Genomic DNA, 143,880 nt, shown 5'->3' with positions numbered 1-143,880 from the left:
GTGATGTTGCAATTGGGGGTGGCCCCAATCACGTCATAACTCAGCCCCTATCATTATCGGCCTGCACACTGGTAGACATGCATTAGAAGCTACAAAATGTGGCAACCCTAGACATATTCAAATATCTGTGGGAATAGAGTTAAATGGGTAGTTTCCCTTAAATTAACTCTTAATTTTAGGTTTTAGCTGAAGCTACCCCACCACCAAGTCAATGAACTGGGGCATAACAACAAGGCCTCTCTTCCTAAATAAGTGGAGTAATGTAAAGAAGCAAGGGTTGCTACTGGTCTAGAAACACATAGCAGTCTCTTAGACTGCAGAAGGAACCAACCCACCCCACCATCTTGAGGCTCACATCTTTTCCCACTCACACCACAGCTAGACCTACTATATACTGCTAAGAAGGGAGACATCTGCTTTTTTGGAGGGCTAAGGGGATCAGGACAGGATGAGGGTGAATCATGGTCTGGGTGGAGTGGTGCTTTGAGTGCTTAAAAGTGAGTTCCATGGGGAAAAATTAATAAAATAGGGAAATTACAAATTTACCATCAATTACATTTCCAGTTCATTTGTAATACCAGCCCCGGTCCCAGCTGGTCAATGCAATATCAGCCAGTGGCAACCCCACCTATGTGCCTTATGGGTACAGGTCCCTTACTTGTAGTATAGATTCCATTACTCTTGCTCTCACTTTCCTGCAACATTTAGTTATTTATCAATATCAGGGTCTCGTCCCCCACACATCCTTTGGGGGCAAAGGATCCCCCACCTCTCCCCCTCCAACCCTCTGCAGGGGCCCCCGCCATCCACTTGATGTCCTCCCCTGAGCACGTGTAAGTGAAACTTACTTTCAACATGTCAGGGGAGGGACACCAGTGACTGGGGGAGCACCACAGGGATCAGGTCTGGGCTACCGGGGCCCACCTGGTTCCTGATCAATATTAACCACACTTTTCTACTCACCATCTTCGTACAGCTCCACTTCAATGGGGTAGTGGTCAGACACTGCTTTGGCCTGCAATAAAAGAGATTTGTTTCACATGTTGTAATGCAATACACATTTGGTGAAGCAGCAAATCATTATACTTATCTTGTACCTATTACATATACAGTAGTCAAGGTGGTACAGGATTGTACTAGGGTGTGCAGGGCCCACTGGGGCTACCTACCCAGGGGTGGAGTGCCAATGTTTTCAGCTGGGGATAATTTCTCTGCGTCAGAGGGGTCCACCAGAATTTTTCCCGGTGTCGGGTCAGCCCAGTCCGACCCTGATGTGTTATCCTACTGTAAATGGCCAACATTTCTATAGCAATCTAACACAGAAGGAGCTTGGTGAAATATACACAGTGAGCCCTGCCCCTTACTCATGAACCTCTGTGTTAAAGGACAAGGAAAGATTAAAACTAAGTAAGCTTTATCAGAAATGTCTAGGTAAATAAACTCATAAACACTCACTGAAAAGCTGCAATACACAAGATTTATTTTCGTCTTTTGTGAATGCATGTTCTGTGTCAGACTTCCTTTTCTCGTGAAAATCGTTGAGGGCACGACACAAGTCTGCACAGCTTGCTTCTCCTCCCCCTCCCATCCCTTCTCTCTCCCCCTCCCAACTGTGTTGTAATCTGAGCTACCAGCACCCATGTCTGCAGTGTATGGCTGGCTTTAATCTTCCATCCCCTTTACCAGTTTAGTTGCACGTCTCTGCACTCTCTCCAGCTCATTAATATCCTTCTTAAGGACTGGGGCCCACAACTGCACTGCATACTCAAGGTGAGGCCTTACCAGAGACCTTTAAAAAGGCCCTCTTTTTATACAAGACAGCACTTTATTTGCTTTAGTAGCCACAGAATGACACTGCCTGGAATTAGACAACTTGTTATCTACAAAAATCCCCAAATCCTTCTAAATTAAGGATACCCCCAACACATTACCATTTAGTGTATAACTTGCATTTATATTATTTCTACCAACATGCATAACTTTCCACTAGTCAACATTGAACCTCGTTTTCCATTTTGCTGTCTAGTTTTCAAATTTTGCCAAATTGCCCTGCAAAGAGGCATCATCCTGCATGGAACTTATAGCTTTGTACAATTTAGTATCATCAGCAAAAATAGAAACAGTACTTTGTATACCCACCCTCAGGTCATTAATAAACAAGTTAAAAAGCAAAGGACCAAGGACTGACCCCTGCGGTACTCCACTAACCACACTGGCCCAATTAGAAAATGTTCCATTTACCACCACTCTGTGTACTCTATCCTTCAGCCAGTTCTCTATCCAATTACAAATATTATGTTCCAGGTCAATACTGTATCCCTCCATATTATCATTAACCTTCTGTGAGATGCTGTGTCAAATATCAAAGTCCAAGTAGGTGACATCCCTGCAATTTCAGCATTTAGGTTCCTACTCACCTCCACATAAAAGGCAAAAAAATTAGTCTGGCAAGATCTGTTACGCATAAAATCATGCTGGCACAAACAGTATTTTGATTTCTAATATATTCAAATATTCAATCTCTTATTACCTCTTCCAAAAGCTTTCCTACCATTGATATCAGATTAACAGGCCTATAGTTTTCAAGCTGAACTTGAATGCTTTAAATTTTTTTATTACCAGCCTCGACACTAACATTTTTATTCAACGATAAAGGTTTTGCTTTTCAATGTGAATATGCTGGCCTGTATACTTGTTAAGCAATATTAAAGATATTCTATTTTCCTTAGCAGTAGAGTGAAAAGCTGAACTTTAACAAAAAAAGTCGGCTTTTTCACTCTACTGCGCATGCACCAGCCCAGGGATTCCGAAGACAGAAGAAATAAGGAAGAGGAAATACTCGCTGCAGCTTCCCCGGGCTGGTGCGGTTTTCTCCTAACAGGAGCACCAGGCCGGGGTAAAAGGTAAGCGAGTAAAGTCATTTGGGGGTGCCTAACATTTTAGCACCCAAAAATGACTTAGCCTTTCCTTCTCCTTTAAATGTTGCAGGCTAAACTGATTTATATGCAGCCATGCAGCATGTATCTAAATTAATTGTTAACTAGCCATGCAGGATGTGGATTCAGTATGTTCCCAGTATTAAAGGGGAGGCAACCCTTACTCTTAGTAGAGCAGATCAGTCTATGTTAATAGAAGTACAGTTTTTATAACATGATAGGTAGTCTTTCAATAGGTAGACTTTAAATCTGGCCTAAAAAAAGCATTTCCTACTGGTGCCAATTAAATTAATGGACAAGAATACATTGGGCCTCATAAATGTGGTTTGTTAGGGACATGAAACAGCCCAGGGTTTAATGATGTTCTGACTGCTGTGTAATTAACCACTTAGCACATATGTTAAGCAAGAACTTACCATTTATATGTGTTATTTATGTTGCAGTTATTTATGTACAGTAATACTGTGTCCCAGGATTTGTCAGTAACCAGTGTTATAAGGCATACGGTGGCCATACTGGTGAATTAGACACCCAGGCAGGCTTACCATTTCATAAGTCAGGTCATATGCCACATGGTAGTTGAAGGCTTTGGCTGTGCCCGGGATAATGCCACTCTGCAATTGCTGGCCGCCGGCAACCATCCTGAGCAACAGAACAGAAGTTATAAAGGATGGCAGAAAAGGCACACTAACAGATTCTACAGCCAACATGGCAATACAGGGGTTAAAGGAGATAAAGGTTATTTATCAGGTAAAGACTTTTTTTTTTGTGTTCATCTCATCAAGGGTCTAGGTAAGCCTGATGGGGAAATAACTGGATTGTCCCAGTTTGTCTCAGCAAGTGGCAAAAGCAGATCTTTACCCGTATGGCTAGCAATTGCCTTGCAGAATCAAGCCATAGTCTCTTCAGCAGGCTCCAGTTCATTATCATATCACCCTGGGTCTCTTAGTGGCTTATAATCCAGTTGCCAATTATGGCATTCTCCATAGCAGGAACAACTCCCTAGGACTACCTCTACAGAGAGATACCATACATCTATGCCAATATAGGTATTGCCCAATACTAGGCACAGTTCAGCAGGGAAATATGAACTTTTACTAGCCCTTTAATGTAGGCACCCCTGATATGAACCTATCTACAATTACTGCATTGCTTCCCTCAGTGCACATATCTCACCGGTCATATGCACAGTTGGTGTTTGTGCTCACTGTGGTGTCCTCTTTATCACCAATAAGCCAGGCAAGTTCTTCAGCATGACGAAGACGGATTATTGGCCAGTGCCTGGCAGCTACATAACTGCAGGCAGCATTGTAGTCTCCCAAAATCAGAATATTCTGCGAAAAGATTGGCCTGTTTTAGTAATGCACACATTTAAAGAATAGAGTTAGAATGGGGAGGCATGGCAGGCAGGGCAAATTTGAAATCACGGGAGCACTTACCAGGCAGTCAGTGTGTGCTTAGTGCACAGGCCGGAACCCAGACGGCAAATTTAACAGTAGATAAAAAGATTCATACAGAGCATTCCAACACTGCTGTTAAAAAAAACATTATTTTTTATTTATTCAGTCCCTTTAAAAGCATATTGTGTATGTCAAGCATGTGGTCTTTTTTTGTACATGCACAATATGCTTTTAAAGGGACTGAATAAATAAAAATAATGATTTTTAACAGCAGTGTTGGAATGCTCCTTACGAATCTTTTTATCTATGACAGGTAGGGCACCAGGCCTTGTGCACCATCAATACTTGGCACTGTTTAATATTGGTATGGTACCTATCATCTGGAATGCCTGGGACCTGGAAAGGGGCATAAGTAGGGTTGTCAAAACTGCCTGTCCAAAACTTGGTCAGGAATCTGCCATAGGCCTGGTGTTGGTCGCTTGCCTCTATTCTGCCTCGGCAGCACTGTGTGCCAACCACAAACCCCATTACTCAAACAGGCGCCCCACCACTCTCTCCTTCCTCCCCTCCAGTTGCTCTCCCTTTACTGAGTAGCATTCAAGCCATATTCCTAATCCTAGCTCCAGCCCTAACTCCAACTACAAAGCAAATAGAGCACATTTTAAAACCAATGTAGTACCACCCCTCTTTATGTGGTGTCAGATATGTATCTTTAAATTAAAGTAGTAACCGTTTATGATGAACTTTTCATAAGGAAAAATCTACATTTTTACAAGTGAAAGATATAGCGAATTTCCTGAAACAGCAGTTTTATGGGTGCTTTATAGTCCATAAAGCAGAGAGAAGAATGCAGGATCTGGAAGCTAATAAAAGATAATGAGCTATAAAGCAGACTGGGCAGAGCCAAAAACACATGCTTGCACATGCCTTGAGCATTAGGGACTCAAGGCCTCCCAGTGTTATGTTGATACCTCCAAGAGATACCGTAGGCTGTTTTATTTACCATTCCTAACTTTCCTATTTACATTTTTGTAAAAATCTATTTTGGTGCCATATTCTGAATTTTATCTAGCCAGCATTAAAACCAGACCTCCGAAAATATTTTGAAATTAAATGTCTTACATATGTTACTTAAGTGCTCTTAAACCCACCTTTAATGTTTTCTATCTGCCAGAGTGTCCCTTGACATAACCACTAGAATATCAGTTTATATTGGCTGATTCTGTCATGTTATTTCAGTGATGTTTATGAAGGTAAGGTGTAAAGGGGTTTCACAATGTTATGTTGGGGTAATTATTTAGTTTAGTTGAGATAGCTGTTAGTTGTAATTATAGTGTTTGGATACTAGAGAGGAAAGATGGAATTCCCAAAATGTTCTGTCCAGAAAGCTATAAAAATGTAGGACACAAGCTCAGGTGTGTGTCAAGGGTGGAACATTTAAGGTGGGCCATGTTTGAAGACAACTACAACAAGAACCAAAATGAGTAAGGGATGATTTAGCATAGAGTAAGTTTGTAATAGCCCAGTAGTGTGAGACAGTTTAGGCCAGCGAGTATGGGCAGCTAAGAGCCCCACCAAGGTGGGTAAGGGAGTAGCTTCTCAGTGAATACCTCGCAAGGTAGGGTTGAAATGTAAAGGACCAGGGTTGTGTTGGCGCTGGGTATTTAGAGACTAGAAAGTGTTGGGACCCATTGGAAGTGCCTAGCAAATTTGGTGTCATGTGTTGACAGGTTCCCTGGAATGAAACTGGAGGTTGGTGGCAAGTATGGGAGAGAGAACACTTTAAAAGGATTGGGATTAATAAGCTAAAATAGTGTAATTAAGTGTTGAACTGTTCTTTAAGTAACTGAAGGAAATGTTTTACAACCCCAGGCATCTTGTACTGCTTCCTGTGGTTTTGTGTTGGCAATGGTGATCATAGGGAATTACCCCCTACAAGAGGGGTGGCCAGTAGTGTTAGGGATATCCAGTCAGTGTTAATTGATTCGGTTCATTTGCAGACTCTTTAAATTTGCTTCTTTATCTCCAGCCTGGATAAGAGGAGAAATAATTCACTTCTTACCTTAAACCATCCATAAGTAAGCAACTACATGGGTAACATGGACTAATATTTTTTCCTTGGTCTTTTACAGCCTGTATCATATTTAATAAACCTTTAGGAATTTCCAGTCCCTGGAGAGCTTCAACACTTACAGTGTTATAATAAACAAGGCTCATAGAATGAAACAGGAGAAGTAGGACACCTTGTTCTTAAGAGCTTGCTATCTAAGGGTTACAGGAGAAGGGTTCACTGGAGATGTTGGTTTAAAAGATTCCAAGGTGCAGAGACAAGACCTAGCGGTTATGAAAAAGAAGAGACAAAGGCATGTAGAACAGAAGGCATAAAGGTGTATGTTAGCAGATGAGGGCAGGGATATAGAAATATATGTTTTTTTTTTATATAACCAGAGATCAGATAACTGAACTGAAGCATTGGCTGCTTTAATTTCATTGTGCCAGATCAGGAGTTGGCACAATATCCCTACAAAATTATTCCCTCCATAATTGTAAGTATAAGATTACAGATGTAATGCTTCTCACTGCAGCTAATTGGTTGGAAAGACTATCTTAGAGAAGACAGTTATGTTACTTTCAAAAAGGCTACTATTAAGAAGATAGTTATGTTAATTAGTTGGGAGGACTACCTTCAAGAAGACAGTTTTGTCATTTGTTTATGAAGACATTTATGTCACTTGTTGGGAACAGCACTTTTGGGAAGATATGTCAATTGGTTGTCAAGACTACCTTTGAAAAGACAGCTGTTACTTCAGTTGTTTGTGAAGACAAACTTTGGCAACTGATTGGCAAGACTACATTTGAGACACTTAGGGGCTGATTTACTAATCCACGAATCCGAATGGGAAAAATTCGGATTGGAAAACGAACATTTTGCGACTTTTTCGTATTTTTTGCGACTTTTTCGTAGCCGTTACGACTTTTGTGAATTGTCGCCACTTTTTCATAGCCATTATGACTTTTGCGAATTGTTGCGACTTTTTCATAGCCATTATGACTTTTGTGAATTGTCGCAACTTTTTCATAGCCATTATGACTTTTGTGAATTGTCGCAACTTTTTCATAGCCATTACAAATTTCGCGAATTGTCTCGACTTTTTCGTAAAGGCAGATGTGCTTAACCAGTTCTTTTCTTCTGTGTATACAGTAGAGGAGGCAGAGGGCCAAGTCCCACCCAATAGCTGCACTGTTGCCTCAGCTCCAACTACACAGTGGTTGGCACAGGATATGGTGCTTAAAGGGTTACACACGATAAATGTAAACAAGGCACCTGGGCCAGATGGAATACACCCTCGGGTACTGAGAGAGCTAGGGTCAGAATTACAGTGGCCTTTGTTTCTGATATTCTCAGACTCGTTTTCATCAGGTATGGTACCTAGGGACTGGAAGAAGGCGAATGTCATTCCCATATTTAAAAAGGGAGTAAGATCTCAGCCTGGCAATTATAGGCCTGTAAGTTTGACATCCGTGGTGGGCAAGTTATTTGAAGGCTTGTTAAGGGATCACATACAAAATTATGTACTGGAGAATGCCATTATGAGCAGTAATCAGCATGGCTTTATGAAGGACAGGTCATGTCAGACCAATTTAATTGCTTTTTATGATGAGGTAAGTAAGAAGCTGGACAGTGGGGATGCAGTAGATATAATCTATTTGGATTTTGCCAAAGCATTTGATACCGTTCCCCACAAACGACTGCTTTCTAAGCTAAGGTTCTCAGTGGGGTCCCTCAGGGTTCTGTACTGGGTCCACTTTTGTTTAATTTGTTCATAAATGACTTAGGGGAGGGTATTATGAGTAATGTATCAGTGTTTGCAGATGACACAAAACTCTGCAGACCAGTCAATTCTATCCAGGATGTGACATCCCTGCAGCAGGATCTTGGCCAACTGGCAATCTGGGCAGCTAAGTGGCAGATGAGATTTAATGTGGATAAATGTAAGGTCATGCACCTGGGATGTAAAAATATGCAAGCCCCGTATACCCTTAATGGGACTGCACTAGGCAAATCCATAATGGAGAAGGACCTTGGAGTCCTTGTAGATAATAAACTTGGCTGTAGCAAGCAATGCCAGGCAGCAGCTGCAAGGGCAAACAAGGTTTTGAGCTGTATTAAAAGGGGTATAGATTCACGGGAGGAGGGGGTTATTCTTCCCCTTTACAGAGTGCTGGTAAGGCCCCATCTAGAATATGCTGTTCAGTTTTGGTCTCCAGTGCTTAAACAGGACATTATTGAGTTAGAGAGGGTCCAGAGAAGGGCAACTAAGCTGGTAAAGGGTATGGAAAGTCTCAGTTATGAAGAAAGACTGGGTCTGTTTACACTGGAGAAGAGGCGCTTAAGAGGTGACATGATAACTATGTATAAATATATAAGGGGATCATATAATAACCTTTCTAATGCTTTATTTACCAGTAGGTCCTTCCAACGGACACAAGGGCACCCACTCCGTTTAGAAGAAGGGAGGTTCCATTTAAATATTCGGAAAGGATTTTTTACTGTGAGAGCTGTGAAGTTCTGGAATTCCCTCCCCGAATCAGTCGTGCTGGCTGATACATTATATAACTTTAAGAAGGGGCTGGATGGATTCTTAGCAAGTGAGGGAATACAGGGTTATGGGAGATAGCTCTTAGTACTAGTTGATCCAGGGACTGGTCCGATTGCCATCTTGGAGTCAGGAAGGAATTTTTTCCCCTCTGCGGCAAATTAGAGAGGCTTCAGATGGGGTTTTTTGCCTTCCTCTGGATCAACTAGTAGTTAGGCAGGTTATATATAGGCATTATGGTTGAACTTGATGGACGTATGTCTTTTTTCAACCCAACTTACTATGTTACTATGTTACTATGTATTGAGGGCTTGGAAAAGTCGCAAAATACCGATCATTACGAAAAAAGCGCATTCGGATGCTTTTCGGACGTTCGTGGATTAGTAAATGTGCCCCCTAGTCACTTAGTCAGGAAGGCTATCTTTGCGAAGACAGTACTTGTTACTTCTTCTTATAGAGTACTGCCACACTGCCATTGCAATGTGGAGAATGTAGGCACCCAAGAAATAGAATATAAATAGAAATCAATCATGTAACCTCCATCTTCAGCCGCTGCTTGGCATCCACCCACGCATCATATAGGGCGTCCACCTCCATGACAGCGTAGTCTGGACTTGTGTGAATGGAAATCAGGGCAAAATCCTTCACCACTGAAACAGAAGAATGACAAGAGAGAGATTAAATAGAGGGGCCCACTCTCAATGGAGAGTTCACATTGATGCAATTCACAAAGGAAAACATGGACTCCTTTACTTTCACGTGGTTTGCACTGTGCTAATCCTGATGTCCAAATGTGGTTTTAGCTCCTGGGGTCCCATTGAGGGCTACACCAATAGATGGAGCAGATTTGCTTCTAAAAAAAACAGTCAAAATTGTGGCAGGTGTAACTGTTCCTGGCACCCGCATTGACATTGACAATTGACATTGGAATTATGGGGGAAATGCTGCATTCTGGGTAAAAACCATGGTGATTTTGTGCAAAATTGTATGTTACACTGCAGTTGTGTTTGTAAATGGCTGAGCCCAACATCCATGTCTGGCTATCAAGAGATGCTGAGAAATAACAGCTGGACAGCAAGCCTGTCTATATTTGGATGTATTAGTGGTATATTATTTATTTCAGACATTTTAAAGAGAAAACATGCAGTGTCCAGGGGGCAAGCTAGGCTCCATGCTACCTTACCGCTTTCTGCCTAACCCACTGCACTCTTCTGCAATATTAGGGGCCAAACAGAATGATGAAACAGGAGGAAGGAAAGAGAGACATCTAGTGGGCAGTTTATGTTCCATGCGTTAAAAAAGACTAAAGGGTTGATTCAAGTGCGATAAAACGAACGCTATTTATAGCATGCGCTAAAAATTTTATTGCGTCTTATTTTTTGCGTCTTAACGCACGATTCACTAAAAGGATACTTATACTTAGATTGTAAGCTCTACGGGGCAGGGACCTCCTTCCTACTGTGTCTCATACGACATGGCACTTATATATATATATTTATTGTATTTATTTATTATATCACTTTTGTATTCTGTAAGATTGTACAGCGATGCGTACCCTTGTGGCGCTTTATAAATAAAGTTATACATACATACATACATACATACTTGTTGCACGCGCTAATTACCAAACATGCGCTGCTTATCGCGCGCACAACATATTAGCCATACACACCATTACGTTTGTAAAAAATACTTTTTTGAAAATGACCATTTCCCTGCAAACTGGAGGCTGCATCACTCTAGAGTCAACACAGACTTGAATAAATCACACTGCAAAGTCCATATTGTGTTGCCAAAAGCTCATGAACTGTACTTTTCTATAATTACTGCCTGCCCCAAGTAGGTGTTAATTTTCGCATGCACTAATGCGATATTTAGCGCATCTAAGTGTTTGTGAATCATTGGTTAGTATTATATCTGCGCGAGAATTAATGCGTGTGATATGCGACTTAACGCATGCGATGATAGTTTAGCGAATCGCACATTTTTTTCGTGTCAATTTTAACGCAAAAAAGCATGCAATAAGCGTTATCGCACTTTAGTGAATCAACCCTTAAATTGGGCTGTCTGCTGTAGAAATGGCAGGCAGGTGGTTGCCCTGTCCCATCTGCAACCCTCACAAACCTTCTGTGTTCCTCAGATGTGGCCCTCAACCTTCTTCTGATACCTATCACATGGGCCATGTGTCCCTGGGGTGCAAAATACACCACATATACACAAATACTTCAAGGTGGAGAACTGTGCAAGTACTGTACCTTGAGAGAATAGGAAGAGTACTTTAAATATTGAGAATTTAAGCTGTCTTTCAATTGCCTATAGCTCCTGTACATAGATCCCTATGTTTACTTGCCCTTTATTGCACGAACACTAGAAAATTCCAAGCTCAGTCCGTTGGGAATAAGTGGTACTTTCCCTTCTCAATCACATTGTTAATTCTAATTGTGTTTATTGCCTAAATATGTGCTGAGATTTGATCTGTAGGACTGAGTATAATTATTTGTATTTCATATGCTCGCCAACCTGGGGGGAATTGGTGTTCAACTTTTCACCTCTAGCACAGGCAGTAATGACTGGCTGATTTGTGTTGGTTATATAAAGATCCAATATTGCAGCGAGCGGCACCACATTGCCTGTAAGTCTGGCAGTATGAGTCACATGAGCCATGGGCAGTAATTCAGAGCAGATGTCTGTGCACTGCTGTCTTAAAGCGACACCTAGTGGTAAAGTTAGGTACTTAGTGGTAAGTCAGTTTTGCAGCACCTATTGTTGAGAAATACTGTCATGGGAAATATGTTTTTTCAAACACATCACTTAATAGAACTTTTCAGAAACACAATATTTATATTTAATTTTGAAATTTCACATGGGGCTAGCCATATTCTTCATTTTCCAGGGTGCCACAGCCATGTGACCTGTGCTCTGATAAACTTCAGTCACACTTTACTGCCGAGCTGCAAGAGTATTATTATATGCAGGCCTGGACTGGCAATCTGTGGTTTCTGGCAAATGCCAGAGGGGCTGCTGTAAGATGCCATAGACAGTCACTATTTATATATATAGATAGATAGATAGATAGATAGATAGATAGATAGATAGATAGATAGATAGATATTGATATATATATATATATATATATATATATATACATATATACACACTAGATATATACACACTAGATATAGCTACAAATTGTCCATTGGATGTGGACTACATCAGCACATTGATGGTCCTGACAGACCTGAATAGGTTACTATTACGTTCCGATCATTGGCCTTGTACAGAGGTGGCCAAATCGTTATATTTATGGGTACAGCCAGCTTTAGACAATCATTGCAAGAGATCCATCCTGTGTGACCTCTAGGGGGCGTTAAACAAATCTATAGAAAAAGTGGGGCAGATATTAGCTTTCAATCAGGTGCTCAGTAAATGCTACATGCTGATTGGTTACTGCGATTTTCTATACCAGGTGCAAATTTTGTGACATTCCCCCTTCTAATCTGGATATAATATATATTAGTGGGAAAGCGCTGTGTGGGCGTCTTCATTCTCCTGTACATACCGGTAGTGAGGGAAGTGAATCGAGCTACAAAAGGTTCTCGGATGAAGCTGTCCGTGCCGCAGTTCTCGCAGCCATCATCATAGTGATACCACTCAACAGGCTTTACGATATCCTCCCTGTGGATAAAAAAGAGACACAGTCATATTGGTACGGATGTGCTGCCCTTCTACTCATTTGTATGAGATTTGGGATATGGGAGTCAACCCTCACTTTTGCACCTTAATAATTAACTACACCCCTAAAAATCTCATAGATATCTCATTAGCAAGAGATGGGGGTGCCCCTCACCTGTATATATAGGCGTACTTCTCACGGTAAGAACTGCGGCCCAGATGATCAGAAATCAGCACGTTGTAATTCAGTTTGGTGGCTCTGCAATGAAAGCCAAAGGTGTAAATAAAAGAGTTGTTTTGTATTTTGGTGAAACAGTTCATTTAAATAGGTGGTATATGGTGTCAAGAACAGTTCTATTCCATTGCTTTACACAGACCAAGAAAGTTTTTCATGACATTTACATTTGTTCGATACCAAAATGTTGGAACTTTTGGATCATACCATTATATTTTCGTACGACCACAATTAAAATTTTTTGCGCTTTTAAAGCACATCAGAAATTATTGGATTTAATCCGAATTTTTTCTATCATACTTTTAAGGGGCCCATTTATCAAAGCCCGAATTTTGGATATTTAAAAGTATGATAGAAAAAATTTGGATTAAATTTTGCATCGTAGTTGCATGAAAATATCGTGGGATGATTCAAAAGTTCCAAAATTTACGAATCCGAACGATTGTAAACGGCGTGAAAAACTTTCTGACTTTGATCCTTCAGTGCATGATTTTGGAAGCCTCCCATAGGACTCAATGGTACTCTGCAGCTCCAACCTGGCCCAAGGAAAGTCTCCCATAGGGCTCAATGGCACTCTGCAGCTCCAACCTGGCCCAAGGAAAGTCTCCCATAGGGCTCAATGGCACTCTGCAGCTCCAACCCGGCCCAAGGAAAGTCTCCCATAGGGCTCAATGGCACTCTGCAGCTCCAACCCGGCCCAAGGAAAGTCTCCCATAGGGCTCAATGGCACTCTGCAGCTCCAACCCGGCCCATGGAAAGTCTCCCATAGGGCTCAATGGCACTCTGCAGCTCCAACCCGGCCCAAGGAAAGTCTCCCATAGGGCTCAATTGCACTCTGCAGCTCCAACCCGGCCCATGGAAAGTCTCCCATAGGGCTCAATGGCACTCTGCAGCTCCAACCCGGCCCAAAGAAAGCCTCCCATAGGGCTCAATGGCACTCTGCAGCTCCAACCCGGCCAAAGGAAAGTCTCCCATAGGGCTCAATGGCACTCTGCAGCTCCAACCCGGCCCAAGGAAAGTCTCCCATAGGGCTCAATGGCACTCTGCAGCTCCAACCCGGCCCAAGGAAAGTCTCCCATAGGGCTCAATGGCACTCTGCAGCTCCAACCCGGCCCAAGGAAAGTCTCCCATAGGGCTCAATGGCACTCTGCAGCTCCAACCCGGCCCAAGGAAAGTCTCCCATTGGGCTCAATGGCACTCTGCAGCTCCAACCCGGCCCAAGGAAAGTCTCCCATAGGGCTCAATGGCACTCTGCAGCTCCAACCCGGCCCAAGGAAAGTCTCCCATAGGGCTCAATGGCACTCTGCAGCTCCAACCTGGCCCAAGGAAAGTCTCCCATAGGGCTCACTGGCACTCTGCAGCTCCAACCCGGCCCAAGGAAAGTCTCCCATAGGGCTCAATGGCACTCTGCAGTTCCAACCTTGCCCAAGGAAAGTCTCCCATAGGGCTCAATGGCACTCTGCAGCTCCAACCCGGCCCAAGGAAAGTCTCCTATAGGGCTCAATGGCACTCTGCAGCTCCAACCTGGCCAAAGAAAAGTCACGATACCGAAGCTTGAATGAATTCTGAAACTTTCATACTCGTTGTGACAAATACGATTTTTTCACACAAATTGTCTCAAAGTACGAAAAAGTTGCGGAAATTAATGAAAAAATCGCAGAAAATATGCACAGTTCTAAAACTTAGAAAAAATTTATTTTTTTCCCATTTGGACCCAATTGTACTTTAATAAATGTGCCCCTAAATGTCCGAAATTTGGACTTTGTCTGGTCTTCACCATATTTGCTTTTGACCACACCCCAATACAGGATAATGAGGTTGGGAGGCAGAGCAGGACTAAGTACATTCATGTCTTGTCTATAGGAGAAACAAGACCCATAGGTCCCCTGCACAGGACCTTCCTCCTTAACTGCCTCATTCCCACCCCAGAAAGGCCCTGGTACATATATTCCTGTCCCTGGTTCTCTAGTAGTTTTTTCTGACCAGGAACATGCACAACTGAAGAAAGAAGCATATCCAATCTCAGTGCCCACACTCCTGGTTGGTGATCTCTGCCAGAGTGCCAGGCTGCCAATGCCACTGCACAGCTCCAGCGCGGAACCAATTTTTGAAACCCAAAGCCAACCCGGACCTGCAGCTCACTACCCAGACCCACAACCCACACTTCCACTTGGACCCACTACCCAACCCGTAACTGCCTTATGTGCAACCCAATCCCAAGCAAAAGAGTTGCTTTTTTACATGCCATTTACCTGTTCACCTGGGTTTTTCAGGGAGCACAAAGTGTACCGTGTTAGAGATGAGAACCAAAAACACATTATGCTATACAGTAAGTAGTGTGTTAGGGCGAGCTGCACATTGACAGTTAGATACCTACAAGCTGAGCTCCTTGACAAGACTGATAATCGCTGTGTTATCCGCATTCATCACCTCCTCAATGGCAATAACTTCGTATCTGCTCAGGATCTGGAGAAGAGAGACAGGGGCACATGTATGGGGCACAAATCAGATAGTGTCAAGGTAAGAAGATACTGTTCTGGGCTTCTAGTTAAATACTAACATTACGATATATAGGGAAAGATGGGGGGGGAAGGTTAACCAATGCCATAGCTTTAGGCTATGCAGGTGCTTGCCCCTCACTGCACTTGGCCCTGCAGACTGTACATTCAATGACTGCTCTTTGGATATGGAAGGCTTAAAAATACATATGTCACTTTCCAGTAGTTAATGTGATTCATCGGGGGTGCAAATTTATTGATGCAAGACAGTAAATACTTTTAAAAATTGGAGCTGAGTGGGCATTTCAGTTAAATATTTGGTGTGGAATGAGATAACCATGGCCCAGGGGCAGGGCTGTCGTCAGTAATCATCATGCCCCAATCAGCAGAGCCTCTACCCGCCCCAGCAGCCCCCAATTATTAGCCCACCAGTCACATGGGTCTGGTGGGAGGAGTCATCACCTGATCCACACTGGCCATCCCCCATTATGCCAAAACCTTTCCCATGACCCACCCACTCCCCTGCCATAATTCCTGCACCTTAAATGGATTATGCCCAGTAACCTCCTGATGGCAGCTCTTGACAGGGTGCTGAAAGATATACTGCCCAAGAAGAAGCCAAAACAAGCTATTTTTTCTGTCTGGTTAAGATATAGTTATATCAAATATGTGATAACCATATGGAGTTGGTCCATATCTATATCAAACTTGATTTAGGTCTTTGGCTCATCCTGTCCCACCATTCCACACTCCATTAAAACAAATCATTATCATGTCCTTTTCCATTAGAATGAATATGTTTTGGTGCTCCATATTATGCCAAATCAAGTTTGCCCCATCTGTATGTTATTTTATTATGTTTGGCATCAGGCAAACAAAAAAAAGATTAAAATTAAAGCCTAATAACATAGAGCTGAGTTTTCTCTCTTTATGTATTATCACATAGAGAAAGGAATGCAGAAGTTCAGCTCAACTACCCAAGTTGCTTTGGGATACAAGAAGAATAGGAAAGACACTCCCATGAAAAAAGTCAAAGCCAGAAACACTTACAGTAGTCAGTGCTGGACGGGTTCTAATAGCAAGGGAGTGTACTAATTGTGATTGATCTACTCTGCATAAATGTGTAATGAATGTAAGCCCCCTAGGTGATTGTGTGTATGCATAACATTGCCTTTAATGCCATCTCTTTCCCATCAGGACAGTGATAGAAGTAGTTCAAGCTCTTACCCGGATCAAGAGTTCTAACACCACTGGATCATCCACTTTCGTCATGCTAAATCTCTGTATATTGAAGGAGGCGATTTTAAATGAGAATCCAGCCTGTAGGAAGCAGGCTGTCACAGCCACCAACACCAACAACTTCATTGCTCCTAAAGAATTCATGACACAGGTAAGGTACAAGACAAGCTTAAGGTTGAACAGAACATTGTAGTGTTCTAGGTCTGAGCTTAGAAGTTGGATCTGTTACAGAACTTGATTGCTGCCATGCACCCATGCTATCTGGAATATGGTACAAGCCTTCCCCACCTCTGTATTTTCTTCCCCAAATGCACATATACATATATATAGTAATAGTGAAGACATGATCCAATGTTCTATGTTAATCTAGATATTTCCACTGCCTAGCCCTATTGATAAAGAGACTTTTTCTACATTGTAAATGTTATTGCAACTGAAAGCAATATTTATTCGACCCTTTGTCTTCTCTGGTTCTGCAGGAATCGCTCTTCCAAGTCGGTTGGCTGCTTCTATATTGTTCCGGGAAAACCAGAAATGCGGAGAATATAAACAGCCAAATAAATATTAATTTAAGTATGGTTACATTTACCAATAACTATAAAAGAAACACTGAAAATGCATAATTTACCTTACAGTGTCCCCCCGTAGCCAGAAAATGAGAAGCCTGATACTCTGTGCCAAACAACTGGTGGCGTTGGGCGCTTTATAAAGAATTCCCATATCAGCTGTGTGAAAAGAAATCTTAAGTTCCACCTGCTCAAGCTTCACCCTTTTTTGTCTATATTTTCCGTGTAAACAAGGGAAATAATCAGCAAGGCAAGGTCAGACACCTATTTTTATGAAAGAAAATATAACATGTCACTAGTGGTATATACAACTCAGTGGTCCCACAGGAATCCCGAGTAATCCCAGAGTAAACACTATGGGGCAGGTTTACCAAAGCATGAATTCGAATCCCGAATAGCAAAAATTTGGATCGGAAACAAAACTTTCGCGACTTTTTGTCGCCGTCGCAACTTTATCTTATTTTGCGTGACTATTTCGTCACCGTCACGACTTTATCGTATTGGAAGCCTCACAGAGGAATAAATTGCACTCTGCAACTCCCACCTGGCCCAAGGAAAGTCACGATACTGAAGCTTGAATGAATCCGAAACTTTCGTCCTCGGCACAACAATGCGATTTTTTCGCGATGGCGACGAAAAAGTCACAAAAAATATACGAAAAAGTCGCGACGGCAAAAATACCGATCATTACGAAAAAAATGCATTCGGACGCATTCTAAGCATTCGTGCCTTAGTAAATCTCCCCCTAAGAAATGACAGGTAAATCAATGCATTCACTGTGGGTCAGATGAAATGCAAGCAGGGATAGATTTCAGTTCTTTGTCCATTCTGTAGTTTTCAGCCCTTAGAAGTAATACTAGAACTCACTACTACGTTCCAGGCACTTGACTTTGGCATTTAGGCACAGGAACACAGCTTCAGTTTGCCTTTTAAGCAAGTTAGAATCACGTGTTTTTCCATAATCTTTTATAATTCTACCTTAAAAAAAATAAAAGTAAAAAATATGTTGAGTGCTTATTGGGTTTTGGATGCACATGCATGGCTACAGCTCCCATATTTACTATATTATAGGAGCATAAACCTCTTGGCCATAAAGCTGGTCACATAAAGGCCATTTTGGGCATGAAACAAGCAGATTTCCAGCACTAGCTGTCTCATGGTCGAACAACAATCAGTGGATGCAAATGACTAAGCGGTAAGGCTGTATAGAAGTGAGCCAGTAACATTAAGCTGCCCTGATAGTTTGCCCACATAGTGTGTCCAATAACTTAAGCTTGTATAATGTATGTAGATGTACATATTCCAAATTATTTATGCAGTCATATACCAAAACAAGTTGAGTTTGCAGACCACATCTGGGGACACCTCACCCCTACCCTACACCAGTATGGATGGGTAATATATATATGATTGACTGGGCAAAGGAATGACGTATTTCTGTGTTAGGGACAGTTCACACTAAGAACAAAAACAACTTTCTGTTGTGTTATTTTTATACATTTCTATTATGGTGGTGATCCGTTAGATCAGTGCTGTCCAACTGGTGGCTGCGGCCCCCCTCTGTATGCACACACAGGCAGCATAGGACAGGCTAAGTAAGGCACACACAGGCAGCACAGGGAAGGCATAGTATGGAACACACAAGCAGCATAGGGCAGGCAAAGTATGGCACACACAGGCAGGGTAGGGCAGGCAGCAGGGCCGGCCTTACCAACTGCGGGGCCCAATTGGGGGAACTTTGCCGGGGCCCCCCAGATTTAAAGAACCAGTAACATAAAAGTAATTTTTTACGTTTTAAGTCTGCATCTGTTATGTCAGCACCTGCAAAATAAACCGTTACTTGGGAAAACATGTCCTACTACTTTATTTGTATAAAACTATATGAAATATTCTGTATTTTACAAAGTAAACTTTTCCCCAACACTACTCAAACACAATATTTCTCATTGTTTTCTGGCAACGTGAACACTTTATTCTGATGACAGTTAGAGTATCAGAAATAAACTATGCAAAACACTGAGCACAATTCCTATTTTAACTTATAAACATAACATGCATACTTACTTATAAAGAAATCTTTCTTGCTTTTTGCTCTGCAAATTCTTTTAAGATACTGTCAAAGTTCAAGTTCTTTGTTTCATCACATTCTATAGATAATAATGCAAGGCTCTCTTGAAGCATGTTTGACCTTAGATATGTCTTGATCAGTTTTAGTTTGGAAAAACTCCTTTCCCCTGACGCAACTGTTACTGGTATTGTCAAAAATATGCGTAGAGCAATAAAAAAATTTGGGAATGCAGTAGCTCTTTCATTTAAAGTAAGGAGTTCCAATATTTTCAAAGGCTTTCCAAAGAGTGAAGATGGAAGTATTGGCTTTAGCGCGTCTATTTCTTCAACCAGCATATGACCTTCTATATCAGCTAACTTTACAGACTTGACAAGTTTATTTTTCTCAATGAGTTTGACATGTGTGAGTGCAATTTCCAAATCTGCAGCATGTTTTCTTAATTCTTCCTTTGACATCTCTTGAAACTTCCTCAGAAATCCAAACAAATCAATATGCTTTTTGAGCTGTTTAAAGTGTGGCTCCAGAGACTGCATAGCTTTGTCTAACACTTGGTTAAAACAGTTCACCTGATAAGCTTTCTTGGGGTCAGTAATGGACTCATCAGCAGATTCGTAATTGAAGTGTCTCTTTCTCTTTCGTAAATGTTGTATTTGAAATTCCTGAGCAACTTCCAAGTCATTTGCGAGTTCATTTGCCCCAACTAAGACTTGTTCAAAGCCAGTTTCTCTATAGTTTTTCAGCCAGTCTAAGAGCTTTTCAAATGAGGAAATACCTGTGGCAAGATCTACTGTGTTGCTCTGCAATTCTTTGCTAACAAAATTTACTTGAAATAATAAATCATGCCAGAGAACCAATGAAACAAGAAACTTGTAACTTTTGATTTGATGAGCTAATGATTCAGCTTCACTTCTTGCCTGAGCATCATCCGAAGTTTCTGCCATTTCTAAAAGCGCATTATAGAAATTACCAGCTTGATACCTGACAGCCTTTACACTTTGCATTCGACACCCCCACCTTGTTTCACAGAGAGGCTTTACAGAGAGACCATTCACATGCTTTTGAAAAACTGCCCATCTCTTTGTTACATAAAGACGCTGAAGAGTTACAAAAAAAGTCATTGTATCAGGGCAGGTTTTGGCCATATCTCCCAGGACAAGATTGTAATTGTGGCAAGCACATGGTGTAAAAAAAAGCTCTTGGATTTTCTTGTAAAAGTCGAGCCCGAACACCTGATTCCTTTCCTCTCATGTTTGCTCCGTTGTCATAGCCTTGACCACGTGTATTATTTAAGTCCAATCCTAAGGTTTCAAGTTCCTTCTTAAGCACATTGTACAAGTTTTCTCCAGTGCTGCTCTTCACATCCAAAAACTTTATAAACTGTTCATAGACACCTGCTGGTGTTTTAGGGAAAGTACCATCTGATACATATCTAATTGTTATGGACATTTGCTCTTGGTGGCTGATATCTGGTGTGCAATCAAGAATGACAGCAAAATACTTTGACTCTTTTATGAGATGAACTATGTTCTTTTGCACTGCATTTCCCATGATACTGATGAGTTCATTTTGAATACGTTTGCCAAGGTAGTGAGTACATAAACATTCTAGTTTGCTGTCGGAGAGGGGACACTGGGGTACATAAACATTCTAGTTTGCTGTCAGAGAGGGGACACTGGGGTACATAAACATTCTAGTTTGCTGTCGGAGAGGGGACACTGGGGTACATAAACATTCTAGTTTGCTGTCGGAGAGGGGACAGTGGGGTCGATTGACATTCTAGTTTGCTGTTGGAGAGGGGATACTGGGGTACATAAACATTCTATTTTGCTGTCGGAGAGGGGACACTTGGGTACATAAACATTCTAGTTTGCTGTCGGAGAGGGGACACTGGGGTACATAAACATTCTAGTTTGCTGTCGGAGAGGGGACACTGGGGTACATAAACTTTCTAGTTTGCTGTCGGAGAGTTTACACTGGGGTATATAAACATTCTAGTTTGCTGTCGGAGAGGTGACACTAGGTTACAGAAAAATTCTAGTTTGCTGTTGGAGAGGGGACACTGGGGTACATAAACATTCTAATTTGCTGTTTGAGAGGGGACACTGGGTTACAGAATTATTCTAGTTTGCTGCCGGAGAGGGAACACTGGGGTACATAAACATTCTAGTTTGCTGTTGGAGAGGGGACAGTGGGGTACATAAACATTCTAGTTTGCTGTCGGAGAGGGGACACTGGGGTACATAAACATTCTAGTTTGCTGTCCGAGAGGTGACACTGGGTAACATAAACATTCTAGTTTGCTGTTGGAGATGGGACACTGGGGTACATAAACATTCTAGTTTGCTGTCAGAGAGGGGACACTGGGGTAAAGAAACATTCTAGTTTTCTGTCGGAGAGGGGACACTGGGGTACATAAACATTCTAGTTTGCTGTCGGAGAGGGGACACTGGGGTACATAAACATTCTACTTTGCTGTCAGAGAGAGGACACTGGGATACATAAACATTCTAGTTTGCTGTCGGAGAGGGGACACTGGGGTACATAAACATTTTATTTAGCTGTCAGAGAGGGGACCCTGGGGTACATAAACATTCTAGTTTGCTGTCGGAGAGGGGAAGCTGGGTTACAGAATTATTCTAGTTTGCTATCGGAGAGGGGACACTGGGGTACATAAACATTCTAGTTTGCTGTCGGAGAGGGGAAGCTGGGTTACAGAATTATTCTAGTTTGCTGTCGGAGAGGGGACACTGGGTAACATAAACATTCTATTTTGCTGTCAGAGAGGGGACACTGGGGTACATAAACATTCTAGTTTGCTGTCGGAGAGGGGACACTGGGGTACATAAACATTCTAGTTTGCTGTCGGAGAGGGGACACTGGGGTACAGAAACATTCTAGTTTTCTGTCAGAGAGGGGACACTGGGGTACATAAACATTCGATTTTGCTGTCAGAGAGGGGATACTGGGGTACATAAACATTCTATTTTGCTGTCAGAGAGGGGACACTGGGGTACATAAACATCTTATTTTGCTATCGGAGTGGGGACACTGGGGTACATAAACATTTTAGTTTGCTGTTGGAGACGGGACACTGGGGTACATAAACATTCTAGTTTGCTGTCGGAGAGGGGTCACTCGCGTACATAAACATTCTAGTTTGCTGTCGGAGAGTGGACACTGGGGTACATAAACATTCTAGTTTTCTGTCAGAGAGGGGACACTGGGGTACATAAACATTCTAGTTTGCTGTCGGAGAGTGGACACTGCGGTACATAAACATTCTAGTTTTCTGTCGGAGAGGGGACACTGGGGTACATAAACATTCTAGTTTGCCATCGGAGAGGGGGCACTGGGGTACATAAATATTCTAGTTTGCTGTCGGAGAGGGGACACTGGGGTACACAAACATTCTAGTTTTCTGTCGGAGAGGGGACACTGGGGTACATAAACATTCTAGTTTGCTGTCGGAGAGGAGACACTGGGGTACATAAACATTCTAGTTTGCTGTCGGAGAGGGGACACTGGGGTACATAAACATTCTAGTTTGCTGTCAGAGAGGGGACACTGGGGTACATAAATATTCTAATTTGCTGTCAGAGAGGGGACACTGGGGTACATAAATATTCTAATTTGCTGTCGGAGAGGGGACACTGGGGTACATAAACATTCTAGTTTGCTGTCAGAGAGGGGACACTGGGGTACATAAATATTCTAGTTTGCTGTCAGAGAGGGGACACTGGGGTACATAAATATTCTAATTTGCTGTCGGAGAGGGGACACTGGAGTACATAAACATTCTAGTTTGCTGTCAGAGAGGAGACACTGGGGTACATAAATATTCTAATTTGCTGTCGGAGAGGGGACACTGGAGTACATAAACATTCTAGTTTGCTGTCGGAGAGGGGACACTGGGGTACATAAACATTCTAGTTTGCTGTCAGAGAGGGGACACTGGGGTACATAAACATTCTAGTTTGCTGTCAGAGAGGGGACACTGGGGTACATAAATATTCTAATTTGCTGTTTAAGAGGGGACACTGGGGTTCATAAACATTCTAGTTTGCTGTCGGAGAGGGGACACTGGGGTACATAAACATTTTAGTTTGCTGTCAGAGAGGGGACAGTACATAAATATTCTAATTTGCTGTTTGAGAGGGGACACTGGGGTACAGAATAATTCTAGTTTGCTGTCAGAGAGGGGACACTGGGGTACATAAACATCTTATTTTGCTGTTGGAGACGGGACACTGGGGTACATAAACATTCTAGTTTGCTGTCGGAGAGGAGACACTGGGGTACATAAACATTCTAGTTTGCTGTCGGAGAGGGGTCACTCGCGTACATAAACATTCTAGTTTGCTGTCGGAGAGTGGACACTGGGGTACATAAACATTCTAGTTTTCTGTCGGAGAGGGGACACTGGGGTACATAAACATTCTAGTTTGCTGTCGGAGAGTGGACACTGCGGTACATAAACATTCTAGTTTTCTGTCGGAGAGGGGACACTGGGGTACATAAACATTCTAGTTTGCCATCGGAGAGGGGGCACTGGGGTACATAAATATTCTAATTTGCTGTCGGAGAGGGGACACTGGGGTACACAAACATTCTAGTTTTCTGTCGGAGAGGGGACACTGGGGTACATAAACATTCTAGTTTGCTGTCGGAGAGGAGACACTGGGGTACATAAACATTCTAGTTTGCTGTCGGAGAGGGGACACTGGGGTACATAAACATTCTAGTTTGCTGTCAGAGAGGGGACACTGGGGTACATAAATATTCTAATTTGCTGTCGGAGAGGGGACACTGGGGTACATAAACATTCTAGTTTGCTGTCAGAGAGGGGACACTGGGGTACATAAATATTCTAATTTGCTGTCGGAGAGGGGACACTGGGGTACATAAATATTCTAATTTGCTGTCGGAGAGGGGACACTGGAGTACATAAACATTCTAGTTTGCTGTCAGAGAGGAGACACTGGGGTACATAAACATTCTAGTTTGCTGTCAGAGAGGGGACACTGGGGTACATAAATATTCTAATTTGCTGTTTAAAAGGGGACACTGGGGTTCATAAACATTCTAGTTTGCTGTCGGAGAGGGGACACTGGGGTACCTAAACATTTTAGTTTGCTGTCAGAGAGGGGACAGTACATAAATATTCTAATTTGCTGTTTGAGAGGGGACACTGAGGTACAGAATAATTCTAGTTTGCTGTCGGAGAGGGGACAATGGGGTACATAAACATTCTAGTTTGCTGTCGGAGAAGGGTCACTGGGGTACATAAACATTCTAGTTTGCTGTCGGAGAGGGGACACTGGGGTACAGAAACATTCTAGTTTGCTGTCAGAGAGGAGACACTGGGGTACATAAACATTCTAGTTTGCTGTCAGAGAGGGGACACTGGGGTACATAAACATTCTAGTTTGCTGTCAGAGAGGGGACACTGGGGTACATAAATATTCTAATTTGCTGTTTAAGAGGGGACACTGGGGTTCATAAACATTCTAGTTTGCTGTCGGAGAGGGGACACTGGGGTACATAAACATTTTAGTTTGCTGTCAGAGAGGGGACAGTACATAAATATTCTAATTTGCTGTTTGAGAGGGGACACTGGGGTACAGAATAATTCTAGTTTGCTGTCAGAGAGGGGACACTGGGGTACATAAACATCTTATTTTGCTATCGGAGTGAGGACACTGGGGTACATAAACATTTTAGTTTGCTGTTGGAGACGGGACACTGGGATACATAAACATTCTAGTTTGCTGTCGGAGAGGAGACACTGGGGTACATAAACATTCTAGTTTGCTGTCGGAGAGGGGACACTGGGGTACATAAACATTCTAGTTTGCTGTCGGAGAGGGGTCACTCGCGTACATAAACATTCTAGTTTGCTGTCGGAGAGTGGACACTGGGGTACATAAACATTCTAGTTTTCTGTCGGAGAGGGGACACTGGGGTACATAAACATTCTAGTTTGCTGTCGGAGAGTGGACACTGCTGTACATAAACATTCTAGTTTTCTGTCGGAGAGGGGACACTGGGGTACATAGACATTCTAGTTTGCCATCGGAGAGGGGGCACTGGGGTACATAAATATTCTAATTTGCTGTCGGAGAGGGGACACTGGGGTACACAAACATTCTAGTTTTCTGTCGGAGAGGGGACACTGGGGTACATAAACATTCTAGTTTGCTGTCGGAGAGGAGACACTGGGGTACATAAACATTCTAGTTTGCTGTCAGAGAGGGGACACTGGGGTACATAAACATTCTAGTTTGCTGTCAGAGAGGGGACACTGGGGTACATAAATATTCTAATTTGCTGTCGGAGAGGGGACACTGGGGTACATAAATATTCTAATTTGCTGTCGGAGAGGGGACACTGGGATACATAAACATTCTAGTTTGCTGTCAGAGAGGGGACACTGGGGTACATAAACATTCTAGTTTGCTGTCAGAGAGGGGACACTGGGGTACATAAATATTCTAATTTGCTGTTTAAGAGGGGACACTGGGGTTCATAAACATTCTAGTTTGCTGTCGGAGAGGGGACACTGGGGTACATAAACATTTTAGTTTGCTGTCAGAGAGGGGACAGTACATAAATATTCTAATTTGCTGTTTGAGAGGGGACACTGGGGTACAGAATAATTCTAGTTTGCTGTCAGAGAGGGGACACTGGGGTACATAAACATCTTATTTTGCTATCGGAGTGAGGACACTGGGGTACATAAACATTTTAGTTTGCTGTTGGAGACGGGACACTGGGATACATAAACATTCTAGTTTGCTGTCGGAGAGGAGACACTGGGGTACATAAACATTCTAGTTTGCTGTCGGAGAGGGGACACTGGGGTACATAAACATTCTAGTTTGCTGTCGGAGAGGGGTCACTCGCGTACATAAACATTCTAGTTTGCTGTCGGAGAGTGGACACTGGGGTACATAAACATTCTAGTTTTCTGTCGGAGAGGGGACACTGGGGTACATAAACATTCTAGTTTTCTGTCGGAGAGGGGACACTGGGGTACATAAACATTCTAGTTTGCCATCGGAGAGGGGGCACTGGGGTACATAAATATTCTAATTTGCTGTCGGAGAGGGGACACTGGGGTACACAAACATTCTAGTTTTCTGTCGGAGAGGGGACACTGGGGTACATGAACATTCTAGTTTGCTGTCGGAGAGGAGACACTGGGGTACATAAACATTCTAGTTTGCCATCGGAGAGGGGGCACTGGGGTACATAAATATTCTAATTTGCTGTCGGAGAGGGGACACTGGGGTACACAAACATTCTAGTTTTCTGTCGGAGAGGGGACACTGGGGTACATAAACATTCTAGTTTGCTGTCGGAGAGGAGACACTGGGGTACATAAACATTCTAGTTTGCTGTCGGAGAGGGGACACTGGGGTACATAAACATTCTAGTTTGCTGTCGGAGAGGGGACACTGGGGTACATAAATATTCTAATTTGCTGTCGGAGAGGGGACACTGGGGTACATAAATATTCTAATTTGCTGTCGGAGAGGGGACACTGGGGTACATAAACATTCTAGTTTGCTGTCAGAGAGGGGACACTGGGGTACATAAATATTCTAATTTGCTGTCGGAGAGGGGACACTGGAGTACATAAACATTCTAGTTTGCTGTCAGAGAGGAGACACTGGGGTACATAAATATTCTAATTTGCTGTCGGAGAGGGGACACTGGGGTACATAAACATTCTAGTTTGCTGTCAGAGAGGAGACACTGGGGTACATAAACATTCTAGTTTGCTGTCAGAGAGGGGACACTGGGGTACATAAATATTCTAATTTGCTGTTTAAGAGGGGACACTGGGGTTCATAAACATTCTAGTTTGCTGTCGGAGAGGGGACACTGGGGTACATAAACATTTTAGTTTGCTGTCAGAGAGGGGACAGTACATAAATATTCTAATTTGCTGTTTGAGAGGGGACACTGGGGTACAGAATAATTCTAGTTTGCTGTCGGAGAGGGGACAATGGGGTACATAAACATTCTAGTTTGCTGTCGGAGAAGGATCACTGGGGTACATAAACATTCTAGTTTGCTGTCGGAGAGGGGACACTGGGGTACAGAAAAACTCTAGTTTGCTGTCGGAGAGGGGACACTGGGGTACATAAACTTTCTAGTTTGCTGTCGGAGAGTTTACACTGGGGTATAAAAACATTCTAGTTTGCTGTCGGAGAGGTGACACTAGGTTACAGAAAAATTCTAGTTTGCTGTTGGAGAGGGGACACTGGGGTACATAAACATTCTATTTTGCTGTCGGAGAGGGGACACTGGGGTACATAAACATTCTAGTTTTCTGTCGGAGAGGGGACACTGGGGTACATAAACATTCTAGTTTGCTGTCGGAGAGGGGACACTGGGTTACAGAAAAATTCTAGTTTGCTGTCGGAGAGGGGACACTGGGGTACATAAACATTCTAGTTTGCTGTCAGAGAGGGGACACTGGGGTACATAAACATTCTAGTTTGCTGTCGGAGAGGGGACACCGGGGTACATAAACATTCTAGTTTGCTGTCGGAGAGGGCACACTGGGGTACATAAACATTCTAGTTTGCTGTCGGAGAGGGGACACTGGGGTACATAAACATTCTAGTTTGCTGTCAGAGAGGCGACACTGGGGTACATAAACATTCTAGTTTGCTGTCGGAGAGGGGACACTGGGGTACATAAACATTCTAGTTTGCTGTTGGAGAGGGGACACTGGGGTACATAAACATTCTAGTTTGCTGTCGGAGCGGGGACACTGGGGTACATAAACATTCTAGTTTGCTGTCGGAGAGGGGACACTGGGATACATAAACATTCTAGTTTGCTGTTGGAGAGGGGACACTGGGGTACAGAAACATTCTAGTTTTCTTTCTGAGGGGGGTCAGCTGCTCTGATTGCTTACCATGGCTCTGTTATAATTTGACCTGGGAAACAATTCCTTTTCTGTGCCTGCAGGGTTGGACTGGTTTATTGGCCCAGACCCGACCCTTCCTGGCGCTCCCCCTGTCCGACCGTTCCTCCCCGACGCATTAAACTTTCGGGAGCCCAGGGGAGGACGTCTGGTGGGGGAACCAGTGGGGGGGGGATTAGGGCATGCGCACCTGCAAGGCCCCCTGGGTTGGATCCCCGGTCAGCCCTGCCCCCCCCAGTCCGCTAAAGTGATCTCAGGGGCAACATGTATGCACTAACTTACTTTTGTGGTCTCTAAATGCCAGATACATCGGTGATCCTATGCACAATGGGCATCAAACTGTTCAGTGGACCCTTGGCTTTCATATTTAGGGTTTGTTTTCTTTGTAACTAATGTTATGTGGGAGATATGATGCTTGAAAACTGAAGCTTTGAGACAATGTTCTAGAATTTTCTTTTTTTTTTTTTTTTTTTTGGTAACTGCTAACCTTAGAAAAGCATTGCTGTTTGGTACTTAGGAGAAGAAAGACATGGTTACCCATTTGGATTTGGCAGACTATGTACTGTTCAAAAATATATGGTTTCCTGGGGTACTGGCACGTTCGGGAGACATGAGGCTTTCCAAATCAGTTGATTTTTTTTTTTTTGTATTTCAAGCTCTAAATCTTGTTCTAAAATTTCTACGATCTGCTTTATGGTGTGTCTGAACCCACATCTGACACATGGAGCGTGCCCAATTTGCTGTCGGAGAGGGGACACTGGGGTACATAAACATTATAGTTTGCTGTCAGAGAGGGGACACTGGGGTACATAAATATTCTAATTTGCTGTCGGAGAGGGGACACTGGGGTACATAAATATTCTAATTTGCTGTCGGAGAGGGGACACTGGAGTACATAAACATTCTAGTTTGCTGTCAGAGAGGAGACACTGGGGTACATAAATATTCTAATTTGCTGTCGGAGAGGGGACACTGGGGTACATAAACATTCTAGTTTGCTGTCAGAGAGGAGACACTGGGGTACATAAACATTCTAGTTTGCTGTCAGAGAGGAGACACTGGGGTACATAAACATTCTAGTTTGCTGTCAGAGAGGGGACACTGGGGTACATAAATATTCTAATTTGCTGTTTAAGAGGGGACACTGGGGTTCATAAACATTCTAGTTTGCTGTCGGAGAGGGGACACTGGGGTACATAAACATTTTAGTTTGCTGTCAGAGAGGGGACAGTACATAAATATTCTAATTTGCTGTTTGAGAGGGGACACTGGGGTACAGAATAATTCTAGTTTGCTGTCGGAGAGGGGACAATGGGGTACATAAACATTCTAGTTTGCTGTCGGAGAAGGATCACTGGGGTACATAAACATTCTAGTTTGCTGTCGGAGAGGGGACACTGGGGTACAGAAAAACTCTAGTTTGCTGTCGGAGAGGGGACACTGGGGTACATAAACTTTCTAGTTTGCTGTCGGAGAGTTTACACTGGGGTATATAAACATTCTAGTTTGCTGTCGGAGAGGTGACACTAGGTTACAGAAAAATTCTAGTTTGCTGTTGGAGAGGGGACACTGGGGTACATAAACATTCTATTTTGCTGTCGGAGAGGGGACACTGGGGTACATAAACATTCTAGTTTTCTGTCGGAGAGGGGACACTGGGGTACATAAACATTCTAGTTTGCTGTCGGAGAGGGGACACTGGGTTACAGAAAAATTCTAGTTTGCTGTCGGAGAGGGGACACTGGGGTACATAAACATTCTAGTTTGCTGTCAGAGAGGGGACACTGGGGTACATAAACATTCTAGTTTGCTGTCGGAGAGGGGACACCGGGGTACATAAACATTCTAGTTTGCTGTCGGAGAGGGGACACTGGGGTACATAAACATTCTAGTTTGCTGTCGGAGAGGGGACACTGGGGTACATAAACATTCTAGTTTGCTGTCAGAGAGGCGACACTGGGGTACATAAACATTCTAGTTTGCTGTTGGAGAGGGGACACTGGGGTACATAAACATTCTAGTTTGCTGTCGGAGCGGGGACACTGGGGTACATAAACATTCTAGTTTGCTGTCGGAGAGGGGACACTGGGATACATAAACATTCTAGTTTGCTGTTGGAGAGGGGACACTGGGGTACAGAAACATTCTAGTTTTCTTTCTGAGGGGGGTCAGCTGCTCTGATTGCTTACCATGGCTCTGTTATAATTTGACCTGGGAAACAATTCCTTTTCTGTGCCTGCAGGGTTGGACTGGTTTATTGGCCCAGACCCGACCCTTCCTGGCGCTCCCCCTGTCCGACCGTTCCTCCCCGACGCATTAAACTTTCGGGAGCCCAGGGGAGGACGTCTGGTGGGGGACCCAGTGGGGGGGGGATTAGGGGATGCGCACCTGCAAGGCCCCCTGGGTTGGATCCCCGGTCGGCCCTGCCCCCCCCAGTCCGCTAAAGTGATCTCAGGGGCAACATGTATGCACTAACTTACTTTTGTGGTCTCTAAATGCCAGATACATCGGTGATCCTATGCACAATGGGCATCAAACTGTTCAGTGGACCCTTGGCTTTCATATTTAGGGTTTGTTTTCTTTGTAACTAATGTTATGTGGGAGATATGATGCTTGAAAACTGAAGCTTTGAGACAATGTTCTAGAATTTTCTTTTTTTTTTTTTTTTTTTGGTAACTGCTAACCTTAGAAAAGCATTGCTGTTTGGTACTTAGGAGAAGAAAGACATGGTTACCCATTTGGATTTGGCAGACTATGTACTGTTCAAAAATATATGGTTTCCTGGGGTACTGGCACGTTCGGGAGACATGAGGCTTTCCAAATCAGTTGATTTTTTTTTTTTGTATTTCAAGCTCTAAATCTTGTTCTAAAATTTCTACGATCTGCTTTATGGTGTGTCTGAACCCACATCTGACACATGGAGCGGATTTCGGCAGGAACACAGATACTGACTGCACCAAAATCTGCACAGACGCGCCATGAAGCAGATAGAAGTGGAGGGGCGGTTTCTCAGCCTGTGCTTATACACCAGCCAGGAAAGCGCCTTGTGTGGCAGGAACTTTAAACACCATTTTGGGGACCTGAGGCTTTTGCCCTGTTTGAGGGAGATAAACAGGAGAGGGACATAAACAGGAGAGGGACGGGGCAAATGCCCAACTGGAGAGCAGTAATGACAGCAGTAAGTGCTGATTCTGTGCCTCTGTCTCCTGATAACATTGGAGCTCTCTCTCTGCCAGGCACCAGCCCCCCCCCCCCCCATACTTTTTACTTTGTATCTTTTCTGAGCCCTACCCTGGTCACATGATGCTGTGTGTGTGAGACATTATCCTACAAAATGGTGCTGCTTCCAGGAGGGTGAGATGCTAATTCTGCTTCTTTCTGTGTGTGAGTGTGTGACTGAGTGTGAGTGTGAGTGAGCATGATTGTGCAGTGAGTGGGGAGGGCATGGCTACCTGCTCTGTGGTTGCTGCACTGAGGGAACCCACCAAATCACAGTTCCCTTTGGGGGAAAGAGTGGGCCGTTGGGCAGCAGGGACCTTCCTGTTCCTTCAGCCTTTGCCCCCCCTGCAATTCTCTGCATCATGGCGGCCCTCCTCTGGTTTCAGCAGCCCTCCTGCCTCTCCAGCCTGTATACAAGTTAGTGACACACACGTACACATATATTTCTGGGGGGTCGAGGGGGTCACACACTTACAGCACTTGTACATACTCACACACACTGTGCAATTTGCCACATGCACACACTTTTACTATTGTTTAGCTTTTATTTATTTTACTTTTGTGTTGTTATTTTGCCTTCAAAAACTGCCCTAATACTAATGCAGTATCTTTTGTATTTCATGTTAATTGGATTTTTAGCGTTATTCAGTTTTTAACCATTTTATTGCATTTTTAGCTCTGCATATTTGTTGCCTGTAAAACCGAATTGGGGAAACAAGTGAAACTTGGGTTCTCGCTGCTGCTCTCCTTGGGTTCGTTTTATTGCATTCTACCATGTTGTTTACCCATTTGTATTTCCCTGAATATGTACAGGTACTTTCCCAACATATGTGGCTTTCTGGGGTAAACAGATTTGTGTCTCTTTATCCACATAAATGAGTGCATTTTGCTGTACTGTTGTGTTAACTAAACCCACACCAATATATAGATAATACCTCAATAAAAAAGTGTAAATGATGTGTCAGTGATAAACTTATACAATGTCTGCAGCAATGGACAGTCTGTGGGCTACGTTGGACATGCGTTCACAGAGAATTTGAAAATCCTGACGCTGAAGCGATGAGTCCACTTTAACAGTTTCAAGTTGGGCGGTCATTGATGGGTAAATCCATTTAATCACTAAGAGAATCTCCGAGTTCAGGATCAGGTATTGTTTTAGTCGCGATGCTTTGCAGGGAGGGTGGATAGTCTTCTTGGTCTGCGGCCTGGTCAGCGCTTTGGGAAATGTTTGAGTTCCTGTTAGTAGCGTTTTCATTTATATTTACTATGTTTTATTTTCCATCTTGGCCACACCCCCGCTGGCATTCATATTTAGGATGTTTTATTTGCCATCTTGGCCACACCCCACTGGCATTTATATTTACTATGTTTTATTTGTCATCTCGGCCGGAACTAGGGGTAGGCAGAAGTGGTACCTGCCTAGGGCGCAACTATGTGTGTGTGGGGGGGGTGCTAAGCAGGTACCTCTGCCTACCCCCCTCTTGCTGCTGCGCTTCCCACCCCGTGATATCAATACGTGTGCACTCACTCTCAAAAATGTGTTAATAGCCCAGTACTTAGGCCCATTCCTAAGAGTAATTATGTCATCTAATTACATAAAGTCCCCCACCCCACCTCAGTGCTGCTGAAGACAGGAATGAAGAATGTATTCATGGGGAGTAAGCTGGTCTCTGTGCTTCCCCAACTTTTTTGCACTGCATTCAGTTAACGTTATCTTCTAGTATGTTATAGAATGGCCTATTCTAAGCAACTTTCCAATTGGTCTTAATTATTCATTTTTTTTAATATTCTATTTGTCTTTTTCTTCTTCTCTTTGCAGCTTTCAAATGGGGGTCACGTACCCCAGCGTCCAACAACTGGTTGCTCTGTGAAGCTGAAGTTTTATTGTTATTGTTACTTTTCCTAACTTCTTTTTCTATTCGGGTCCTCTCCTATTCATATTCCAGCCTTTCATTCAAACTGCTCACTGGTTGCTAAGGTCATTTAGTTCTAGTAACTTGCACAAGTCTTCAAACCCCTGCCCTATTCTCTTCATTACTGACCCACAAGTCCTACATTGAAGTTGTTTTCTGAAATTTTATTTCTTTAAAGCACTGACTTCTTATCATGGAAACAAAAAAAAACGAGAGAAACCACCGAGACCAACAATGACTTGGAAGGAGCTACAGAGCCCAGTATTTGGCAACTGAGTAAAAGTGCATCAGGCAGCCGTATCAAGCTCTGTGTATGACACTGAGGGGCCCTCGCGTCATCTGAATAAACAACTGCCTGCAGCAAATGTGCCGAAATCAGAATGGGGCAAAATCTTTCCTGAGCAGTGAGCCTAGCTGGTACGTATTTATATCAACCGCTTCTCTTACTGCGGCGGCTCTATACAGTAGAGTGTTGGCACTGAATGCACAGAGATGGGTGGGTATTGAGACGGCCAATTCATTACAATAGATTTTATTCTCAGTGAAACAATGTAGGCCGAAGGTACACGGAGCGCTAGCTCCTCTGCTCTTAGTCTGCGTTTTTTCTGTAGGGTGAGAATCCCTTCCGTATTTCTGCACCTCAGTAAAACTGCATCTGCCCAAAAACTCCTGCTTTGGTGTTTTCAGGCCGATCCCTGCTCGGGGGAGGAGGATTCTGTACTTCTCAATGCAGTTTTACAGAGGTGCGTAAGGGTGTGGATCCGCTTTCTTAGCCTGCAAAAAAAAACAGAGCAGTGGAACAAACACTCCGTGTTCCCTCATCCTTTAACTGCATTTCTGCCCGCTGATCTCACTGGGCGAGCAAAAAATGTGCTGTTTTTTTATTTCCTTTTTTTATCCTTGTTACCTAATGACATATGGGAGACAGGGTGCTGTAAAATGTAAGTTTGAGTTGTAAGATATAACTACCCATAAGTGCCCATTTTGGACGGATTTCTAAGGTAAATGTATATTTTGTCATTTTGCGCCACATAAAATACAGTAAATGTATTGATTTTGCAGTAGCTGTAGTTCCCTGCGGGACAACTTGTATGCACTATTGTGATGCTATAGGCCAGATACTTTGGCAATCCTATGCATATGGGCGTCAGCGGGCCATTTCTTGCTGGTATTATTTTTTCTATCTCCCCCTATGTTAGTGCCTCTCCTCTTGCCTTTGGCCTCTTAAGCTCTCACCTTTCATTTTTGCAGGCCCATTTTTACCAGCCCCGTGTAGCTTGTGCCCAATTCGCAGCTATTCAGGAGAGCCCAATACACACCACCAAAATCCCCAAACTGAAACCTGGAGGGAGCGAGTGTAAATACGCAGGGACATCAGCACAGCGTTACCCAATGAGATGTATCCTCCTGCCCAACGGCTGCACAACTCTGCTGATATAAAAGCTTTTTGTACCTTCCGATTTAGTTGGTGCTGCAATTCATACAGTTCTGCCTACGCCGCGCAACTCCTGCACAATGTCACAACGCGCTACGCAGACAAAGCTGTACATGGCCATGCCGGGGCAGTGCAATTTGACATTGTGCAGGAGGTGTGTGGTCGAGGCGCTACTGTATGAATAGCAGCACAATCTAAATCTGAAGGTACAAAAAGCTTTGATGGTACCAGAATTACTGGCACAGCCATTGGACAGGGGGATAATATTAAATATGTAATGCTGTGACGTTATGCCCACATGGATTTAAATTCTCTCCCTCATGGTTCCGCTCGCTCCTGTGCCGAGGCCCCCAGACCCTGCTCCCGTGTTGTTTTGCTCTAAAACTTGATGAGAACAGAAGATTTTATGACCCACTAAAAGTTAACTTAAAGATGGAGTAGCTTTTGTTCTGCTTTGAAGGTGAACCTACCCTTTACATTACATTGTGCTGTATTATTACTTAGCCACACCAATTGGTTTAGATGCCGAGGGTCCGGCTGTCCTGTGCCTGCGCCGATCCCTGCAGAGAAATGTTCTGCCCTTTAGTTCTGCCGCCATATTTAACAGAATGTTATTTAATTCCCCATATAGGCACCTGAGGGTCTTCCTGCCAGGCACGTATTCTGACCACTAACCACGCTGGGAAATTATTCATTTTGTTATTTCATTGATTTGCCCAATTGTCTTTCATTTTTGTGATTTTATTACAGTTTTACACTTGCACTGTTGTTCGTTTCATTTCTTTTTGGTATTTGGTATTGGCACGTTCAGGAGACATGGGACTTTCCAAATCAGTTGTATTTTTGTGCATATGGATTTCTCGTCTGCCAACCCAGCTTGTGCACACAGAGCCCCCTGTCAGCGTATTATGTGCCGTAACCCCCCTAACTATACACAGACCCCCAGAAAACCATATATTTTTGGAAAGTACACATTCTGATGAACTGAAAATAGGTAAAGTTATTTTTCTACACCAAAGTTACACACGGCAAAGCTATGCTAAAAACAGACCAGGAACACTAATACAGGGATAAAAAATGCAACAGAACAACAATAATTGTGCAAATCAGGGAAACAACAAAATAAGTCACATGGCAGCGTAATTAGTGGTCAGAATATCTGAATATCTAAATTGTGTGCTGTATGTGTGTGTAAATGTATGTAAGTGTGTATAAATGTGTGTAAAAAAATCACCCTTTCCTGTCCTGAAGCGTGCCTGGTTCTCGGTGCTACAGTCCTGGTCCTCCATGTGCAGGAAGTCAGTGGGCCAGTGCTGGGGGGAAGAAGGAAGTGGAACCAAGCAGCAGACGCGATGAAATAGTGCGACGATCATGTCGCAGGGCCGACATGACAGCCCCCCTGGCTCGTTGCCCAGGGGGCTGTCATCGCTAGAAACCCTTTGCAGCACCTCTCCAGAGAGAATCTTTATCTGCCAAACAACATACGGCGCGTGTCGTTAGAAGTAAAAGGATTAAATGTTTTTTGAGTGAGAAAAAATAAGTTGCACAACAAATGAAAAGAGTTGTGTGCAATAAAAAACGTTAGGGCTGATTCACTAAAGTATAAAGTATTTATAGCATGTGGTAAAAATTTTATTGCGCTAATTTACGCGCAATATTGCATGCGTTATTTAACTCCCGAAGACTATTTTCGTTCGGTATTTGACGGTACATGCGCTAATTAACGCCCGCATATAGTCGCCGCATATAAATTGTCACCACATATACATGGTAGCATATAAATGGTAGCATATAAATGGTAGCATATAAATAGTGCATATAAATGGTAGCATTTAAATAGTGCATATAAATAGTAGCATATAAATGGTAGCATATAAATGGTAGCATATAAATAGTGCATATAAATAGTAGCATATAAATAGTGCATATAAATGCTAGCATATAAATAGTGCATATAAATAGTAGCATATAAATGGTAGCCTAAAAATGGCAGCATATAAATGGTAGCATATAAATAGTGCATATAAATAGTAGCATATAAATGTTAGCATATAAATAGTGCATATAAATGGTAGCATATAATTAGTAGCTGCTTATAAATAGTAGCCGCTAGTGATGAGCGAATCTTAGCGAAAAACTCCCAAAACGGCAAAAATGTTGTGCAGCCAAAAAATTTGTTGCCCGCGACTATTATTTTTTGACGCCTGCGATAATTTTTGGACGTGCAGCGAATTTTTCTGCGGCAAATTTTTTAATACTTTTGCCATTGGCGGATTGTTTTGCGAAACGCATGAAAAAAGTCGCCGCACATCCAAAAATTTGCCGCGAATCCATGCCTGGCGAAACATTTCATCATTTGTAGCCGCATATAAATAGTCGTGCTAATAAACGCACACCATGTTAGCCATACATGCCAATACTTTCGTAAAATTACTGTATTAAAAATGCCCATTTCCCTGCAAACTGGCGGCTGCGTCACTCTAGGGGAAACACAGACTTGAATAAATAGCACTGCAAAGTCCATATTTTATTGCCAAAAGCTCATTTACTGCACTTTTCTATAATTATAGCCTGCCTCAAGTAGGTGTTATTTTTCGCATAGCCTAATGCGCTATTTAGCACGTCTAAGTGTTTGTGAATTATGCGTTAGTATTCTTTTCAGCGCGCTAATTAATACTGTAGTGAATCGCGCGCTAATTTTCGCGTCTGTTTTAACACAAAAAAAACGTACGATAAAACTTATCGCACTTTTGTGAATCAACCCTGTTGTGTTGTAGGAAAAAAGTTGCCTGCGTAAAAATACATCACGTCTGCATGTCAACAATTACCGGTTTGCTAATTTTTGGTGATACAGGACATATTCACTCATCACTAGTTGGCACCTCATTTATACTACTAAAAGGATTCCGACTTGATAGGTATGGGGTACTTTATTTCTGAATTACACTTTTTACATTGCAAATAATTCACTCTACCATTTCCATTTTTATTCTTGGACCAACTAATATATATTTTTTTTTAGTTGTTATATCGTGTTTAGGCACCAATAGCCAATAGGGCCCAAGTCTCATAAGAGCTATAGGGGTTTCTCCTGCTTGTGTGCTATTCTCCTGCCTACCACAAGGTGGAGCTACTGAGAACATTTGGCAACAAAAGATTTCTGAGCCCTTTCTGAACTCTATCATGCTGAGATCTTCAGGTACAACATAAGGCAGCCTACAGGAGACCTGCTTTTTGGAAGGGTAAGGGGTCTGGGGTTTCAGAGATCAGTGTATTTAATGGATTTGAAGCTATGGTTCTCACTGCTTCTCACTGTGTGTATAATTAGTGTATTTTGTGTGGTGTCAACAAAGTGTTCATTTCCCATTTTCCAATCTTCAAGGCATTTCTGGAGTTAATGGAATGCTTATTCCCCATTTTCCAAGGATCGTACCGGCATGTGAGAAGTTAATAGACTATTTATTTCCTATTTTCCAGCAACATTTTGGCAGGTGTGGAGTTACTGGAATGTTTATTGCACATTTTCTGAGGATCTTTCCAGCATGTGTGGAGTTAATGGAGCGGTACATCAGGGTAGGGGCCCATTTCTGGCCAGACTATACAGGTGGGGGCACATACCATGAGCAGGAGAGAAGGAGGATCAGAGAGGAGCTGCAGGGGGTGAGTATGGAGAGAAATCCCTCTATATTAACCCTTAGCAGTGTGTTTGCTCCCTGCTGTCTCTCTTCAGCCCCCTCTTCCTCTGTCCCCTACCAACTCCCTGGTAAGGATGATGGCACACTAGGAGATTAGTCGCCCGCAGTAAATCTGCGCTACCGCCGGCAACTGCTCTCCTGAAAATGCTTTCCCATTGGCAATAATGTAAATCACTGGGGGGAAACGTACGCGGTGCTTCCGGTTTCTCAAGTCGCCCAAAGATTCCCCACCGGCGATTTCCATTATTGCCTGTGAGAGGGGAACTAGGGACGTTTCTTCGCCCGCGGTATCTAAGTTTATCGTAAGAAAATGCCCTGTGTGCCGGTGCCCTAACCCATTAATAGTTTATCATTTCCTGCTACACATTTACAAAGCCTCTTTTGCCTCTGCCCCCAGACATGGCACTATTAACCCCTTGATAAGATTAGAGCTCACTAACCCATCTGTGCTTCAGCAGCTCCGTATTCTCATTATCCTTAGTCGCTATTGCTGAACAGTTAGCATAGTTACAGCATAGCAGAGTGAGGGACTGTTCGGCAATAGAGAATAAGAATTATTATAATACGGAACTGCTGAAGGGGCTTTAGCCATGCTGTTGCATTGTGGCCTTTGGAGCAAATCAATATTCTACTTCCTTCCAATCATTACAGTACAGTAGATACTTATATAGTAGGTTGGTTGCCCTCTTATCTGTATCTATGGCTCCCTGTATGTTTTTTAGCCCCATTAGGTACATATTAACCAATTAAGTCCTGCCGCAGAACCCACTCAATTCCTTGCACAGATTTTAACCTATTCATTTTTCAACTAACGCCCTCTGTCAGCAACACCACCAAGTTTTACCTCACCCTACCTTTACCTCACCTACCCATTTTTATTAGCCCCCCAGAAGTGTTAATTTCTCCGTTACACAATTGGTCAGTCACCTTTAGCAGAATGAGGCATAGGAGCACCCCCCCCCCCCCCCACTGAGTATTTTTAAATCTTTTCTTTTAAACTTCCCCTTACAGGGGGGGTACAGAGTATAACTCTGGGATAGTGAGTATAGTAAGGCAAGATGGTCTCAGGGGTACAGAGTGTAACTGTGGGATAGTGAGTATAGTAAGGCAAGATGGTCTTAGCGGTACAGAGTGTAACTGGGATAGTGAGTATAGTAAGGCAAGATGGTATCAGGGGTACAGAGTGTAACTGTGGGATAGTGAGTATAGTAAGGCAAGATGGTCTTAGCGGTACAGAGTGTAACTGTGGGATAGTGAGTATAGTAAGGCAAGATGGTCTCAGGGGTACAGAGTGTAACTGTGGGATAGTGAGTATAGTAAGGCAAGATGGTATCAGGGGTACAGAGTGTAACTGTGGGATAGTGAGTATAGTAAGGCAAGATGGTCTTAGGGGTACAGAGTGTAACTGTGGGATAGTGAGTATAGTAAGGCAAGATGGTATCAGGGGTACAGAGTGTAACTGTGGGATAGTGAGTATAGTAAGGCAAGATGGTATCAGGGGTACAGAGTGTAACTGTGGGATAGTGAGTATAGTAAGGCAAAATGGTATCAGGGGTACAGAGTGTAACTGTGGGATAGTGCAGGGGTTCCCAACCTTTTTAGCCCCGCGGCCCGGTAGGAGGCACAAAATCTTTTACACGGACCGAGGGGGGCGGGGCGTGGCGCATAATACATGCGACGCGCTGGGGGGGGAGGGGGCGTTGCGGCACACTGCCATGCCGTCCGCGGCCCGGCGGTTGGGGACCCCTGGGATAGTGAGTATAGTAAGGCAAGATGGTATCAGCGGTGCAGAGTGTAACTGTGGGATAGTGAGTATAGTAAGGCAAGATGGTATCAGCGGTACAGAGTTTAACTGTGGGATAGTGAGTATAGTAAGGCAAGATGGTGTCAGGGGTACAGAGTGTAACTGTGGGATAGTGAGTATAGTAAGGCAAGATTGTATCAGGGGTACAGAGTGTAACTGTGGGATAGTGAGTATAGTAAGGCAAGATGGTATCAGGGGTACAGAGTGTAACTGTGGGATAGTGAGTATAGGAAAGATGGTATCAGCGGTACAGAGTGTAACTGTGGGATAGTGAGTATAGTTGTAATCCTATGCACATTAGGCATTAAACTGTTCAGGGTCCCGTGGCGCTGCCATTCATTTTTAGGGAGAAATGATGTAAAATGTAAGCTGTAATGTGATTTTTAGGTGCTGCTTCAAAATGCTAATTTACAGAAAGTTTTGCAACTTAGTAGTTTGGAGTAGAAAGACATGGTTACCCCGTTCAGATTCACCCGTGTAGTGTCCAAAAATATATGGCTTTCTTGGGTAAAATTGGTGATATTTTTGTAACTTTACTCCACATAAAATGCAGTAAGTGCATTGATTTTGCTGTAGCTAAAGTGACCTATGGGATAAATTGTATGCACTATTGTGATGGAGTCTCTGTAGGCCGGATCCTTATGTAATGCTGTACATACTGGCACCAAACTGCCCAGTAGCGCCCTGGCATTCATATTTAGGGGATTCACACTGATAAAAGTAATAGTGACACGTTCCTATCAGCTATAAGTATTGGCTCCTGGTTCCAGTGGTACCGTACCCTGTAGGGGCACAGCACTTCCCTTTAGCCCGGCACGTTAGCGGGACTTGCACCTCAGTTTGAGCGCATACCTGCTTTCTCCAGATGGTGGCGCCATTGGGCCGCTGTAGTGTCAGGCGCATCACCATCTCTCCGGCTCATGTGGAATTGTAGGGGGGTAAAAATGCTGAGTTTGGGCTAAAATACAACATGGTTACTTAAAATGGCACTTTCTATGCCGCACTTCCGCTTATAAATGACCCCTGCGGCATTCTTGGTTTCGCTTGTACATTTGTTCCACTGTTATTAAGGGGGAAGTTGACCTTTAAATTAGCATTAAGTGTGATGTACAAAGTTATATTCCAAAACAGTTTGCAGTTAGTCTTTATTTTCTAGCTTTCCTTTTATTTAGCTTTTTGTTCAGCTGAGTGTCTTGGAGTTTCAACAGACAGCTAGTTGCTAGGTCCAATTTTCCCTAGCAACCCAATTTTGGTTTGAAAGAGAGAAAGGAAAATGAATAGGAGAGAAATATTAGTAGTACAGTAAAACCCTGACTTCAGCTCCTGCACAGGGTACAATGGCGCTACCCAAACAAAGCTGTACATGGGGTGGGTACGCAGGTTGGTAACATCTTGCCCTACTGACGCCATCTTGTTCTGCTGAACCTATGTTACCTTCCGCTGCTGCTGTGCAGGAACCTTCTGTGCTTGGGGGAACTCGCATGAATGGTCCTGCAGCTCCAGTGGCTTTGGTGCTACAACTCCCAGTACCCTGCATCCACCTTAAGGCAATGTTTTATATACATAGTACATATTATTAATGGGAAGGAGCACACACAGAGCAGGTGAATGCTGCTTGCTTAGACTTTATTTTAGTGTTGCCAGGATGCTTGAAAAAGGTGCAGGTCTCCCCAAAACACGCCCCAAACTACAATAAAGTATAAGTAGAATGAAGCTGCTAGTTGTGTGCTTCATCTATGCTCGGCCCAGGGCACTGGCACTTGTTTGTCTGCTTGTACTGCCGTATATAAACTGCTCTGCCCGGCTAGTAATGGGAATCCCATAGGTAGCAGCACCGGCGATTTTGTCTGAATATGAGCAGCGTTGGGGTTTAATATCGTTTCCATTGCTGCAAATATCTGGCAGTGGTGCTGATTCCTGGCATGCTATTGGCAAGCAGAGAGCGGACCCCACTCTGTGCTGTTACCCCTCTGTACATTACTGGGGGCTATTCTTCATAACTAAATGATGGGAATAATAGCATGTAACAAACTGGGATACACACGCGTGTCACAGTATTAACCCTTTCTCCTCTGTATCTTTACTTCTAGCAGTAATTGTGTTACTCTTCTATAAAACTGAGTTAGTAAGGTAACAGAATTGTGTGTCAGTTTGGGGCAGAGATTGGACAGGGGGGCAACGCTGGCACATTAAAGTGAAAGAGTTGGGTTTGGGTTGTATCGCTGTTCATTGAAGCTATTGCCAGGGGGGGCTGATTCTCAGCCGGTGTATAATAAACGCAGGCCAAGTATCAGCCAATCCGCATGGGCCTGGGTGCCACACACAGCGGGCAATAAATCCCATCTGGCAGTAGCTTAAAGCTTTATGGGAATGTTAATGTTACGCCATGCTGGTGTTTGTATCCAGCAATGCTAGGAAGGTCTTTATTCTGCTCTTGTATACGGCGCGGTGCCACAGGGGTTCTGCCCGTTGCTGCTTCCCGGTGCCTCATTCAGTTTCACCTGGTTCAGATGGCACCGGCAGGACTAGGGATCCATATATTTTGAAAAGGGAATGGATTTGATACATACAAAAGAGTTACCTGTTTGTTGGAAATCAAAAGGATTTCCCTTCCCCTCAGTATGGGGGTTCCATAACATGGGTGGGTTCTGTGCTTTACTGCTCACCTGGCAATATTCTGTGTATCCAGGGAATATGGCTGCATAGTAACCCTACAGGAGCAGGTTTTGTACCCACAGGCACCTTCACATCTGCCCAATGAATATTGTGTTCTGCATTTTACCCTTTTCCGTGTCTCTACATTGCTGATTTGTTCCATTCTCACAGACTCTCCCCCTCTATGTGTTTCCCCTTCCAAATGAGCCCAATACCCAGAATAAAGACACACACGGCTTGATGGTTCATCTGTGAAAATCACAGTTTTATTAATAATACAAATAATAAATTGTGTTTTTCATTGATTCTGAGGAAGGCAAAAAAAACCTCTGAGAAGCTTTGAGCCAATCTGCTTCATTAGAGGGAAAAATTCCTTCCTGACTCCTTAACGGCAATCGGATTTGCTCCCAGAATCAATGCCTTCACCCTGCTTGCCATAATCAAGGGAAGCAGGGTGAGGGAAACAAGGGAATATGGTAGCATACACACCATTCCATTGGGCCCCAGGCAGCCTGCAGACCCCGGCTCCTGCAGTCTGAGGGATGGAGGGAAAGGGAATGCAGTTTTTACCAAGCACCTTAAGGTGCTCTTGTGTATGAACCATATTTTAGATGAAAGGGGGAGCACCGCTGGTGGAATTACGGTGGATGGGAGTGCAGGCACCGCTGGTGGAATTGCGGTTGATAGGAGAGAAGGTGGATATGAGCGGATCTTACCTTTTGCCTTTTAGTTCTGAGGGCCACCTGCAAAAATCAAACAAAAGAACTGATTTATACCTTAGCAAGCGATATCCCTGGAGAAACCCTATTGCACTTAGGGGCACATTAATATCAAATCGGGCGCTGAAGCAAAATTAAAACACTGAACAAGTGGGTTTTTTCCCCACAACTTTCTATAATTGTGAGGAAAGTTGCAAATCAAGTTTCCAGGCATTTTTGAGCAATTTTCACAATAGTGACTTCTGAGTTTTCTTTAATTTCTATGGCATCTTACATGGGATTCACACATTGCACAAAATCCAAAAATTGCAATTTCAATCCATCAGCCCCTTTCCATTACAAAATAGCCATCATTTAGGGAATATTTCCATTTCAGCAAACAACATAGAAAGAAGAAAGGGAAAGAAGGATGGATTCTATACTGCACCTTAATATCTCTCGCTGTTCCGCGCCAGGATGGCCTTGTTGATAGCCTCTAGGTCTTTGTAGAGGCCTTTTAGGTGGGCTTTGATGTACCTGTAGTCCCCTCGGAAGTCGGCCTTCAGGCGAAATTGCCACCACTTTGTGATCTTCACACAATCTCTGGCCATCCACAGATCATAGAGTGCCATCCTGATGTCTCCTCTTATCTGGTCCCTAATGCACTCCAAATAGGGGCCCGCCCGTGGATCTTCAAAATCCCTGATCTCGAAGATGTCCCGATCAGGGGGGATCCACCATGAGATCTAGAGAAATGCAGGAAACCAGAAGACATTAAGGTCTCCAGCAGGTTTTCTTTAATCCTCAGTAATTAATAATAATGAGAGTGAGAATTGCTTAGCCCACATACCACAGCAATGTGTATTAGCACTAGGGGCGCTTACCTTCCCATAGCGGTACTCGTAGTACTGCAGGCTGCTGGCACTCATGCCCATCTCTGCTGCCTCTGTCATATAAAATAGAGATTTGGTAAGGTTAGAGTTAATCTAAAGATGTCAAATTTAAAGACCCCAAATAAACACAGTAAAGATCAGAGTTAGGGGTAGAACTGCATGGATGAGCCTCTTTTTAACCTCATCTACTATGTAATACATATTGCAGAGGGAAAAATGCTGGTTCCTTACCAGGTGAACCACAATGGGTCCGGCAGGTTCTTCTTGTTCTTGTGCTGTTGAGAAAAGTTGTAGTCTTTAAAAAGACTTTTGTGTGTCTTCTTCTGTATCTTCTTCTATATCGCAAGGATGGTAGGAGTCGCTGCAAATCACTGGAAGTCTCTCAAATCGCTCTATTTCAGGAGAGAGAAGAGACTGTGAGCTCTTTTGATCCTCTCTGCCATTTATAGCAGTATATACTAGGGTTCCCTTTCTGTATCCCTCCCAGTTGTACTGCGCTACTGAATATGGCAATCAGCTTTGACCGGTCCTCTAAGGGGCATCACCACTATTTTAGGACAAGTGATTTAGATTTAACCCCTCCAATAGTTAGAAATAGTAAATCAGGCCCTGTGTCTGTAAAGGGAGAAATACAGTTTGGCTCATGTATCAACCCTGGGCAAGATTGCACCTGGCAGCAACCCATAGCAACCAAGCAGTGATAAGCTTTGCCCTGCCAGCTGTAGGTAGAACTATGAAGGCATAAATCTGATTGGTGCCGGTGTTGGTAATAGCCCCCCCCACCCCATCATAGGATACATTTAATGCAGGGAATGTGAAATATGGGCAGTAAGTGCTTTAGGGGCAACTAGGCCAGAGGGCTGTATTAATGGGTAACTGTAAAGAGTAGTAATTAAACCCCCCACAGTCGGGGTGCTTGAAGGCAAAGTACATGAGACTTTTACTAATAAATTTATTCTGTAAAAGAAAAATGTATTGAAATGTATTGAGTTAAATTCAGTTAAATGTTAAGGTTGGTACATGAAAGCAGGGCAGGTACCCGCGGCAAAGGGCCAAAACTCTAAGGAGCCTGTCAATACTGGGAGGAAAAATGTATGAATTGTATGGCCTCCAAATGTTTATGGGGTCCCCAGTCAAAAAAAAAAGTATATATTTGCTGCAGCCCTGCCAACTGCCAAATCCCGGGTCTGTGTCTCCCAACCAGCGCTAAGATTAATGTCATCTCTAAAATTCTCCAAATTCACTAAAACCTGTGAGAGGAGCAACATCCGCTAGTCTAGGGGGGCATCACCCAACTATTTCCCATCTTTTTTTAGCTAAAATAAGGGTTATTTGGCAAAAAATCTCTGAGAGGGTATTCAGACTTACCTCTCACCACAAAGTCAACCAACGGACAAACCCAACTGTCACATTTCTAGGGGTGAAGTCACATGTCGTGAAACAATGTGAAACAATGTAACAGAAACAACATGATTGTTAGACCTGGGTAAAAACATTTCGCTAGATTATTTTTGCTTCAATCATCAGTACCAGCGACCAGAAAGGGATAAACAAATGCTGCTTCATTTGTCTCTGGCATAAATAGTGTGAGAATGGGAGTATTTTAAAGGTTAAACAATGAAATTCAGTGAATTAAATCTGATTGGCTGTTGGTAGATCCGTACACTTTTGGGCACCCAAGAAAAATTGCCTTTTCATTTGGGTTTCCCCCTTGACTATGTGATTCAAGTTTGGTGGGTTTGGCTCCAGAGCTCTAAGTTTGGCAGCAGTTTAAACGTCTCCATTAAAGTCAATGGGTGAAATTGGATTGGCCGCTGTTGGCCCCTTCCACTTTGAGTTGTCCAACAAATGTCGCTGTTTCATTTTGGGTGACCCCTTGATTATGTTATTCAAGTTTGGGGAGTGTAGCTTCAGAGCTGTAAGTGTGGCAGCAGTTTAAAAATCTTTCCTGTCAAAGTCAATGGAAATATTGGGGTGTTCAGAGCGGCACCACAAAAAGACGGAGGCCGGGATCCCTTAGAAAAGCACAAGCAGCCTGCTCCGCTATAGGGTGAAGAAGTGTAGAGAGTTTGAGTGTTGTACCCCTACAGTTTTTCAAAGCAACATAATAAATCCCAGGCTGATATGGGCACTAGTACTATGGATGGGGCACATATACATTTATCCCAGTAAGGTAAATGGCCAGTGAATTAAAGGGTAATCCCAGAACGTTTCTCTCTGTCTCAGCTTTTTTATATGTTAAATATGCTCGAGAACAGTAAACTTTAGACTTCCAGGGTTGGAGCTATAAATATATATATTCACAATGTGATTCATGAATGTTATGCATAAGTTACGCATAAGTACGTGTCACTACAGCTCAAAAATATATGATTTTGGGTGGGTCAGTGTATTGTTTTGTGTGTTTTTACCCCACAAAAATGCAGAAAAATTTCTTTAAAGTGGAAGCTTTGAGGTGTTTTGTTTTTTTTTAGAATTTTCATACAATTTTATAGAAACTGCTACATCCAGTGGTCCAACTACATTCTAGTGAGAGTCTGCTTACGACTTGATGTAATGAATTATGGGAAATAAAAATATAATCTATTCTCCAATAAGTATTTGTAAGTCTGTGTAAATAGAATGTATAGTCCTTTTCAGTGTGGCAGTTCTCTACATCATGTCAGACGTCTAGAAGGAATACTGGAGTGTCTGGCCGAGCAGTCTAAGTGTGGATCCAGAAGTATGGAGTCCCCTCCAGCCGCTAACGTGGAGGAGGGGTGTCTCTCATGGTTATGGCTATTTTATATGGAGAAGGGCTGCTAGGCTTTGGCAAGCACTCATATTTTAACAGCTCGGTGTCTACCTGTCCCCTGCCAAGCTCATCCCGCTTAGGCTGTAGTTATTGTACTGTTTCCTGAGTGGATTAGGCAGTGTGGGGGTCTGCCTCTGAATGAAATCACTGGACATCATTCCCTTTTTGATTGGCCGCTCTTCTCGCTCCAGCTATAGCACCAAGTAATGTCCCCGTAATTGTAGCCTTACAATCGTCCCAGACTACGTCAGGGCTTGCAGTGTTTTTATTAGTGTCCCAGAAGTCCATTGAGGCTCCTTAGAGCCCGCCTCGGATAGCCACGGTGAACTAAGGCTCCAATTTGGGATCGTCCTGCTGGTATTCTATTTATCTTAAGGAGGAACTGTATGGGCAGACCAGACCATATAGTATTTGGTCCACTAGTCTATGTAAGTGAGATATAGCTAAGGCTAAGTTGATTCTGGTTAGTGTGTTTATACTTAGTGGATTGGCAGGAATAGGCCCATGTGGATAGATTTTTCCACTTTCAGATGTCGGTGAGGCCCAAAGTAACAGTATAGTGTCCATCAGGGTGTGGGATTGCCTATCAGGCTGCTAGTGGGGCTGCTGGGAATCCTGTAGCTTCTTGCCTTACCTGCTGCATTGCCTGGAGCTGAAAGGTTGGTGGTACATATATACTTGTTATGGTCTTTCTGTAATTCAGAACTTTCTGGATAATGGTTTTCCGGATAAGGGGTCTGATACCTGTACAAATCATGCTGCTTTGCTTAGAGTAGGTTTATATACAGAGGTTGTCATTTCAGTAAATGGCCATGTACATGTAGGTACACTCAGCAGAATATATGCAATGTATGCAGTATGTGTAGCAGTTTTGATTACAGTGTATGCAGGTGTATATGCAGGGCTATCAGTGCAGTACACAAGTGTTGTTTTTTACACTGCGCAATGTGAGCAGTAGGGGTTATTAATACTGCAGTGTATATGTGAGTGTGGTCAGTGCAGTCACTCTATGCTGATGTTCAATGAAAACATATTGGAATTTCCAAATTCTCTCTTGATTTAGATGTCTGTAGGAAGAATGGATGTCGGACTTTATGCTTCAACTGTTCATACCTTCAGCTGCCAGTGTACTCATCCAACAGAGATGTGAAGCTGATAGTCCTTCTATTTGTTAGTTAAGGGTTGCTATTATAAACTGGTACATAGTGATGTGTTAAGGAGTAAAGAGGGAAGATTTGCAAGCTCTCCACCCCCTTCTCTCTTCCCAACTCTTTTTTGCAGAATCTTTCTGTTCTTTTTCCTTCATTTTCTAATCTGTTATCCTTCACTCTGTTGTTCTCCTTATCTCTTCTGCTCACAACCTGTTTGTCATCACAACCTTTACTCTCCCCATCTCCTCTACCTTATCTGCCCAAACACCCTTTTGACTCTTAAGGTCCCCATACACGGGCCGACTATAGCTGCCGATATCGGTGCCTTGGACCGATTCGGCAGCTAATCGGCCCGTGTATGGGGAGAGCAGAGCGGCCTGGCCGACCGATATCTGGCCTGAAATTGGCCAGATCTTGATCGGGCAGGTTAGAAAATCCGGTCGGATCGGGGACCGCATCAGCTCGTTGATGCGGTCCCCGATCCGACTGCCCCATTGCCGCCCACATAATCCGATCGTTTGGCCCCAGGGTCAAACGATTGGATTATTTTTTTTTTTTACCTAAATGCTCCCCGATATCGCCCACCCGTAGGTGGATCTGCTCGTGTATGGCCACCTTTACTGTTCCTTCCCTGGTTCCCCCCTTCCTTAAATTGCCATACCCATACCCAGTATCTGCTCTACTATCTCCTACAGATAGCCCTTACCAGTATATGTGTATATATATATATTTTTTTTTCTTTCCTATAGGTCTGCTTAATGGAAATATTCAAACCTGAACTTTGTTTTATTTTTGAGCTTTTACTGTAACGGTTACAAAAAAAGTGTTATAGTTAGCTCGTATACAAGCTGCATCATTATCATCACATTCAATCATTTCTAGAAAAGTGGAAAGAAAAGTGCAATTAGTTTGGACAGTTGAACAGACACAGATAAGAGGAGTTTACATAAAAAAGGGGTAAACATTGGATCCGTTTGTAATTGCCCTGCTTTTCCCCACATCTAGAGCCCATATGTTCTGTCATCAGTTGTCTTTGTTTTAGTTCTACAGTGGTTCTATATTATAGGGCTAACAGTTTTAGTTGCTTTCTTGGTATCTGATACCCACTGAGCTTGTTTAGAGGATGTATAGATTTGTTTTCAATCTTTTTGCTCTGGATAGTTTTTTCCTTGTTTTGTTCATAAATTAATACTACCTTTAAAGTTTAACCATTTTTCTATAAAGTACATCTTGGTTTTCAACTGCAGTAACACGGGCTTGTTTCGTTAGCTCAGTGTTTGATTTACTAGCAAGGTTTGGGTCATTTCTTGGGTTGCTGGTTGCTTTGTGAGTTTCTATTATAGTTTGGTTGCTAATTGGGTTTATTTGCCTGTGATCACTGCCTTGTGAGAGTATTGCTGGGTCACTGTTGGGAACTGTTGGTATTTTATTTAATGTACAGGATGCTCCAGAGTCTGGAACTGTAGCCCACTCCAGCATTGTGCAGGGTGATGTTGGACTTGTGTGTGTGCTAACCCACGGGAACCCGTATATTATTTACATGGTAAGTAATTCTTGTGGGGGAATTCTCTCCCTGAAATGGTTGTACAGGTAGATACATTAGATAGCTTCGATAAGGGTTTGGCTTTTTAAAAAAATACTAAAAACTAAAAAGTTACTAAAAAAAAAAATCGTTTTTAGTACAATGTTAATTCAGGGACTGGTCCATTGCCTTCTTGGAGTCAAGATCCTCTGGATCAACTAGCAGTTACAGTCTTTGATATGGATACAAACGGTTGCACTTGATCGACATGTGTCTTTCTTTAGTTCTTTAGACCTATGTACCAGAGACAGCACACTACTCGCTAAAGCACTTGGTAGGGCCCTTCTATGAGATAAGGTTGCCTACCGCTTTGTGAATGAAGTGTTGGTGCTTCTAGACATTCCCACTTCACAATCACTTTATTTACAGGTGACTGAGATAGCTGTAGCAGAGCAGGAATTGATGAACTGACTAAATGGAGCTTCAGCTCAGATAGGACAGAGCATATTGCGGACTCTCTCACTCCACATAAGTCAGTTTCAACCCTGCCTAATAGACTTGTTATAATTCTCTAAACCTCGTATGTACTGGCAACTGTAATAGCAGCCAAAGGTGGTTCTACCTAGCATTGTTACAGGGTGAATACTTATACAATCACCAAATCTGCTTTTTAACTTTTAGGTATATATTTTTTACGTATCTCTTAGCATATGGTGTAACTCAAATGGTAAAAAATTATTTTAATTCCAGTGTGTAACAGTGCAGGGAATGTACACCAGACTGTTGTACAGCACTGAGGAATAAATGTAGTGCTGTATATACTGCCCAGAGCAATCAGTGACTATAAAAGAGTTAAAATCTCTCTAATTGTTGAGGGAGCTAAATACCAGGGGCGGGGCGATTCTGGACATATCGCCGCCTGAGGCGGCTCCTGGATGCAGTCACTGTCTGCTTGGGATCATGCAAGTCACCTAAGCCCCCTGTCCCACTTATGGTACAGCCCTTAGTGTGTCATTCATAGGGGCACATTTACTAAGACACGAATTCGAATCTGAATTGGAAAAATCCGATTGGAAAACGAACATTTTGCGACTTTTTCGTATTTTTTGCAATTTTTTCGGCGCCTTTACGAGTTTTTTGGAAATTGTCACGACTTTTTCGTTACCAATACGATTTGCGCGAAAAAACGCGAGTTTTTCGTAGCCATTACGATGCGCTCGTATCTTGTCGCGACTTTTTCGTATTGAGCGCTCGCAAGCCGCGGGCGAAACTTTCAGACTTAGCATGATTTTGGAAGCCTCCCATAGGACTTAATGGCACCCTGCAGCTCCAACCTGGCCCAAGTAAAGTCACTATACTGAAGCTTGAATGAATCCGAATCTTTCGTACTCGGCACGAAGGCTACGAAAAAGTCGCGACAAAATACGAGCGCATCGTAACGGCTACAAAAACTCGTGTTTTTTTGCGCAAATCGTATTGGTAACGAAAAAGTTGCGACAATTTTCCGAAAAAATCGCCAAATACCGATCATTCCAAAAAAACGCAATCGGACGCATTCGGCCGGTTCGTGAGTAAGTAAATGGGCCCCATAGTGTCACACATTTGCTCCTTGATGGTATGGTTACGCAGATTGCAAAATTGTAGATCCTTTTAAATGGCAGTGTAGGCTAGGGAAGAAGGTGCTGGCAGGAGAGTGGGCTGCTTGATTTTGGAATAGGGACAATTTTCCTATAGACTGAAATGCAATCAAACTATTGCCTTATTTTTTTGTTCCCTTTTATAAGGATTTGCTGTTACTGTGTGACTATCACATTAATCCCTGGTTTGAGTTTATTTGATTAATCATTGTTTTTCTTTCCCCACAGCTTTTTGATGGATGTATATACAGCCTTCATGCCATGATGGGGAATGGTGGGGGGGATGCCAGGAATGGCCTTTGTGAACAGAATCTCCAGCCTGTTGGGCCAGTTTGAGAATGCTTGGTGGGGCAGCCATACCCGCAAGAGCACTGTCACTCACAGGTACTGAACCTTTCAGTGTTTCTTCACTGCTGATTTGATCCAATCTCACATACATTCCCACTCTCCACCCCTCTATATGTAACCCATGTCAAATGAGACCAACCAATACCCAGAATAAAGGGCACACACACAGCGGCTTGATGGTAAATCTGTGAAAACACAGTTTTATTGATGATATAAAATGCGCTTTTTTGATTCTGAGGAAGGCAAAAAAAAACCTCTGAGAAGCTTTGAGCCAATCTGCTTCATTAGAGGGAAAAATTCCTTCCTGACTCCTTAACGGCAATCGGATTTTCTCCCAGAATCAATGCGCCATGTTAAATGAAGGGAATATGGCGGCATACACATGAGCACAGTTAAGCACTAGGTGAATTCTGCATTCCCTTCCATTCCACTGGGCCCCAGGCAGCCTGCAGACCCCGGCTTCTGCAGTCTAACCGATGGAGTGAAAGGGAATGCAGAATTTAGCGAGTACCTTCGGTGTGCCCCTGTGTATAAAACCATATATTGGAAGGAGGGGTGAGCGCTGGTGGAACTGCGGATAAGGAGAAGGCACCTAGACAGTGCAGTGCTGGATAGCAGCGTTGATCTCCTGCAAGGCCTTGTTCAGGTGTTTGAGTCTGGCCTTTATCTCCTTCTTCTCCTTTTTCCACTCAGCTGCACTTTTCCTGGGCAGGTCCAGTGTCAGTGCAGCTTTGCTGATCCACAGCTCTGTCTGTGCTCTGTGGATTTCTTCTGCGATCTTCTTCTTTATAGAGCACAGATAGGGGTCAGCGTTGGGGCCACAGGATGTTCTCGCTGAGCCCTAGAGAAATGAAGGAAAAGAGAAGACATTAAGGCTTTAAGCAGTTCTTATTAAATTCATAGTAATAATAATGTGCCAGTTTCCTACCACAGAGGGAAATAGCAAAGTGGCAGGTATTTATTACCACTAGGGGTGCTGTTGTATTGATGGTAGATAACGTACATGATATGGCGACTCTTGTAAGTAAATATAGGAAATGTAATTCCCAGGGCACACACTTGTTTAATCCCTTGTATTTCTATTTAAAGGTAATGGAACATAAATGCTGCTTATAATTGGGTTAGACCAGGGGTCTCAAACTCGCGGCCCGCGGGCCATTTGCGGCCCTCGGTACAGTATTTTGTGGCCCGCACCAACGCCTTCTCAAAAGCAATGAATGGATCGCGATTTTAATTGCGATTCAAGGGATAATGCAAGGCACGGCGGGCGGGAGCTGCTGATTGCGGAAATGACGTTATGCCATCATAACAGTTATTATGGGAAGACGTTCTGTGTGCACAATTAGCTGCTAAGGAGCTAATTGTGCACACAGAACGTCTTCCCATAATAACTGTTATGATGGCATAACGTCATTTCCGCAATCAGCAGCTCCCGCCTGCCGTGCCTTGCATTATCCCTTGAAAGCCAATTTTTTGTGAAATCCCTTATGCGGCCCAGCTTCATCCTGACTTTGCCTCCTGCGGCCCCCAGGTAAATTGAGTTTGAGCCCCCTGGGTTAGACTCTCCTTTAACCCCTTGGTTACCTTTCTCAACAGTAACTTCTGTGAGGGCAGAAAAAAAAAATAAGTTGTGAGCGGCCTTACCTGGTTCCTGGGTCTCAGGCAGCTGTTCTTGAGGCCCATGTCGAATGGTTCTGTAATATAAAATAGAGGGAAGGTTAGGGTTAATGTGGAGACTCCCAATAAACAAATAAAGATTTAGTAATAACTCACTGTGCAGATTCCTCTTCTTTTTCTTCTTCTTCTTCTTGTTCTTCTTGGTCTTCTACTTTAGATGTCGGGTTGTAGTCTTTATAAAGACTTTTGTTTGTCTTCTTCTGTATCGCCGAAGATCCTAGGAGTCGCTGCAAATAGCTCAAAATCGCTTTAAATCTCTCAAATCGCTCTATTTCATGTAATGGGGAGAGAGAGAGAAGAGACTGTGAGCTCTTGTGATCCGGACCCTCTCTGCCATTTATAACAGTATAAATTAGGGTTCCCTTTCTGTATCCCTCCCAGTTGTACTGCGCTACTGAATATGTTTGCTGCTCTATAAATAACCAGTAGCACCAATCATTAGCAGCTTTAATAGAATGAAGAATTTGATTGGGAGAGATACAAAAGTTTGGTGCAAAGAAGGGCTCCGGACAGCGCTGCCAACCAAGCGTGGGTCCTGGTGTCACTGTGCTTTTAGGGGGCTGTACAGGCTGATGGGAAAAGATCAACCCCATTCACTTCTGTGCCAATTGTGTTTCTTTGCAAGAATAAATGTATTGAAATGTATTCAGTTAAATGTTAAGGTTGCTACATGTGAGCAGGGCAGATACCCGGGGCAAAGGGGCAGAACTCTAAGGAGCCTGTCAATACTGGGAGGAAAAATGTATGTATTGTATGGCCTCCAAATGTTTATGGGGTATAGCCCTGCAAAACTGCCAAATCCTAGGTTTGTGTCTCCCAACCAGCGCTAAGATTAATGTCATCTCTAAAATTCTCCAAATTCACTAAAATCTGTGAGAGGAGCAACATCCGCTGGTCTAGGGGGGCATCACCCAACTATTTCCAATCTTTTTTTAACTAAAATAAGGGTTATTTGGCAAAAAATCTCTCAGAGGGGATTCAGACTTACCTCTCGCCACAAAGTCAACCAACGGACAAACCCAACTGTCACATTGCTGTGTGTGAAGTCATCTCTGGTCACTTGTCATGAAATGTTCGTTTGTCATAACATTTACAGACAACTTTAAAACCATTGGGTTTTTGTAACACTACAAAAGAGTTTCTGAGTGGGGCTTCCCTTTTATGTTACTGCTAAATACATGGTGATAGCGAGTGGCAGAATAAATATATAAAGAGACAACAAATAGAGCATCTGATCAAATCCATATTTCTTTCTGACAAGGCACCTAATAAAGACAATATTGATATTAGACAGGAACATTAGAGATAAGCTGTTTGCATCTCCAGCCTATAGCCCATTGCATTCAGATTTGGCTACATTTTGATAGCTATTGCTATGCAACTTGTAGATATATAATATATATTATTGCACTCACGGTACATGTATTATTCATTTAACAGCCCTGTTCTCTTAATATGTTATTACTAACTTGTGTGTTATCTGAAAAAAGTTGCGATGATTGTGAATCATTGCTGGTGGCAGAAATATATGAAACAATGTATAAATACTAAATGACTGATATGATGATGTGTCGTGTTTATAATGAAACTATCCAACGCATTGAAACAATATATTTATTTAAACCAGACTGGCCGTACAGGACATCCCAGCAAAATCCCATTCAATGGGGTTTGTTATGATTTGAGGTTGTGACAGGGGTTGAGGGACATCTGGATCTGAGAGAGGGCCTGAGAGGGGGCTTCTAATTCCAATATTACTATAACGCACCGTTTAGGCCTGCTGTGAAATGATTGAGTGGGAATGTAAGGGATTGGGGAATTTCATGCATTTAAAAGCAAAATATCCAGGCTCCTAAATTTAGATTAAGAGCAGTTAAGAATCTGAACTGATGGAATTGATAGATGGATTGTACGATTGAAGCAACTGTTATTGAGAGTGTTAGTGGGAGATGTAACCCAGGGCTGTGCTCAGGCCGGAGGGGTAACTGTAGGGCTTGCCCCCTCTTGGGGTCTGGAATGATAGTTTAAATATATGTTTATGAAAATGTCTTGAAATGATATTCTGTGGAGCCCACTAACTTCTGTTTATGCGCTACAGTGCTGTTTTGGGGCTTATTATTGCCCATGGCAATTTAGCTAAAATTAACCTCATCCACATATTTTTTTTGTTTATTTCACAACATATGTTCCTTAGGGAGAAGATGATGAAATGTGGATGTGTGCATATATGGGGTACAAGCTGAGCACAGAGAGCTGTCAGAGTAACATTTTAGCCCAAGCGCAGTGTAAGTGCCTGGCAGGTTTCTGATCTGAAGGCAGGCTGCCCTGCTTGTATTGGCTGAAATTATATATTTAATGGAAGCTCTTTGTGGGTCTTTTCAGAAATTCAGAGGTTTGTAGCTATAGAAATCTATATAACTGGGGATTTCTATCCTTTTAGTGTTATGTAGCGAGTCATATTCTGAGACAATTTGCAATTGGTCTTCATTTTTTTATTATTTGTAGTTTAATTAAATTTTTATTTAGCAACTTTCCAATTCAGATTGTCAACAACTATCTGGTTGCTAGGTTGCTTACCTTAGCAACCAGAAGTGGTTTGAACGAGAGACTGATATATGAGTAGGAGGAGACAAAATAGAAATAGAAGAAATAGAAAAAAAGAGTTATAAAAAAGTAACAATAGAGCTGTAGCCTCACAGAGCAATAGTTTTTGGGCACTTGGGTCAGTGACCTCCATTTGAAAGCTGCAAAGAGGTTGAAGAAGAAGGCAAATAATTAGCACAGTATAAGAAATAAATAATAAAAACCAATCAAAGATTTGCTTAGAATTGGCCACTCTATAGCATACTAAAAGTTTAGTAGCATGTTGATTCAGGGACTTGGGTTGCCATCTGGCTGATGTTTCACGGCTCTAGCTGGTAAAATATCGGCCAAGGCCTGGACCAGTATTAGCGGAAATGTACTTGGGTCTGTCGAGGGGGGTGGGGGGAGGGGATGTGTAGTGTTACTTGGAGCTATAAATTCCCGGTGGGACAGAATGCTGCCCATCTTCCCCTGTGCCATTACCCTTAGATTGGGTCATTGTTTTACTTTGTATTCTGTGAAATCAGTTTCCTGCGGGATCTGTAGGGCTGCACAGTGATCAGTCAGATCCTTACCGTACTCTAGAGCTCACATTCTGTATTCCCTTCTACTGTTCTGCCGTAATGAGCCGAGTATATTAACGTCAGTGAATTGTTCTCTCAGGTAAAAAGCAACTCAGACACAGGGGGAAGATAGAATCTCCTAGAGCTCCATGAGGCGTGAGAACCTTGCTTCTGGGGCAGCAAACAGTCACCATTGGTAAGTTTAAAGGGCAAGGAAACCCAGACTCGGCCAATGCTCTTTATTACTTATTTATTAGGTTATTATTTCATTTAGATGCCATTATTTTTAAATTGTTTGTGGATCACTAACCTGACACCCTTGGTTCCCTAAGAAAAAGGTCAAGTTATAAATATCCTTAAAGGAAACGTGGAATGACTGGAGGGTGCCCCCCAGTGATTATTTTCATTTGCTTTATACTCTGGGCTGGTGCCATTGTTAGCAAAAAACTAAATAATCTTTGCTTGACAGTTATAATGCTGGTTCTTTCATTCTCCATGATTTCAGCAGAATATCCATAGAAGGACAAGCAGTTTGTTGGGTAAGAGGCCTTCAGAACAAGATGCCAACCTCTAAATACCCCCCCAGGGTGGTCGTTAGATGAGTGACCTCATCATGAATGCCAGTGAGGGTCAATTGGGAAGACTGGCCCTTTGCCCTCCTAGATGCACCTGAAAGCCCAGCAGTTCAGTTGGGGATACATTTAGGCTCAATATGTAATTGTTGCCCTTGATATTCCTGACACAGTTAATGACCCTCTATATCTGTACTTATTTCCTTAGTTGAGGTGGGGCCATGGCCAGAAGTTGGACCTTCATGGAGAGGCTCGGTCAAAGGTTGAACCTTCGAGAGGACTGACAAGCACTGCCCTAAGGTAAGATGGTGGCACAAGAGGAAGGTCTTGTTCTTCCTCCAGTATCTGGGTCCAATGAAAGGCTCAGTGATCAGATTGGCCCTATTTGGCCCAGAATGTGGATCTGTTTGGCATCAGACTCACAAATGTGTATTTAGTAGATGTAAAATCCAAATTACTGTAAACTAGATTTATTTACTATGGTATAAAGGTCAGTAGCTCAAGATTTACAATAAGCAGTGCAGGTATTACAGTCAGTAGCTCAAGATTTACAATAAGCAGTGCAGGTATTACAGTCAGTAGCTCAGGAGTTACAATAAGCAGTGCAGGTATTACAGTCAGTAGCTCAGGAGTTACAATAAGTAGTGCAGGTATTACAGTCAGTAGCTCAGGAGTTACAATAAGTAGTGCAGGTATTACAGTCAGTAGCTCAGGAGTTACAATAAGCAGTGCAGGTATTACAGTCAGTAGCTCAGGAGTTACAATAAGCAGTGCAGTGCTAAAGCGTTTGATACAGTACCTCACAGAAGGTTAATGATCAAATTGAGGAATATTGGCCTAGAGCATAATATTTGTAATTGGATAGAGAACTGGCTGAAGGATAGAGTACAAAGAGTGGTGGTAAATGGAACATTTTCTAATTGGGCCAGTGTGGTTAGTGGAGTACCGCAGGGGTCAGTCCTTGGTCCTTTGCTTTTTAACTTGTTTATTAATGACCTGGAGGTGGGCATAGACAGTACTGTTTCTATTTTTGCTGATGACACTAAATTGTGCAAAACTATAAGTTCCATGCAGGATGCTGCCGCTTTGCAGAGCGATTTGACAACATTGGAAAACTGGGCAGCAAACTGGAAAATGAGGTTCAATGTTGACAAGTGCACTTTTGTAGGAATAATATAAACGCAAACTATCTACTGAATGGTAGTGTGTTGGGGGCATCCTTAATGGAGAAGGATCTCGGGGTTTTTGTAGATCACAAGTTGTCCAATTCCAGGCAGTGTCATTCTGTGGCTACTACAGCAAATAAAGTGCTGTCTTGTATAAAAAAGGGCATTGACTCAAGGGATGAGAACATATTTTTGCCTCTTTATAGGTCCCTGGTAAGGCCTCACCTTGAGTATGCAGTGCAGTTTTGGGCTCCAGTCCTTAAGAAGGATATTAATGAGCTGGAGAGAGTGCAGAGACGTGCAACTAAACTGGTTAAGGGGATGGAAGATTTAAGCTATGAGGTTAGACTGTCGAGGTTGGGGTTGTTTTCTCTGGAAAAGAGGCGCTTGCGAGGAGACATGATTACTCTGTACAAGTACATTAGAGGGGATTATAGGCAGTTGGGGGATGTTCTTTTTTCCCATAAAAACAATCAGCGCACCAGAGGTCACCCCTATAGATTAGAGGAACGGAGCTTCCATTTGAAGCAGCGTAGGTGGTTTTTCACGGTGAGGGCAGTGAGGCTGTGGAATGCCCTTCCTAGTGATGTTGTAATGGCAGACTCTGTTAATGCCTTTAAGAGGGGCCTGGATGAGTTTTTGAACAAGCAGAATATCCAAGGCTATTGTGATACTAATATCTACAGTTAGTATTACTGGTTGTATATATATAGTTTATGTATGTGAGTGTATAGATTGGTTAGTATAGGTTGTGTGCTGGGTTTACTCGGATGGGTTGAACTTGATGGACAATGGTCTTTTTTCAACCCTATGTAACTATGTAACTATATGTACAGTCAGTAGCTCAGGAGTTACAATAAGTAGTGCAGGTATTACAGTCAGTAGCTCAGGAGTTACAATAAGTAGTGCAGGTATTACAGTCAGTAGCTCAGGAGTTACAATAAGCAGTGCAGGTATTACAGTCAGTAGCTCAGGAGTTACAAGAAGCAGTGCAGATATTACTGTCAATCGCTCAGGAGTTACAATCAGCAGTGCAGGTATTGTTGTTAGTAGCTCATGAGTTACAATAAGCAGTGCAGGTATTACAGTCAGTAGCTCAGGAGTTACAATAAGTAGTACAGGTATTACTGTCAGTAGCTCAGGAGTTACAATAAGCAGTGCAGGTTTCATCAGTAGATTCAAGTTCTATCAGTAGATTGCATCTGCCGCTGCAGTTTTCAGCGTCTTCTAGCTGACGCTTAAGTTCGGTTTATCTATTTGGGGGGGGTGGGACTCTACCATGTCCTGATTTTTTTTGTGCACGTTGCATAGAGTCAGTATGGGAAACAAGGGATTGTAAGTCCGCTTTAATATCTGCGGCTACTCACTATTGCGCAGCCCTAATGTCAGAAGATAATTGCAGCAGATCTCCTTTTTTGGAAGGGACACTGGCATTGTTGCTGTGTCTATTGTAGGTAAACATACTGGGCCAGAATGAGTATTCTGAGGGGAAGCAGGTCTCTTTTCCGTATCCTCCGCCATCTTAGATCTAGTTTGGTTAGCTGGGGACACTGGTTTTTCAAAATATCTCTAAATTTCTTTGTCCCATTTTAGTAGCAGGCATTTCTGGGATCTGCCAGTTGTATTTGTTTTATTTTGCTTTCTCATTTTGTCAGGGTAATAGTGAAATAATAATAATCTCAGCACGGAGCTCCCCACACATGTGTCCACTCAGCTCTGCATCAAGCCAAACCCCTTCACATCCTACCATTTCTATCTCCAGATGTCTGTAAGCCCCATTGCCTCCACCCATTGTGATATTTTGCCATTGTGTGGGGAGGTGACATTTAGTCTGTCAAGGATTGGGGCCTGGGAGCCACCCATGTTCAGTGTTTGGGCAGGAGGATATTTGCAGAAATAGGTCTATGTTACATTTCTCAACACAAATAAGAGGGGCAGGGGGTCAGCAACCATGCATTACAGAATTAAGAAAAAGGCAATATGCATTTGTCATACAAGATTACTGTATATACTCGAGTATAAGCCTAGCTTTTCAGCACCCAAAATGTGCTGAAAAAGTCACCCTCGGCTTATACTCGAGTCGGGTGCCATGGGTCCCTCTAGACTACCACCCTCTGTCCTTTGTGTGCAAATTAGGCCACCTGCAACCAGACCCTCCAGTGCCCTGGCCTAGGCTCCCACTAGCAATACTTATTTCCCCTTACATCTCCTCAGGGACCGGGTCTGCTGCCAGTTTGCCAACGCGCAATGAGCGTGGGGTAGTACTCATATTGTTTTGTTGACCCTCTTCTCCGCTTACAGAGCTAGTTTACTGTTTTTCTTTGAAATAAATATTGAAAAACATATACCCCACTGATGCCTCAATTAAAGGAACAGTAACACCAAAAAATGAAAGTATATAAAAGTAACTAAAATATAAAGGAGAAAAGGCACAGGAACATAGCAGATAACAGATAAAACACTATTGTATTCTACAGAACTTATCTGTTATCTGCTAAATAACCTGTGCCTTTTCTCCTTTTTTTCCAGCTTGAATGGCTGCCCCCATGGCTACACCGCAGCGTATTATATAAATTATAGTAGTGTTACTGTAGCAAAGACACCAGTTTTACCAGTGCAGGGAAACCGTGCATTATATTTTTATTAGTTGAAAGCTCTTTCATTTTTTGGTGTTACTGTTCCTTTAATGTAATTTTTATAGATTTATTTTGATTATTAAAACTTAGCAATAGCCGCTGCATTTCCCACCCTAGGCTTATACTCAAGTCAGTAAGTTTTTCCAGTTTTCTTAGTTAAAATTACGTACCTCGGCTTATATTCGGATCGGCTTATACTCGAGTATATACGGTAGTTTCACCATTCCCTGGAGGTGGGGGGAGTTGTTACGGTTGTAAGGGTACTTATTGGGGAGTAGGGGGGCTGGCACCCTCACCCTGTAAGTCTGCTGATTGGCATTTATTCCCATAGGGTCTTTAGGGAGCTGAGAATTTTGCAAATCTCTATATATTGTGCCAGGCCATCCACAGTGAATTGTTGCAGGATCTGCATATTGTGTCGGCTTTCCCTTTCTCTAAGTCTGGTGGTAGCACATGTAGGAGAACCAGTGCTGGGGATGGTCCCTATGAAACCGCATTGTCTCCATCATAGAGGCGAGACTGAGGTAAACATATGGCGACAGGGTGTGGGGTCAAGTACCATCTAATAAGAAGGTGTGTGTAGTGCCCTAGGTGGTTGGCACATTCGGTGACTGTTTCGCCTCCTTAAATGCCCTCTTCCAGTCATCAGCATTCAGTTGTGTTTGGGTATCAGCTTCCCATTTCAGCACTGGCCTACCTACCTCTGGTGAGTTTCCAAGGATTAGCATTTTATAAAGTGTCCCAATAGTGCCTTTATGGGGTAATTCTCCAGCACAAATTGTTTCCCAAGTGGTGGGAGGAGGCAAGGGGAATTGTACCCAGGAGGTCAGGTAATGTTGGACCTGTAGGTATTTGTAGTGATCTGCAGTTAGGAGTGCAAACTTTTGGGCCAGCTCTCTGAGCATATGAATGTGCACCAGAGTCTTTTCATAGTCATCCAGTTTTCCAGACTGGTACTGGGGTTGCTGCTGAAGGGATTGAAGCTGTGCCGCCAGAGGGTCACAGGAATCCGCCAGTGTGGGAAATATGATTTCTACTTCCGCCATGCTTTCCCTCAGTACCTAGAAATCAGCCTTTATAAGGGAGAGATCAGTTTTTACTTGTAGACAGAGCAGATGGGCAATCCGTGGTTGCACCACCGGGTCAGCAGTTATTGGCGGGGGAGAAGGAGACTCGTGCCTTTCCACATCAGTAGATGAGGAGCCACCTCCATCTTGACTTTTGCATCTGGCAAATTGCTCAAGATTCGCCGCTGCCCTTAGCACCTAATTAGCACTGATTGCCTATTGTATGGATGCCACAGTCAGAAGGGCCAGTCAAGTCCTTATGGCAGTGTGGCTGAGAGTATTGCAGGATACTTGCTGTGGGGCTCCAAAATACACAACCATTTAGGCCGCCATTCAGACCATGTCCCCGACTCATGCCATTATGTGGTTGTTGTGTCTTTATTACAGACTCCAGATCTGATCTGCAACAAAGTGATGGAGTGGTGCAGCCAAGAGAATGGCAGCTGAGACCCTTTCTAGTGAAGGCCACAGGCTTGTCACTGGCACCCCACTAAGGTCATTATAAATAAGTGTTCGTAATAATAAGAACTATAATAAGGAACCAATGTATCCCACAGCACTGTGCAACACATGGCAGCAACATAGGGAGGGGGAGGCCGACACAGCCCCTGGGTCTGGGCCCCACACTGGCCAAACAGATAGTTGATAGACTTTATTACACAGGTCTGGGCTGAGATTTGTTACACAAAGGCCCAAACAGCCCCAATACAGCAGCTCGTCTGATGTGTCTATTTCCAAATGCCACTCTGGGTCTGGCACCATCATACTTGGGCTGACTCTAGGGAGGCTTCCTGTTACATAAGCCCAATGCTGCGGCCAGCTTGTGATACACATAAAATTACAGTTTTGGTCTGTTTGGGGCCCAGGAAAAAAATTCCCCAAACCTTCAAAGTTACACCACTGTTCATATGGGGTCCAATAAGGGATACCTCCCAACATTTTGAAAATGGAAAGAGGGACAAAAATAAATGCTGCGCAGAGTGCGGTGAATTTTTTGACAACGCCCGTTTTTGCGACCACACCACTCCCATTTGACTAAATTTGGCAGGTTATTTAAAGTTTGAACACATTTCTGGGGGTTTGGGGCTCCTGTTTTATGTGTTATTACAGTTTTGCTGAAAAGATGAAATTGCCCTTTAAGCTCAGTTCCCCCAAGAGACCTGGTTAGTTAGTTACAATTGCAGGGGATAACGAGTCCAGTTGCTTTATATTTAATTATACTAGATATACCATGACCTAAATCAGGGGTCCCCAACCTTTTATACCTGTGAGCCACATTCAAATGGAAAAAGTATTGGGGAGCAACACAAGCATGGAAAAAGTTCCTTGGGGTGCAAATAAGAGCTATAATTGGCTATTTGGTAGCCTCTATGTGGACTGGCAACCTACAGAAGGCTCTGTTTGGCTTTGCACTGGGTTTTATTCAACCAAAACTTGCCTCCAAGCCAGAAATTCAAAAATGGGCACCTACTTTGAGGCCCCTGGGAGCAACATCCAAGGGGTTGGGGAGCAACATGTTGCTCACGAGCCACTGGTTGGGGATCACTGACCTAGATGAATGAAAATCTTCATAGACAATTGCAGGGGGGTTTTTTAACCTTTCTGGGCTCTCTGCCAAAAGCCCACTTATTTAATTAAAAGAGAGAAACAATGTTTCTAAGCGCAGGGGACGCTCATTAAGATTTCTCGGCTCTGCCAAAAGCTACTTTTAATAAAATGTGTGTGTTTTTAGCTTCAGTGCAAGAGATCAAAGGGAAATGAGGATGACTTTTCACTAAGAATGCGGGACTGCGGGTTGAGCTGTCAAAAGAGGGACTGTCCCACGAAAAGCGGGACAGCTGGGAGGCATGAGTAAGGGTGGGACTGCAGTAATTGCAGAGGACGTCATTTTCTGTCCTAAAGTGACAATGACCCATCCCTGTAAATAACAGGCGTATTGAGTATCCCTATTATACTTGGATTGATGTCAGCTGCTGGTTGGCCGCTCCTGACCAAGTTGGCAGGGTATTGGCCCACGTAAGGGACTCAGTAATGGCCTCCCATTCCCATTGGTTGCATAAGGGTGCAGACACTTTGACTGCTGAGAGCACTGGCTGATAAGCAGATTCAATGTAAATTTATATAACAAAATATAACTGCCCCTAAAATGATTTTGCTGTGGGGCTCAGTAATTACTGTTAACCTGAAGAAACCTCAACATTTTTATTTCTCAGTAATATTTATATATATGACACTGCATATTTGGGTGCTCATCATTTTATTGTTTTTCTTTTTCAGATTTGTGTGCAAGAAGGTAACCAAATGCCCCTGCAATGGATTCCATGCCCACAGAATTAACCCTCTGTACACATAGTAAATCATATCCTCATATTTAACAATCAATCAATAAATAAAAGCTATGTGTTAATACTAAACAAGGCATATCATCATTCTACCACACTAGGAAAATTTGCCCCTAGCAGTAACCTATAGCAACCAATTAATGATTAGCATGTTTAAACCAGCTGAAGGTAGAACAGTGAAATCAAACTGGTTGCTATGGGTTACTGCCCAGGTGCAAATTTGCCCAGTGTATACATATATCATCTGCCTTTATAAGTTGCTGTGCTCCTTTTTCTCCATCTGGAGGCCGGTAGTGAGTTATAAACAAAATATCCAATCAATGGGCTGCGTTTCTTAAGCAGAAATCTACAAATGAAAGCTCACTCACATACAGGCTTTCCCCACCAATCCCTGCTCTAGACCAGAGTGGCAGCACAATAGGGCACATTCACTTATGTAGGCGCAGTGTGCAAAGTGCAATTTTGTGTGCAATCACCATGCTTTTCCCATAATTGCGGCATCATTGCGGATACAAACAGAAGATCCCACTTGATACAATTACGCTGCACCTACTGCAGTTGCGTCAGGTTCACCAAAAAGGATGAAACTGGGCGTGTGCTTTGTGGGAATTGGGTGCATGGGTGCAAGTCTGCTTGGCATTATTTTTCAGAGTTTGGTGTGCAAATAGCTTCTGTGCCCAATTAAGTGTATTGTGCAAGTGTACTGCACCTATTGACACAGGGCGCTAAAGTGGAACCTAGGAGTTTCTGCCTGGTCAGGGGGTGGCAATATTTCCAAGGGTCCCCTGCATCAATAGGGGAACCCCCAAAAAAGAGCTGCAGCACCCTCCCTCCTAACTACAACCTAGCTGTCGGATCCATTTTCTCATCAATACAGGAGAGAGGGCCTCAGTAATGTGAAGTGGAGGGGCCTTAAAAATATTATTGCTGGGGGAGACCAAAAAATAATTTACACATAAAAACTCAACAGTTGGTCCCAATTGTGACACTGGGCTGACACTGAGTGAGTTGGTTTGAGGCAGGGAAGTGTTATGTGCAGGGAGCTGACCAGTAAAGCATTAACTATATCAGTGAGTTGAATAAAATAATAATAATAAGCTCCTGCTTTGCTATGTTACTTTTACCCCTAGGTTTTACACTGATGCTGATTTTAGTTTCTGGACTGATTAGGAGTAATTATCTGGTCAGTCAGCTGTTTTGCCCTCTGTACAGGTACGTTTAGGATTTCATTCAGTGTCCCCATCAGGGCCGGATTTGAAAACCGCCCGCCCAGAGGCCGCCCCCGGTCGCACGCCCCCCCCCCCTGCCCCGAGTGCGCATGCGTGCGTGACCAGCGGTAGTGCGAAATGTCAGGACATTCCTGACCTCCAGATGATCAGGAATGGGGTGGGCAAGTTCTTCTTCCTCTTCTCTAGATGGTATTTGCTGGTCTCAATAAGGAATCTTCTTTCTTCTCTGTTGTCTTCTTTCTTCTCTGTCTTCTTCTGTATCGCAGGAAATTGCTTGGAAATTCGCTGTAAATCGCTAGAATCTTTGAATATTTCACTTTATGGAGAGACAGAGAGAAGAGAGTGTGAGCTCTCATGCGTCGAAACCTCTCTGCCATTTATAGCAGTATATACTGGGGTTCCCTTTCTGTATTCCTCCCAATTATACTGCGCTACTGTTTGCCGCTCTATAAATAGCACCAATCAGTAGCAGGTTTAATAGAATGAAGAAGCTGATTGGGAGAGATACAAAGAGTTGGTGCAATTAAGAGCACCAAATTCCTCAGTCTTAGTAATACAGGGATCCTCTCCATATTCCCGTAGATTCCCCTTCACACCCCCATAACCAGCTCCGCTCTGATCAATGCGCCTGTACCCCCATTATTTGTGCTACTTTCTACTTTCTCTTACCGACCATCCACTCTAGAGCTGAGGCCACTGACCGTTGCTAGGATGAGTGGGACCCTAGCTACCCAATGACAGTTGGAATTTCCAGCAGAGGCAGAAAAAGTAAACAAGGAACACCAAACACACATTGCCTTAGAACCACAGGGAATTCCGGCAATTGTAGTCACAAAGCTCAGGGTCAGTGGGAATGATGAGTTTTAGTAGACTGGGGGGGCAGGGCTGCCACCAGAATCTATTTTTTCAGGTGATGCCCGGTACAAGTGTACTATCCAGGCCCCTTGTGCCATACGGTACATCATTTTGGTTTTCAAGGCACCAACAATGAGTGAGCTGACTTTATTCCCAATAACCTAGATCCTATTCTTAAAGCCATGAAAGAGAAACTACAGGTATGGGCCAACCTCCCCCTATCCATCTGGGGCAGGATCAACCTGTTAAAGATGATATTCCTTCCTAAATTTCTCTATATTTTCCATAACTCACCTATTTTCATTCCACCCAAATTCTTCACCTCTCTAGACAAAACACAGACAGCTTTCCTGTGGGCCAATAAACCTCCCAGATTCTCCAGAGCCAAGCTTAGAGCACCAATTACAGAAGGCGGCCTAGGCCTCCCACACTGGCAATTTTACTTCCTAGCTGCACAGATTTACTATGTACAATGGTGGTTCTCTCCTGATCTTACCAACCCTAATGTCCCACTACAGGCAACCCTAGCTAGCTCAATGGAATCATTAAAATATATCCCATTTCGTAAATTATCAGATATTCAAACCAATCACCCAGTCATTGTGACACCCTACAAAGCATGTCAAAAGACACTAAAATTATACAAACTGGAGTCTCCAATCCTATCTCCGGGCCTGCCATTGTGGGGAAACTCCTACTTACCCAACTTCCAACAAATTGCCCCATACCGAAGGTGGCCTCACTGGGGCATACGTACACTGGGAGATGTGACCAACGCTGGGGCCCTGCTACCTAGGAACCAGATTAGACATACAGACACAGGAGAGCTGCTACCCTGGTTCTCATACTTACAACTCCAACAGGCCTTCCGACACCAATTCCAAAGAACTATAGTTCCCTTTGTGCTCACTAAGCTTGAAACTACCCTCCGAAACCCCTCTTCCAAAAAGCTGATTGCCACACTATACTCCCTGCTCTTCTCCAGCCTCCAATCTCCCTTTCTAACAGCTCAAAAAGCCTGGTGCCAAGACATACCGGAGCTGGACAATGAAGATTGGGAGGAAGCGACAGACAGGGCCTATGACTATCTGATCTCTACAAGAGACAGGTTAATCCAGTTCAAAATCATACATAGACTCCATCTGACCCCATCTCGACTATACCGTATGGGAATCCGAAATTCGTCCCAGTGCCCCAAATGTGGCGCCCCAGAGGCCAACTACTTTCACATGATGTGGTCTTGCCCACAAATACATCAATTTTGGAATCAGGTCCTAGATCATATCCAAAACACAACATCCCTACCTAAAATACTCAGTCCCAAGGTCTGCCTACTTGGCATTGTAGATGACATTACCCCCAAATCAGCATTGCGCATCCTTTATAGAACACTATTGTTTTATGCCAGGAAAACTATCCTCTTTCAATGGATGGCACACTCTTGCCCAACAATTGCCAGCTGGCTCAATCTACTTAAAGCCCTCCTACCACTGATACAACTCACCTACATAGCAAGAGGATGCCCTCAAAAATATGATAAGGTATGGGGAACATGGGTCGAAGCCATGGAATAACGCCACAAGGGCCTCTTTGGGGAACTTGAACCTCCACTGGTAATCCTAAACCCTCCCCCTCTTGATAGGAATCTGAACACCATTTTGAGTAGGACACTACTGATTATTTAACCCAATGTACCGTTACATTCTGGCATGAAAAGAACACGCTTGTAGAACCAATGTCAATGTTTTATGTTGTTTTATGTTACAAATAAATAAAAAAAAAACAATGAGTGAGCTCCCTGTAGTTGTACCCCCTGATGGGACCCTAGGGAGTGATGCCAAGTTGTATAAAATTACCCCCACTCCTTGCTTGTCAGGCAAATGTAATTCGGAAAGACAAACTGAAATTTCCAACAGACAGCTTCATGGCAAGCACCTCCCCAAGCAATTACAGTGGCAGGCAATGGGGGCAATTTTGGCATCAGGAATGCAAATTTGGGAGCTTTGGTCCCACTTTTCAAACTACTGTGAATCATGGGTGCAATAGCAGCCTAAATTGCCCCTTGTATGGTTGCCTTTAATATGCCCCCTACCATCTGTAACTGAGCCATTGTCACCTTCCCTGGCAGCTTTCAGCCAATCAGAGCTGTCCTGGGAGTAATGTCACTGAGGTAAAGCAGGGTATCCCAGTAACTGGCAGCCAATCTCATACTCAGGTACATATGTGATAGTGTTTGGCTGCAGGTGAGACATGTGACCAATCAAGCTGCACTTACTGATACACGGCAAATTAAAGACTAACATGGGCAACCTTTGGGGCCCCTGAGTGGATTCCCCAGTCCCCATTGATAATGCTTAGATCTCCTATATGGGGCCCATTAGCTGTAAGTAGAACTCAGCTAATATTTATCATAGGGATTGCTCAATAGTTTAGCAAAGGCTACAGAGATACAGAAAAAGCAATAGAGCCACTACCAGGGTTTGTCAGGGGCCGCTGTTGGACAGTAATGTGTAACGGTAATTGTGGGCCTGCAGCAGATCAATTCTTCTGTTGAACTAGGAGGTTAAAGGAAAACATATATTTCTCTTACAGGTGTCTGTGGGACACAGGGACCATGGGGTATAGTAGCTACCAGCAGGAGGCAGGACACTAGAAGAGGAAGAAGAGAGCTAACCCCTCCTCCCTGCTGCTATACCCCCCGGCACTTCCTGCCTTGGTCAGTTTTTTTCTAGTGTCCCACAAGGAGACAGGATCATTCTACTCTCAAGTCCGTTTTTTCTTCGGCCAGATCCAATCTGGCAACCGGGGTCGTCCTAGAGGTCTCCAACAGGAGCTACTCTAATCAGGCTTCCCCCTACGTGGGAAAGAGTGAGGACGCTGGGGCACGTGAGTAACAAGCCCTGCAGACACCCTGCCTCTGAATACAGAGCGCAGAAGCTGCCCAGCGCCTCCCAGTGCCATGCCTCCCTATCTGGCATTAAACTTGGCTCTAGCATAGCAGCCCTGCTCCCCACAGGCTATTCAGCCTAAACCCCCCCCCCCCCTTCTCTACACGCTGCCTTCTCCATTTTGCCAGCTCCAAGCCCATTACCTGCACTCGACCTTATGCTCCCCTTGCTCAGCCTTGCCTATCTGCACTGCCTCTGTTCTCAGCCTTCCTTCATATTCCCTGGGCTTCCATGCGAACTCTGCTGTAGCCTTTCTTCTCCATGCGTTCCAATGCGTTCCACCGATGCGTTCCACCGATGCGTTCCACCTATGCGTTCCACTTCCTGCTCGGCGAGTGACGTCACCGATCTTCGCGCCACTCTTCGCGCGCTTCTGCCTCACTTGTGCGCTCCTTCTCCCTTATCCGGACGGCACAGCAACTCGCTCTCCATCCTGAACAGCCCCAGGAACAAGGACTCCCGGGCAGAGGCACTGGCAAAGTGGGCTCACAGGGATCACGGTCCAGTTTTCTTTTTCCTACTTCCTTGCAGGGGGTTGGCGCTGGCTAGAGGGAGAACAGGCAGTAAGGGTGTGGGGCGCTCATTGGGGACTGTATATGTGTGTTTTTCCTTATGCTTCCATACTTCTATGCAATTCAGCCCCTCTCTTTCAGAGCACATTAACTCCATATCCTCTAGATCTGTGTAACTGCACTACACTATCTTGGATGTTATCGGCATGTACTGACATTGTGTACTAGCCCTCCACTGGCACTGTAATAGCTCTGTACTTACACTATGTACTAGCTCTCCTCTGGCACCGTACTAGCTCTGTACTAACACTGTGTACTAGCTCCGTACCAGCACTACCCATACACGGGTTGTTATTTCTTCCTTGTACCGTTACTCTTGTACTGTGCTGCATTAACATTCTCTTGTTCCTGCACTAACTCCTTCCTGTACAATGGCAGAGGGTACTTCAGGGGGCCCCTTTCCCAGGGGGGCTTCCAGCTCCTCCAAAGTAAAATTCCTCGCCTGCGCCAGGTGCTGCAAACGACTACCATCCGGCAGAAAGGAACCATTATGCTCCTCCTGCTCCAAAGCCACGGCTGAAACTGTTGCCAAGGTCCAGGATCCTACTCCACCGGTCCAAGCTAACGAACCTGCGGATGTGCCCTCCCTCGCAGATGCACACACGGCAGAGATTACGACCGCAGCTCCCAGCCAGGATCCACCGTCCTGGGCAGTCTCTTTATCTACGGGCATTCCCAAGCTAGCCGCATGTTTGGATAAACTCCTGGACAGACTGGATCGGGAAGATCCAGACACTCGTTCCAAATCCCTCAAACGCCATGTCCCCATGCACACCGAGGACTACAGCGATGCCGAATCACTCCAACCATCAGCCGACTGGGATGGACAGTCTCTAAGTGAGGGCGAGATATCTGACGATGATGACATTGCCGATACAGAGGAACCTTCCAGATCTCCATCAGAAGCCGTAGACTCTCTCATTGCGGCAGTGATCTCCTGCCTAGATCTCAAGACCCCAGAATCTCAGACTTCAACGCAAACACTTTTCAAACGCCAGAAGAAGCTTCTATCCATGTTTCCTACCCACGAACAACTAGACAGCATCATTCAGTCGGAGTGGGACCACCCAGAGAAGCGCTTTCAAGCCAATAGGAGGTTCCAGCGCTCCTACCCATTCCCTCAAGACACCCTTCACAAGTGGTCAACGCCACCTTCAGTCGATGCCCCTGTCTCGCGACTTTCCAAGAACACTGCCCTTCCGGTCCCTGACGCTTCATCATTCAAGGATTCCATGGACAAAAAGACGGAAGGTTTCCTCAGAGCCGCATTCACAGCGGCCGGAGAAAGTCTAAGACCGGTCCTAGCATCGGCATGGGTGTCTCGGGCCATCCAATCATGGTCCGATTCTCTTCTAGAGGGAATCAACTCCGGCGCCCCCAGACAGGAACTGGCTGCCCTGGCATCCCAGATCAAGGACGCCAACGAGTACCTGTGCGAAGCATCACTCGACGCGGCTCAAGCCATTAGCCGCACATCAGCCCTTTCGGTAGCAGCACGTCGCTGTCTGTGGCTCAAACTATGGTCTGCCGACCTCTCTTCCAAAAAATCACTAACCTCCATCCCATTCAAGGGCAAGCTCCTGTTCGGTCCTGAATTGGACAAAATCATCAGCCAAGCTACTGGAGGAAAGAGCACTCTACTCCCACAACCGAAGAACCGTACCTCCTTTCGACGAGGACGTTTCTTTCGTGGAAGGCCATCACGGACAACATCAACATCATCGTCCAGGGACTACCAATCTCAGTCCTCCCACAAACCCAGATTTCAGGGCCGTCCAAAATTTTCCTGGCAAAACAAGAAACCCCAAGGCAAGACTTCCGACAAGTCCGCCACAGCATGACTACCTTCCACAAGAAGATACCACCCCGGTAGGAGGCAGACTCCACCTCTTCCAAGACGAATGGCTGCGCCTCACTTCCGACCCGTGGGTACACGACATAATCTCCTCTGGCTACCGGCTCGAATTTGTGTCCAGACCACCAAACCGCTTCTTCATGTCAAGGCTCCCCCCAGACCCAAACAAACAGAAGGCCTTCCTCGCCATCATCCAGGACCTGCTGGACGAAAGGGTCATTGCTCCGGTCCCTTCGGGAGAAAAGTATCGAGGTTTCTACTCCAACCTCTTTATCGTCCCAAAAAAGGACGGATCCTTCCGACCCGTCCTAGACTTGAAGCACCTCAACGCCTTCATTCGCTTTTCTCGCTTCAAGATGGAGTCCCTCCGGTCGGTCATCTCAGCCATGAATCCAAACGAGTTCCTGACGGCCCTGGACATCAAAGATGCCTACCTACATGTGCCGATTTTCCCTCCCCATTGGAAATTCTTGAGATTTGCGCTCAAAAACCAGCACTTCCAGTTCACCGCGCTCCCCTTCGGCCTCACCTCGGCCCCCCGGATATTCACCAAAATCATGTCGGCGGCCGCAGCCTCACTAAGACCACAGGGGGTCTCCATCACACCCTACTTGGACGACCTACTCCTAAAGGCCCCTTCCCTGCCTGCAGCCACATCCCAACTTTCCCTGGTCATACAATCTCTGACCCGCCTGGGCTGGAAGATCAACACGGCAAAGTCCAGACTAACACCTTCCCAACGCATGCCCTTCCTAGGCATGGTATTCGATACGGCCAAGCAGAAGGTTCTTCTCCCTCCAGACAAGGTGGTCAGAATCCAGACCCTAGTCCGTCAACTGCTACACAACCCCCAGCCCTCCGTCCGTCTGGCCATGCGGGTACTGGGGTCACTCGTATCCTCCATAGAAGCAGTTCCATTTGCCCAGTTCCACCTAAGGGCACTGCAGTGGAACATCCTGGATCAATGGAACCGCAACTCTCTCTCCCAGCCAATCAAACTCCTGCCCAAGACGAGAGTGGCTCTGACCTGGTGGCTCAACCCGACCCACCTGGAGAAGGGACGTTCCCTACAGGAACCCCAGTGGCTCATCCTGACTACGGATGCCAGCCTTCAGGGCTGGGGCGCAGTCCTGGGTCGTCTCTCAGCCCAGGGAACCTGGACGGCGGCAGAAGCCCGCCTTCTGATCAATATTCTGGAAATCAGAGCAGTGCGCCTAGCCCTCGGCCACTGGCAGAACCAACTCACAGGGCGCGACATCAAGGTCCAATCGGACAACGCCACCACGGTCGCATACCTCAATCACCAAGGGGGCACAAGGAGTCGACAAGCCCTCAACGAGGTCAGCCGCATACTAGCGTGGGCAGAGGCGAGGGATGTCCGCCTATCCGCCATCTACATTCCCGGCCTCGAAAACTGGCAGGCCGACTACCTCAGCAGACAACGGATCGATCCGGGGGAATGGGCTCTGAACCCCGGAATATTCCAGGACATCGTGGCTCGCTGGGGACTTCCAGAAGTGGACCTCATGGCCTCCCGTCAAAACCGCAAGGTGACGCAATTCATGTCCAGATGCCGAGACCCCCTAGCGTTGGCAGCGGACGCCTTAACGTCCAGGTGGGACTTCGACCTCGCATACGCCTTCCCGCCTCTACCCCTTCTACCAAGAGTCATCCGAAAGATCAGATCGGAACGATGCACAGTCATTCTGATAGCTCCACATTGGCCCAGAAGAGCATGGTTCACAGAACTGGTGGCCCTCAGCCAAGCAGAACCGTGGCCACTACCTCAGATCCCCGACCTTCTCTCTCAGGGACCGATCCTTCATCCCGATCCAGCCTTCCTGAATTTGACGGCGTGGAGATTGAGTCGATAGTCCTCCAACAAAAGGGATTCTCCCAGAAGGTCATACGTACCATGATGGCAGCCAGAAAACCAGTTTCCTCTAAGGCCTACCACCGGGTATGGAAAACTTACAGAGACTGGTGCAACCAAGCGGGTCATTCATTTCAGGACCTATCGGTTCCACGCTTACTGTCCTTCCTACAAACAGGTGTAGACAAGGGGCTGTCGCTGGGTTCCATCAAATCACAGATCTCCGCACTATCCGTCCTATTCCAACAACGGCTAGCCACTCTATCTGACGTTGCCACATTCGTTCAAGGGGTATCTCACATTTGCCCCCCCTTCCGGGATCCTCTGCCCCCGTGGGATCTCAACCTGGTCCTCTCGGCACTACAAGCGCCCCCATTCGAACCACTAGCCACCATTCCACTAGCCTGGCTAACTTGGAAGACCATATTTCTTCTGGCCATCGCCTCAGCGCGAAGGGTATCAGAGCTCAACGCCCTGTCCAGCAAGCCTCCATTCCTGATCTTCCACGAGGACCGAGCAGTACTACGGACCCTACCATCCTTCGTCCCTTAGGTGGTTTCGGCATTCCACATCAACCAAGACATCACCATCCCGTCATTCTGCCCCAATCCATCATCCCCCAAGGAAGTGGCGCTTCACTCCCTCGACCCTGTGAGGGCCCTCAAATTCTACCTACATCGCACTCAAGACATACGAGCTACAACCTCCTTATTCATCCTCCATTCCGGCCAACGGCAAGGACACCAAGCGTCCAAGACCACCATATCTCGCTGGATTCGGGAGGCCATACGCAGAGCCTACATCGCCCGCGGGAAGTCCCCTCCCATTCGCATCACAGCTCACTCTACCAGGGGCGCAGGATCCTCCTGGGCCTTCAGAAACAGAGCCTCAGCTGAACAGGTCTGCAGGGCCGCCACTTGGTCCTCCATTCATTCTTTTACCAAATTCTACCAATTCGAGGTCTTCGCAGCCTCTGACGCGCACTTCGGTAGAAAAGTGCTACAGGCGGCAATTACTTAGTCCTCCTATTACCTATCAATCCGCTTCTCCCACCCTGAACTCAAGGGACAGCTTTGGTATGTCCCCATGGTCCCTGTGTCCCACAGACACCTGTAAGAGAAAAGGAAATTTTGTGATACTCACCGTTAAATCCTTTTCTCTCAGGGCGTCTGTGGGACACAGGGCTTCCCCCCCTGGAAGCGGACATTCCTTCTGAACTTCTCTCTGCCTACACTGTATATAGTTATTAAGTTGATCGTTACCTTATGGTTCTTTGTGACAAAACTGACCAAGGCAGGAAGTGCCGGGGGGTATAGCAGCAGGGAGGAGGGGTTAGATCTCTTCTTCCTCTTCTAGTGTCCTGCCTCCTGCTGGTAGCTACTATACCCCATGGTCCCTGTGTCCCACAGACGCCCTGAGAGAAAAGGATTTAACGGTGAGTATCACAAAATTTCCTTTACACCTGCACATAAATAGTTATAACCTCAGCCAATTTCAGTGTATTCCCTGCACAAGAAATGTGCTTGTGTTGTGTGGCATTTTAATCAATTAAAACAAGCACCAAAGACTGCCACAAAGACAGGTCTCATTTACACAAGTCTGTTCGAATTTGTGGTATTAACATGGATTTGTGACCAACAAAACTGTATGGGACCGCATCTGGCCTTTCTGATCAGCACAAAACTACAGACCAAGGGGACTGCATGTTGGGAAAGCCCCCCAGGAACATGACATGTAGGGTTGCCCCCTTTTAGATTGAAAAACCCCAGCCCTATTGACATATGGAGGGGGTAGAAAAATAAGGGTGGTGGTGATATTAAAGGAGAAGGAAAGACTAAGTCACTTGGGGGTGCCAAAATGTTAGGCACCCCCAAGTGACTTAGATCGCTTACCTTTTACCCCGGGCTGGTGCCCCTGTACGAAGAGCACAGCACCAGCCCGGGGTGGCAGCGAGCGCTTCATACTTCCTATTCGCTTGCGCGCGCATGCGCAGTAGAGCGAAAAGCTGAACTTAAACAAGAAAGTCGGCTTTTCACTCTACTCCGCATGCGCCGGCCCACGGATTTCGCCGGGAGAAGAGAGAGGAAGGAGGAAGCGCATCGCTACAGGTACCCTGGGCTGGTGCTGTTTTCTCCTAACAGGGGCACCAGCCCAGGGTACAAGGTAAGCGATTTAAGTCACTTGGGGGTGCCTAACATTTTGGCACACCCAAGTGACTTAGCCTTTCCTTCTCCTTTAAAGGGGCTGAATTGTGTTCTGACATGAATGAGTGGATTGGGCTAATTTGTGAGAAATTGTGGGAGTTCAGGAAAAGAGGCCGGGCTGGAAGTGGGAACCTTTGTCTCAAGTGCAGTTGTGCAGCAAGTTACCAGGTTGGCAAAAAGCGACCCCTTCCTTGCCCAACCAGAGCATGGGCACAGCCTGTACCACGCATGCACCAACTGGTTAGGTGGGCCAGAGGGCAAGTACTGAGAAGCACCAAATATTAATATGCCCTCAAATGCAGGGATTCTAGATACTGTGAATTACAACAAGTGTCTTAATAGATACCTGGCAGGATTGGTTACCTTTCTAGGTGTGACTTATACTGGGAATGTGGAAGAGATAATAAAGAGATAATAAAGAAAAAGACAAGGCAAAACAAGCAATCCCAGTCAGCATTTAGACATAGTAAGAGGAAGAAGCTAAAGCTGCAATTTTCCATGTCCAAGTATCGGAACCCTAATCTGGAAACCCATTATCCAGAAAGTTCCAAATTACAGAAAGGCCATCTCCCATAGACTCCATTGTGATCAAATAATTCATATTTTTAAAAATGGTTTCCTTTTTCCCTGTAATAATAAAAGTGTACCTTGTATTTGATCCCAACTAAGATATAATTACCCCTTATTGGGGGCAGAACAGCCCTATTGGGTTTATTTAATGGTTAAATGATTCCCTTTTCTCAGTAATAATAAAACAGTACCTGTACTTGATCCCAACTAAGATATAATTACCCCTTATTGGGGACAGAACAGCCCTATTGGGTTTATTTAATGGTTAAATGATTCCCTTTTCTCTGTAATAATAAAACAGTACCTGTACTTGATCCCAACTAAGATATAATTAACACTTATTGGGGCAAAACAATTCTATTGGGTTTAATTACTGTTTGTTTAAAAACATTTTTAGTATACTTAAGGTAGGAGATCCAAATTATGGAAAGACTTCATATCCGGAAATCCCCAGGTCCCACGCATTCATACCTTTATCAATATCAGCAGGATTAAAGGTGTCCATACACGTTACAATTACAATCTTTCCCATCAGTGGCGTAGCTATAGAGGAAGCAGATCCCACTCATGGGGGGGGAACAGGGGAGGCCAGAACCACAGGGTCTGCTTTCTATAGGTGTTTAGCCAACCCCCCCCACCAACAGGCAAGGAGGGGCGACATGAGGGGTGGCAGGGAGTATTTGCATTACACACCAGGCCCCCCTGCAGAAAAATCTTTGGAGGGGCCTAGATACAGGAGCGCCATCCTGTGCGATCGTCAAGATGACTGATACCCAAGGCTTTGCCGATATCCGTCACCTCGTCTCACTCTGTGCACTCATCGAATAGCGTACAAACCCGTTTCCTACAATATCGGTGCATGTATGGCCACCATAAGAAAGGGGTAATAATGTAATAACAGAATGGGAGATAGACTAGGAATGAGGCATTTATAGGCTTGGGGGGGCCCTTGGGACAGGCCCATGGTGTCTGTCAAGGGGGGACTGCAGTAAAGCGGTAGCACTGAGGCATCACGTGTATGGGGGTGGGTACAATTACAAATAATACATGTATTTTGCCTGTATTGTTGTGCTACATGGATAAGACCATGCCCTGTACAGCTCCTATATATTTATCACATGTATATCTCTATAAACAAAGGTCTCTCCGGGATGTGTCGCACTACTTTGTAGCATGAGGTAAAATGCCTGCCTGCTGCCAATCAGAGAGCCTTAGGTAATACCACTTATCAGTCAGACACCAGAGTAATTACAGTAACAAATTTTAATAAGTTTGTGTTCATCATCGATAACCTTTCTACAGTGACATTAATGACCTTTTTAAGGTATTATGGCAGAAAAAAATAGTCTAGAGCGCAAATGTTTGTGTTACTTGTCTATGTTGTTGTTAAAAAAGAAAATAACGATTTTACAATAACAATTAAAAAAATCTCTTGAGGCTACAAAGCCATAACTTAGCTACTGCCCTCTAGCAGCTGACTCAAGAAGCGCAGCTACCATTTGGCTCTATATCTAACTCTCTTTTAAAAAAGCTGCAATTAAGACACCCAAAAACACAACTCAAATATTTGGGCTTAACTATTCCAATAGATTTAAATAATTTGTATTCCTTAAACATCACTCCTGCCATTAATAATAAACAAATAAATAAGGTTGAGGAGACTGCCTCATACAGAGAAAAGCAAACAAAAGGAATTCTGGGAATGAATTCCAAACTCTTAAAAAAAGAGTTTGGAATTCATTCCCAGAATTCCTTTTGTTTGCCATTAATAATATAATCTCAATTTGTAAAAAATGGATGCATTCCCCATTAAATTTAAAAGGCAGGGTGATCTTTTTCAAAACTTTAATCTTTCCTAAACTGATTTATTCTTTAATCAACTTACCTTTACTTATTAGACATTCAGATATTAGAAAGCTAGATTCTGCACTTGTGAAATTTATTTGGAATGACAAAAAATCGAAAATAGCTTTGTCCAAATTAAGGGGACCTGCTAAACTTGGTGGACTAAAAATACCGAATTTTAGAATATTTAACCTGTCTGCTCTTACAAGATACCTTATTGAATGGATCTTTTAAAGTAACAAATACACCAACCCAGAAATAGAATTACTCCATGAACCTTATTCTGATATATTTTCTGCATTACATAGTAAATGGAGTAATTTACCAAGAGATATTAAAAGGAATCCTCTATATCGGGACACTATTTGTGTATGGAAATATCTATTCTCCAGCCATGGCTTCAGTAACTCTCAAACTCCCTTCATGCCAGTTAAACTTCTATTGAAAACCTCTGACCCATTAAGGTCTTCTTCCTTTTTACTAACATCTGAGAAAAAAAAACATTATATTGATGAAAGACCTACTAGATCCAAACAATTATTCTTTAATCCCCTGGCCATTGTTTAAAGAAAAAAAAAGTTACTTGAAATTGATAAATACTTTTACTTAGCCTGCCAATGTGGTTTATCAGTGACTCGCAATAAAGACAATTTTGTTGTCGCTAAACATAGACTGGCAGAGGCAATATTAGAATTTAAAGACAAGCCACATAATAAAAAAAATCAAACATACTTTCTGGTACATTCTGGGATGTTTTTACCCAAGATCACATCCCTTAGTGAATGTGTCTGCTAAGTGGTCTGTTTATCTACAACACTTTATATCCCCTTTGCAATTGGTTAAGTCTATGCATGAATTCAACAATCTGATTTTTGCTGAAAGCTGGAGGATTCAGCAATTCAAACTTGTCCATCTAGGATATGGAAAACTTTTTGTTCGTAATAAGTGCTTTAAAACAAACTCTTTTTGCCCCAAATGTAACGAAACTGGTGTTAATTTATTCCACTACCTATGGTCTTGTCCGAAGATTGGTAACTTCTGGAACATGGTGGAAAGATTCTTGAACCACGGGTTTAATATAAATATAAAGTTATCTCCTAGTTTCGCTCTATTACACATTACAAAAGAGGAGGTGTTATCAAGCATTTTACCAGTCTCAGCACAAAAAATTGATAAATTATTATTTTTGTTTATGGCTGCCTCTAAAAAAGCATTATTTTATTATTGGGTAAAAGAGGAAACCCTTCCTATAACAGAAATTATTTCTTATCTTAATCAGCTTAGCTGGCAAGAGGCCATCAAAGCAAAAACAAGTGAACCTAAATCCAGGATCCCTTTGGCACACGGGGAGATTAGTCGTCCGCGGCAAAACTCCCTGTTCGCGGGCGACTAATCTCCCCGAGTTGCCTACCCCTGCCATCCCACCGGCGAACATGTAAGTTGCCGGCGGTATGGCAGACGCGGCGGGGCGATTTCAGGCGATTTGCGCGAAATCGCGCCGCCGCGTCTGCCATCCCGCCGGCGACTTACATGTTGGCCGGTGGGATGGCAGGGGTAGGCAACTCGGGGACACTCCCCGTGTGCCAGAGCCCTAATGCTATAGATATAAGTAATAAGGATCAGATTTATAAAATGCTGCATATACAGATTTATTTCAATAATTCACGAACATATAAGCAAAATTATCCTTGATTTTGCTTTCTAGGAAACTTTTCTTTTCTTTTTATAGTTTATCCACTGGGCATAGTTAGTTAATTTGTTTTTGTTTTGTTTTTCTCTATTTTATTTCTCTGTAAGCATTCAATTTCTTCATTTCTTATCTTTTTGAAGGACAGACTGTCGAATGTGACTATTGTTGTTCAACCTATATTTAAATCATTTGTCATTATTCATCCTAGAGGTTTTATGCAAAAATTCAATAAAATAAAAAAAAAAGAAGGAAAATTACTACATGGCTGCTTCCACATGCCCTGTATTGCTATGTGAAGCAAGCTGGAGGCAGGAAGTGCCATAGCATGTGGGTAGGTGGTAGGGAAGGGATAAGTGGGAGCCAGCAGTACTTAATAGAAAGTAGCTCTTGGCCTGGGACTGTTTAGTCTTTCAGCCATCACATCTACAGAGAGACATGTACAGTATTCAACCCAAAATTGCAGGACATGCAGAAAGATTAATGAATTCTTGACGATTTATGTTATTGTATTTGTGTTTATGTATTATCTGAGAGTCTCCAGTATCTGGCGCAAAACCGTGTGCCTGATTTCACCTGGCACAATTATGCTGGAATTTTGGAAAGGAATGTTTCATTGTGTTTAAAAATCATGGGGAATGGTGCCAGTTTTTTGCATATTTATACCTTTAGAAAATGAACCTTAGTAATTCCAAATTTAGCACCTGGAAAAGAAAGAAGAAAAATATGATATACGATGTAACTTGTCCATTGTTTTTGATATGTCTGTATTTTCCCATGAGCTCAGTTTGCATGTGCACCTAGGCCTCTGACACCCACTGGGTAGAATAACTGCATAATGTCTATTATATTCACAGTTTTTCCAGCTGCAGTGATGAATTACCTGATACATTCACCCCTCATTAACATTATAATTGCATTCTAGTAACATGGCAGTGTCAGACCACTTTTCCTGTTAGGTCCCGCTGCTAAGCAAATAATCTGCATTCTCTTGCTTGATGTGTGAAATCGCCAACATAAACATTAACAACATTATTAAAAAAAAAAAAAAGCATTTTATTTGAAATGATTAAATAAACGGTCAGAGATTTTAAAAAAGAAAAAAGAAAAAGAAGTGCAGCTCTCATGAGGGAAAGGAACTTCCTGGCTCCTCCTACCCCCTTGTACAGCTGGCAGTGACGTCAGCGAGTGCGCGTTCTCGCATCCCCAGCAAGTGCGGGGCGCTGTGGGGGCGCGCTGGCGCGGTGCATTGTGGATACGCGGTGACGTGTTCCCCCGGCCGGACCCAGGATGGCAGACGAGAGCAGGCAGAACAAGCTGGCGTCGGCCCGGCGGAAGGTAAACTGTGCGGACACGGGGGCCGGGGAATGTGTAAGCCTGCTGTTGGTTTCGCTGTAGGACGGCCGTGGCGCAGTTGCCATACCCTAGTGTTAGCCAGCCAAGTTAAGGAGTCATAGGCCGGAGATGACAGGCAAGAGGGAGTGTAATGGCTCATAGTGTGTGGGGGCAGTTAGTATATAGGTAGGAAAGGGGGGCATTACGTAGGGATGGGCAGCTGGCATGCCAGAGTATGGGAGGGGGAGACATGCCAGTGCATGGGGTCTGACTAGTGACTGCTCACACTGCTGGGCATATTCAGCCTGGGGCCCTGCTCTGCTTGTTACACTACTGTGTCAGCACCCCCAGCCTTTATTGCCTGGCAGTGCTTGCTGGGACTTGTAGTCCTGCTGAGATATCTGTGGTGTGAGGGTTTATTGCTGTCATCTTACCCTGCCCCCCATTATATATATGTGTGTGTGTGTACCCTATATAGGTATGTATGCACACAAACTGAATAGAATGTTTGTATTTATAAGAGCTGCCCTGTGTCCTTTCTATTCCTGGGGCACCTAGCAGCCACAGGGGCTACTTCCTTGGGGGGCAGGTGGTGGGGGCAGACTGGGAATTGTATGTCAGCAGTAGCAGCAGCGTGATTAAGCTCCTTGAAGACCATGTTTATCTGCCCATATATGCGCCAGGTGGGCCTGCATTGACCTCCATCATGATGTGATGATTGGCACAGAGGCCAAATGATAGGACGGCGCCATTTGCTCACCTCAGCCAAAGATTTGCTTGTTTCTCTACCTCACCCAACAAACGCATCTATAAATCCTGCAGCTGACAGCAAAGCTTTGCGTTGAAGTAATTATGGTACATATTGCTTCGCTTTTGGTATTTCGAACAGGAGCTTAGCGGTATTATTACACATAGGGGATCTCCATACAGTTCCACTCTGCATAATGGAAGAAAAAAGAAGAATAAGCAACGTCCCAAAATACATTCATTAAGAAATGTCAAGGGCAAGAAAGTGTTATTCCCTGGCTGGTGCCTGTTTGGCAATTACACGTCCAAATACCCAGAAAACCACAGGATTTTTTACAGTCACGAATAATGGAAAGTTGCTTAGAATGACAGTTTTATATAGTGCAAGAAATATATATATATATATATATATATATATATATATATATATGTATATATATATATATATATATATGTATATATATATATATATATATATATATATATGTATATATATATATGTTTTATTTTGGCAGGGTTCCCCTATAAGCTAAGGCAAACGTTCATGTTTTAGTGTTATCAAAGGGACCTGTAGTCAACTGGACCATAGCGTCCTGTTCCTTGCAATGTTCTTATAACCCGCACTGTCATTCTTGTTGTCCTTATCTGTGTACATTTGGGATCAGACCTATGTGTGCTGTGCAGGTTGACCCAAAACCTGTGGGTCCGGCAGATTTGGGCTGACATTCCCACAACATTTATGTGTCGTGGGCAGTTTCAGTCTGTGCTCTTCCTTTTGCCCTTTACATTTGCAACCTTATTTTGCCTACTTCCGCCTCTAGGGGCAGGTGCAGGTCTATCATTTATTTTTCTCTTGTCCTCAGCAAAGCAGATGCTTCAGACATCTCAGTAAGAGCTGGCTATTATTATGGGATATGATAATATATACATCAATACTACTACAACCAATTTATCATTTAAAAACACCACACAGATGATAAGAGAGAGTAGGTGTGTCTGTTTCTTAGTTGAGGGGAGGCGTTGCGGCTGGCATATGGCCACTTGTATACTAGAAAGTAAGGCTAGAAATAAAATAAATGCGGGTGCAGGGAGAAAGATGTTATTCTGGAGGCTTTTAGAGTAATTTTATGGGATTTTAAAACAAAAGGGCCAACAGGCCAAGAATCAACCACTACAATCCAATCAGCATTTAGATATGCCCACACCCTGAGCCACTGTATCGCCAAGGTGCACACAGCGGATTTCAGTGCTGAAACACGTGAGTATGCATTTCTGCACATTTTATAACTTATAATGTAGAGTTAGCGGGATGCAACCTGGATCCAAAAGCTGCGTTTATCCCTACCCTGTGGCACTCACCCATTCAAAGCAAAGTTTGGCCTCAACACAACCTTCCTGCTACTGTTCCCAGTCCAGGCAAGAAAGAACCTGCAATGTTGCACTAGGGAGTTTATTCATTTTTGAGGGAAGAGGAAGATGGGACAGACCTGCGGGATTCTAATGTGGGGCAATGTGGGGGTGCTGACAGGTCACAGAAAGGAAGGAGGACAGAGTTGACATGAAGGGGAAGGTAACTGATAAGACCAGAGAGTAATCGGATGCAAAAAAAGTATGACGGGCATTAGGAATGCTGGAATGTTGCAGTACAATAAGGCTGTTGTTCTCTATAGAAGAGCCGGGGCCTTGCAGAGCCATAGCTAGAGCTTTCCATGTCCCTCTCCTGTTCAACTACCAGTGTTGGATTTGTCACTTTAGTACCAAATGTCTGATATAGAACAAAAAGCTGGATCCTGTTGTGGGGCCAAACATCTCTGCTTTTTGGCACTTAGCAGGGAGGATGCCCACTGTCTGAAATGGCATATATTTCCCAATACATCTTTATGTAAAAGTTTAGTTATTGCTGCCCTTTTATGTAAGTTCTTTTAGCTTGAAATTTTAGCAAAGAATCAAGTGTGAGCACATAGTTACTTTGTGGCCAAAACCCTCACTTCTTAGTGTATTTATATATACGTACATGAGTGTATCTTGGTATTTATTCCTGTGTGTGATCTGCCATACTGTTCTTTGACAGAACAACCAGTTAGATCACCAGTGAAAGTTTGACTGCAAAGGGCAAGTTTTGATGAAAAGTTATAGAATGGTTAACAACACATTTCTTAAAAACCCTGTATAAGGGAAAGTAATGCTATTTTGTGGAGGAGGCACCCCCTTTCCACATACTTTGTATTACTCTGCCACCCGGATCCAGGTGACATGCAGTCTCTTATCCATTAAGCAGGACCAGACTGCGATTTAAAATAGGCCCTGGCATTTCAACAACAGAGGCCCAAACAGCTCCCACCAGCCCAATAAATAGTGAGTGTCTATGGCATCTTACAGCATCCCCCTCTGGCGTTTGCTAGAACCCACAGATTGCCAGTGCAGGCAGCTGCACACGTGTGTACCCCAGTGTGGCTGGCTTCAGAGAGAGTTGGCACACATTGTCTACCTGCAGTTAAAGAAACTGTCATGGGAAAACATGTATTTTCTCAAAACGTATCGGTTAATAGAGCTTCTCCAGCAGAATCCTGCATTGAAATCCATTTTTTTAATGTATTATTTGTGCTCTGATAAACTTCAGTCGCGTTTTACTGCTGAGCTGCAAGTTGGAGTGATATCCCCCCCCCCCCCTCCCAGCAGCCGATCAGCATAACAATGGGAAAGTGGTGGTAGATATGAGAATAGCACTCAGTAGTGAGAAATGCAAGTCCGGCTCATGACTCCTCCAGTTACACAGGAGTAAGAGAAACTATAGCTTAACTGAACTTACATACACATATCCATGTTAAGCTGGCCATACACAGGCAGATCCGCTCGCTTGGCGATGTCGCCAAGCGAGCGGATCTTCACCCGATATCTCCACCTACGGGTGGCGATATCGGGGAGGCATGTAGGTGAATTCGATCATTTGGCCCTGGGGCCAAACGATCGAATTCTGTATGCGGCAATGGGGCAGTCGGTTCGGGGACCGCATCAACGAGCCGATGCGGTCCCAGATCAGACTGGATTTTCTAACCTGGCAGATCGATATCTGGCCAATTTCAGGCCAGATATCAGTCGGCCAGGCCCCTCGTTTCTGACCCTACACTGGCCGATAAGCTGCCGAGTCGTTCCAAGGGACCGATATCGGCAGCTTCTATCGGCCCGTGTATGGGGGGCTTAAGAATGGAGCACTCGCAGGACCCAAGAATGATTGAAAAAAATTGTCATTGAGCCAATGCCGTCCCCAGACAAAAGGGAAAATCAAATCTGTCCAATTGACACCTGCCCGAAACATTAAAGCAACTACATCTCGGTAACCATCATACTGGTGTGGGACCTGTTATCCAGAATGCTTGGGACCTGGGTTCTTTTTTTTGATAATTTGGATCTCCATTCCTTGCTTAAAATCATTTACATTTTAAATAAACCCAGTGGGATTGTTTGGCCCCCAAGAAAGGATTCATTCTATCGAGGTTGGAATTAAAAACAAGGTACTGTTTTATTATTACATAGAAAAAGAAAACATGTTTTACAATTCTGAATTATTGGATTAAAATCGAGCCTATGGAAGCTGACCTAGCTAAAATATCTACACAGTATATATTTTACCCCACAATGGTTACATAGAATCAACCCAAATATAGAGCAAACATGCCCCAAATTTTCTGCCCCAGTAGCAGACCATATTCACATGGTGTGGACTTGCCCACAGTTACAACTATTCTGGCACCAGATATCACAAACTATTCAAGCTAGGACAAACCTAGTGGTACCAGTGAACCCTTTAATCATGCTCCTAAACCGGGTGCAGGAAACTACCACTAGGAGAAGCCCAATGTACACTCCTCTCAATACTACTTATGAATGCTAAAAAGGCCATTGCACTTCATTGGAAGGCTACCACCAATCCTACAATCTGGGTAGAGATTATCAATAAAGCGATACTACTGTACAAAATAACCTGTATGAGACAAAACGGTCTAGATAAATTCTACATGGTTTGGGGAGACTGGATTGAATTTGGTGATGCTGTGCAATCCCCTCCCCTCCCTTACAACCCTATATCCAACTATATCCCAACCCTACAAACATCCATCTATCATCACTTTAATTCTTGTCTGATAGACTTGGAAGGTTCCTAGCCACAGGTATACTTAACCCCACGGACTGTTTCCCAAAAAAAAAGACACTACACAATCAAAATTATGCATTGTCCATTTTATTTCTGTTTGTGTTAATTTCTTATGTTTCTCTTTCTTTATCTGTTCATTAATAACAAAAAGAAAAAAACGCAAATGTACCACTGTAAATTTCATGTATATTTCATTAAACTGATTTAAAAAAAAAAAAAAAAAAATTGAGCCTATGGGAGATGACGGGTTTCGAGATAACAGATCCTATACCTGTACTAACTTTTATTCAGAGTGTCGCAGAAAGGTATTCTTGCCGTAGCCCTGGGAAGTTTCATGAGATAACTGTATGACCTGGTTTGCTTCCCTTTTAACCACAGCTATGCATGGTATAACTGACATTGTCACGTTTTCTCCACAGCTAAAGGAGTTTCAGCAGAAGGCGACCGTTCCGGCGCCAACAGGAGGCAAGAAAAAGAAAAAGTCCAAAGAATCTGATCCTGATAACCCAGCACGGCTCTCTCCAGACCCAGTGAGTGAAGCAAACATTCATTGATCATCCTGCCCTGTGCAGGGTAACGCTCCGCTGCATTTGTATGGCAATGCGAAATAAACGGAGGTGGCAGACTTCTTGCTTTTCATTGCGTAAAGTCTTTCTTTCTGCCTTTCCAAAATGAGCAAATGTCTTTTCTCCTTCTCTCTTCTCTGTCTCCTTTTATCTTCTACTTTTAGATACAGGCCTTTCTGAAGGGGCTGGTGTCAGATCTTCATAGATCCAATGGGGTATCAATCCCTTCACTGGCCACTATGAAGGTGAGCCGGCCTGGAAAGGCTGCTGGCTATGTGCTTTACCTTTTTGCTGGTCTTGCAAAACTCACAGCTATTTCATTTTTATCTCATTGCAGTTTTTAATTTATGTTGCCTGGTGGAATTAGTTTTTTCCCGTGCAATGTAAATGTGTAATGGATCCTTACTTGCGTGTTTTGGTTTATTACAAGGTGGACTTTCCCTTAAAAGTGGTGGTTACCTTTAGGTTAACTTTTTATATATTATAGAATGACCTATTCTTAGCAAGTTTGCAGTTGGTCTTCATTTTTACTTTTAATATAGTTTTTGAATTATTTGCTTTCTCTTCTGACTCTTTCCAGTTTTTTAAAGGAGAAGGAAAGGCTAAGTCACTTGGGGGTGCCAAAATGTTAAGCACCCCCAAGTGACTTAGATCGCTTACCTTGTACCCTGGGCTGGTGCCCCTGTTAGGAGAAAAAAGCACCAGCCCAGGGTACCTGTAGCAAGCGCTTCCTCCTTCCTCTCTCTTCTCCCGGCGAAATCCGTCGGCCGGCGCATGCGCAGTAGAGTAAAAAGCCGACTTTGTTTTTTAAATTCGGCTTTTCACTCTACTGCGCATGCGTGCGCGGCGCTACAGGAAGGAGGAAGCGATCGCTGCTACCCCGGGCTGGTGCTGTTCTCTCCGTACAGGGGCACCAGCCCGGGGTATGAGGTGAGCGATCTAAGTCACTTGGGGGTGCCTAAGATTTTGGCACCCCCAAGTGACTTAGCCTTTCCTTCTCCTTTAAAGGAAAAGAAAAGTCAAAATCTATTAAGCACACTATTAAATAGTACTACTATTGCTGTGTAAAACCGCTATATTCCTGGCTTTCCTAATGAAAGATTTACAGAGATACACATACTAGAACTTACATACTTGTTTCAGTGAACGGTGCCACCATCTTGTCCAGCGTGTCTGTATGGGCTGAAAAGCACAAGCCAGCTCCCTGCTCCTGTCACAAAGATTCTGCAGCTCCCCGCTCCTGAGGCTACAATGTTGTTGTTGTTTTATTACAGGTATAGGACCCATTATCCAGAATGCTTGGGACCAAGGCCATTACGGATAAGGGGTCTTTCTGTAATTTGGATATTCATACCTTAAGACTACTAAAAAAATCACAAAACATGAACTAAACCCAACAGGATTGTTCTGACTCCAAAAAGGATTATTTATATCTTAGTTGGGATGAATTACAAGGTACTGTTTTGTTATTACAGAGAAAAAGGAAATCAGTTTTAAAAAATCTAAATTATTTGACTAAAATGGAGTCTATGGGAGACTGGCTTTCTGGATAAAGGATCCCATACCTGTACTTACCTTTCTATTCATACCCTTCTCTATTAAAATTTCTCACTGTCTGGTTGCTAGGTTAAATTGGACCCTATCAACCAGATAGATGCTGAAATTCCAAACTGGAGAGCTGCAACACAAAAAGCTACATTTTCAAAATCTGCAAATGATAAAAACTGAAAACCAATTGCAAATTGCCTCAGAATAGCACTTTCTGCATTATACTAAAGGTTCATTTAAGGGTGAATTACTCATTTAAAGTATTATTTTCATTTAGGGCCAGGCATGTTGTGGATAACCTGTATTAATCAGATGTTTTCTTTTGAAAGGCCGTTTACTGTGGCTTACACCTTGCAACTGTTTCGATGTCCATGTTTTTTTATTTCACTTGGCATACCTGTGTTTGTAGTGGTTCTGCATGGCATGTTTGTGCATAGCAGTGGTCATAAAATCGTTAGGCATACAGCCCACAAGCTTCTATACAGTAGAACAGCATTGTGTGGCTACTAGGGCTATGGCTCTTACATTGTGATCTCTGGGAATTGCTTCCTGTTGATCCTAGTGATCCCAGCCAGAAGTGGCAGCATCCCTTGGGCTTCTCTTTCTGGAGAGGTTGGGATAAAGGGTTTTTGCCAAATACAACAAAATTATATAATTATAAGCATTCCTCCAGTATACACTGGTTTTATGGTTATGGCTTACCTTTTCCCCCAGGCTGGTGCCCCTGTTAGGAGAAAACCGCACCAGCCCGGGGTACCTGCAGTGAGCGATTCCTTCTTACGTGTTTCTTCTGCCGGCAAAATCCCTGGGCCAGCGTATGGGCAGTTGAGCGAAAAGCCGACTTTTTTTTTTAAAGTTCGGCTTTTCACTCTACTGCACCAGTGCGCAAAGCAGGAAGAGGAGACACTCGTAGCTACCCTGGGCTGGGGCGGTTTTCTCTTAACAGGGGCACCAGCCTGTGGTAAAAGTTAAGCGATTATAGTCACTTGGGAGTACCTAACATTTTGGCATCCCCAAGTGATTTAGCCTGTCCTTCTCCTTTAATCTGTTTTATTCAGACCCCCTTCTGGAGATTCCTCTTCCTTGTACTGTTTGATGTACTGTCAGAGAATAAAGCTCCTATAAAATCAAGGCTATGAAATCAAGAGTTGCTTCTCTCCAAGCATTCGCTTCTGGCATTGAGGTGAAATTCCTTTACACTTGCACAGCAGAAATAGCAGCAGTGACACAGACTAAATCCCTGTAGGTTTCATATGAAACCATATATCCGCCCTTGGAGAAAGCTGTTATGGAGCAGCTGTCTGAATAATAGTGTGCGCTGGGATTTCTTGTCTGTTTAATAGAGTGTTAATAGTGCAGATTGTGTCTGGCCAGAGAGGCCGAGTTTTTATATAAAATGGTATGTTCCATCTCAAATGCCTACAGCACATAAACCCTAGCGGGAAACATGTATGTGCATGTAATGGTGTCGGTGGTAGTTATAATGGCTGGCTTTGGGTGTGCTGTATTGTAATTTGGAACTATAAGAGGGAAGTGGTTTTAGCATCCCAGCACGATAAAATGTACGGCTTCTGGCCACTATTTAGAAGAATTCTGGTGGCTAATTATATAGAGAGGAGTGTAAAGGTCACATATATTTTCCAATAGGGGGTACTTTGTTCGCTATACAAGGATATAAGAAAAACCTTGTGCTTTTATATGGTCATTAGACTCTAATGTGACTTCTAATATCCTTGTAGTTTTCAACTGGGGGTACCTTATTTATAATATATTATAATACATAAAATTTTAGGCCACATGTCGGTTATATCTAAAAACGTACAGCCTCGAGTTCAGTTGGCCTGCTTCCCATTGTGTGCCGTAAAGATGTCCTTATACCGAATACTTGAAGGGCTTGTTTACCTTTAGAATACGTTTTAGTATTAGACCTTAATATTCTGGGACAATTGGGAATATGAATAGGAAAGGAAAGACAAGAAATAAAATGTAACGCTGGAGCCTCACAAAGCAATAGTTTTTGGCTGCTGGGGTCAGTAACCCCCATTTGAAAGCTGAAAAGGTGTAGAAGATAAAGGCAAATCATTCAAAAACTATAAATAATGAAGACCAGCTGCAATGATGCTAGGCCATTTGTAAATGTTTTCATAATTTATGTTTTTTTATGCTAAAACTCTATTCTTTTAAGCTAAAAAAGCACATTTCCACCAATAATTGTACATCAAAACCATGAAAAACACAAATGTAAAAATACCCAATCTAAATTCTGCTGAGGTCATGTAGGAGTCAATAGGAGCTGTCCTAAGCAAATTGTAACAATCTTTATTTCATTTGTGCTTTTAGAAGTTTTTTTGGGGGGGGGGGGTTATTTTTTTAATTTGTTAGTCAAGGAATATTCGGAGGAAAACGTAAAAACCATGAAAATTTTGTGGTTTTGTGTTTTTTTTTTTTTTTTCATTTTAATTTTCATTCCGCATTTTTATTTGTGCATTTTCAATTCAGATCTTGTAATAAATGACTAGGCAATTGCGGTTTTCGCGGAAATGAGTTAATTCGTGGTTTTAAAAAAAAAAACTCTGAAACCACTAAAATCCGAATGTTGATAAATCTGCCTCCACCGGTCAAATTGAAGGTGAACTACCCTTATTCATTTGAATAGATGCAATGTTCTGTACACACAATAAGCTATACCCTTGCCCTTATGTTTGAGAGTAAGGAAATAGATGCCGACACCCTACTCACTATAGAAAAGAGCCCTTACTCATACTCTGGGAGTCTGTCCCTTCCCTCTCCCCACTTACACCTGCCTAGTCCTGCCTGTCAGACAGGTAATCTTCATAGGCAGGGAGACTTACACGCCCTTATCTACCTCTCAGCATTCTTTTAACTGACCTGCATTTCAGTTTAAAGGGGAAATGAAAGAAAATGTAATTCTAAGCAGCTTCCCAATATACATTCACAATGGTTTAAATGTAATTGGTGTTGAAAGCAGAATTTGTTTCTGCCTTTCTGTTCTTTTCATCTGACCGTGTCTTTTAATAATTCGGCTTCAGGACTGTAGGGAGGCACTATATTTAATTAACATGTAACTTTAGAAGCATTGACAATTTCTAATTAATGTATATGGGAATTTTGCTTATACCTTCCCTTGCCCCTATAGGAGTTATTGCTGCTTTCAGCTTGAGTATATAAGGACTAAGGAGGCATAAATGACGATTGCAGTGTTTATTTTATGAGTGCAGTTGTTACTGGGTCATACAGGTGGCGGTTTTCCAGGGCCTCACCCACCTTTCACTCATGAAACGCTCAGGAAGTGCTGATATCATAACTGCTTATGTCTAGCAATGTAAATCAACGAGGTGAGCGGTGGCTGCATTGCAACACTTAGCTTTATAGCCCTATGATTTCATTGCCAAACCACTGGCACAGCACTCTGCCAACCTGCAGCCAGGTATATTGGGTACTTCTATAGGCACAGATATACCAGGGCACTGCTATTTTCTGCACTCAGTTGTGCATAGCTATAAAACCTCAAAGCCCCAGTTGTGCTTTATATTAGATCTCTTATCTGTACCCTTAAAGGGGACCTGTTCCCTATGGAATAATTCCAAATCCTTATCTATCATGTTAGTTGAGCAAAATAAACTTTAATTGCACTATATAAATTATTAAATATTTTTTTTTCCCCTTCAGTTTCGGAACTTACAATTACAGCCAGCAGGCCAGCGCCATTTTGTATACTCTGTTATTAAGGAAAGCTTTGTATCACAACTAAATTGCATGCATTTGCCATCTAGGTGATATCTTGGAAGTGTTGAATAGAAAGTTAAAGTAACTGTAATTAAAAATCTGAGCTGTCAGTCATATATTGCCTGCTCCGCCTCTATGCTGCAGGCAATATATGATTGACAGCTCAGATTTTTAAATACATTTATAACAGGTATGGATGTTTAAATTAAAAAAAGAATCTGGGTTTCATTTTTAATTTGTAAAGGACTTTAATTATACAGCTTTTTATATGACAGGTCCCCTTTAAAGGGGTGGTTCATTTTTAGGTAACTTTAAGTATGTTATAGATTGGCCAGTTCTAAGCATCTTTTCAATTGGTCTTCATTATATATTTTTAATAGTTTTTTTTTTTAATTATTTGCCTTTTTTTTCTTGACTCTTTTCAGCATTCAAATGGGGGTCACTGACCCCAGTAGCCAAAAAATAAATTTCTCCATAAGGCTACAATTTTACTGCTTTTGTTACTTTCTGTTACCTATTTTTCTATAACGGCCCTCTCCTCTTCATATACCAGTCTCTCATTCAATCCACTCACTGGTTGCTAAGGTAATTTAAACCCTACAACCAGATAACTGAAACTCCAAACAGGAAAGCTGCTGAACAAAAAGTTAAATAATTAAAAGGCCACAAATAAGGGAAAATGAATACCAATTGCAAATTGTCTCAGAATATTACTTTCTTCATCATACTAAAAGTTAACTCAAAGGTGGGGACAACCCTTTTTAAAATTGCTGCAGTGTTGCCTTGGCTGAGGTATGGGATATGGATGCTCCCTTTGTTTTATGATCAAATAGTCTGACTCAAGAGTCTGAAAATCTCCTGCATGGGCTATGAGCTCTGCCCATTGTATGGGTTAGCATGGACAGTCTGGTCAGCAGGCTGCTATTTTCTGTCACCGTCCAGAGAGGCCAGTGTTCCTGCTCTACATACTAGATCTTTGTCAGGCGTTGGTGCTACACCAACTAGGAGTACATGTCCTAAGATGTCATTAAAGGGGATCCCCACACAAACGCTGTGATTCTAAGCAACTTTTCAGCATAGATCCAGTAAAGTTATGTGCAATAGTAGCATTTCTTTTCTGTTCTTTTTTTTTTTTTGCTGTAGCAAGTTGATCAACTGGCTTCTGCCGCATTGTTTCAAGGGGTTAAGGTGGCCATACACGGTTTGATTCTAGCTGCCAAAACCGACTCTGCAGCTTATCAGACCATGTACAGGCACTAACGACAGGCCTGCTCGACCGATATCTGGCCTGAAATCGTCCAGATATCGATTAGGCAGGTTTAAAAATTTAGTTGGATCCGGGATTGCATCGGCTCGTTGATGCAGTCTCCGAACTGACTGCACCTAAGTCCGTTGTTCTAAATTCGATCGTTTGGCCCCAGGGCCAGACAACCGAATTAGCCTGAATTAGCCCGAATTAGCCCAATATTGCCCACCTGTAGGTGTGTATGGCCACCTTTAGACCCAGTAAAGAGATGCTTTCAATAGCAAGTCAATTTACATTTTACACCATTGTGGAACTTAAGACTGTCATCATATCATTTGCTATTTTTTATGTTTATGTTAAATAGTTGAATACTGTAAAAGCTTGTTCATGTGTCCAGATTCAACACCTACCCTGAGCTATACTATATAGGCACCCTTAAGGGCCCAAGCCTAGGGCAGTAGTGTTAGAGGATCAGACCTTGGTTGTCTATATTGAAAAAACCCATCCACTTTTACAAGAAAAAAATCTCATCCTTCCAATGGAAACTTGCTGCTAAATCCAAAGTTAGAGTTGATGGGGTACCCTGCTCTTTCCTGATTGGTAAATGCACATACTGTACTGCACATGTTTTGATTGGGGGCTGGAGGGGGCAGTTGGAGGTCTAATTATTTGGGGCAAACCCCCTCTCAATTACAGCTTTGCAAAAAAAGATACAGTCTTTGTTTTATATGATTTTCAATGCATATATACTGGGCTGACAAGTCTGACTGATATCAATGTGATATGAGTATCAAATGGATTAACTATGAGGCACTTTTAAATATTTTATGTCCCCCCCCCCCCCCCCCCTTGTAAGCAAGGAGAGGCATCGCAAAGCAAAACCTTTATGGCTGAATAAAAGTGTTATTGTCGAGGTTGGCAAGTTAGCTGGGACAGCAGAAACTTTCATCAGGTACAAGGAAGCAAATAAAGCATGCAAAAAAGCTATCAGGCAAGCTAAAATAGAGATGGATATTGCAGCTAGGAGTAAAAAGAATCCAAAATAATTTTTTAATTATGTGAATAGTAAAAAAATGAAGCAAGAAGGGGTGGGAACTTTATTATCACGGGGGGGGGTAAGTTGGTTGATGAGAACGGGGAAAAAGCTGAAATTTTGAACTCTTATTTTTCATCTGTCTATACATCTGAGGAGCCAGATAATGAAGGCTTCCCTTGTAATATGCCCAGTTCTAGTAATTTAGCTACTGATGCATGGGTCACTCGGGAGGAAATTCAAAAGAGACTTGAACATGTAAAGGTAAACAAAGGTCCAGGGCCGGATGGGATTCATCCCAGGGTATTAAATGAGCTGAGCGCTGTGATTGCCAAACCTCTTCACTTAATTTTTCAGGATTCGTTGAGGTCTGGCATGGTGCCGAGAGACTGGCGGATTGCTAATGTGGTGCCATTATTTAAAAAGGGATCCCGTTCTCAGCCTGAAAACTATAGGCCTGTTAGTCTGACATCAGTAGTAGGAAAACTTTTGGAAGGGGTAATAAGGGATAGGGTACTTGAATACATTGCAGTTCACAATACTATTAGTTTGTGCCAGCATGGTTTTATGCGTAACAGATCTTGCCAGACTAATTTAGTCGCCTTTTATGAGGAGGTGAGTAGGAACCTTGATGCTGGAATGGCAGTTGATGTCATCTACTTGGACTTTGCTAAAGCGTTTGATACAGTACCTCACAGAAGGTTAATGATCAAATTAAGGAATATTGGCCTAGAACATAATATTTGTAATTGGATAGAGAACTGGCTGAAGGATAGAGTACAAAGAGTGGTTGTAAATGGAACATTTTCTAATTGGACCAGTGTGGTTAGTGGAGTACCGCAGGGGTCAGTCCTTGGTCCTTTGCTTTTTAACTTGTTTATTAATGACCTGGAGGTGGGCATAGACAGTACTGTTTCTATTTTTGCTGATGACACAAAATTGTGCAAAACTATAAGTTCCATGCAGGACAAAATTAGAAAACTGGGCAGCAAACTGGAAAATGAGGTTCAATGTTGATAAGTGCAAAGTTATGCACTTTGGTAGAAATAATATAAACGCAAACTATCTACTGAATGGTAGTGTGTTGGGGGTATCCTTAATGGAGAAGGATCTAGGGGTTTTTGTTGATAACAAGTTGTCTAATGCCAGGCAGTGTCATTCTGTGGCTACTAAAGCAAATAAAGTGCTGTCTTGTATAAAAAAGGGCATTGACTCAAGGGATGAGAACATAATTTTGCCCCTTTATAGGTCCCTGGTAAGGCCTCACCTTGAGTATGCGGTGCAGTTTTGGGCTCCAGTCCTTAAGAAGGATATTAATGAGCTGGAGAGAGTGCAGAGACGTGCAACTAAACTGGTTAAGGGGATGGAAGATTTAAACTATGAGGTTAGACTGTCGAGGTTGAGGTTGTTTTCTCTGGAAAAGAGGCGCTTGCGAGGGGACATGATTACTCTGTACAAGTACATTAGAGGGGATTATAGGCAGTTGGGGGATGTTCTTTTTTCCCATAAAAACAATCAACACACCAGAGGTCACCCCTTTAGATTAGAGGAACGGAGCTTCCATTTGAAGCAGCGTAGGTGGTTTTTCACGGTGAGGGCAGTGAGGTTGTGGAATGCCCTTCCTAGTGATGTGGTAATGGCAGATTCTGTTAATGCCTTTAAGAGGGGCCTGGATGAGTTCTTGATCAATCAGAATATCCAAGGCTATTGTGATACTAATATCTACAGTTAGTACTAGTGGTTGTATTTATATTTTATGTATGTGAGTGTATAGATTGGTAGGTGTGGGTTAGGTGTGCTGGGTTTACTTGGATGGGTTGAACTTGATGGACACTGGTCTTTTTTCAACCTTATGTAACTATGTAACTAACTATGTAACTATGTCCCTTGTGCACCATGTAAAGCTGGCCATACATTAATAGATCCACGCATTTGTCAACCTTGCCAGATGAGCTGATCATTCCCCGATATACCCACCTTGAGGTGGTGATACCAGATTAAAGCCGGCCTTACACACACCGATAATATCAAATGAAACCTTGTTTCGTACAATATTCAGTGCATGTATGGTGGCTCGACAAGGCGACTGATATTACAAAAAGCTGTGGATATCAGTCGGCTTGTCGATCGGCCGGGTTAAAAATTTTCGGCAGCTGTAGGTAGAATTTCTATTGTTTCTACCTCCATATCCAACAATTCAGCCCTGAACATCATGGAGGGTGGGAACAATCTTTTCCTTTAAACTATATTTATTTTTCAGATACCGCAATACCGGGGTGTCAGGGTACTCACCCGTGCGGCCCGGTCTCGCGTGCGTCCCGTTGTCCGCGGGACATGGTGCGCGTGCGTCAAAGCGTGCACGTCCGCGACGTGCTGACGGCGCCGGTTCTGCACATGCGTGGGGGGTATTTAAAGCTATCAAACGCCTCCTCCTGTGCTATGTTGTCTGCGGCCTTGCCTGGGAAACTAAGCCTGCCTGATTTACCTTACAACTTTCTGTTGCCGATCCTTCGCTTGCCTGACTCTGATTTTCAATACTGCAGTAATTATTCTCTAATTTATTAGGAAATGGGGTTAACACCTAATCATGCATGGAAAAAAAAAATACCGTCAAATACCGTAACACTGATATAATTTTGAAAAATACCGTGGTATAAATTTTTGGTCATACCGCCCAGCTCTACTGACAGGGTACAGGCCATCAGGAGGACAAACACATCAATTTACTGGCGCACTTCTTGTCCCTACAGGATTGGTTGGGTAGGCCCATCTGTGGCTGCCTTTAGCCTGTGTATGGTGCTGGGGCTGCCTGTATGAGTGGAACAATATTAAGGTGGACTTGGAAACCATACGGTATAGGCCTGTGTATGGCTGCCTTTAGAATGGATAGGTAGGAGCCTAGGCACCAAAAGTTGGGCTGTTTGGGGTTCCCTAGTCATTGTCAGACTAAGAGAGAAAAAGACTTTGATCATGTGAACAGTCAGTTTACCTGCTTATACAAATCTGTTTGTGTATTGCATGTTACAGTAAGTATGCAGCCGTTTCACCTAAATTATACCTGTGCATCTGTTAACTAAGGACTGTTACTACTTACTAATCCCTTGCCGGCATAGTCGGCACAATCAATGTTATGTTAATTTGCACAGTGCGTCATTACATTTTTATTTCACAAGTGCCCTGCTTTAATTCTGCTTCATGTCTTTAAATCACCGCCCTACTCGTCTTGCCTTTGCACTGGTTAGTTACTAATCCTTGTTATGTGTCCTAACAGGTGCTTTCGGATAGTGACATTAACGCACATGAGGCTGACACACTAGCCGAGGATGGCTCGGAGAATTGTAAAACCCCCACCATGTCTCACCCTGATAACCCCATATTCCAGGTGTGTGAGTGCGACACACTTCCCTGTTACCCTCCTAATAGGAGCCAGCCTAAGGCAATGCTTATCCAGTATACGTGTGTGTGTGGCTGAAGCTTTAGTCATATTTCATTTTCTTTTTGCTTATGCAACCATCTCTGCTAGCATTTTTCAGTTGTGGGCTCAGATTTGAATGGAAAGGATGAGCCTCTAATCTGAGCTGAGACCTGGCAGTGTGGAGGGTATCCATTATTCCATCAGAGTATTTACACTTGCTTCTTATTCCCCCACCCAGGAAAATGAATACGATGGCAGGAATATACAGCCAGCAGAGAACAGGCGAGTATTGCAGGCTTCTTGTTATGTAGTCATTTAGTACAGGCTGGGCATATACTGTTTTCAGCTCAATTTATAACCATTTATGATGATTTAAAGAGGTTGTTCACCTTTAAATTAACTTTTGGTGTGCTGTAGAGAGGAATGTTCAGAGACCATTTGCTAATAGTTTTCAGTTTTGTTTTATTTTTATTTTATTATTTGTGGTTTTTGAGTTATTTTATATTTTTATTTAGCAGATAGATAAGTAATAAAAAGTAGTAATAATCATAAACTTGTAGCCACAGAGAGAATTTGTTTTTTAGCCGGGAGTCCGAAGAAGTCATATAATTTAAAAACTATGCTAAAGAAAAAAAAAATATTTGAAAAGTTTCTTATAATTGGCAATTTTGCTATATACCGAAAGTTAACCACCCCTTCAAGCACTAAAACCAGCCAAACAGGAAGTGAGCAGGGCATCATAATTGCTTTTCCCAACTTTTTGCGGTTTATTTATAAGTGATACGAACACTAAAAAACTACTTTTCAAAATATAAATGTACATAAAAGGTTCCCTATAGGACGTGTTGATCATTTTGCCCTGATAGGGCTGCTTCTGTTAGTAATTATTATCTTTTTATCCCTCAGGTCTCTCTCGTCAACAGATAGCCTCCGGCAACTTTCAGAACAACTTAACGGACTTGTGTCACAGGTAAGTGTGTGGATTTTTGCCTCTTCACCACAAGTAGATCCCAGCATGGTTGCCGATAGCAATTAAATCCTTATATTTTATAAAGAGAGAGAGAACAGAGTGGCGCACACCCATCACCAAAATAACAGCCCTGGGTGCAGGTCGGATTTTTTTCAATTAACTTTTTTTCTTTTGCACCAAGTCCCTGAGTGTGTGGTACTCTTTCTCTCTCTCGCTATATATAGTGTCATGAAATTAAACGTCATTGCAAATATCAATATGATGCTTTGAGGCACATTAACCAACCATCAACAGCAGCTCTCAAATAACCCTTGATTTATCACCATTAAAATATTGTTTGAAATATTTTCAAAATGTATAGTTCATTGTTATCTTTTAGTTTCAGAGTTAAACACATAATAAAAATAATTCTAATTCTGATGTCTCTCTTTTAGTCAAATTCCTATGTTAATGGAGAAAATATCATCTCAGCGAGCAGCCCAGAACTGGAGGTGAGCTTTCTCTGATGCTTGTTACCATTGCCCACTGTCCCCTCTGTATTACATTACTTAGCAGCAGGGTCAGACTGGGGGGATGCTGGCCCCTCCACGGCCTCCACACACCCTGCAGAGGCACCTGTACCCCACAAGGGCCCCTACACCCACTGTGGGGACCCCCTCCCCTGAGCATGCGTGAATTAAACTTACCTTTAGCATGTCGGGGGAAGGAGATCAGCGGCCTGAGCGAGTGCCCAGTGAGGATCAGGTCTGTGCTCAGTCCAACCCTGCTTAGCAGTGGCCAGTGCCATCATTCCCGTCTCCTACATCTAATTATAATCATAATGTTCTTAAAGCGGTTGTTCACATTTAAGCTAACTATTACAGTAATGTAGACATTGATATTGTGAGACAATTTACAATTGTTTTTCATTTTTTGTGGTTTTTAGTTATTTAGCTTTATGTTCAGCAGCTCTCCACTCTGGAATTTTGCCAGCTTTTTGGTTACTAGGGTCTCGTTAGCCTTAGCAACCAGGCAGTGGTTTGAAAGAGAGACTGGAATTTGAATAGAAGTGGGACTGAATAGAAAGAAGTAATAAAAAGTAATAACATTTTGTGTCCCCCCCCCCCCCTCATTTGAAAGCTGGAAAGATATAGAAGAGAGGCAAATTATTAAAAAAGTATAATAAATAAATAATTAATACCAGTTGCAGAGTTGCTAGGAATAGGACATTCTGTAACATACTAAAAGTTAATATAAAGGTGAACCACCCCTTTAAAGGGAAACTATTGCGAAAGTGAAAATTTAATATATTATATATATTTAATAAGTGTTGCCTTAATGAAATAAGAAACTTTCTAAATAGTCATAAAATAATCAAGTTACCGTACTTTTTACTCTTTCACTAACCCCCTCTAAGCAAACCTGTCTCTCTGTATTCTATCTTTATGTAGGAGTTGGTACACTGATTGACAGGTCAAATACATCTTTTTTTTTGGGGGGGACACACACACACCCTACGCCTAGACGATGTATTTTGAGCTCATTCTTTCAAAATAACTGCTTTTGATGGAAATCCTGTTAGCAAAGGAAGCCCCCCACAAAACAAAAGATGTTTTAGAGCTACCTGTCAATAAAAATGTGACACTGGCTTTTGCATGAAGAGAGAATGAAGAGGGACAGAAATAATGAACTTGAATATTTCAGAAAGGGGACAGAATTTTTATTCAATAATATTTAAAAAGTTTCATACTTCCATGAGATAAAACTTTATATTACACTTTTGTTTTTTCCTATTAGAAATCTATGTATTGTAGCAGTCTTGTAAAGCATTTTAAGTTAAAATGAGTAATTTGTCATAGGATGTGGGGTGCTATTTTTAATTGAAATGTTTTTTCTGTGCTCCCCCCTTTTCTTTGTTCTTCCTAAATCAAATGCATGTGCTGCAGTCTCGTTTCCAGGAGCTGGCTGCTGCTCTGGACTCCAGCAATCTAACAAACAAGCAACTCAGTACAAAGATAGAGGAACTGGTAAGCACAAGACACTGCCCCTGCACCCTCCTTGCCTCCTACTGTGCGCCCGTTAATTACTTCATGTTACATCTCTGTGTTTCCAGCATGCCCTGCTGCAACTCTTTTCTGTATTCAAGTGCTTTTCATGCTTGACCTATTCTGTTGATGGCAGAAACTGCCCTTTTGTTATCATTATTAGCTATTGACATAGAGCAGGCCTTGACTTACACAGCATGTGATTTCTCCTTGTATACATGCCACGCCTCCTGATCAGTTTAACCCTTTGCTACTTCAAAGGGATAGGGAGAAAAAAAAAATGAACACAGTGTGGCTGATGTCCAACGGAGCGGTTTTGTTGCCCGCAATAGATCTCTGCTACCATGGGGGGACTAACCACTCTCAACAATAGGTGTGGCCAGTGAAAAGGCCTACACTTCGCTTCAGCTTTCCGAAGTCGTGCAAAGTTTCCTCCTGCTGACAACATCACATAACTTTGGAAAGCCAAAGTCCACATGTAGGCCTTTCCACCCGCAACTCCTATTTATTGTCGATGGAAAGGCATTTCAGAATGGTTAGTGGCCTTTGATAGCAGAGATCTATCACAGGCGACTTATTCACTCTGTGGGGCATCATCCTGAAGCTGGTGAGATATGCATTGTTGAAACAGTAGTAATGATATTTTCTCATACGTCCTGGGGGACACAGGAACCATGGGGTTAAATCCCCTCCCATCAGGAGGCAGGACACTTAAACAGAGTTGAATTCTCCTCCTCCTCCCCTATATAACGCCCTTCTCCCACCAGGAACTCAGTTTTTATTGTGTCCTCGCAAAGTCAGGAGGTATCGACAAGGCCTTTAGGTAGGCCCAACAAAGAAATACGGCAGTCCCGGTTCCAGGGGTAGGACCCGAACCAGTATTCACTGAATTACGGGGTTAACCCCGCTCGGGACACCACCAGTGTAAACGGGTCACCAGTACCCAAGGGGATGAGTGTGAGGCTCCCTCTAACCTCTCCCCGTTGCACCCCACGACGGCAGTTAACACCGCCAGTAGTAGGAGGAGAGCGACGCTGCCCCAGCACCATACAGCAGCATCTGTGGAGGATAACTCCGCTTACCACACTCCTCTCCCCAAGCCCCTACTTACGGGGTAGGGACAGCAGAGGTGGGTACGGCGAGTGGGGCAGCCGCAAATGCACAGAGCGCGACGCGCGCCTTACAGAGATTTGCGCCATATCTGCGCGCGCATCATACCTTCGCGCCGAACAGGAGGAACTTCCGGTGACGTACTTCCGGGTAAGCGTTGCGCCGCATACGCACCAAGCCCGAGGCCATACGTCACCCTGCTCATTGGCGCCAAGGACACAGACGGAGACGGACGCAGCACTTGCGCCTCTCCACCGATTCCAGCACACAGAAGTACTGGCTGATTCTCCTATTCCCCTATTATCCGCTCCTACTCACACCAGGTATTAGGGTTTTTAGGAGGGATCGAGAGGGATATAATAAAGATGTCTGAGGGGAAGAGGGACTCATTATTCCTCAGGGGGGAGAAGCAGAACACTAAGGTAATGTTCTTTGCATGCTCTATTTGCAAGACTAAATTTAAGTCTGGGCAGAAGGACCCAGTCTGTGCATCCTGTAGCACGGCCAGCTCAGCAGAGGCCTCCGCTCCCGCACATAACCCGGCCTTGCCGGCAACACCATTCATAGGGGAAAATATGCCTGAACACTCCACAGGTCCCTCTGCATCTGTGGACACGGGTAACCCTGCTGCGCCAGCATGGGCAATATCCCTATCCCAATCACTGACAGCACTACAGGGGAATACCACTTTTGGCATCATCTCTAGACAAGGTACTAGAGAAGCTTTCGTCCCCAGTCACCCCAAAAAGACAGCTCAAGTGCAAAGCAGCCGCAGTTAGTGAATCACACATCATACCAGGCTCACCCTCAGATTCTGAGGAAGAACCCCTCAGCGAAGGGGAACTCTCACCCTCAGCATCTGAAGGGGAGGATTCCTCGGTCACGACAGAACATTCAACAAAGGTTGATGACCTGATCACAGCAGTAATGGAAGTCCTGAAGGTTGAAGAAACCACTTCAACCACCAAAAAGAGCAAGGGCCTATTCCGTAGGTCGGCGGATCATTCCATTGTTTTTCCGGTACATGAGCAATTACAGGCCATTATACAGGAAGAATGGAATACACCTGAACATAAGTTTCAGGTTACTAAGAAATTTGCTAAGCTTTACCCTATCCCTAAAGAGGAGATGGAGAAGTGGGGTAGCCCACCAGCCGTGGATGCTCCTGTGTCACGGCTCTCTAAGAGCACCGCTTTACCAGTCGCAGATGCTTCAGCATTTAAGGATGCGACGGATAAAAAACTAGAGGGTTTCCTTAAGGCCATTTATACAGCAGCAGGTGCCGCACTCCGCCCAACCATCGCTATGGCATGGGTGGGTAGAGCACTGGAGGCTTGGTCGGACCTTATCCTCACGGGCATTCGAGAGGAAATACCTGTGGAGGATATAGAAACCTTAGTCTTACGCATCCAGGAAGCAAGCTCCTACCTAAGCGAGGCTTCTTTGGACGTCCTAAAAACAGTAGCACGCTCTTCGGCGCTGTCAGTAGCAGCACGCCGCGCACTGTGGTTGCGTCTCTGGTCGGCAGACCTGAGTTCAAAAAGGTCTCTTACATCCCTACCCTTCAAGGGTTCGCGCTTGTTCGGCAAAGAACTGGAGAAAATTATTTTCAGGCTACCGGGGGTAAAAGTACCGCAAACAAAAGCCAAACACAATCCCTCGACAGGAAAGAGGAGGTTTTTTCGAGGCCAAGGATTTCGCAACTCCAAGAGTTCGTCACCAACCAGACAATTTTCTCACAAGGGAAGATACAACCCAAAAGGCAAGCCCACATGGCAGCCTAGAAAATCTTCAAACAAAACTCCCCATGACAAGCAATCATCCACATGACTGGCCGACCGGATCACGAACAGATCTGCCAGTACGGGGAAAGCTCCAACACTTTACGGAAACCTGGGCAAGAAACATAGCAGACCCCTGGGGGGTCGGGGTACAAACTCGAACTTTGGCGCCTTCCCCCAGCACGTTTCTTCATGTCCAGGGTCCCAAAGGAACCCATAAAACGAGCTGCTTTTGTGTCAATCGTGGAGGAACTGCTTCATTCCAACGTGATTATACCAGTCCCACCATCTCAACAATTCACAGGTTTTTATTCAAATCTGTTCATAGTTCCAAAAAAGAAAGGAACATTCCGTCCAGTTCTCGACCTCAAACATCTAAACAAATGGATTGTTTATCGGAGATTCAAGATGGAGTCGGTGCGCTCAGTAATCCGAGCGATGGAACCGGGGGAATATTTGACATCTCTGGACATGAAGGACGCGTACCTTCATGTTCCCATATTCCCTCCTCATCAAGCATATCTTCGATTTGCCTTCCAGGGTCAACACCTTCAATTCACTGCCTTACCCTTCGGGCTCTCATCAGCTCCCCGAATTTTCACAAAGATCATGTCCACAATGGCAGCCCACCTCCGAGTCCAAGGAGTGTGTATCACTCCATATTTGGACGATCTTTTGATAAAGGCTCGATCGAGCCATCAGGCGGAGAGGAACTTAACACAAACCATGCAGACCCTACAAGAATTTGGATGGACGATCAACAGACAAAAATCATTCCTGATTCCGTCTCAGAGAATGCCCTTTCTGGGGTTCATATTCGACACCCATCAGAGGAGGGTACTCCTACCAGAAGAGAAGGTACAAAGACTCATATCACTGGTTCAGGAACTAAAGACAACTCAGACCATCGATTCGCCACTGCATGAAGGTACTGGGCGTGATGGTATCGTCGACAGAGGCTGTTCGATTCGCACAGTTTCATACCAGGTCACTTCAACAATGCATAATATCAGAGTGGAAGAGGCACAAGTGCTTGTCCCACAAAATAGACCTCAATGCCATAACAAGGAATTCACTGGAGTGGTGGACAATACCAGCAAACCTTTCTCAGGGACGGTCGCTGGAGGAACCAAGGTGGCAGGTGATAACGACGGACGCCAGCTTATCGGGCTGGGGAGCAACCTTCAAGACTCAAGATTGCCCAGGGACTATGGTCCGAATCGGAAGGGACACTCCCGATAAATATACTGGAAATCAGGGCGATTTTCAGAGCAGTGGTTCACTGGGAGGAGCAACTAGTGGACCAAGACGTAAGAATCCAGTCGGACAATGCTACGGCGGTAGCATATCTGAACAGACAAGGAGGGACAAAGAGCGTTGCAGCAGCAAGCGAGATAAGCAAGATATTTCGATGGGCGGAGACAAGGGTAACCCAGATCTCAGCAGTTCACATTCCAGGAGTGGTAAACTGGGAAGCAGATTATCTAAGTCGGCACTACGTGGATCCAACAGAATGGGAACTGAACACAGAGGTCTTCGACTACATCACGACAAAGTGGGGTCAACCAGACCTAGACCTCATGGCATCGCGCCACAACCGCAAGACAGACAGATTCATAGCAAAGGCAAGGGACCCGCTAGCAGAGGACGCGGATGCGATGACAGCAAAATGGGTGTTCTCTCTAGCATATGTATTCCCACCAATAGCGATGTTACCTCGCATTCTAAAGAGAATAAGACAAGAAAGGGGTACATTCATTGTAATAGCACCGCATTGGCCAAGGAGGTCATGGTTCACACCTCTAATGAATCTATCAGTAGAATCTCCCATAAGATTACCACAACAACTAGATCTTCTGAGTCAGGGTCCCATACTACACCCCAATCCAGGAATGTTCAATTTGATGGCGTGGAAATTGAAAAGCTAATCTGGACCACGAAAGGTTTTTCGTCGGATGTGACACAAACCATGCTAGAAGCCAGGAAAAAGGTATCTTCCAAAGCATACCATAGGATTTGGAAACTGTTCATGGAATGGTGTGTAGATAGGGACATATTTTACCAAAGGGCGAAGATTCCTACAGTTTTTGCAGGAAGGTCTGCAGAAAGGACTAAGTCTAGGGACTCTTAAGGTCCAGGTATCTGCTCTTTCAGTGCTACTACAGTCGCGACTTGCTCTTCAGGAAGACGTAAGGACATTCTTACAAGGCGTAGCCAGTGAAATCACCAGTTCCACCTTGGGATCTTAATGTGGTCCTCTCGGCTCTGATTAATTCCCCCTTTGAACCATTATCCATCGTGGAACTACGATGGCTTACTTGGAAGGTGGTGTTCTTGATGGCGATTTCCTCCGCCTGCAGAATTTCGGAACTGAGTGCTTTGTCATGTGAATCTCCATACCTCATCTTTCATGAAGAAAAGGCAGTCCCCCAGGACGTATGAGAAAAAGGGATTTCTTTACTTACCGTAAAATCCTTTTCTCTCTAGTCCTATGGGGGACACAGGACCTCCCTCCCGGAAAACAAGGGAGAGATTCTCTTCTTCTCAGCCAAGTTTATTATGGTTAGTATGTTAGTTTGCTTGGTTCTTGTTACATAACTGAGTTCCTGGTGGGAGAAGGGCGTTATATAGGGGAGGAGGAGGAGAATTCAACTCTGTTTAAGTGTCCTGCCTCCTGATGGGAGGGGATTTAACCCCATGGTTCCTGTGTCCCCCATAGGACTAGAGAGAAAAGGATTTTACGGTAAGAAATCCCTTTTTAATTGTGTCAATGAATCCTCTGTGCCAGACTCAATATCACCCCAACTCTTTTGCACTGACTGAGGAAATATGTCCATGTGTCGGTAAATACTGAGGACAGACCCTCTTTTTTTTAAATCTTTGAAAAATTATATTTTTAGAAAATTTCCTTTGTAAATCACATGAGATCCAACCAATTCTTTAACCTGACTGGATTCTGCCATCTTTTAATGTCTCTTGGGAAAGAGTTTTACAGTATTTGAATAGCTGGCACCACCAACCCTAGATACCTGGAAATTCATAACACATGATTTTTATATATCAGGTACCATTTCCTTACACTGACACCTCTGAACACTGCTTAGTAGGGATTTTAGAAGATGTGATACTATCTATCACTGTTTCCCTGCAATTCTATCAGACGGAAAAACGTCATTTTATTTTATTTGTTGCTCTTTGTTTTGATTTCATTTCTAAGCAGTATTGTTGCTCTGATTTTTAAAGGGGTTGTTCACCTTAAAATTAACTTTAAGTATGATGTAGACAAGGATATTCTGAGACAATTTGGAACTGGTCTTAATTTTTTATCTGTGTTTATTTGTTCAGCATCTCTGCAGTTTTTAATTTTTACAGCTATCTGTTATTACCCTAGCAACCAGGCAGTGGTTTAAACAAAAAATTAGTAATGAAAACTGTCATTATCAATAAAGTTTTAGTCTCACAGAGCAATATTTTTTTTGGCTGATTGCGTCGATGACCCTGTTTCAGAGCTGCAAAAAGTCAGAAGAAGGCAAATAGGTCAAAAACTATTTAAAAAAAAAAAAAAAAAAAAAAGCCCAATTAAAAATTGCTGAGAAATGGTTATTTCATAACATACTAAAAGTTAACTTGCAGGTAATCTACCCCTTTAAGTTACATATAAGTTATTTCCCAGAGTGCACAGAGCTGTAGTACTATGAGATGATATGAGGAATATATTCTTGATATGTTTTTTGTTTTAACAGAAACAGCAAAATCAAGTGATTTCAGATCAGATGGAAAAGGTAAATAAGTCTTAAAAATACTGAATACAAAGCTAAAAGGAACATTAAGTTGAATAAAATTGGCTGTTTAGGCCTTCTCTTACTCATCTCTACCAACTTTCATTCTGTCAGCTGTCTGGTTGCTAGGCTATGTAAAACCATAGCATCTAGGTTAATCATTTGAGTTTCCAAATGGACAGTAGCAAAATAAAAAATTAATAATACAGAACCATTGGGCTGTACCTTGAGTATTGCATCGGCATTGATTGCTAGGTGAAGCGGTAGTTATACTGCCTTCAGTTAGCATTGACCAGACCATCTGTGGGCCTGCTAATTAGGTCTGTCTTTTCCTGGTCTGACACCATCTTTGTTATCACAAGACTTGAACTTTGTATGCCTAAAGGTGGCCACACACGTGGCGATTTGCGACCTCCTTCTGCCGATTCAGCCCTGAAGGCAGATTTTGATCAGGCGCCTTCTATCGGTCGACTCTGCCCAGTGCGTTGTTCCATGCTGCAGGGGAATAGGAACCCACTATCCCAAGCAGCCCTACTCCTTGGCTCACACTGATTAAAGTCAGTTCATTAGTTAGTCCATAAGAAAATATCTGCGGCTACTGAGCCTTATGGCCATTAATGGGAGCAAATCAATGAGATTCACTTGTTTGTTGACAATCTATGGCTGTGTATGGCTAAATTGACTTATTTATTATCCATTAGTCCTACTCTGTTTGATCTTTTTTCTTGCTTCTTGGAGAACCTTTTATGGCAAATGCATGTTGTTTTCTTTTAACAAGTTTTCTTTTCTTAGCCCTTGTACCCAAGGCCAAGCAATATTTGGACAACTGTACAGTGTCCGTATATACACCATAATCTAACCATAGCTCCTGCTCTCTCTGTCTCATGCTAGCAGTGACGTTTGGTCAGCAAGTAAAGACATAGTGCATACCGTATTAAGATATAAAATGATAGTTGTATAGGGATGGTAAATTGATATTGAAGTCATATGGTATCAGATTGGTGTTGTTGTCAATAAATTCATATTGGGCAGTTGGGCATTTTTTCTGAACATTATGTCTTTCCACAGGAGAAAAAGGGATTTGAACAGAAGTTTGTGAAGGAGCAAGGTGCTCTAAGGGAACAACTGCAGGTAAAAGACCTTATAGCTAGTTTGAGCTGTTAAGTTGTTGAAATGGACTCTGGTGGGAAGGTGGAACCTGAGGCAGGAGTGTAGATCAGTAGGTTTTCAGAAGGTGGTACCAGGAGTGCAAGGTAAATGTGAAACACAGGAGAGTGTACATGATAGGAAAGGAGAACTGGATTATGGGACACCAATAAGAAGGTGAAACGGGTTGGTGTATGACTAAGTGGGAAGGAAGGATAATAATCTGAAAGCCTAAATAATAAAACGTAGAGTGTAAGTGGGGAAGGCTAGAGGGTAAAGTGTAACCAATCACAGAAGAGAAGATGAAGCTGCAGTGTGGCAAATTAGTGATAAAATAGTGTTGAAGGCAGGTAAGAAAGTAGACAGGAAGTGTGGAAGGCACGTAAGAAGGTAGACAAAGTGTGGAAGGCACGTAAGAAGGTATACGGGAAGTGTGGATAGCAGGTACGATGGTAGACGGGAAGTGTGAAAATCTGAGAAGGCAGATAAGAAGGTAGCCTGGAAGTGTGGAAGGCAGGTACGAAGGTAGCCGGGAAGTGTGGAAGGCAGGCCTAGTTTGCAATAAGAAATGACTATTGTTGATTGAAGTGCAAATGGAGAAGCATAAAAACATTTGTTAGTGTTACTGCTATAGTTCTTGATTAAATTGAGTGTTACCAATGCCTTTTTAACTTCCAGGTTCATATTCAGACTATTGGCATCCTGGTCTCAGAAAAATCGGAACTGCAAACAGCCCTTTCTCACACACAGCAGGCTGCACGGCAAAAAGCAGGTACATTTACATGCCTTACAGCCTTTTCATTATGCTTATATTTAACAACTTTTAATTTAAAGCTCAGTCAAAAGATGTGAAAGCACTTTTTACAACGTTTACGTAAGGTAAAAAAAAAAAAACCCTCTCCAGATAGATACATGTCGGTTGTTCATGTAAGTCTCTAACATTGCTAATTGTAATTGAAACGGACATGAGGAAAAAGAATTCATTTGTAAAAACATGGCATTTGATTATGTCACTGCAGCAATGGTGACTGTGTGATCTCTCTGCAGCTGAGGCTGAGGATCTTGCCCTGCGATTGCAATCTACCAGACAAAGAGTGACAGAGCTGGAACGGACTCTCTCTTCCATCTCAGCACAGCAGAAGCAGGTGGAAAAGGTGAGTGCCCATTCCCTTTTGCTGTATTCCGCTCTCTGGACTGAGAATAGGACTGTTTTTTTGGGAGACCCGTTTGTGTGGTAATTCTGAGACAGAAATGACCCTTATATAAGCTATCAATAATGTGAACGTATTGGCTGGCTACAGGATGAACATGAAAAATCTCCAGTGCCCAGGGCTTTTAGCATTGCCAAAAGCACCACCTTGAATAAGATTTTCCCCTTACTCAAGGGATATATGTTCCTGATAGTATCACGCCCCTTATTTGACTGTCAGGTTTTCATGGATGCATAGGGTTACACATACCTAAGATGATGCAATGACACTCCATGTTATGGGCTCACCATTGGGTCTTCTTCCCATCCTGTTTAACCCAACTCCACCTACTTCCAGACTGAAGCAACAACAATCTTCAGTGAAGATGTAACTTATGGGATTATTTTTTGTTGATTATTTTTACATTTTTTAGCTGAATAAGGAACTGGAGAAGGAACGTGATAGCCTTCGGCTTGAGTCCTTAAAGAACAGGTGGGTATACTCTGCTCAAGGGATCTGTGTTGGTTACCAAACAAGAGTACTGATTAGAGAAGGGCACTCTATCTAGTAAGCAATATCAAGATATATAAATCAAGGTTTGGTGCAAAAAAAACAAAAAAAAAAGCCCAAAAGTACCTCCATATAGGGCAACTAAATCAATGCACTTCATATAAATATGGGCTTGCACACAGATTATTTACAGCACAGTGGTATTATGAAAAAGTTTGATTTATAGAATAGTTTAAAAAATGTTGCAGAATTAACTTTAATTGATATACATTAAAACAATCCAGCATATTAATAGAATACATACCACCAAAGTTGTACACAAGCAAAAAAGAGAACAAAGGGTAGTGTATACTATTGCCAAAATGAGAATTACCCCATCGTTTCGGCAAAAAGGGTTGGTTACCAAACAAGCTCAGATGGTTAACTTTTCCTTTCCACTGTTCAGTAAAAGCAACGAGGAGCTGAAGCAGCAAAACTCTGAGCTCTCCGAGAAACTGAACACACTTATTTCTAAGAACGCAGCCATGAGGTTGGAGGCGGGAGACCTTATGAAGAAGCTGGAGATGGCGGAGCTCATGATTCAACAGGTACAGTCTCAAGGGAATGAGATGCAAGTAGATATCTAGAGCAAATATACTATATATCCAGCTGTGCCTAAAGGGGTGGTTCACCTGTACGTTAATTTTTATATGGTTTTTTTTTTAATGATTTGCCTGCCTCTATTCCAGCTTTTAAATGGTGGTCACTGAACCTAGGAACCAAAAAAGTTTACTTTGTGAAGGAACAATTTTATTGTTAATTTGTATTACTTACCTTTATATTTACACCCACTTCTATTCATATTCCAGTTTCTGCCTGGTTGCTAGCATAAATAAGACCCTAGCTACCAGACAGCTGCTGAAATACCAAACTAAAAAGCTGCTGAACAGAATGCTGAAAAACTACAACGAATAAAAAAATAAATGCCAATTGCGAATTGTTTCAGAATATCAATGACTGCACCAAACTACCCCTTTAAAATAAATTTAAACATAGTATTAATTAGTGCCATTGTCCTTTGGGCAGGAACCCGGCTAATTTCCCATTCCAGTATGCTTGATTCATATGGTCAGGATCATCACAATATAGAGTGTTCGATATCTAAATTACCATGGCCAGGTAGCTGGCCAACTCACAAAGCGCCATCTATCTTGTCTCTTATACCTTTGCTCTGTGTTGTATGTCAAGTTCTCCAATCAGACAGGAGCGCCGGACACAAATCAGCAGCTTCGGATGGTTTTGGAAGAGCGAGACCTGCTTGGAGCACAGTTAACACAGGTAAAGAATGACCAGAGTGGATCTCTGCTGCAGCAAGGTGATTGGGAGAAGAGCTTTTTCAGAAGTAACACTTGTTCTTCCTATGGCTATAGATGTCGGAGACTCTTCAGCAACTAACAACTGAACGTGACCAGTACTTAGAGAAACTCAAGGAAGAGGGGGCTATCTGGCAGGAAAGAGTCCGACTTCTTTCTGAACAGGTGAAAAACTGGAATGGGGTTATCTGTCTTTTTAAATAACTTATCTGTATGTACATTGTAAACTGCATGCCAGACTTGTATTTGTATTTTTCCATTTTCCTGCCTAGACTGCTGAGGGTATAATATGTGGCTTCAGAAGTTCAGTTACATTGTTTCCTGCATCAGCTTAGTCAATCATATTCCCTGAACATTTTTAGGGGGGGGTGAAAAAAAAATATTGCTTCTTCTGGCTGTTAAGTATGTATGTATGTATGTATAACTTTATTTATAAAGCACCACAAGGGTACGCATCGCTGTACAATCTTACAGAATACAAAATTACACACAGGGAGGACAAGTGATATAATAAATAAATACAATAAACAAGTGCCCCGTAGAGCTTACAATCTAAGTGGTTGGGTAACATACAGGCACAAACTGGAAGGTAAGAGTGCACCAGGTATAAAAAATAATGTTTTAGTGCTCCAGAAGGTAACAGCTGAGTTTTTTCTTAAAGAGAGTGGGTGAGTGTTCCCTACGGAGGGATTCAGGGATAGAGTTCCAGAGGTAAGGAGCAGCGAGCTAGAAAGGTTTAAGACGAGAGAGCGCAGTGGATGTGGATGGTGTAAAAAGACGGAGGCTCTGAGAGGACCGGAGGAGACGACCAGGAACATGCAGGGAGACCAGTGAAGAAATGTTGTGAGGAGCAGAGGAGTGAAGGTCTTTGAATGTTAGTAGAAGGATTTTGTAAGCTATCCTTTGTTTAACAAGCAGCCATGCTAGAGAGCTTAAGTGAGGCTGAACAGGTTCCCTCTTCGGATAGAGCAGGAGGATCCTGGCAGCAGAGTTTAAAATTGATTGCAGGGTAGAGAGGTGGGAGTCTGGGAGGCCGGTTAGTAGGATATTGCAGTAATCTAAGTGGGAAAGGATAAGGGCATGTATTAGTGTTTTAGCTGTTACTTGTGAAAGAAAGGGGCGTATCTTGCAGGGCTGTGGAGTCGGTAGATAAATTCTCTGACTTTGACTCCGACTCCTCAGTTTCTGATACTTCCGACTCCGACTCCTCTGTTTTTAATATGCTAATGTATTTTATACATTCATTGAAGGAAAGGAAGGAGACATACATGTCATTTAACCACAGAACTACTGGCTAGGAAGCCAACACTCTACTGTATTGCCCAATTAAAGCAAAAGACAAACACAATGAAAACAACAAGGTTTTGTTTATTTTTTTTTTTAAACACGTGGCTGGATAGTAATAGCTGGCATAAAAATCAGGAACAGCAACTTTACCAGTTCAAAACAAACCACATTCTTTGGTAGTTTTAAGTTAAAACTAACTCAACGTGTCACTCAACGTGTTCGTTTATGCACTGCGTGCATTGGGCTTTATTCTTATAGCAGAGAAGTAATTAATTATGACTGTTTCTGAATTGGGACATTTAAACTTGCTTTATTTTATTTTTTTTTAATTCCCATTTAAATTTAGTAGGAGTCGGTTCATTTTTTGCCGACTCCCGACTCAAGGTACCCAAAATTGCCTTCGACTCCACAGCCCTGGTATCTTGGCAATATTGCGGAGGAAAAAACGGCAGGTTTTGGCAGTGTTATTTATATGGTTAGAGAAGGAGAGTGACTGGTCAAAGATAACCCCAAGGCAGCGTGCAGAATTTACAGGGTTGATGGTCATGCCATCAATAGCAATGGTGAAAGGAGGAGGAGGGCCAGGTTTGGGCGGGAAGACCATTAGCTCTGTAAAAGAGGGGAAAAACCTGCAACCCCAGAATTTTAAAAAAAAATGTGGGAACCCCACAAAAATACAATCTACCTTTTTAAGTAATAAACTCCTCTATGTAGAAATGTAAGTAATTTTAATATATGGAATCTGAAGCTGCAGTTAGAATGCTATTCTCTCATTTCCAGATCCAGACCTTGGGCCAAGAGAAACAGACAGCTCAGGTACAGGTAGAACAGTTGGAGACCAGGGTGACAGAGCTCCTGCTGGCATCAGGTATGTGCATGGAAGGAAACAAAGATGTCTTCACAATGAATATAGTCCCACACCAGCTTGGTGATGCTCTGCTTCACATGTTCCTTTGCCTTAATCCACTGCTTTGCTATTTCAGCTGCTGAACCAACAGACACTGAGCCCACACCCCCTGCCGGACCCTCTGAAACTGAACTGGCCCTCCACCAAGAGGTGGATCAGCTACAGCAGAATTTTAGTGATCTGCAGGCAAGGTATCAGGCCCAGGTGCAAGACAACAGTCAGCTGAGCCGGCTGAACCAGGAACAGGAAGAGCGGCTACTGGAACTGGAGAAGACGTTACAACGCCAGAGTGAAGAAAACGTAGACAAGCAGCAGATCCTGGAAAACATGCAGAGCGATAAAGCCACCATTAGCCGGGCACTGACCCAGAACAGGCAACTGAAGGAACATTTGGCCGAGCTCCAGAATGGATTTGTCAAACTGGTAGGCATGTCTCCCTATATGAGCTCTTATCGTCTCTTCTGTCTGAATTGCATCTTAAGGAAGCTATAAGATGTAGCAGAGCTGCTCATGGAGAGCAGCTGCTTCTCATTCTTGTCCTTTTTTTTCTCTCAAGTCTGAACCCGGAGTCTAAAGTTGGACAGAACAGCTGCATCAGCCTTATTGGTTTTAAAGGAGTGGTTCACCTTTGAGTAAACTTTTAGTATGTGATAGAATGTCCTATTCCTAGCAACACTGCATTTTTCGTTATTTATTTACTATATTCTTTCAAATAGGGGCCACTGACCTCGGCAGTTAAAAACTATAGCTCTGTGAGGCTACAGTTTTATTGTTATTGTGACTTTTTATTCCTTGTCTATTTATGAGGCCTTACCTGGTTGCTAGGGTAAATAACACCCTAACAACCAGATATTCACTGAACTGGAAAGCTGCTGGTAACTATTTAACAAGTTAAATAGCCAAAAAAACCATACAAAATCAAGACCAATTGCAGAATATCAATATCTACATCATCAAACTAAAAGTTTATTTAAAGGTGAACTACCCCATTAAGGGGCTGGGGGACAGGTCAGGTCCATTTAGTTATAACCTGCATACATAACATCAATAAGGAAATGAACATCACAGTGCAATGCATTGTGGGTTATGTAGTACCTGCATGCTGTCTGTAAGTTGTGGAGAAGTTGTTACAATTTGTGACATCAATGTTTTAGTCCCCCCTTTCCTGGCAGGATTTTAAATGATGCAGAAATAGGAACTGTTTGCATCTGGATTTCAGCATATAAAAATGGTATTTATTTATATAGGTTACAGTGATAGGTATATTAGGGGTTTCAGTGTTGTGTGGGGCTCTTTAAAACATTTTGGTACAGAAGCCAGAGTTCCGCTTTAGGTGTTTGCTTTGGACCTTCCATATATAACCCTGGTATGTCAATATATTGACTATGACTGATCCACTTACTATTCTGTAATTCTTTCAGACAAATGAAAACATGGAGCTCACCAATGCATTACAGAGTGAGCAGCATGTGAAAAAGGAGCTGGCCAAGAAGCTGGGGCAATTACAGGAGACCCTGGGCGATTTCAAAGAGCAGGTCAGCAATGGATGCAGTATCTATAAATGCTGTTTCATTGGGCTGTACATAGTGATACCAATTTGCTCTCTGTGTGTCCTTTCTTGACCAGCTGGCTGCAAAGGAGCAGGACATACAGATTCTGCAGAGTCAGCGAGATGAGGTCTCCGCTCACCTCCAGCAGTACAGTGCAGCATATCAGCAAGTCTCCATTGAGAAAGAGGAGATCCAGAGGCAGTATCTGCTGCAGGCTCAGCTGATGGACAGATTGCAGCACGAGGAGGTGCAGGGGAAGGTCAGCGCAGAGATGCACCTCAAGGAGTTGCAACAGAGCAGAGTAAGTGTCAGCTTGTGGCTCCCGCACTTTTGCATGTCTGCCATTGAAGTCAGTGGGAAGTTCTCAAAATAGCCACAAACATTACTTAGCCTGCATGAAAAAAAAGCGCTACATGTGGCATTTATTTATCATAAAGCTACATAATACATGTATGCCTATTGTGTTTTCTGCTGAGAGTTACTGTCTTATTCTGACCTTCCCCTACTTGTGATCTGCTGGGCTATTTCTTCCTGAGCAGTGGTTAGAAGCACCCCTTGGGTGGGCAGGTGTTGGTCTACAAAACTCAAGCACTAACCCAGAACAGGCAACTGAAGGAACATGTAATGTGAATTGTCGCGGCCCAGTCATTCATGGCTGGAGTTACTCTTTATAAAAGATCTTCACTGTTAAAGTGTTGTAGTTGCCTTGGACCTCTGCGGAACCCTAGAACATATGTTTATTGTTTTTTACCTGCTTCTTTTAACTTTAGTTCTCCTTTATAGACATTGGCAAAATCACCCAGATACAGATTGATGTTGATGATGCTCCTTTAGTTTTACTAAATGGAACCCATGCTAAAAACTCAGCCTTATCAGATCTACTTACTCTACAGCTCCTCCTCGAGTGGCTTGTGGAAGAGATAAGGAAATTAGAAAATAGTACACACAGTACATAAATAAGTATAAAAAATACTGAACTAAATTGGTATACAGGTATGGGATCCCTTATCCAGAAAGAAAATTACAGAAAGGCCATCTCCCATTGACTACATTATAAGCAAATAATTCTAATTAAAAAAAAATGATTTCCTTTTTCTCTGTAATAATAAAACAGTACCTTGTACTTGATCCCAACTAAGATATAATTAATCCTTACTGGAGGCAAAACAAGACTATTGGGTTTATTCAATATTAAAAGACTTAAGTTATATGGAGATCCAAATTAAAGAAAGATTCCTTATCCGGAAAACCCCAGGTCCCAAGAATTCTGGATAACAGGTCCCATACCTGCAATAGTAAATATTTTTTTTTTTGTATTTCAGGAAAACCTGGAGCTTCTCACTAAAGAAAACCAAGAGCTGAGAGCGCAAGTGCTACAGATCCGGAGTGAGCCAGACAGCCGAGTGCTCAATAGGATGGAAGGTGAGGCATGAGCTGTGCTCTGTTATAGCACTGATATTGGTTCTCCTGCACTGTGACGTAAATCTCACCCCTATATATTTAACTACCAGGAGATGGAGTGGAGAGTGAAGTGTATGAAGATGAGATTCTAAAGACTTCACTGGACATCCCTGAGGACTTTGAAAACAGAGAAGAGATGGTGAGTGTCAAAAGTTTTTAAGCTCTACTGATCCATCCTGTATTTGTAGTCTTCCTATTACAGGAGTTGTTTACCTTTATATTAACTTTTAGGATGTTGTAGTGAGTGCTATTCTGGAACTGTAAATGCAACTGGTCTTCATTTTGTATTACAGGTATAACACCTGTTATCCAGAATGCTCGATACCGAGGGTATTCTGGATAATTGGTCTTTCTGTAATTTGGATCTTCATACCTTAAGTCTACTAAAAAATCTATAAAGCACTAATAATAACCCAGTAGGATTATTATGCATCCAGGAAGGATTAATTATATCGTAGTTGGGAACAAATACAAAGCACTGTTTTATTTTTACAGAGAAAAAGGAAATCAATTTTAAAAATCTGAATTATGTGATTGAAATTGAAGTCTATGGGAGACAGGCTTTCCGTAATTCGGAGCTTTCTGGATATCAGGTTTCCGGATAACAGATCCTATACCTGTATTTGTGTTTTTGAATATTAAACAACTCTCCAGTTTGGAATTTTAGCAGCTATATGGTTGCTTGGGTCCAATTCACCCTAGCAACCAGGTAGTGGTTCAAATGAGATACTGGAATATAAATAGTGGGTCTAAACTGAAAGCTAAGTAATAAATAACAATAACAGTAAAATTGTAGCCTCAAAAAGCAGAAGATAAAGGCAAATAATTTATAAACGACAATGAATAAAGACCAAGTGAAATGTTGCTAAGAACTGGCTATTCTATAACATACGTAATGGTTAACCACCCCCTTTAATGATCCTCTTTCACCAACCTGGTATTTTCCTGCAGGTAGCATTTATAAGCACAGCCATAGCAAAGGTGCAAGGGGAACGGGAAGAAACGGAAAGACAGCTGGCGGAACAAAAGCGGTACTGTCAAGGTCTCTTGCGTCAGATATCGGAAATAAGGCGGCAGCAGTCATCTGGGACCATGCATCATGCAGCAGGTAATACTGCATCTAATGCCCATGCCTCCAACTTGTAGCAATTGCTTTCAGTTATCATTACCTAATCCATCAACCCCAAAATAGAACTTTTTTTTTAGCCACTTTACAAAGAAGCAGAGAACTGCATTGTTCTAATAGGGGAGCCACAATAAATATTTGTACCCACTTAGGCCTACCATTAATCATTACACTCCATAACCTGACCCAGGCCTGAAACAAGGAAGTGATCAAAGAGCAGACTGCCTTCCAGCCTTGACCTGTGAATCTCACCCATGTTTAACTGCTTGCCAGTATCCCTATTGCAACCTGCAGAGCAGGGGTCCCCAACCTTTTTATTCCTAAATCATAATTCAGTGTAAAAAGAGTTGGGAAGCAACACAAGCATGAAACTTGTACCTGGGGTGCCAAATAAAGGCTGTTATTGGGTAATTGGTAGCCCCTATGTGGAGGGGATCACTGCTGTAAGATAAGATTGGGCCATTTCTAATTATGCTCCTTTAGTTGTAAAAATTATAGGTACCACTGGTTTGTATTAAACTGGAACCATTATGCAAATACCAGTGTGCTGTTTTCCATCCATAGATCTCGGTATGGACAGCATTCCCAGAGAGGTGTATGATGCATTGCAAAGTGCCATGGAGAAGTTACAGGTGAGTAATGCCTACATAGTACATTCACTGATTAGTCCTGTCCCCTGAGCATGTAATACTATGGTTTGTATACATTAATCAAGGGACCCTCAACATTAGTATAAGTTTAGTTTCCAGGTCTTTAAAATGTACATTAGAGTCATTGGAGTAAGTATAGTTAGTTAAGTCCAACCAGGGTGGCCAGATACGTTCAAATTAGTTCTGGGTACCCTTAACCTCTGAGGTAAGTTTTATAAGTGGTATCGACTTGTTGACTAGCTGTTGCCATGAGGGGGGCACTAGGTAAGGTAGCTCCCATCCAATGACCGTTATCTGTTGCAAGCATAGTTGGTTGGAATGATATCGCCCAAGACACCCAGAAGGCAAATTTTGTCTGGTGAGTGTATGGTCTCTTCTAGTGGAGTGATACGGATTGCTGGTTGGAGAGATGAGAATTGGGCCTTGAATGCATGTCTGAGTTGTTAGGTATTGGTAGAATGAAATATGGTGTTGGGTGTATTTTTGGGAGATGTCTTGGTAGGAGGGGAAACCTGTGTCTAGGGTAAGATCCCCAAGGCATTTCAATCCTATTCGAGGCCAAAATATGAAGTTTTGGAGTTTTCTAAACTGATCTAAGTGTGAGTTGCCCCATAGGGGGAGTTTAGGGGAGAGCAGTGGCGGAGTGTTGCCCAGGAGCTTAGTAGCCATTTGCCATGCTTTGTATGGGGTGAGCAGTGTGGGGGGCAGAGGGACAATGTAGTTTATGTGACTATATATGAAGTTTTGAAGCCCAGCTATGGATTCCAAACTAAGTAATTGTAAAAGCCAATTTGGATTGTATGGATCTGGGAGGAAGCATCAAAGTAGGTAATACAGTTGCAAGACAAGATAGTACAAGTACATGTTTGGGAGGGCTAAGCCTCCAGTGCTGAATGGGGCTGTCGGCTTTCCCCAGGCCATTCTTGGTGATTTGTTATTCCATATGAAAGGTATTAGAATTTTGTTTATTTGCTTAAATAAGTTTTTGGCAAATACCGTGGGTAAGTTTTGAAGGACGTAGAGAAATATGGCTAGTTATATCATTTTGAAAACATTGATACGGCCCCATAGAGTGAGAGGGAGTTTGGATCAGTGTGTGAAGTCATCGGTCATGGTTGTGATAATTGGTTGAAGGTTGAATTGAGCATATTGGGTAGTGTCCTGGTGAATCACAATGCCCAGGTGCTTGAAGGAGGGTACCCATTTCAGGGAAAGTTGTCTATGGGAAACAGGAGGGATTTGTCCCAGTTAATTTGTAGACCTGAGAATTTGCCAAAGTTGACGACGGTTTTAAGTAGGTTGGTTAATGACTCTTTGGGATCTGCCAAGTATATTAGCAGGTCGTCAGCAAAGAGTGACACCTTTTCTACAGTGGTACGGTATGTCAGGCCCTTGATTTGTTCATTTTCTCTGATCAGTGCAGCCAGTGGTTCGATGGCTAGGGTGAATAAAGTTGGGGAGAGCCTTGTCTTGTTCCCCTTTCCAGTGGGAAGGAGGGAGAGATTTAGCCATTGACCCTAACTCAAGTGCTCGAGGTTTGTAGAGGAGCCTAACCCAACATACAAATCTTTCTCCCAAGCCGAAGAATTCAACAGAGTTGAATGCTTTTGCTGAATCTAGTGATGCTACAGTCCTAGACCCTTTTCAGTATGGAATACATGGATATTTGTAAATAGTCTCCTAAGGTTTACATTTGTAGAGCGTCTAGGCATAAAGCTGGTTTGGTCAGAATGTATCAAGTCTACTATAACACGTTGGAGTCTTGAGGCTAGTATTGTGGCTAGAATTTTGGCGTCTGTGTTTTAGTAGAGAAATGGAGCAGTAGGAGCTATATTTACAGGGTTTTTTTCCTGGCTTTGGGATGACCACGAATAAAGCCTGGATAAGGGAAGAGATTGGGTCTCATATGCCTGCTGGTATGTATCCATCAGTTTGGGGACTATTTGTTGTTTCAAGGCTTTGTACCAATCCGGTGGTAGGCCATCAAGGCCAGGGGTTTTCTGAGAGCAGATATGGCATCCGCTATCTCATCCTGTGATATGGGATTATCAAGTAGTGTTCTAATCTCTAGGGGCAATTTGGGAATGTGGATGGCATGTACATATTCTGGTAATTGGGTAGCTGAGTATTTTGCCGTTGAGGTGTAGAGTTTTGCATAGTACCTGGCAAATTCTGCAGCAATGTCTTGTGGGTCTGTAAGTTCTGTGCCCTCATCTGTTTGGAGTTGGGCCACAGCTATTGGGGTAGATTGGTCTTTACCTATGTATGCAAGTAGTTTCTAACTTTTGTCTCTTTCTAAGAAGTGTTGTGCCTGCAGGAATCTGGTGTAGGTCAGAGGGGAGGGATTAATGATATGTTCCTGTTCTGCTTTTGTATACTCTTCCTCTCCTGGCTGACTTGGCCTTTGGCTTCAGCTCTCACTTAAGAAATTGCTGTTGAGAGTGCCGCTCTCATGTATGCTTTTAAGGCCTCCCATAAGGCTGCTTGTGGGGCAGAGTTGGTATTAAGCATCCAGTATTCCTCATAGGCTTTGGTATTTGCTGCTTCAATGGTATCATTTTTGAAACATAGAGGACAGAGTCTCCAAAGTTTAGTTGGGCCTGTTGGTAACCACTGCAGTGTCAGTTGTAAGGGGGAATGATCGGATAGTGCTTGCGGGTGGTAGCTGAGTCTCCTCCTTACTTACATTAGGGGGTCTACTCTATAGCATACCCCTACGATTAATTTGGTAGATTCTTTACTATCTGTAAGAAGCTCAACCCATAAGGATTCAGCTCCCTCTGTTACCCCCATCACTTCCTCTTTAATATTTGCTTTTAATTCCTGCTTAGGGAACAGACACACTCCTCCTCCTTTTCTATTGCCCCTATCCCTCCAAAACAATATGTAACCCCCAATGTTAACTGCCCAGTCATGCGACTCGTTCAACCAAGTTTCAGCAATGCCAATCACATCATATTTCTGCACCAACGCTGGTACCTCCAGCTCCCCCATTTTACTCCTTGCATTAGTAAACATACATTTAATACTGGTACCAGTGTAAGAATGTCACTTAAAGGAGAAGGAAAGGCTAAGTCACTTGGGGGTGCCAAAATGTTAGGCACCACCAAGTGACTTAGATCGCTTACCTTGTACCCTGGGCTGGTGCCCCTGTTAGGAGAAAAAAGCACCAGCCCAGGGCACCTGCAGGAAGCGCTTCCTCCTTCCTTTTTCTTCTGCCGGCGAAATCCGTGGGCCGGCACATGCACAGTAGAGTGAAAAGCCGACTTTCTTGTTTAAGTTCGGCTTCTCACTCTACTGCGCATGCGCGCGCAAGCGAATAGGAAGTAGGAAGCGCTCGCTGCTACCCCGGGCTGGTGCTGTCTCTCTGTACAGGGGCACCAGCCCGGGGTAAAAGGTAAGCGATCTAGGTCACTTGGGGGTGCCTAACATTTCGGCACCCCCAAGTGACTTAGCCTTTCCTTCTCCTTTAAACAACTTATGGGCCTCCCTGCCATTATCAGTATCCCGAAGCAAGTCTCCTCCCCCATTTTCCCTTACTATGCCCACTACCTCATCTATCCTGTCTACCACAGAATTTCCCGCTGCACCCTCCCCCCCCCCCCCCCCCACTCCTAGTTTAAAATCTCCTCCAACCCTCTAGCCATCTTCTCCCCCCAAAGCAGCTGCCCCATCATCGCTGGCAAAGAGCCTGTAGCCGATTCAGAATTCAAGCCAGTTCTCCAGAAACCCAAAGCCCTCCTCCCTGCACCAATCTCTCAGCCACGCATTAATCTCCCTAAGCTCCCGCTGCCTTTTTAACGTTGCTCGTGGCACAGGTAAAATCTCGGAGAAAATTACCTTGGAAGTCCCCCCTCCTCTAACTTTGTCATTAGTACCTATGTGCAACAAGACCGCCGGGTCTTCCCCAGCCCCTCCCAACAATTTGTCCACTCGTTCCACCACATGCCGAACCCTAGCACCAGGCAAGCAACACACAGTTCGGCATGTAGAGTCTTTGCGACAAATTACCCTATCCACCTTTCTAATAACTTAATCCCCTACAACTATAGCCTTCCTTCCCTTCCTCCCACCTGTATTAGAGGTGCCAGCTCCCAGGGTGCTCTGAGAGTCAGCCTGCTCCATACTTGCTAGCTGTTGGTTTGTACAAGCTGTGAACCAGCCCCCCTACCCTTGTGTCCCCTACTGCCCCTCTTAACTGTCACAAACCTGTCTCCCTCATTAACCTCCACTATCCTTCTCCCTCCACTACACTGGCCCCTGCCAGTGGTTGCTCAGTGAGCCTCCTGTTCTCCCCCATGTTTGCAGCTGCCCTCAGTGCTGCCAGTTCCCCCCTTAGAGTCTGCACCTCAGATTCCAAGAGGAAAACCCACCTGCATCTCTCACAAGTAAATGCTGCATGGAACGGCTGCTCCAGGACCACATACATGCGACAAGATCCACACGGAGTAACACCGGCAATCATAATGGAACTTATTAGATTTAAACACCTTTTTGTTTATAACGCCTGCTAAACACTTAATTCACATGCAACACTCACTTAGCAGCTCCCACACTCGCTGTGCAGTCAACTTATAGAGGTTCAAGACTTCATTTGTACTTGGTGTTTAATCCTCTAATATTCCAGGAGAGCACCGAGAGGAACTTCATCTGAGATGGTTGTTGGTGATTAGCCATTTTCTTTGTCTATATCCGGACTGAGGTTGGAATGGGACAGGTGTTCTCGTGCCATAATAATGCCCTGGAAACCGATTAACACGTGGAATGAAACATATATGACATATAAACAAACACCCCGAATGCCCAAACCCTTCTTACCCACCCCTCAAACCTGGGTGGGTCTTGTACCCTGAACGGAAATCTGCAAAAGCAGGTTGAATTGGGGGAAACATTAGTTCAACTGAGTGGTTATGTGTGCTTTATACCTCTGGTATAGTTTTGTGATACCAATCTGAATTATAGCATTTTAGGTGATAGCCTTGGGTGAGGTGACTCCTACAAAGGGAGTGTTAGATGTCCTATAAGTCTGCATAGTCTCAAAGGCATTAGTTTAAGGAGTGGTTGCAATGTACACGGTGGTAGATAAGCAAGTTACAAGTCTTTAGTCAGACTTGCGAGGGGATCTTGTAAATACCCCCCAAGCTTTTTTACTTGTGCGCCACTATCAAATGTAAAAAGAGCAGGGTTAGCAACACAAGCATGAAAATAATCCTGGGGGTGCCGAATAAGATAAATAACAAGTTTACAAACCGCCAGTATGTACAGCCAGTTCTGAGCAGTAGCTGGAGTTCAGTTTTTGTGTAACGTTTGTTAAAGCCTGCTTGCTTGACCGCATTCCCCCCTTCCAGCTCCGGTTTACCGACTTGATGCAGGAGAGGGTAGACCTGAAGGAGCGCGTAGAAGAGCTGGAGCATCGATGCATTCAGCTGTCAGGAGAGACAGACACTATTGGTAAATTCAACCACTCTATACATGTTTGTATAAAAATGCCCATATTGCTTTATATCCCCACAAACCCCTGTTTAAAAAGGCTTTTATGCTGTCCGGTCCTTCAGCCCCAACGCAAAGCATATCAGTAATGATGGGCTCAGAATAACATTTGTGCATTCTCTAGGTGAATACATTGCACTTTATCAGAGCCAGAGAGCTATACTGAAGCAGCGTCACAAGGAAAAGGAGGAGTACATTAGCCGACTGGCTCAGGACAAGGAAGAGATGAAGGTGGGTGTTAGGCCTAGCAGTGTCTAAGAAGATATGTTAGGGGAAGACCTGTCAGCCTTCCAGGGGAGAATCCGTTCAGTTATGCATCTTTCTTATTTGTAGGCGAAGCTGCTGGAACTGCAAGTCCTGGTCATGAGGCTGGTGTCTGAGCGCAATGAGTGGTACCGGAGGTTTGTGGAAGCCACCCAGGGTCCCCACATAGGCTCCCCAGAGTTCCCTGCAGAAAATCTTATGGCACTTGAGGCAAAAGAAAATGGAGGTAAGCCAACAGCAGCAGGGGTTGTGGGTGAGTCAATCAAGCTATTATCCAGATCTGTTTTTGCTTAATAGGAAAAAATGTATTTCTAAGCAATTTTCCAATATACATTAAGTAATGTAGGTGTTTACATTTATTTGTAAATCCAGTTGCAGCTTCCTCATCTGCTTATACACCATGCATTGGCCAACTCCAACCTGTCCAATTGGCTAACTAATCCCCATCAGTTGGGACAGTCCAGCAGGCATACATGTACCAAATATTGTGCTAAATTTGCCTGGGGGAGGGAGGGATTAGGGGGATGGAACTAGTAGTAGGACTGCTGGGAGGGTCATTCTGTATTTTTTGCTCAGTTTTTCGTGTTGAGCATGGGGTCTGGCACTGAGCAGGCAGACGTCTGTAAACAAAGAGGGTGCTAGGAACAGACAGGTTGGTGTTGGTAAACAAGCAAGCAGGGTGTTGTAGTCTATTGTAATGGCGGGCAGCCTAGGGTGAGGTGTGGGTTGCTTGCAGAGTTTAGCATCTTTATTTAATTTTTTTTTCTTGTAGTTTTGATAGCCTTATGTGCTGAATCCGCTTTGAAAAAAACAGATATTGAAACAGATATCTAAACTGAAATATATTATGATATAACAGATATCTAAACTGAAATATCTAATATATATGATATCTAAACTGAAATATATTATGATATATATCTAATTCTGTTTTCTAATAGCTCTAGTAGCAAGGTTGGATATTGCTGCTTTCTCACTCATTACATCTGCTGTTCATACTCTCTCTGCTATTTATCTAACCACATTTTGCCTCATTGTAGCTCTGGAGGAAGTCAGCTTAGAAGAGGATGGGGAACAGGAGGAAGTCCAGTTGTTGTCACATTTGGCAGCCCCTCAGGAAGGACCAAACCCGAGCCCTGAATCAGAAGACCCAACCACTAAACAAATTATGCAACTTCTGCATGAGATACAGAACCCGCAGGAACGGCCCAGCGCCCTGCTGCAAAATCCCTGCATCCCCTTTTTCTACCGTGCTGACGAGAACGACGAGGTCCGAATTATGGTGATTTGAGGGGGGGGAGGAGTTGACCGATCTGCCCAACCCTCCTCCTTTCCATGCCAACACCTTCTTGTGCTGGAATTCATTTTCTCCAAGGACACATTAGAAGTGATTACTTTGGGATGGGGGAGGGCTGGAGATTGGCTGTTAGTGGGATGGATGTAGAGAACTGTTGCCTTCCTGCGCTGAATGGGGCTCAGTGAATAATCTGTGAACCAGGAAATGTGCAGTATTGCCTTCCACCCAGGCCAATGGATTGTACCATTCAGCACCGGCTCTAGTAATAAGCTGCTATTTCCATCTGCTCCCCTTGGAGGGGCTCAACCACATCCACTTGAATAGTCGCTCTAATTTCCAGAATTTATTTTTATTTGTACATATCTGAAGCACTACTGTTTGGTATGATGTTGACAGCAAGGAGGAATGGTGGTTTGGGAATGAAGTGGAGAGTTAGACTGTTGCAGATTCAAGTCCTTAATCCTTGGTCTTGTACCTGACTGGTGTAAAGGCGAAGGTGCCCGACGTAGAATAAACTGTTCAGGCTGGCAGAGCAGAAGAGATTGTATAAGGAATCCTTTGTGACTCCAGGAAAGAGTGCTTATTCTAGAACTTTATTTTAGAACGTTGGCTAAAGGCAGGCTATGGGCGTTGCATGTTACTATGCAGCCCATGGAATCTCTTCCCTTGCATTGAGCCCATCCAATATCCATGACCTGCGTGGGAAGAGATTTTAGACTGTTTTAACATCTGCAGAAATGAACCATACATTCTACATAGAAAGCTGAGAAATGGGCAGAACACAAGATATTTTGAAAGTGATAAGATGAAGTGCAGGGAGGTTAAAGAGGCTGTATCCAAAGTCAGTTCTTTTAATAGAATGCTAGTGATCTATCTGCTGATGACTGAAAAGCAAGACTGGACCCAGTCCGTTGTTAGTCAGCTCTGCAGTCTGGTGGTACCAGTACAGTCCAGCTTCATAAAAGGCACAAGGGGGTTTCTCTTCCGTGTTTGTTTTTATATAAGGAGTAGCAGAAGACATAGACCTGAGCAGTTGATAAATAATACCCTGACAAGCAATTACACAAGCTGAACCATATTTATTGCATATTTAAAAAAATCATTGCCCTGCAGTGCACCGTGCACCTTGAGATCCTGTGGAATTTGCACCTCTCTGCTTAAAGGGGACATGGACCCTACTGTATGACAATGTCCAGTGTCTTAAGTGCCCTGAACACTTTTTCTATTTACATTCATTTAGATTTCATGATATAAACAATGTTTCCAGTTTTTTTTAGCCCAGGCGCCGGCTGGATAGAGCAGCAAAAGCTGCCCTATCCAGAGCGGTCATCTCAGGGAACACAGGGAACGTATGGGGCTAAGCTCCACCTTCCACAAGGCAGGACACTGTGACACAAAGTGTCCTGTTTCTAGGAGTTGGACCCCCCATGTCTCTAGTGAGACCCTAGAGGAAATCATCGGACAGTGATTAGCACTGACACCTGGGCAAAACCTGGAGCAGGACTACCTGCCTCCTTACGGGTTAATCCCCCTAATCTAAATAGCCACCAGGGGTCTGCACGTAGCCTGCTCATGTCTATACTGTAATACAGAAGGCCTGGCTTGTAAGGGGTGTGGGAGTGAGTATGCTGCTCAGCCCTCTTGCTCTTCCTGCTGCTGTGCTTCTGCTCCTTACCCTCCCAAAACATCCATCCACTTTCAACCCACCTCTGACTGCCGGCCCCAGCTTACCCACAAAAACTTATTTTACTGAAGCAGGAAGTGTTTGCTGACGCTTCCCTGCTCAGCTCTCTTGTACAGTGTGACAGGAGCAATAGACCCTTTCTGCCTCAGTATATTAAGCTGTTGTTGCTGTTCTGCCAGGGCCGACAGGGGGTTACACATTCATGATAGCAGCAGCATCAAACTGCTCATATCATAAAATCTACAACAAAATTAATATTGTAAATTGCGAACAGGCACACTGAGCTGTTTTGCTTAAGTTTCATGTCCCCTTTAACAGCGAAGCTTTACAATTATCCAGGGTCATGCACTAACACTAACCCAGCCAAGTTTGCCGTAGCACTTGAACCCGGGGCAGCCAATCAAATAATTACTTTCATTAGATAACTAACAGCTGATTAATTGCCGTCAGCAGTTTGCCTTCTACCATAACCCAGTTCTCTAACCTAATTGACCTGGGTTAATATCCCTTTGCATTCCTTTGAATTGCTCCCATTGTATGGGCCGCCACATGGGGGCAGAAGACTTGTATAGGCTGGGCTTTTCTAGTACTTTCAGTGGAGGAAAGGAGCAGGTTTCTCATAGTGACCCAGTGAGTATTTCTTTTGTACCAGGGGTAGGTAAGAGGGTCCCTCAAGCTCCCCCTAAGCTGAAGTGTTCCCTGTACATAGTGTACGTGTGTAACATTTTGTATATTCTTGGAACTGCCACCGGATCTCCAGCAGCGTTTTTGGCTGCAGGCTAATGGTTATACTGTATTATAAAATGATGGAGCTTCTATAGAAGCGGGTCTGTCAGCTGATCAGAGAATTATTAACGGGGTAGGGTGGGTTCTAATTTATTGGGTGTTATCACAGGTCAGGGGAGCTACACTTTCCATTCTGTTTCCAAAATGATTTAAACTTATTGGAAATATGTTTTCCTTTCTGAATAAATGTATATTCAGTAAATCAAATTGGGCTTCTCTTGACTCTTATTGGCTTATTGGAAAAATGAACCTGTCTTACCAATTGAAGCATCTTACCAATGAGGCATCTTACTTCAAGCCTTGTTCATTGTTCCCTAATGTGTTAATTGGTTCTGATTCCGTTAGCATTTGCTGTCCATGCACAGTGCTGGTTCAGTTACAGTATTACAAGGCTTGGGGTAACTCGGCTGCTACTATTTCACTACACACTGTGTTGGAGGTGCAAGGAAATGCAAGCGTAAAACGTATGTCCATAGTTTGTGCCATTCGGGTATCTGTAGCGCAGGAATGGATACTAAACTACATAGTAGTGTGCAGTACAGTATGAGGGTACAGCTTATTGTGTGCCCAGAACATTCCTTCTCTGTATATTTGTATTTATACATATGGGAGGGAGATGCCATATTGTTTCCCTTAGTACAGTATGTGGGTATAGCTCAAAGCAGGGGGACTGCATGGGACATATGGGAAGAAGAATCAGATAAAGCAAATGATTATTCTCATACACAGTGTTTATTGATAGTAACCCTCAGAATCACATCTCCCCTTGATCTGCCGACCCATTTCTCCAGTTCTTTAATATGTTCTGTGCAGCCTCCAGAGTGCTGTGCTCCTAAACACACAAAAAAACAATTATCCATCTGCTATTGGTTATCCTGACATCATCAACTGGCACCCAAAAATACTTTTTTAGTACAGATTTTGAAGCTCAATATTTCAACCTGTCACTTGACTCTTTATAAAAGTTGAACGTTGGCTTAGAACAGGGGTGGGCAAACTTTTTGGCTCAGGGGCCACAGTGACTTATAGCCAGGCCAGCGTTACGCCCAGGGCTGCCATCAGAAATCATGGGTGCTCTCAGCTCCCCCCCCCCCAGCATCCTCTAGCTCCATTCCTTAGCATCCTGCAGCTCCACCCCCCAGCATCCTCCATCTCCCTGCGGCTCCCTCCATCCTCCAGCTGCTTCTGTCCCCCCGGCTCCCCGCTGCATCCTTTTATATGGTTGCGCAACCAATCAGGACACAAAATTCTTTTAAGAGGGCCGGAGTCGGCGGGCCGGATTGAAAAAGCCAGCGGGCCATAGTTTGCCCACCTCTGCCCTAGAAGAAGCCATTTAAAGGGGAACTCCACCCAAACGCAACTTGAGCTTTTTGAAAAGAAAACATAATTTCAAGTAACTCTGCAATATACATCAGTTTAATAATATTCAGCCTTTTCATGATTTCTAATGTCATAATATGGTTTGGAACAATTCTCTAAGCCCCGCCCCTGGTTCCCCTGCTGACTACTTTGAGACTCAAATAAAATGTAACAGTAGTCGCCTGTCCTCCACCTTCAGCCTGCATCCTCCCAATCCCACAATTCCCTGCACACGTGATGTCAATAAGGACATCGCAATGCATTGTGGGTTATGTAGTTTCTGCATGCTGTCTGTAAGCTGTGGAGAAGTTGTTGCAATTTATAACATCAATGTTTTAGTCCCTCCTCCCCTGCCAGGATTTCAAATGATGCAGAAGGAGAAGAACTGTTTTCAAGCTGGATTTCAGTATATAAAAATGGTATTTATATATAACAGGTTACAGTAACATGTATATTAGGGGTTTCTGTGTTGTGTGGGGCTAAATTGGTTCGGAAGCCGGAGTTCCCCTTTAATGGTGAAAAATCTGGGCAAAAGCGGATTGAGTGGATGTGGAATAACAAAATCCCATCAGAGGCAGGCAGGAGGTGCAAGTTTTAGGGATTAGGAGTGGGGGTGCTGGTACGTTGCCTATTTTCCTGGTGCTGAGCGATATCTCTACTGTGTGAATACAGTTAAAGGGCAACTTCCCATCTGCTTTATGATCTGATGAAATTCCAGACCTAGTTACCTTTACAAAGCAGAACCTGAGGAAGTTCTCAAAGTACTTCTTGTGCGGTGCGCTGAAGAATGCCGACACGGGTATGGCCGCTAAGTGCTGACGTAGGGCAGAGAAAGTATTAAAGCAATTTATATAATAGTTACAGTGAGAAGTGGCCCCATAAGCCTCCTTGGCTGCACCCCGGATCCACCCAAACCTCCCCACTTTTGTAGTAAAGCCCATTATAGTAGCATGTTAAAGGGGTTGTTCACTTTTAAATTAACTGTAGAGAGAATTAGCAGTTGGTCTTCTTTTTTTATTTGCAGAATTTGAATTACTTAGGCTTTCATTCAGCAGCTCTCCAGTTTAGAATTTGTCACCATTTGTTTGCTAAACCAGCAGGTAGACAGGGGTTGGAATGAGAGACGGTATAAACAGGAGAGGGCCCAAATAGAAATATAAGTACTAAAGAGTAACAATAAAACTGTAGTCTCAAATCAATAGTCTTTGACTGACCCTCATTCAAAAGTTAGAAAGGCAGAAGAAAAATTCAAATAAATAAACTAAAAACAAAACTATAAAATATGAAGTCCAGTAGGAAAGTTGCTAAGACCTGGCCATTGTGTAACATACTAGCCTGAAGCTGAGCTACCACGAGTAAGCCTTGTAATTGAATATTATAGGGCAAAAAATCAACTACAACTCAGCCCTAGTCTCTTTACAGATTCTCATTTTTACCTTATTCTTCATCATCCACTTGGCAAAGTAGTAATCATAAGGTATGTTGGCATCTGAAGGAGGGGGCACCTCAGTCCCTGCACAGAAAGAGCACAGAAACGCTGTAACCTTCAGTGGTGTCACTGTAACTTACTGCCCCCCCTCTTCTTTAATCTTTGAGAATATAATAGTTATTATGAAAATGCATAGCAGTCAGTGCCCTAGTGGGCCCCCTATGCCACCTGGGCCCGCCAATACCCACTGAGCCCCCAATGCCACCTGGGCCCCCCAATACCACCTGAGCCCACCTGAGCTTTCTACATCACCTGGGCCCACTATACCACCTGAGTTTCCTTACATCACCTGGGCCCCCTATACCACCTGAGTTTCCTTACACTACCTGGGCCCCCTATACCACCTAAGCTTTCTTACACTACCTGGGCCCCCTATACCACCTGAGCTTCCTTACACTACCTGGGCTCCCTATACCACCTGACCTTCCTTACACAACCTGGGCCCCCTACACTACCTGAGCTTCCTACACTACCTGGGCCCCCTACACTACCTGAGTTTCCTACACCACCTGGGCCCCCTATAACACCTGGGCCCTGCAGCAGTCACAGGCTCTGCCTTACTTACATCCCTGATTTCTGAACTGAAGTATAACTACTTTCATTACATGGCAGTCAGGCTTTAGACTGAATGTAATGGTGCCTATATCTCCATACAAACAGTAACCCCCACTCACCCAGCAGTTACAGTCTCAACCCCCAGAGAATAACAGCAGCACAAGAAGAGAATTAAGGTGAGGGGCAGAAGATCATTAAGTCCCTGACACCGGTGTGACTTAAAGGCTCTCACAGACTTACTGAAATGGGAAATATCGGCGATCATAAAGTAGGATCCCTGCGGCATTATCGGCTCCATCCCCACCTCCCTCAGGCAGTGGTACAGGCGGTCTCGCTTCTTCTCCAGTTCATCTCGCAACTGCACAAAGTAACTGTCTGGCTTTCCCAGCTGCTCCAGTTCTCTCTGCAACCCCTGAGCCACAGCCTCCTGCAAAGGAACATGAATCAAAAGGTCCCAGTCTCTCTGTATAGCCCCCCCCCCCCCCCAGATAGGCCCAGACTGGGAGTCAAAATAGACTCTGGCATTTCAAGTACACAGAGGCCCAAACAGGCCCCTACCAGCCCAATAAATAGTGACTGTCTATGACTGTCTATGGCATACAGCAGTCCCTCTGGCATTTGCCAGAACCTACCAGTCTGCCCCAAGCCATTATGTGTTTCATGTCTTCATGTGACCTCCATCTAAAGAAAGGCAAGAAGCAGGGCTATTGGCATGTAAAGGCTGGGAGGTACTGTGAGGGACCATATGTCCAATACTAGAGCTGCAGGGACTATGGATACCATGATGCCTGGAAACAGGCACTGCCACACATATAATCCTGAACCCATAATAAGAGAGAGAACCAAACAGCATTAGCTTGGGTTTACTACTAAAGCAGAATGAAATGTCCACTACGGGGTGCCAATATGTCTGTGCCCCCAAAGTACACCAAAATGTTTGCCTTTTGCCCTGCCTAGAAGGTTGTAGCTCTGACATAAATATGCAGCCACCCAGGATATTCTGCACCACCATTTGTGATGTGCAGGTCAGACGAAACTGACAGCCATGCAAGTTTTGTGGTTCGTGGGCGGGTTCCTTGCTTCTGCCCTCCCTGGCTAAGTACTATGCCCTGGCAGCTTCTATACATATGTGTGTGTGCCTGCTCCACCCCCACTGTGACATCAGAGATGAGGGCATGATGGGTGCAGCTCTATAAATAGATGTGGATTGCCAGGGCGGGTTAGGGTTGGGTGCGGGCTGACTTTATTTTGACCCACATATGACTTACCGCCATGTTTTGTTTTTTCCCAGGTAAAAGGTAAAAGTACTATATTGCTTATGTGTATAATGTACCCGGGGCTGGTGCATTTTTTATAGAAGGAGCACATCGACCTGCAGCAAAAGGGTAGCAACTTGGTTCAGCAACTTCACTCCCAGTGTTTTCATGTTATCAATCCTTACCCTTGCAGGAAATGGAATTGTTTGTTTATTCCAGGTTTCCCAGAATTTCCTGCCTACTAATCAGTACTCCCTGCTGGAACTTACCTGGGCGGCCGTAGCACAGTGATACACCGAGTTCTGGTGGACTGTCCGTAAATGCTTTAGAAGATGATCGGGCCCTAGGGCCCAGCCAACCTGTAAGCACCAAATGCAGCAGTGAAATCAGACAGCTGGCCCTTATGCCACAAACAATGGGAGTCTCTAGATACCCAGAAATCAATTGTGCCAACCAAAAGGGAGCAGATCTGTTTTCCCACTCCTCTCCAGGGCTGCTGGGTAATGGGATACATTTCCTTTATATAATGCCCTTGCATTACCCTTGTACAGTCACCATCCAAAGGTGACTCGCCAACCCAACTAACCTCACCTTCCAGCCGGTGGCGCTGAAGGTTTTCCCGGCGCTGCCGATAGTGATGGTGCGCTCCCACATGCCCGGAAGGCTGGCTGCAAGCAAGTAACAGGAAACGTCTGTAATTAACTGGGGGGTCTCTTTCAGACAAAGAGGGGGTGTCTTAAAGGAGTGGTTCACTTTTCAGATAACTTTTAGTATGTTACAGAATGCCCCATTCCAAGCAACGTTGCAACTGGTCTTCATTATTTCTAATTTATGAATGATTTGCCTTCTTCCTCTGCATCTTTCTAGCTTTGAAATGGCCCAGCAACCAAAAAGCTAAAATGTTATCATTATTAGGGACTCACCAAATCCTTAAAAAATCTCATGAATTCTTGTCATTTGAACACAGATGTGTTGCTTTGTTTGATGCTTTTATTTAACCCTTACATAGCCAAATAGGCATATGCAAATTAGGGTTCGGAATTCAGCCAAATTATCAACAAAGAATTTGGTGTTTGGCCGAGTCGCAAAATAGTGGATTTGGTGCATCCCTATAATTACTTTTTTAGCTTATCCTACCTGGTTGCTAAAGTAAATAAGTCCCTAGCAACCACATAGCTGCTGAAATGCCAAGCTGCTGAATAACTGTAGAAATAAAAAAAATTGCAAGTTTTCTCAAAATATTAATATAAACATCATACGTAAAAGTGAATTTAAAGGGGAACTAACCCTTAAATTTGCCTACTGCTTCCCTGGAGTTTGTAATGAAGGCACTTTCTTTGTATATGTTTATATATACTTATGGGTGGGATATATTTTTTCATTTATAGCTCAGAGTAGTTTTGGGGCAAGGATTGCAGGGTTATATGTATAATAACAGCCGTGCCATTCCCGGTGGGCACTCACCAATGCGTACATGTTGGTTCCCATCATACACCAGCCACTCGTACACCTCGTCACTAAAGCATAAGATATTGTGCCTTGTGCAGATGTCGGCAATCTCCTCCAGCTCCTCTTTCCTAAAGACCTGAACAAAAGGCAGAAGGAAAATAAGACTGTCATTGATTGGCTAACAGGGATATCGGCAAAGGCAAGGTGCTCCCCAGCCTGTAACTCTGTGCAACCAATACAATGATTGCTTTCGTTACTCTACCTCCATCAGACCAGTACTAACTAGCTGCTGATTGGGGGCACACAGTAACAAAAGAATATATAATGACAGGAAGCACCGGAGCGCCGTACTTACCTTCCCCAGGGGGTTATTAGGAGTGTTTATAACAAGGGCTTTAGTGTGACGGCTGATTTTCCCAGCCAGCTCTTCCAGGTCCAGTCTCCAACTCCCACTAGTCATGGGCACTCCAGCCTCTGCGGGTTTCTACACCGAACAGACAGATGGTAGAGACAGACACGATACGGCCAATGGGCTTTGGGACTGAGCTTTTGGGACTGAACTGGAAACTGGAATGTAGGGTTCATTTATTTTTGCACTTTGCCTCTTGAAGAACCAAAGCAGGTTTCTGTGCTACATATGGATCTGCCACTGCCCCGAAAAATGTGACTATAACTATGTTTATGAGGGGCAAGAGTGGGTAGGCACTTAGGAATCCTCCCCTGGCAAAAGTTGCAGGCCATATTGGGGCCCTACGGCAAACAGTAAGGCTGTCTGTGCCCTCATGCCTCTAGGTGCCCAGTGCCAGAAAAGCTGTCCGAATAAACCCTCAGGGGCACATTCCCTTCATATAATGCAAGGGTACAGTCGCATCCAATTGTACATGATCCCTTATAGCTTAATTGCCCCTTTCTGCATCTTTCTAATCTGTAAAGGTGGCCATACACGCAGATTTCAGCTGTCAATTTGGTTCCTTCAGACCGATTTGGCAGCTTATCTGCCTGTGTATGGGCACCCACGGTGGGCCTACAATTGGCCAAATCTCAATTGGGCAGGTTTGATTTTCCTATTGGATCAGAGACTGCATTGGGTCACTGATGTGGCCCTCGTTCTTAATTCAATCGTAAGGCCCTAGGGCAAATCAGCCCAATATCGCCCATAGTGGGCGATATTGGGCTGATTTGCCCTAGGGCCTTACGTGCCCTAGGTGGGCATATCGGGAGGCGATGCGCTCATTTGGTGACCTCACCAAACGAGGGAATCTCATTGTGTATGGCCACTTTAGATCTGATGTGACCTACAACTACTATATCTGAAACCCAACCCACTACCCACTATCAGCAGTAAAGCTGGTAGTCACCAGTTTTATATAGTGACTACTGTAAAATAGGTGACTTCTAATAGCCTCATATTTTACAACAGGGGGTACTTTATTTAGTATAATATACAAGTTTTAGTGAGTCATGTGGCTCCAATTATAACTGATGACATACAGTAACTTAGCACCGTTTATAAGGATATAACATTTCCTGGAAGGGCACTTGTATTAAATACAAAATAAAAATAAATAAATACTAAATGGTGAGGGCAAAGTGTATGCAATAAACAGTACTAATCGCGTATGGCAGAACAGAACACTGCTTACAGGTCTGAGTGGGATAAACACGCACTTCCCTCCGGCCATCTTGGTCATGGGCTCATAACAGTCAAAAAATGGCTCAATGATAATAACCTGTACGGGGGATGAGAACAGAGGTTATATTAGCCAATGACTGCATTCCAATCATATTTATATATAACAGGAGAGAGTGGACGGTGGCCCTTTAAGGGAGATTGTGTAGGTTGGTAATAATGACAGATCATTTGGACCCACCTCATCACCTTCATCCACAAAAGCCTGGAATGCACAGAATAGGGCCCCGTATGCACCCACTGACACCAAGACATTAGAGAAAGGATCTAGGTCCTGCCCTAGCAGCTGGCCAAAGAGTCGGGCAAGGTTCTGCACCAGGAGGGGGTGTCCCTGCAAAGCAGAATAAAAGCAATAAAGGGGCTTGTTGATGAATAAAGCAGTTATCCCATAGGGCACAGTGGGGGCTTACAAAGGCTCGTGTGTATTGGTTCAGCAGTGGCTCCTCAGTAACGGCCCTGGCAAAGGCTTCTCTCACAAACGCTGGCGGGGGGAAGTCTGGGAATCCCTGCCCCAGATTCACTGGTTTGTACTGAGCGGCCAAACTGACCAGGTCTACCCTGAAAGGGAAAGCAAACACTGGATCACATACCTTATACTGAATGGTATTTATGCTGTTGCATTTATGTTCACACTGCCTTTACAACAATGATATCTACCCCAGTGTGGCAAACCAATCAGCAATAAGTAGGTTTTGGGGTGAGTGGGTATTGCAGGGGCAGGCCACGAATGGGTACCCCAGAATATCACTGCAGGCACCTTAGCAATTCTATTGTTATTATCGTGACAGTGTGCCTTTTACCATAGCCATTGCTAGATTTTTCCTATTGGTGTTTGATAACCAAACCTCCCCATTGTGACCTGTACCCTCATACTGTACTGCCTAAGGGAAACAATATGGAACCTCCCTCCCATATGTATAAATACAAATATACAGAGAAGGAATTATGAGGCACATCCATATAAGGGACTGTTTTATGTGTCTAGTCTAGTGCAATCTAACAAAGCAAAAGAACATCTGACTGGTTGTTATGGTATATAGCACTTGGGGTATTTCTGCATCACATGACCCTGTCAGGCAGACAGCTCAGTTTATAAGCAGATACAGAGTTCATCCACTCACCAGATATTCTCATCCACTCCCTTCAGCCTCCGGGCCTGCAACTGCTTTGCCATGGCGTCCTGCACAGAACAAGAGATGCTCCTGACTGCTGAGCCCCTTTTCTCAGGCTGACAAGTGCCGAAGTCTGTTCTGGGGATCAGCCGATGACCCCCCCACCCTGGCAGTCCATGGAGAGGCAGAGAAAGCAAAGGCTGGACTTTGTTCTGAATAAAGGCTGAAGTGTGAGTCTTGTACCCAGGCAGAGAGAGAGCTGCTAGGAAGGGTGCTCTGGAGCGGAACATACCGGCCATGCTAATGTCGTTCATGGATATTGGGTTTGAGTTTAAAGAGGCCCAACTGAAAAACTACTAAGAATAGGCCATTCTAGATCATATTAAAAGTTAACTTAAAGATGGACTACCCCTTTCATTTATTTGTAAGTGTAATTACTATTTTTATTCTCTGCAATACTGGTTCTGACTCCTGACACAGTGCTGCAGCTGATTAAAGGGGTGGTTAAGTTTTAGTATGTTAGAACTGTTCCAAATTTGCAACTGGTTTTCATTTTTTTTTATATAGTTTTTTAATTATTTGCCTTCCTCTTCTGCTTCTTACTAGCTTTCAACTGGGGGTCACTGACCCCGGCAGCCAAAAACGATCCATAATGCTACAATTTTATTGCTATTGTTACTCTTTAATATTTATCTTTCTATGCAGGCCCTCTCGGATTCACATTCCTGTCTCTCATTCAAATTACTGCCAGGTTGGTAGGGTAAGTAAGACCCTAGCAACTTGAAAGCTTCTGAACAAAAAGTAAAATAACCGAAAAAATTAAAAATGACGAACAATTCCATATTGTCTCGGAATATCAATGTCTAGATTATACTAAAAATCAATTTAAAAGTGAACTACCCCTTTAACAGACCTTGAGAAGACCTGGCTTCTGATACATTGCTTCAAAAGTCAGAACCAGAGGACAGAAATTGGGAGGTTGTATATTGGATATGTGTGTTTTGGGTCACAATATGCTGGACTAGGCACACAGGAAGAACCCATACCAACAGTGTTGCACCAGCAGGTAGGGGCCCTATTTGTCTCCCTTAGCCAGTGGCTACTGCCATATGTGTCACACGTGTAAGTGATCTGATAGGAGCATTTAGCCAACCTGTTGGGCACAGAGGGGGCTTCACTTGGGTTTTGCAGGGACAGTTAGGCGGGTGGTATCCATTCCATGAAACTGCCAGGGTAAAGGGAGCCTTGCCTTGCTGTGTTACCCTAGGGTGGCAAATACTTACTGTGGATATAGGACCTCTGAAATGCATGAAGCAATGTTTTCATGTTCAGGTGTTAGTTTCCCTTTAAAGGAGAGCACCAAGGAAGAGAAGCAAATCACAATGAAACTATAATCAAACACACTGTGTAATTATAGAAAAAGCCCCAGTCACCTTTATTACTGCCATATAACACCTTAGCCCATTATATTATATGGTCATCCCATTCTGATCTCCAGGGGTGTAGCTGGGACAGCCCAGGGCCTCCCCATCCACCAATACTGTCATAAGCAATCTCCCTGGGTCCCTCTCTCCCGGCCCCACCTAGGAACACATAGTCTGCCCCCTATATTTGAGCCACTGATGATCTCTCAGCTCATTTACAGTGTATAAAATATAGGGATAACAGAGGTTACCGAGGCAATTGGCAATGTCACGTGACTCCTGAACTGAAGAAGCCCTTGGATGAGAGTTAAACCTTTGTTTTATAAATATTCAGAAAGTCGAATTTTACAGTCTGCCATAAAGCAAATTCTTGAGAAACACAGAAAGGGAGGAGGTCCCTGCCAATAACGGAACTATCACTGGTGGGCCTGAGTGCAGGTCGTGCAACCGGACACCTGCTCCCCCATAAGTGAATTTCATGCTGTATTCTTGATGAAATTTATGCTGAATAAGGGTCTGTGTGTGTATGCTGTTTGCAGATTTAAATGTATCTGATTATGTATCAGAGGAAAAATGGCCACCGGGTGAAAGCTGCTATTTGCTTTAGGAACATGTGATGGTGCAAACGGAGGGGATATATGCAGTACAAATAATGCCATTTGGGTGGGGGAGGCATGCCCAACTGATATACATTGTAGGCAAATGTAGTCTTTACATGTCCTTTAAGGAACACATTCCCCCCTACATGAATGCATTTATAGCTAATGTTATATTCACTATGCAAGTTGGGGTTACCTTACCAGCACCCCTCCAGCTGATACAGTTCATAGCAGTCAGGAGAGAGCCATAGAAACAGCATTTACAGGATCTTTAATTCAATCCCAGGCAACAGCTGCAGGGTGGCTTAAGCAACATTTGGGGGCCCCAAGCTTCCTGGATTGCTGTCTGCCTTGGTCTGCCTGTAGAATGTGTATGAGGCTCATAAGGCCCCAGCCTTGTCTCCTCTGCACAGGCAGCCTGACTAATCTGGGCCACCCATAGGAGACTACACCCTTCCTTGCCGGAGAGTTCCTAATTATACATGATGCTTGGCACATTGGCTTTGAATGCCTAATGAGCAGATAATTGCTGCACTATTAACATACTCTGGCCTCCTCATCTGTCCTCACAGGGTCCCTGGGCGTCCGGCTAAGGAGACTTATGGACTAGGGTGAATATCTGGTCTGCCAATGATGCCTGTTGGCACCTGGACTAGCCTGCAAGTGAGGGGCACTTTACCAGGGGTGGCAAAAGCCTGGTACACAGTAAGGGTAAAGACACACAGAGCTACTAGTAGCAGCTACTTGTGGCTACTAAAAAGACAATGCTGATCATTTACCGATAATTGTCCCTGCGTGTGTTTTAGCAAAGGCAATTCTCAGTATTGTCTATGGCAGAGTATTTTCTGTACTTTAGTAGCTGTGACAAGTAGCTGCTACTAGTGTGTCTTCACCCTAAAAGCCCTTCTAGCACAGAGAGAACAGTTACACTCAGGTAGAGATGTGACCCCCATTTCCCCCGGCCAGGGAATAAGAAAGGTAAGTACAAGAAACGTACACTTTATATCCTTTCACTAAGATTTGCTTCTATACTTATTGCCTGCGTATGCCCTGCCCAATCATAATGCACATTGGCCGGTTTGGTCAGTATGGTCTCAGCCTCCCATACATCTGCAATAGCAGTCATTCCAACTACTTGCCTACAGAACTCCCAGGTTCCCCTGTAGCCACAGGATCTACACCCCCCAACTTGAAGGCCAGGGCCACCACAGGGGCATAACTGGGAATTTCTATGGTTTCTTACAAAATGTGGCTTTAGGCATGCCCATATATACCTATACATATTTATATTTGCCATTGTATCAGTGTAACTTGGAACAGAGCTGGCAGGCACATGTCCCAGAGTTGGGGGGATCAAGTAAACATATCCTGGACCGCCTGTGCTACTTTCTGCTGTGTCATTTTTGTTTTAAAACAGGGAATGGGTTTGGAGTGAATACCCTAATGCACATGGTTTGGAAAATAAAGGGGGGATTGTGCACTGCTGCAGCGGCATGCCATTCAGATGAATAGAGATTCAATTACACTTGGGTGACTGAGTGTGTGGGAACACGCAGAGACAGCGAGATGCCAGCCCCCTTTCTCAGTCAGCTGTTTTGGGGGGTCTCAAGCTTCCACACAATACAAACTACTTTTTGCCCCTAAAAGAATGACTGTTCAATGACAATATTGTATCATCATTCCCATATAGTGTATACATGCCTGGAGCTGCTGTACAATTGCCCACATGCAATAGTAATATGAAAGGGCAAGTAACAACCAAAAAAGAATATACCCTTTTTTGATAGGGTTGCTCCCTTTTCTGGAAAAAAAATACCAGCCTTACTGCATGGTAATGTTAATTTTCCATTAATGACATTAGCATCAAGCATCATTTTTACTGGCCAGGTGGCAACCCTTGGAACACACAGCAGTGGAGTAGGGCGTGATAGCGGCAGCTAGCAAGGCCCAACAGGGTCAAAGTCCACCGTGATTGTTCCCAGTATTCCTGGTGGGCCAGTCTGACCCTGCAACACTGCAGGAAAGCAGATGGTTAGCAACACTGCAGGAAAGCAGATGATTCATGGGTCTGTAAGTTATAAGCCATGCATGCTGGGTGGCTGCCCCAGGGATTAGATTCAAGGGTTTTGTCAAGTCTCAGAGAGGAGACCACAAGACTGGCAGTGCCCTAATGATAGGGACTCGCTAGGGCCGCGGGATTAGGGCAGATAATATAAACAAATAGGGCACAGAGCCATAATGTAGCTATTTAGCAGCTGTGTTATTTTCTAATAGTTCCCAGTTATTTGTATTTTTTTTTGGTGGGGGGGGGTAGGATGCTATTTATAACGCCACAAGAATCATGAGAATGTTCAAAAATGCTATTTATAGGGCCAGTAATTGATATTAGCTCCAGATGTTCACGCACTGTTGCCGTAAGGACTACCCCCATCACCAGTGTTTGGAGGATACTGGGAAATGTAGTGCAAGGTAGCAGTGTGCAATATGTTGCTATGCTAAGTTTTGGTAACAACAGTACCCATCATCCTAAGGGTGATAGACCAGTGGTTCTCAACCTTCCTAATGCTGCGACCCTTTAATACAGTTGCTCATGTTGTGGTGACCCCCAACCATAAGATTATTCCTAAGACCATCGTAAATATGTGTTTTCCAATTGTCTTAGGGGACCCCTGTGAAAGGGTCGTTCGACCCCCAAAGGGGTCCCGACCCACAGGTTGAGAACCGCTGGCTTAGACTAATACTCGATTTAAGTTTTTAAAGGACAAAAAAAAAAAACACTGGGATAGGAATACGGTTGCTAACGGTTTACCGTTAAGCCCACCGCAAAGGATACCTGTGAGCAGAAGAAACATTGAGCCGGCCCAGGGCTTGAGGTGGACTAATAATCCTTTGGAGGAGGGCCCTGTGAACTAAACATTATGGGGCCATAGCAGCTTTGCATAAGGGTAATCACATGGTTTCTTTTGTATGTTCTTTAGGGCTATGGTACTTGGTGCATTTGAACCCTCTTTGCCATCAGGGAGAAAACAGCAGCGGGTCTAAATGCCTGATCGCCGCTTCCAGTTCCCTCCTCTGCCATAAGCCTTATGGATAAGATTCATCCAGACCAAGATCAGTGGCAGAGCTATAGGGGCAGCAGACCCAGTGGCACCTGTGATGGTTAATGAGGGTGGCTGGTCCTGGGTATCTATAGTTACACCCCTGTCAAAGATCCTGTATAAAACCCATTATTTACATCACAGCTGGATGTTTTATGCACAAACAGAACATAAATATTTATAAAAGAACCTGAGAGTGGGGTGACCCATCTGCCTGCCTGCCTGCTTAACCCATCACATGCTGGCAACTGTAAAATTACAGAGTTTGTGCCAGTGCTGTTGGGGGTTGCTGGGAATTGTAGTTAAGCTAAAGGAATCGAATACCAAAGCAACTGCAGAGTGACACTGTTTTGTCTCAATCCACAATTGTTATATTGTAATACAAAGAAGACATGAGTCTAGCTTCCCCTTTAACCTCCTTTAGACGCACTAGTTTACCTCAGGTCTGTGTTGCTGAGTCTCAGGAAGGAGCGGCCATGACGCTGCTAAACATTACAAAGAAGAAGTATTCAGCAGCTGCAAGAGCAATACATATAAAAGTGCTGATTAGGTAAAACTATAACCACAGTGAGATCTGATGCGGGGGGTGGAGCTGGATTATGTTTGGGTACTTTATTGTATCACACACACACAGCCGGTGCCATTGTCACACAGGGTGACCTTATTAGCCACCCAGCACAATGCAGGGTACGACCCACCCCGCAGCACACTTTCATCATACCCTTCTACTGGGATTCATTTAACCCTCCCTGTGTAAAATATGAGACCCCAGGCTTTCCGTACCTGAGCAAAGCGCTTCATGCTGTGCTTTCACAGACAGGAAATTACGTCACACTGTTTTTAACCCTTTCAGTACTAAGTGTGGAAATACAACATTCCTGATTAGTCAAATCCCAGAGAGCAGCAATGGCCTACAGATTTCAGACTCTACCTATGTATTCATGAGGGGTTTTATTTCTTTAGATTATTGACCATATGTAGGATTTGACGGTAAATACACAAAAAGAGGTGTATAGGTTTACTACCCTGTAGGAACCAGTGGGAATTTACTGCTGATTGGTTGCCATTGGATACTGTGAATAAAATGACTTTATGAATCCCACTGGACTGCTATGAGCTGCCTCCAAGGTATATATTAGGGAGAGGGGGAGCCAATAAAGATCAGTTCTCTCATGTCCCTCCTGTATCTGTGTCTCTTCAAGTCATGCCAAGGGCACAGTGCAGCCATCTGTACAGGACTAGGGGCCTGTCAAATTTACTACTCACACTGTTACAGAGGCCCCAAACATTCCCTTTGTATGGGGCCCCACAGGGCCACTATCAGGAATCACAAAGTCCCACACAACTATCAGTTAGCAGTGCCCTCCCAACTCACCAACTGGTTTCCTGTGCCCCTGGGAGGAAACCCCAATGGAAAAAATGACACACACACATGAATAAACCCATGATCTGCCCCAGACAGGTCTCATTATGCCAAAACCCCATCTGTGATCTACCCAACTGCCCCTTCAGCATGTGCACTGTTTATAGGTCC

General features: G+C 43.6%; 4 protein-coding genes and 2 long non-coding RNA genes across 24 annotated transcripts in view; 4 read left to right on the top strand and 2 right to left on the bottom strand.

Annotated features, from left to right (window-relative positions):
- The window catches only part of dnase1 (deoxyribonuclease I), a 20,206-nt gene extending 2,912 nt beyond the window's left edge, over positions 1-17,294 (bottom strand). For both annotated transcript variants that reach the window (XM_002935508.5, XM_012968942.3), the window contains exons 1-9: positions 17,207-17,294; positions 16,567-16,709; positions 15,219-15,307; positions 12,782-12,865; positions 12,494-12,609; positions 9,472-9,584; positions 4,113-4,270; positions 3,482-3,578; positions 964-1,015 (exon numbers count right to left, since the gene is read on the bottom strand). In XM_002935508.5, coding sequence (XP_002935554.1) covers positions 964-1,015; positions 3,482-3,578; positions 4,113-4,270; positions 9,472-9,584; positions 12,494-12,609; positions 12,782-12,865; positions 15,219-15,307; positions 16,567-16,704 — 847 coding nt within the window. In that variant the 5' untranslated portion in view covers positions 16,705-16,709; positions 17,207-17,294. The remainder of the gene's footprint in view (positions 1-963; positions 1,016-3,481; positions 3,579-4,112; positions 4,271-9,471; positions 9,585-12,493; positions 12,610-12,781; positions 12,866-15,218; positions 15,308-16,566; positions 16,710-17,206) is intronic.
- Positions 17,295-31,467: 14,173 nt separating this feature from the next.
- Positions 31,468-51,835, top strand: LOC116407048. 3 transcript variants are annotated; one of them, XR_004220024.1, is made up of 3 exons: positions 31,468-31,507; positions 33,464-33,702; positions 38,198-38,324. It is a non-coding gene; the product is annotated as an uncharacterized LOC116407048 (long non-coding RNA). The 3 variants fall into 3 exon arrangements; XR_004220025.1 differs by lacking the exons at positions 31,468-31,507; positions 38,198-38,324 and adding exons at positions 32,187-32,474; positions 51,798-51,835; XR_004220023.1 differs by lacking the exon at positions 31,468-31,507 and adding an exon at positions 32,187-32,474.
- A 71-nt stretch (positions 51,836-51,906) lies between these two features.
- On the top strand, positions 51,907-64,596 carry LOC101733109. Of its 2 annotated transcripts, none has more exons than XR_001925017.2 (5): positions 51,907-51,953; positions 56,841-56,936; positions 57,521-57,612; positions 62,569-62,676; positions 64,459-64,595. It is a non-coding gene; the product is annotated as an uncharacterized LOC101733109 (long non-coding RNA). The 2 variants fall into 2 exon arrangements; XR_004220022.1 differs by lacking the exon at positions 51,907-51,953 and adding an exon at positions 55,778-55,879 and having other exon boundaries at positions 64,459-64,596.
- Positions 64,597-81,315: 16,719 nt separating this feature from the next.
- On the top strand, positions 81,316-128,522 carry golga2 (golgin A2). Of its 4 annotated transcripts, XM_012969096.3 has the most exons (28): positions 81,316-81,499; positions 86,816-86,926; positions 87,127-87,207; positions 97,808-97,918; positions 98,190-98,233; positions 98,858-98,921; positions 99,356-99,412; positions 100,847-100,927; positions 107,580-107,618; positions 108,684-108,746; positions 109,440-109,533; positions 109,809-109,915; positions 110,385-110,443; positions 110,907-111,048; positions 111,689-111,778; positions 111,871-111,978; positions 113,881-113,968; positions 114,084-114,430; positions 115,429-115,542; positions 115,634-115,858; positions 116,880-116,979; positions 117,069-117,157; positions 117,970-118,126; positions 118,709-118,776; positions 124,143-124,245; positions 124,409-124,515; positions 124,618-124,774; positions 125,589-128,522. In XM_012969096.3, the coding sequence occupies exons 1-28, from the start codon at positions 81,452-81,454 to the stop codon at positions 125,837-125,839; spliced, it is 3,105 nt and encodes a 1,034-aa protein (XP_012824550.1). In that variant the 5' UTR covers positions 81,316-81,451; the 3' UTR covers positions 125,840-128,522. The 4 variants fall into 4 exon arrangements, with proteins under 4 accessions (XP_012824550.1, XP_012824551.1, XP_031747141.1 ...); XM_012969097.3 differs by lacking the exon at positions 87,127-87,207 and having other exon boundaries at positions 81,317-81,499; XM_031891281.1 differs by lacking the exon at positions 97,808-97,918 and having other exon boundaries at positions 81,317-81,499.
- LOC105948176 (lamina-associated polypeptide 2-like) lies at positions 101,707-103,896 on the top strand. The gene has a single exon (XM_012969098.3). The coding sequence runs from the start codon at positions 102,983-102,985 to the stop codon at positions 103,883-103,885; it is 903 nt and encodes a 300-aa protein (XP_012824552.1). The 5' UTR covers positions 101,707-102,982; the 3' UTR covers positions 103,886-103,896.
- Positions 128,523-129,028: 506 nt separating the features above from the next.
- kyat1 (kynurenine aminotransferase 1) lies at positions 129,029-143,213 on the bottom strand. 12 transcript variants are annotated; one of them, XM_012968302.3, is made up of 15 exons: positions 143,130-143,212; positions 142,785-142,862; positions 138,509-138,569; positions 137,235-137,391; positions 136,524-136,671; positions 136,295-136,444; positions 136,067-136,153; positions 134,779-134,907; positions 134,439-134,559; positions 133,566-133,642; positions 133,244-133,333; positions 131,959-132,145; positions 131,111-131,187; positions 130,403-130,489; positions 129,029-129,147 (listed from the first exon to the last, which is right to left on the bottom strand). In XM_012968302.3, the coding sequence occupies exons 3-15, from the start codon at positions 138,549-138,551 to the stop codon at positions 129,070-129,072; spliced, it is 1,431 nt and encodes a 476-aa protein (XP_012823756.1). In that variant the 5' UTR covers positions 138,552-138,569; positions 142,785-142,862; positions 143,130-143,212; the 3' UTR covers positions 129,029-129,069. The 12 variants fall into 12 exon arrangements, with proteins under 12 accessions (XP_012823756.1, XP_012823759.1, XP_012823761.1 ...); XM_012968305.3 differs by having other exon boundaries at positions 137,235-137,293; XM_012968307.3 differs by lacking the exon at positions 134,779-134,907 and having other exon boundaries at positions 143,130-143,213.
- Between the last annotated feature and the right edge of the window lie 667 nt (positions 143,214-143,880).

The sequence above is a fragment of the Xenopus tropicalis genome, chromosome 8 (genome assembly GCF_000004195.4).
Source record: "Xenopus tropicalis strain Nigerian chromosome 8, UCB_Xtro_10.0, whole genome shotgun sequence".
Lineage (NCBI taxonomy): Eukaryota > Metazoa > Chordata > Amphibia > Anura > Pipidae > Xenopus > Xenopus tropicalis.
Note: the sequence above shows the minus strand (reverse complement) of the source record. Positions and strands in the feature narration are given on the sequence as shown.

Bases quoted from the DNA above. Each gene is read 5' to 3' on its own strand.
- golga2 (XM_012969096.3), top strand. From the start codon at position 81,452: ATGGCAGACGAGAGCAGGCAGAACAAGCTGGCGTCGGCCCGGCGGAAG. The intron at 109,534-109,808 runs GTACATTTACAT...ATCTCTCTGCAG, and splicing joins GGCTGCACGGCAAAAAGCAG to CTGAGGCTGAGGATCTTGCC. The intron at 118,127-118,708 runs GTAATACTGCAT...TTCCATCCATAG, and splicing joins GACCATGCATCATGCAGCAG to ATCTCGGTATGGACAGCATT.
- kyat1 (XM_031890407.1), bottom strand. From the start codon at position 137,539: ATGAACGACATTAGCATGGCCGGTATGTTCCGCTCCAGAGCACCCTTC. The intron at 136,672-137,234 runs GTGAGTGGATGA...TTTCCCTTTCAG, and splicing joins GGAGTGGATGAGAATATCTG to GGTAGACCTGGTCAGTTTGG. The intron at 133,334-133,565 runs GTGAGGTTAGTT...TGGTGCTTACAG, and splicing joins TCAGCGCCACCGGCTGGAAG to GTTGGCTGGGCCCTAGGGCC.
- LOC105948176 (XM_012969098.3), top strand. From the start codon at position 102,983: ATGGAAGTCCTGAAGGTTGAAGAAACCACTTCAACCACCAAAAAGAGC.